Source organism: Leuciscus leuciscus (genome assembly GCF_965113295.1).
Source record: "Leuciscus leuciscus genome assembly, chromosome: 19".
In the NCBI taxonomy this organism is placed as follows: domain Eukaryota; kingdom Metazoa; phylum Chordata; class Actinopteri; order Cypriniformes; family Leuciscidae; genus Leuciscus; species Leuciscus leuciscus.
Genome location: NC_138743.1, coordinates 10,683,036 through 10,809,449, shown reverse-complemented (window position 1 = coordinate 10,809,449; position 126,414 = coordinate 10,683,036). Strand labels below are relative to the sequence as shown.

The window sequence follows — 126,414 nt, the reverse complement described above, 5'->3', positions numbered from 1 at the left end:
TGGTTATGTCTTACATGAATGTAAACTGGTGGGACTTGAATTATGCATAATGTTTTTGCTACTGAAAAGAGACTGCACTGCTTTTCCCCAGTATTTGTTAGCCTATTTAATTCCTGTTTGCACTGGAAGTGGATATGACTGAGTGCACAATTACTTCCTAGCTTAAGGGTTGGTTTTAATGAAAGCTGTGACAGTAAATGTAGTACTTCTGTCAGAAATAATCAGGTGAGCTGCCATTTTAGCTTTCTACAAGCTGCCCAAAAATCCACAAACCTCACCATTTTTGTATAGAGGAAAGGAAAAAGAATCCTGTCCGACTTTCCAAATGACAAATGGTCTTACCTTAAAAGTTGTTCTTTAATACAGTAAATAGAATGGTGTTTTTATCACTTCTATGATTTCAGTAAATGTCAATACTGTTTTCCTATAAGCAAAACAGTACACTGAAAGTGAGAGAATGGCTTCATAATTTTTTTTTTGAACAAAATGTGATTGACTTGACATCTATTTTCACACTGTGTGCATTGTAGTTGAGCTTCACCCGTCAGTGTCACGGGTGGAAGTAATAATGAAGCGAGGATTCAAGTTCAGGAATGAAGGGTCTTTAATAAAAATGAAACAAAATACAAACAAAAACTCCCCATGGGGGAAAAAAAAACCAGGACAGACATCAAAATATAACAGAACTATGGCAGGAAACAGGAACACAATGATACATCGATGACAAACCAGCACAGGACTGCAAACACAGGGAGAATAAATAGGGAAGCAAACAAAAGAGGGTAAGGAGGGAAGACAGGTGGGGCAAATTAATCAATAATTAGATAACAAGATGGGAGGGGCTAGACAATCTACAGGAGAGCACATGGCACAAGGAAACACATGACAAGCCATGTGCTCACAACAAACAGGACTATAACACAAGCACATGACAAACCGGGACTGTCAGAGCTCTGTCACCAAACCAAGATATAAACTAGACAGAAGTGACAGAACCCTGACAGTCAGGACACATCATGGTCAACCCTGCAAACATTCCTTCTTAATGAATTTTTTTTTTCTCATATTTCCCAATTAAAAATAAAACTCCTTGAAAAGGTATATTTACTTTAACACTTATTATTTGCTTGAATTACATGAGATATTAAGAGAAAGAAAGAATGCACATTGAATATAAACATATTTTGTTATTTTAAGTATAAAAGTGAAAATATCTTAAATAAAGTACCTGTCAAAAGTTTTGAAAGATTATTATTTAATTTTTTTAAGAATTCTCTTATGCTCAAGAGACTTCTTTAAAAAAAAAAAAAAAAAACATTTGAATGTTTCCAAACTTTTGACAGATAGGCTACTGTATATAACTGGAAAGATTTTTTTTTTTTTTTTTTTACATGAAAAAGCCTCTTTTTTGCAGTGTAATTATTAGTATTATTTACAAAATACCTAATAGTTACAAAATGTTGCCTTTGTGCCAATTTTTGCTGCAGTTTTTCTCCCTCTTATAGTGTTTCTGGGTCTTGGGTTATCTCAGACTGTTTCCAAAGCATAATCATTTGCCTCCTTTTCCAAATAAGGCTGTTCCTCAAGCAGTTGGGCATGTATTCTATCATTGCAGGCCTTTTCCCTGCATTCCTCTAGTCTCGCTGGTTTTTCTCGTCTCTCATGATAAAACCAACCAAAGGCACCGTGAATAGTTTCAGTAAACAATTTAATGTTATGTGTACAGCCATGCTTGTAAAACCAAACATTTTCATGATCTACATGCCAAACAAACTGTTCTGTACTATGAAGACTCTTATGGACCATACTGGGCTGGTTTACAGCTGAGGAGAGATGGGTAAATAAAGAGATTCTGAGGTTAAAACTGATGTACACCAAGAACAACGCTGCACAACTTGCCCCTATTTACACAGACATCTTTAATCACTCCCTGTCCACATCCTCCGTTCCGAGAAAACCACTGTGGTCCCACTGTGCCCTCCAAAAAAGGCTTCAAGCCGAAATGAGCAACCAGTTGCACTAAGACAAGGCTCATTTTAGATGTCCACTGCCTCGCGAAGTAGACAAGAGTGGGTAGTTACAGTCAGGGGGAGGAATTTCTACCCAAACAAATGGTCAATTTGTTAACTCTTCTAATTGGCAGAAATTCAAGACAATAATATAAATGAAAGTCAATAATAGCATTAACTACTTTCCACTCCTAAGGCCTGGCAGAAGAAGCGCAAAATTACAGTCGGCTTTTCAAACAAACAAACAAAAAATAGACTGTGCTCTATCTCAACCCAGGCGGCCGACAGCGAGTTCGTCGGTCGGCAACTCACTCCAGCCCACCGCCTTGAGCGTGGAGGCAAACTCTGCTCAGCCCTGCTCAATGGCACTGCGGAATCCCACAGCGGCAAGGGCTCCATGACAGCCGCGTTCCTCCTTCCTCCCGGGTTTCGGCACCAATGTAACGAGGTGAGTTTTCATGGGAAGACGGAGGCGGGAACCAGCGGATGTTCAAACAACTTTAATATATCAAAATATACAAAACACAAAATGGAGGTAAAAGCGGCAGCCTCTCATGGACGACTGCTTTACACACATAAACAAAACATAACGTAGCCTAAAGTCCAGGCCTGGTCCTCTCTCATCCTTCACTGTCGTTGCTCCTCCTTTTATGCTTCCGTAACTCCTCCATGAGAGATACGAGGCCGGTTAATCACGCCACCGCTGTCACGGCTCTCGGCCCAGACCTGCTTGCCACAGATATGAATCGAGCCGTTTAGTCCAAATTTTCCGAAGAAACACAATAGCTTTATATAATGAACAGATTGAATTTAGGCGTTTATTCACATATAAACATTGATCAGCGAACATATGCTCAACTGTACTTAAACTTCATTGGCATTTGCTGAATTACTTCGGTTCTGACACATCAAGTTACCATGCTTGAGCTTCTGTTTACCACAACTGATGTTTGATTGATTGTATATATGTGATTATTACACGGCTCTGTGAAATACTTGATTCTGATTGGTCAATCGCGCCATCCAGCGGTATGTTATTCCCAGATAACAACCTCTGAAAACAGATAACGCAGGCTCATCCGGGTTACTTTAGTCAGCAGCGCTAAACGCTTGCTAGGAACTGTTTTTCTTCGTGGAAGTTTTGCATTTGGTGAGCTAATAAAATATTAAAACTCAGTCAAATCAATATTTTGTGTACAGTTATTTAATTATGCCATCCAGTATCATGGACTCGCTCTCTCTTATTTCATACAAACGCAGCTGCTGCCATTTTGTGACTATTGTTTTTATACACTGTTGGACTATAAGATACAAACAGGTATGATTTTAAAACAGTTTAATCTGAAATCAATATCTCTAATCTACATAATTATTTATGTGGCAAAATGCTGTGTAATAAGTGGTAGGCCTATGACTGTAAACCGCATGTCCGTCTAGTTTGAACTTTCCACGCTAGCAACTGCTCTCTCCACGGAAGCTTTGCATTTAAAGAACTAATAAATATTTCAACTGGATACAACCGGCTGGATGTACATTGTCCCTTACATAAAAGCCTAAATACACGCTGTTCATCATATAAAGCAATCAAGTCTTCAGAAAATTTGGACTAAACCGCTCAATATGGATTAGTTTTACAATCTCTTCGTAGCTGTCAATGGAGGGACAGAAAGCTCTCAGATTTCATTTTAAAAATCTTCGTCTGTGTTCCGAAGATGAACGAAAGTCTTACATGTGTGGAACGACATGAGGGTGAGTAATTAATGACAGAATTTTCATTTTTGGGTGAACTAACCCTTTAATTTGATTATGATTATGAGGGCAAATGAATAAAAAAAATGTGTACAGGTAAATTATTTAAAATAAATACTGCAATATTAGGAGGAAAAACAAGTGTCAATTTTGATTTCATGGCGACATGGTGTGCAATTCCTGTGCCACTTGTTGCCACTATTTGTCTGAAAGCTGATTTTGTTAATGTACTGTTTGATGATTTATATTCATATTTGTACAAAATGTAATAAATGTTGCATATGTTTAATAAACAATTTTTTTTGCCTTTTAATTACTGTATACACATACAGTATCTTCCTAATATTGTTGAAGGAAAAGATGTTTGTTATTATTTGAAGACCCAGCAGATGGCGCTCTCACTCATTCTCCAGCTGATAACTACAAAAGAACAAAAATGAAAGGAAACTCAAAACAGCTGTCATAATATTTTATGTATAATAATAGGCTTAGCCTATATAATAAGTATAATAGTGATCAGTCCTTTCAGTGTCTTTGTATCCACAGGATACACCCACAACTGCCACACAAATATACCAAAACTTTCAATCACTCATGACCACTGAGTACCACAAGAGTCAGCCAAACAAAAATGTCAGTGCCAACATTTATAAACGGTTATTTATGTTTTTCATATTTTCGCATCTTTTTCGATATTCACCCATGATATTAAGCTTCAGAAATAAAACAGATGATGTCATGGTCTGGATATATCTGTTGACAGAAACTTAAACCTCTCTCATTCCCAAACTGTCTTGGCTGGCGAGGAATGCAGGAGATGAAATTCCCATTGTATATCTATGTATCATGACATCACAAACATAAACAAATGGTAACATAGCTTCTCTTCAGAACATTCCACTGAGGTCCACAGGGAACTAAACTAAACATTATATGTATTGGATAGTTTTCCACAAAGACTAGTTAGCCTACTTAAAATAAAATAAAATTGTAGGTATAATAAAACAACCAAATGTAATGTTATTAAAGTAAGCTATACAAAAGCGCATGCTTTTGAGTCAATATAGGCCTACTACAATATCTATAATAAATGAGAATAGCCATAGCCTATAGCCTACTTATTGTATTACGGCCCGCTGGAATATTCGCCTCTGATGGGTTAATCGTCGTTTTCAGCTGTTAATGTTCTGAAACGCTGGATAACTGACCGCCGATCTAGTATCAGGATTAAAACTAAACGTAAAAAAATGTGAAATTCTGCCCCTAAAAGACAGCAGCCAATCTGAAATATGTAATATCCCGCTTAAAAACACTATAACTTATCTTGGTATTAAAATATCGAGAAATCCTAGAGAAACTCTAGACCTAAATATGCTCCCGGTGACTCAGACCATCAAAACCAAATTTAATTGTTCGTCTGCCAGAGATCTATCCATATATGGCAGAGTTCTGTTAAGTAAGGCAGAAGGGATGTCAAGAGCAGCTTATGTTTTCTCATCTCTAGATGTTCCAAAATCCACTTGTTCCCAATTTGATAAAATTCTCTTCAAATTTATATGGAAGAATAAGCATGACAAGGCTAAAAGGACTGTTCTCTCAAACCCTCTGGCTGAAGGTGGTCTGAATGTGACATTTACTTCATTTAACCAAATTATAAAAATCAACTGGATTAAAAGATACCTCAAGTGTCCAAATAGTATGTGGAATATTATTCCAAACAGCTTATTTGAAACTATTGGTGGTCTTAACTTTCTATTGATATGTCCTTTTTCGGTAGGAAAACTCCCTGTGAAATTAAGCAATTTTCATAAACAAACCTTGTTATGTTGGAATCTTTAAACACAATTTCTCCCCTCACAACTGTATTCTTTGGAACAATACATATATACTACACAAAAACAAAACACTCTTTCAAGTAATCTGAATGCAGTAAACAATCTGCTAAATACAAAAAATGAATTTTATTCTTATGAGCACTTCATGGAAAAATATGGTATTGATACATCTCAAGAAGAATTCGAAATGGTGATTGAGTCTATTCCTGTTAGTCTTGTTTCTTTGGCGCAGAGCATACAGACAGATACTTCTCTATCTGTAACAGTCGGTTCTCCTGCTATTTCTGGCATTCCACTTACAGATAAGAGATGTAACAATACTTTTATTAGAAACATACTTGATCCTGCCAGTACTCCTATATGTAAACACCGATGGGCTTTACTGGACAAGAAATTATGGAACATGATCTTCCTGCTACCTCATCAGTATATTATTGTAAATAAAATCAAAGAAGTTTTATTCAAAATTGTTCACAGGTATTACCCTTCAAAAGCAAACATCTGTACTTTTTTTCCACTGTGTGTAACATTTGTACATTCTGTGGCTGTGAAGGAGAAACCAGAGCCATGGAGAGTGAGAGTTGCGACACTCCCATAGACCTCCGTTGTAAATAATGGCGGCGCTTTTAACCGCCTACTTCCGGGATATGAAGATCGGAATAGTTCCAAACACTGTCATGTGGGCGTTGGACACCATTCACATTACATTGCTGCGCGTCGAGTTGTTCCAGAGTTAAGTTGCCGAAATATCGACCTCTTTTGAATTGTCAACTGTCTATATTGTATCAGAGGCCCTTTGCGATGCTTATACTGGTCTTCATTTGTACATGCACAGCGTAATTATTTATATTTTATGTTGGTTGTTTCAACCAATTTTCAAGCACTGCCTGCTAGCTAACGTTAGTTAGCTACCGCGACTTCGTCAGCTAAGAGTTCGGTAATGAATCGCTACCACCTTTATAGCAACTTTTATTTAATTTAATTTTTTGGGATATACTAACTTTTCATTATGTTATTATTGTCTTGAGTGAAGCGGCTTGTGAGAACAATGCTGGACCTTTAGGATTGTTATGGCCATCACCAGTCCTGTCTGTTTCATGGATCACCTGCCCCTGGTTTTTGTTTTTCTTGTTCACACACACAAGCACACATTTTTGTTGTCTGTCATTGTTTAATAAAAAATATTTTATTTGAAAACCTTCATTTGTATCAGCCATGCTTAAATTCGTTTTTAATCTGTTATAGTTTTGATAATGTGTATGGCCTTAATCTTAAAATAATATTCTTAGTCTTAACATGATCATGTTTCACGTTGTGGTCCTGGGGGTGGCCACTTTCATCAGAAGAAGTGAGCTAGCTTCTAAGCGAATTCTGAACGGACCGCCACGGCAGACCTCTTGCGTGATCATGAAGGTAGGCTAGTGGCTGAATCAAAATTTATAAGCAAAATCACGGGAATCAATAGCCTAATAAAGCAAAATCACGGGAATCAATAGCCTAATAAAGCAAAATCACGGGAATCAATAGCCTAATACAGCCCAGTTGTGCTAAAATAAATATCATGAGACGTCCATCATCAGATGAATGATATGGAAAAGTTAAGTTAGAGCCGCTAAAGCCAGTGCTACTACCCATGCGAACATGAACACTAAGCTTTTCCCTCCAAAAATATAGCCTAAAACTTATCTCCAAATGCAAAACTGACATTAACAAAATGCAATAACAGCTGAAAAAGTACTTGGGTGTGTGTTTTATTTTATATTTACCGTTCAATAATGCAATCGCTGCTGTCTGTCCCATAGAAGAACATGACAGCCAGCGTACGTTTTGGAACTATTGGGGCTTACATGAACCACGTGACAGCCATAACGGCGACATCAAAGAGTGTCGCAACTCTCTCTCTCTATGGCTCTGGGAGAAACCATTGAGCATGTTTTTGTTGATTGTCCCCTTGTAGCTTCCTTTTGGTCCCATTTACAAAGATTTATTTCCCAAAAGATAAAAAATAATATTTCTCTAAGCAAATTTGAAATACTTCTTATAGTCACTGAGCCATATTTATCAGCCAATGAAAAATATGTAATTAACTTAATTATTATTTTAGCTAAATATTATCTGCACAAAATGATTTGGCAAAGAAGCAAACCCTCCTTTTACAATTTCAAAATTACAGACCTTAAAAAATATTGGAACAGCATAAAAAATAAATTAAAAAAAGAACAACAAATTAAACAAAACAATCAAATTATTTCATTATTTTAACTTTAATGCATAAGCAGACCCCTAAGTGTTTTTCATTTATGTAGGCCTATGTGTTTTGTTATTTTATTTCTATTTTATTTCGGATCTTTTCATGTCTCTTATTTTGTTCACCTTGTTAAGATCAGATTTATGAAGCTGTATATTGATTCAATTTCGTATACATGTTAAAATTGTACTGTGACAAAATGTTAATACAATTTGCACAAAATAAAATAAAAATAAAAACTGACCGCCGATCTCACGGATCTCACCGGTAACTACGTTCGTCATTCTCATATCACTTCGCGCTGTCTATTTGGCGCCATCTATCGGCTCAAACGGTAACTGATTGATTGGATTTAAAATGGCTTCGTGATCCTTTTGATTGATTGCTAAACTCAGGTCTCCAAGACAAAGAAAACATCGGAAGAACAAGGTACAGGTAAGACACGCACAGTGCCGGATGAGAGAGTAGTTAACGCAGGATGACATGTAACTTAGATTGCTGATTATTAAAGGGACAATGTGTAGCTTTTTAGGTATTTTATTATCTAAAATCTATATTTTTATTCATAAATATGCCCTCAATGGTGTACAAATACCTATGCCAATGTTCAGACTAATCCTCGTAAACGAAGAATTTATTATCTTTATATACATGGGACGGGTAAGTCCACGGAGGCTTCCATGTAGTTCCGCCATCTTGAAAAACTATAATAGCAGAGAGGGACAAAAAGTACTAGGCAAACGCGTTTCCACAACGCGTTTCGTTCAGAGCCAGCGTCACGTGACTGAAGCCAGCAGAAGCGGAGGAGCAGTGAGAGGCGCTTGTCACTGCCGCGGCAAGTTTAAAAGGCTGCACTGCACGGTTATTTATACACCGTTCATTCATACATACATATGAGTCACAGGATAAGGAGTCCTCGTCGTCGAAAAAGTCCAAAATAGATCGTAAAAGGAAACGTGACCGGAGATTACAAAAACAAGGGTTACTGTCAGGATAGCTAATGCAGGAGAAAGCTTTCAAAAGAGACCCTGAAGTTGCCTGCTTTCTTCTCGACAGGTAAGTCAATGTTACAGTCTTAATTACAAGCTTTTTTTTCATTGCTTGGTTGTGTACTTTATTATATAGACAGTCGAACATTTATAGTTAAAAGTTAAACAGGCTCTTTGATGAATAGCAGCTATTGAGTAAAGTAATGTTAGAGAAGGCTCTGATGATGATGATGATATCTAACAATGCACATACTTCAAAAAATATAACGAGTAAAGAAGGCATTACTACTAATTACCATAGTTAATGTTTTTGACAGTCAGTAGTTCATACTGTAACATTCTTTTTTTCGTTGTTTCAAGTTTCAGTTTGTTTTAAATAACAAACATGTTCACCCGAAGAAAAACTCGAAGTGCTATTTTAAGACATCCTGTCATAGCTTTTAGGTACATAACAGCTACCGTAGATGCAACGCGCATTTGAAAAAGCGAGGCGCTGGAGAGCATTATTCGTTTGAATGCAAAATACAATTTCACCACTAGATGGGAGAAATTCCTACACAATGTCCCTTTAATAATACATTAAAGGGGTATTATTACAAAGTCTTGATTTAGTCAATAAAAAATATCTCCCTTTGGAGTGGACTCTGAGCTAACCTTGCAGATCTTTTTTATGCTCAAACAGCAACATTATTACACACTAACAAAAGTTGAAAAGGTGAAAAAGTATTATAGGACCCCTTGAATATTGTGATATTGTTTGCTGCTGCAACGTCTTATCGCCAGGCAGATTGTTTTCTAAGGGGCTTTTTTTTTCTTAGCTGCCATTCCAATCAGATGTAGTAGACAATATTTCATTATTTAAATATTAGAATAATATATCAATATTTATTTATTATCAGACTATCTGTCTGTACGTACCCAATGCTAATAATGTCTGCATGTGTGTGTTATTGTGCCATTCTATTGATTAGTCCAAGGTGTAGAATTAATCTATAGGATATTGATCCCATATCTATCTATAAATTACAGAAAAGTCTGTCTGTCTGTCTGTGTGTCTGTCTGTCTGTCTGTTATTCGCATAGTAAGTGCAGTGCCAAGTTTGACATTGTTTGGATGAGAAATGCAAAATATATCGTCAAAAATACCAGTAAAAGAAGCTCTTAGAAGGTTGTGGTTTAAAAATAAACATTCTGACATTAGAGGGTTGTATCGGCCTGCATTGAAATGCGTCATAGAACGCGACGTCACAATCGTGACGTCACAATCGCTTACAGGTCAACAGAAGAACATTTTCGCACATTCTGTTCATTACTTTGCTGACAGTTTTCTATTGGCATTTCTTGCAGCGTCGTTATTGAGCAATTGAAAATGGGTTCAAAAATGTCTTGTGTTAAATGTATAGATGTAAATTTACACAAAAAAGAGAAAGTCAAGAGGAAGGCAAAAACCAATAAGACCAGCTCAAGTCAAGGTATGAAAGAAGACCAGACATGTCAATGTTATTGGTATATGTAGAATATGTAGAATATGTAACGTTTTGTTTTTAAAGTCTAATAAATAATAATAATGTTCAACCATGAATTGAAAAACTACTAGAGAATTCAGTAACATAATATACTTTAAACAGACAGTAAAATGTATTACCTCAGATTTTTATTGAAGTTTTATAACTTATAAAGAATAATATTTATGCCGTGTGAGGCGTGACGTTTGCCCAGTGGGCCTAACTCAAGTCTGAAAATGAAAATGTTGTGCTAATCAGATGGCATATTAATGAATTCTACATATGAGCATCTATGGTTACTAAAGGTTTGCCAAATAACATCTAGATTGCCCCATTGATATTCACACACTCAAATGAATCAAACTTAATGTAAAACTAACTTAATGAATGTAAACTTATTTTGGGTATGTTTTGAAAACTATTTTTTATTTGACACTTAAACAGAGAACATTCCTGCATGTGCTCACTGACCGACAACTGAGAAAGCGGAATGCACGAATTAGACCTGTCTAAAAGCCCCAAAAACTTGCTTCATAATTTACAGCAAGCTTAGCGGCAGCAATATTAGTGTCTAGTAATACAGTTATCAATCTTTTATTAATAGTATTTCATTAAAAACATATTTGGGTTATATCATTTCCCTCTTTAGATCAGACTTCTCAGCATGTCACCAGTACCAGTGAGGCCGAAGTTCTCAGCGTTGCAGAGGAACCTGGTCATGCTGAAGTCGATGACGAGTGGAGTCATGACGCCTTCCAGGACTTAGTCGGAGATTCGTCAGAATGGGGTGCCGACGTCCTCAACTCTTGGAGCTGTATCTTCTCGGACTTTGATGTCAATACCCTCCAAACTCCAGTCTGTGCTACATCCGACTATAGAGTTCCAGTCCGAGATGTGGCCTACTATAGAGCAAATATCCCTCAAGTTCCAGTCCGTGATGTTGCAGACTGCAGTGTGGACGTTCCCCAAGTCCCAGTCAGTACCACATCAGCTGCAGACTTGGATGTGGCTGACTGTTGTGTTGATGTCCCTCAAGTTCCAGTCTGTGCAATATCAGACTGTAGAGATGATGTCCCTAAAGTTACAGTCTGCGCAATATCAGACTGTAGAGATGATGTCCCTCAATTTACAGTCTGTGCAATATCAGACTGTAGAGATGATGTCCCTAAAGTTACAGTCTGCGCAATATCAGACTGTAGAGATGATGTCCCTAAAGTTACAGTCTGCGCAATATCAGACTGTAGAGATGATGTCCCTCAATTTACAGTCTGCGCAATATCAGACTGTAGAGATGATGTCACTAAAGTTACAGTCTGTGCAATATCAGACTGTAGAGATGATGTCCCTCAATTTACAGTCTGTGCAATATCAGACTGTAGAGATGATGTCCCGAAAGTCCTGCGAGGTTTTTGCCTGAGCCTTGGTGCACAAGCCCACCTGGAGGAGGGTCTGTCTGGCCTTCCTCCAGGTGTGTTGACACGTCTGGACAAAGGCGTGGGCAGTGGGAACCGCAACTTCGGATTCCAGACTCGAAAAATATGTGGCTGGTAACCTTAACTACATTCAAACGAACACAGGCCCGTGGACGATACTGGTAACGAGTTATATGCGTACTCAACCCATGATGTGAGATGCTGACTCCAAGAGGATGGATTCGAAGACAACAAACATCGCAACACTCGTTCCAAATCTTGGTTGGCCCTCTCCGTTTGACCGTTGCTCTGAGGATGGAACCGAGAGGAAAGACTAACCTTCACCCCCAATAAATGTCACACAAAAAAGTCTAGTCTAGTAGTTTTCAATTACATCTATATATATGAATTACCACAGTACTGCAATGTATCATGATACTACTTGGTATCTTGATACTTCAGCTGGTATGGTGTCATAAGATATGTTTTTGCTATTGCTGTAACCCTAGATGTTAGCAGCGAGAAATTTGACTGGAAGGGTTCATTAACATGACTTACTTTCGTCAGCTACAACTCGTTAAATCTAGCGCTCCGTACGCTCTAAATCAGACACAGAGATAAAATTGTGCGGTAAGATTACATTTATTTGAGTGAATTATAGCATTCATTTGAATGAATTACAGAGAGATGTACGCTTGTGCGCATCCGTGCAGCGTACTAACTAATGATGAAGCGGTAAATGTAATAATTCAAAAACAGCGATGTTACCACCTCGCTACTGAGAAATATAATGTATATAAAAGGTAATGTGTCGATTCAATTAAAAATCAACATATCACATATTTCAATCAAAATATTACATAATTCATTGAAGCCTGTTTGTCATGTATAATACACCGACCAATCATCATTTGGCACAACAAGTTCAAATTTCATTGGACAATGTGAAGTGAAAATTACATGGACAGTCGAATTTACATTTATGAAGGATCTGAATCTGCGTTGTTGAAACAATGGATGTTAATTGACTACAAAGCACTGCACAAAACCAGCACCAAAAGAAGCATTAATGGTAAGTAGTTTTCAAGTCACTTGTATTTTGTCTATGAATATTGATATACACAGGTTACTATGCTGTAAACATAATTATGCTAGCATATAATTATGCAGCAATAGTATAATAGTACAGTACTACTGGTCAAAAATTTGGATACTATTATTTTAATGTTTTTTTCTTTTTCTTTTAAAGAAGTCTCTTATGCGCATCAAGCCTGCATTTATTTGATCAAAAAATACAGAAAAAATTATTACAATTTAAAATAATAGTTTTCTATTTTAATATACTTTAAAAAAAATCATTTATTTCTGTGATGCAAAGCGGGATTTTCAACAGCCATAACTCCAGTCAATGTTGTCAATGTTATTATCAATGTTGGAAACTGTTTTTTTATTGAACCTGTGATGCTTTTTTCAGGATTCATTGATGAATAAAAAGTTCAATAGAACAACATTAAATTAAAATAGAAAATATTTTATAAGTCTTTTCTGTCACTTAAAAAAAAAAATCAATTTAGCACATCCTTGATGAATAAAAGTATTAATTTCTTTCTTTTTTTTGAAAGAAAGAAAGAAAGAAAATTACTGACCCCAAACTTTTGAACGGTAGTGTATATTGGTACAAAATATTTCTATTTTAAATAGATGCTGTTTTATTTTCTATTTTAACTAAGAATCCTGAAAACAGTATCAAAGGTTGTGAGTATATTATAATAGAAAGTGTAGTAATATTTCACAATATTACAGTTTTTTCTGTATTTTAGATTTTAAAAAAATATATACTGTGCATATATGGGCTGGGAAAATACACCTATCTCCCGACTCGATACTATCACGATAGTTGGGTGCTGATACGATATGTATTGCGATTTTATTTTTTTTAAGAATTGCGATTCTACAAGTATTGCGATTCGATATTGCAATATAGCCTATTGCAATTTTTTTAACAGTAGACTATCGGGAAAAGTTAAATCATACACTTATACAGACTGTACATGATGTATAAGATGAGTCATATTTACAAAAACAAATCATCACATCTTTCTGACTTTTATTTCAGAAGCATCATACAATACTACATTCTCTTGAATAAATGATTCAATAACAAATACATTTTTTAACAGTCACTTGTCGCCACCTATTGGCGAAACAATTTCGCCAAGTTTCTATCCAAAGCTGATTTTGATCGCTATCGTGGACATCAGTGTTCATATTTGAACTTTCAACTTTTATCGAAGTAGTACTTCTATGATAATTGTAAATATTGCATCACAGAAATAATGATTCTATGAGGTTGAAAAGACTGTTTGTGAAGCTGTTTCATGACAACTCACTCCGGGTCAGCGGCAGCGCCAACACAGCTTTGAATGTTGCGATATGATTTTGTCAAAGTTTAATAGACAGACGAATTGAAACATCGCGTGGGTGTTTGAATCGAGATCACAGTCTTTTAAAGATGAATCGTGCAGATCTATTGTCTTATCTCTCTCTCAGCATATGAGTAGTGCGAGGGCTTTTCAGTGCTTTCAGTCTCACGTCTCTTCCACGCGTCCACTTGGGATATTAGGTCACTCAACACTCATAGATAACGACACATTTCATCCTGTTTTGGAACAAAAGTGGCTAACTTCTGTCAACCTCATCCACAAGCAAGGACAAAATTAAAGCAATTGAATTTGAATTAATATCGATTCTGGAATAAAAATATAGATTTTTGAATCGTAAAAAAAAAATCACGATAGTTAGGTGAATCGATTTTTTTCTCCCATATATATATATGCACCCCATTTTTACATTTGAGCCCCTGCCCCTGAGAGACTCTCTGCACATCCCTGGTAGGCCTAGTTAGTAATTACACCATCACAGTATTTGAAAAGGATAGAGATTTTATTATAATATTAGGTCAGTGTACATGAGTGAGTCGCTCGCTGTGTGAAGAAAGTGAGTCGCCAGCTGAGAAGAGTGAGTCGCTCGCTGTGTGAAGAAAGTGAGTCGCCAGCTGAGAAGAGTGAGTCGCTCGCTGTGTGAAGAAAGTGAGTCGCTCGCTGCGTCAGGAGAGTGAGTATATAGATCCACCGCCGGCCTATCCGTGGGGAATCTCAGTAGCTAGTGGTTATAATAAAGTGACTTCCCACGACAAGTCATTAGTCTTATTTTTGGACCTTCTGGCCCGCCATAAGATATGGCTATAATTTTGCGCTATGGTAGGAAAATCTGACAAGGCTGTAGCCCAAGACTGGTTGCCCACTGAAGTTAAGTAGGGTTGAGCCTGGCTGGGAGACATCCTGGGAAAACTAGATTGCTGCTGTTAGAGAGGCCAGCAGGAGGGTGATCATCCTGTGGTCTGTGTGGTTCCTAAAGCCCCAGTATAGTTATGGGGACTCTATACTGTCAAAAAGCACCGTCCTTCGGATGAGACCTTAAACCGAAGTCCTGACTCTCTGTGATCATAAAAATCCTAGGATGTCATTCAAAAAAGAGTAGGGCCCACTGGCCAAATTTGCCCACTTGCCTCTGTCCATCATGGCCTCTTAATCATCCCCATAAATATATATATATATATATATATATATACTAATTGTCTTCATCACTCTGTCTCCTCTCCGCCAATAAGCCGGTGTGAGGTGGGAGTTCTGGCACAATATGGCTGTCAGGTGTTGCTGCACATTCGTGATTCTTGAGGAGATTCCCTGCTTCCATGTAAAGTTATTTGAGTGCCGAGAACAAATTATTATTATTTGCCACATGTTCTGTGTATCAATCATGATTCAATGCGACAGGTGAATGCACATTTGATCTATAGATAAAATGCTGTATTTCAATACATCATTTAAAGGCCTAATCAACAAGACAGCATTCACTTCTTCCATGCAGAGAATAGTCGACACTCTCTCTGTATTATGATTTGCCAAACTTCTCTTCTAATCCTTTTCTCTCCTGAGTTCTGCCTATTCCTCTGAGCTGTTGCTCTGAAGTTTCACTTGTATGACTGAATTTATTTTTTAGCACTGTGCTTTCTGATGTCAGTGCTTTGTGGGAAGAGTACCGCCGAGGGTCAAGAGCTTCATACATATTTGAATGTTATGGCTGTATGGTCCTTTTATTAGTATAGTTGTGTGTGTGAGGCTGGTGGGCGCTTCAATAGTATCCAGCATGGCCTCACTCCAAGCTCACTGCTCCCCAGGCTAATATTTCTGAGGCTCACTGCCAGCGGTGTGACTCAGTCCAAGTATGACTAAATAAGGTAGTCCAGTTTATTCAAGAGAAGAAAATGCTAAATAAGCTGCTTAACCTCCACTATTTATGCCATTAGATAAAAATAGTTTTATTTGTGCACTATAGCCTACAAATGATCAGGTCAGGGTAGATGGATGCCAAAAATATGTAACCACTGCACAGCAACCACAGATTTTTTGACTGAGTGCATAGATGCAGTGAGTGTCGCCAGTGTATGCATCATTTTGAATAGGCTTTAGACCAAGTGCATTAAACAAGCAAGACACTAGGTGGCAACTATTCACTTTGAGAGAAAAGAACTTGTTTTAGTTATTTCCAGCATAACAGTTTGTTTAAAAGGGATCCTGTTATTATTATTATTTTACATTTGAAACTTTCTTTAGTTTGCAATGTTGCAGTTTGAGCATGAAAAAGGTCTGCAAAGTTAAAGTCCAGTCCACTCCAAAGGGTGTTATTCTCTGTATGTGTATGTATATATATATATATATATATATATATAAATATATTTTATTCTCTATATCTGAACTCCTTGAAAACACCTTGAATGTAGTCTTGAGTTTTCTTCCAGGAATGTACACGTCCCAGCATTCCATATTTAAAAAGTTCCTGCCCAAGGCATAGGCCTAGGCAAAAAAAGGGACAAAGCCTGTTTGAGTTGCGTTAGTAGTGTGTTGAAACACACGGTTAAAGGCAGGGTAGGAGATTTGTTCCAGAAACCTTTTTTGTTATGCTGATTGAAAGTCTCTTCACATCCTGATAGCAATCAAAGGTGTTTTTTGAACATTCAAACATGAAAACCTTTTCTAGTAGACTCCAAAAACAAAATCAAGACTTTGAAAAAGGGCAAAAATAGGTCCCCTTTTGTAGTATGAAAAAACTATGGAAGTCAATGGGGCCCATCAACTGTTTGGTTACTAACATTCTTCAAAATATCTTATTTTGTGTTCAGCAGAAGAAAGAAACTCATACAGGTTTGGAACAACATGAGGGTGAGTAAATGATGAAAGAATTTTCATTTTTGGGTGAACTATCCCTTTAAGATTGTCAAAAGATTACGTTTAACTATGTTATTCAATTATTTATCTAACTGTTTTTAAAATCTCTATCACCAGATAAAGAAAAGCCAAACCGTGTTTTATTTTTTAAAATGATAATTTTCTCCTGTAAAATTGTACAACCGAGCATAATTAGGCTATTTAATTGCTGCACTGACATGGCAAACATAAAGCAAGGTAGAGATGCAAGATCTTAAGTTTCCTAAAACATAGATAGAACACAGCACAGATATTTAGGTCACAGGAGAATTTTGATGTTGTGTACTGTAAATGTTCCTTGTGTTAAACAGGCTGCAGCAAGCCCGTGACCAACATAAATGCAACAGGGTCAGATGTCACTGGTTTCAGAGATTTATTTTCTTGAAGAGACAGAGCACACTCTGAAGACATTTGCACATTTTGTTTTACACAGCAATGAGCTTAGCTTATATTACAGTGAACCACTACGTCACCAAGATATGGGAAGCCAAACAAACAAGAAAAAAAAAGAAAAAAATGCAGCTACATTTAGTGTTCTTGTGCAAAATGTAACAAAACATAAAATATAAATATGAGTATGCGTATGACACCACTAGAAATTCCCACAATTTTTGACCTCACAAATATGGCATAAAATGTAAAACTTGAAGGGCAAGAAGAAAGACTTGGTCAGTTTTGTTTGTTCTCTGTAATACAGCACCATCAACAGCAGGGGAAGCCCTACTTCCATGTTTTAGCTTGTGTAGGGAGAAAGCACATCTGGCTTTAAGATTTAGTACAGAAAAAAAAAATGCATTTTGGAGTGAATAGACCTGATTAAAGCTGCTGTAAGTGTTTTTTTATGCCATCAAATCAAATGCAAAAATAATTTTTGGTTTCCAAACAAGTCGCCTTTTTCTTTCATTTTTCAGGTTATTTTCAGTTTAGTGCCATAACTGCACCATTATGATGGTTTTGAAGAATGAAAAATGTTTCCTGACTGTGTTTTAAAAGCCAAAATTTCCTAGCATTGCTTTATTATATTATTATTTATGTTTTAGGGTGTATATATATATATATATATATGTGCTATCTAACAGCAATTTCTCTTTTTTTCGAACACCTATTTCAGTGGTATCTGACTGTCAGGTAATGAAGATTTATCTATTAAATCTATTAAGGTCTATTAAAAAAAATCACTTACGGCAGCTTTGATTTGACCTATTTCATTTTTCCTTTCTATTTTAAGCGTGTTTAGGGAACTGTGGCTTTAGGACAGGGATTTGAGACCTTTTGTCCACTCTGTTCCTTTTTGCATTCGTAAAAGGTCATTTATTTAACAACAGCAAAATCTATATCAAAATATATGACGGGTAAAAAAAAAAAACAGTGTGGTGACATTTGGTTCGAGGCCTCTCAATAACCCATCTGCCTTTACTGTGTGACTGGAGTGCGTGGCGTTGACGTCCCGACCTGTAGGTCTGCCCTAGGTTTTCCTCGCCCCGGGCTAAATCAACAACGAATAATCACTGATTGCGTTTATGCTGGTGTCAGCACATGGTTTCCATACTGACCAACAAATTAGTTTTTATCTCCAACGATATTTTGCTTTGAGCATTATCTCATTGTTTGGCGGTATGCAGGGATGGTTCATTTGCATGGCAAATAGTCATGCAAAACAACAATCACCTCTCTCAAACATGATGCGCTCAGACGAGTGGTGAATCAGCATTCAGAGGCACTGCATCGAGCGGCGCCCTCAGGCACTTTTCAAAGGAAGAACAACATTTCTTAAGGCTCTCGTGACAATCTGTAATGTTTGAACTTGCATGGAATGCTTGACATTTTTGCTCAACAGATGTGTAGATTAAGATCACAGTCTGTATTAATTAAAAAAATACATTGTAGCTCTTACAAAAGCTCTTATTTGAACCTTAGTATAGTGACTCCTTGCTGTTTGCAGCCCTTACTGATTTTTAAATACAAAAAGCAGTGCAGACTGTGACAGGGAACTTGAAAACATACCACAAACCGGTGTTGACAGATTAATAATCTCCTAGAACTGGAGCCACTTCCTGAGAAAAACTTTGACACTCAATTAATTATTTTGGGCACTTGTGGATAGGGCTGGGTAAAAATATAGATTTTCCAATTAATCATGATCTTCATTTGAATAATTCTGATGTGGATTCTTAATATCCCGTTTGTTAAGTGGCGGCGTGATAAAGTATTTGTACCGCGCTTCCCATCCTACAGATGGCACTGTGTTCAGCTAAAATGACTCACTCCAAATCAACTCAATCTTCAGTGACACAGCAACAAAACAAAAATCATATTTTTAATATCATAGTTAGCAATATTTTAAAATTCGCAATCTGTTTTGAATGTGATGCAATACAAATGACGGCAAAAAAAAAAAAAAAAAAAGTCTGGGGTTGCATGCAAAAATGTGTCCAGTGGGTGAATCACAAAGAAAATATTCTTATGAGTCGGGTCTTTCAACATAGTGCGACCAGTATACAGCGATTTAGATGTCTGAATTCCCATGGGACCTGACTTGTGCGACTCCAGGAAAATCTATATATATAAAAAATACAAGTTACCCAAATTTAGTTTATGTTTGAAGGTACAGAATGTTATTTGTCTACTGTGCAAAATGCTGCCAAATGCAACAAGGTGAGGTCTGAGGCGTTATATGTGTGTGTGGGAATTGGGGGGAAAAATAGCCTATGACACCGGAGAGGGACATCTTACTGGAATGGGACTAATCTGTACCTGGGGGACAAAACGTAAGATTTGTGAGCAGGAGCAGAAAAAAATATGTATTTTTTTAGCGGGAGCGTAGCCTCATTCCCAAAATGAATGACTCAAGTCAAAAACTTTAACTGAAATGCATCCCCAAATACATCGGAATCATATTAAATTGGATTGAAGTCCGGACTGAATTGAGAGCTTGTTAATTGTAATCAAGAATCGTAACCGAATTGGAAAATCTGTATCGATACCCAGCCCTACTTGGGCACAAAAACAGAGACTGAATTTAAGGAATGTCAATATGAAGAATTGAAGTATAAAAGCACAGCGTAAGACCATCCACCAAATTGGATAAATTAATTTGTTCTACTATAGGCACTCAGTATAAATGACATATTTAACAGTACATTAACATTATCTTAACAGGGTAAAAAAAACTATAAAACAAATGAATATTGTTAGAATCCTAAAAATATAAATATATCTCAATAAACATCTTGTTGTTCATCTGATTGTTAGGCTTTACCATTATATATATAACATTTAGTTTTTTGTTTCAAATAAGAAATGGTGCCTATAGGTGAGAATATTTTTTTTTAAATCATAACATTTTCCTGCAGCATCTAAAAACAAAATATTAAGACGATCATGAGTAAAACAGCTGCAAGTGCTTCACACTTTTCCGTAACACAAGCATGTTGAAAAGAACGCACATAAAGGGAGTGTGGCTTTAAGATTCACCCGTTTGTTAAAGCGCTAGCTGCAAAGATCCTATTCACACATGTACTGAACTAAAACACTGGCATTTACACTATATGTACAGCATCTACAAGTTTACAAACATACACACTTGTTTAAAGGCCATTGCGGCTGGTATTCTGTTTTACAGTTTTCTTTTTTGGTGAGACGGGGGCGATCGGTTAGGATAGCTTTAGGGGGAACCCAGCGAGGTCTTGAACTGTAGTGCGGGCGAGAAGATCGAATCCTCTTACTCTAGTGGGGTTTAGGGTCTAGCATATGGGAAATAATGTCTATGAGGTGGTCTAGGCCGTAGAGGTAGCCGTCTTCTCTGTTACCCTCCACCCAGGTGGCCCTGTGGCACAGCTCCTGCCCCTCCGGCAATGGTGTGGTCTTCCCAAAGTCTATCATCCACACTTTTGCCTGGTCCCGTTTGTCATGGACGAATAATAGAGAACTGCCAATCACCTGAGCACGAGAGAGGGGAAGAGTTACACGTGCACAACACGGAAATGCGTTAAATGTCAAGAGTCTGTTCCTTGGGTGTCGCATCTTTAAATGTTTCATCACAAATTCACTCGTAAAACAGACACAAAGATCCTGTTTCCATCATATTTGTGCAGCAAACATACGCTCACTTATTAAACAGATAGTTGTGCATAACTGTGCCCAGTTTTCCACCATACAGTTTGTTTTTGTTATCTATTAATGTGAATAAGCACGGCTCTGTGTTTGCATAGCCTGTTCTACCTCCTTGTATTAGAATAAAGTTCTGACACTGGCAATGCATGAAGTTTATCTAGTGTATTTGTCTTTAAAGTTGATTAAAAGAGGTTGTGTAATGCTTTGCATACAACCAAGCAGCTCTTCTGGCTCCAAGCATCCAGTGTAAACAGATAATTACTTCAGAGCTGGTCGTTGCATAGATGCTATTGTGTATTATACATTTTCCCCATTTTCACATGCTCTCATCACATGGGTGCGTAAAAGGTTGCATTTATTAATTCCACCATGGTCGTTAGTGTAACTAATGTGTCTTAAGATGATAAACAAAAGAGTGACTGTTTACCTCGTGCGTTTTGAAAAACGATGAAATTTCCAAAGTGTCCCTGATCTCTTTCAGACGGTTCAGATAGGAATGCTTTGGGAAAAGAGATAAAGTGTAAGTAACAATAAAACTATAAAAATACCCACAAATGTAGTGTCACAAATACTTTTTCACAATAATATTGGATGCATGTGATAAAAAAGCAATAATGTAATGAGAATAAGCCTTTTTCTTTAAATCTGCATATAAATTTCATAATTGTATATTTATATATACCCAGGTATAGTTTATTTTGTAAAAAAAAAACTTATATGAATTGAAGACAATATCAAGATTTGTTTGAACCTTTTTTGAAGAGTTATTTAAATGTGGCACCTCTACAATAATGTTCTATTATGTTAGCTTTAGTTAATTGCTATAGTGAAGTATAAAAAAAAATACATTTCTTGCATTTATTAATATTGTTCATTTCTACACATCCTAATACACTTTTAATATTTAAAATTGTTAAAATTAACATTATTTAATATATGTAACAGACATTAATTTTCAAAGTGCAATATTTTATTTATAAATTGACATGAACATAGATTAATAAATTGCAATAAAATGTTGTTCATTTAGTTTATGATACCTTATGCATTAACTAATGTTAATTCATAAATTAACTTTATTCTGAAGTTCTGATTCTATATATATATATATATATATATATATATATATATATATATATATATATATATATATATATATATATATGCACAATAAATAGAAAAACAAAAAATTGTTAAGGTTGAATTTAGTTACATCCCCGATTTCAAGTATATATTTGGATGCTAAACAGAGATTTAAACCATATTAGTCAAGACTTATCAGGAATTATTAGTGTCCGATAATCAGATCATACAGTACTACCACCACACTCGGTTCTAATTCATGCCAAAATAATTGCATTAATTCAGAATTTAAATCAGAGGTTATTAATTGTGAAAATAAAAGCAAGTTTATCTGGCAAATCTAAAGCACATTTATCAGATGAATCACAGAGCATGTAAGTGAATAGGGATGCACGTCAAGCTTCAGGACACACTGTGGACAAACATTGGGTTAAATAAATAGGACAAGTTCTTTGGAACTGTTTGTCTATAAGGCTTAACTTTAAGGAAACACCCCTGTTACAACATGGAAATCCTCCCATGTAATGTAATATATTTGTGCAAGTTGCAAACATCCTATTAATATTTAAAACAGTAAGATTGCATTTACAGTTCTTAAATGTCACAAGAATGCACAGTCGTGTGTCAACATCTGCATAATGCAAAGCGCTGTGTATTTGCATGTGTGTATTTCTCTGTATTATAATCAAGTTTGTATGCATCTTAAAGAGTGGTTTTCCCTGACAGCCGGTGAGCTTTCGCTGGTTTCAATCTATAACTCTGAAGGGACTGCACCACACAAAGGAAACCCTTAGGTTCACAAACCACCCTGGGGGGTAAATGAGAGAGTTTGGCTCCACCTGTCACTCACTTCCCCTCCTTGTGCCTCGGGAGACTTTGAAATCGTCAGAAGGCCCTAGAGCACATAAACACATGAGCGCAGACTTACCAGGATGTTCTCGTTTCCTTTGACGAAGTCTTGGAAGGCCTCAGTCACTTGTTCTCGCGTTTTGGTCTTTTTAAAGTCCCTGTTTACTGTTCCGTCCTCATTCTGTAGAAGGGAAAGGGAAGATGAATTCATTGTGCCGATCAAAAAAAGTAAAAAAAAAGAAAAGTATATACTGTATATATATATATGTATACACTGCCGTTCTAAAGTTTGGGATCGGTAAGATCTTTTATGTTTTTAAAAGAAGTCTCTTATGCTATGTATGATTAAAAATACAAACAGTCTGTTTTCTATTTGAATATATTTTAAAATATAATGTATTATATATAAACTCTGCTGTTTCTACATCAGGGTGTGGACAAATGAATGTGCTTCTAAGTTAAGACAGTAATCACAACAACAGGAAGCTCAACAGTCTGCATTAAGGTCTGGGACATATACCCGCAGACACGGTTAACTGTAAGAAATTTGTCAACCGGTAGAGATTTTGGACTATTGTCTCTATCACGGTTATGCTCATGTGACGTTGCTGTTCTGCATGGTAACAAAAGATTATCGTTTAAATGCGTTTAAACATTGCACTTAAAAAAAAAAGGGATTTTAAACCATTGAAGCGCAATAAGCAGCGTAAGAGAACTGATTTCGCTATATGCGCACCCTCTCTGAGAGACTGTTTGGTCAGTCTGAGTGACGCGCACACATGAAGCCGCTGTTCATTCAGCGTGTGAGGACTGAAATGAGTGCTTTTGCCATATAATTAGGCTTGAACGGTTAAATACACATACTTACATCTTTGCAAGTTACTGAGAAAGAAAACGCATGTGTAACTGTATTGGATCTGTGCTTTCGGTCTTAAAGTGACAGCAGCCTAATACATCGGTTCCCAACAGGGGGGTTGCGGCCCACAAGGGGGCCTCAGCGAGCTCTGTGGGGGGTCGCGTCATATTTTGAAAAGTTTTGAGCAATTTGCGTTAAATAAAAGTCCTTAACTTTTTTTCTGTTCAAAATTTATATAATGAGCGAGTTCATCATGAATCCATTTTCCAAACCGTGTTTTTGTCTTATCCTGAATCACTATGGTACACCTATAATAAGTGATTACATTGGGACTATTTTACCCTGGTTCGGATCGCTGCCGCTGCGGAGTAGCCCAGTACCTGCATGACTCGTCATAGACGTACACAGAGAGAGAAGTAGTTCCGGCTACAATGTTCTTCCGAAAGACGCATTATTCTGTTAATAAACGCAAGTTTATTATCACTCGCTATAGCGCCAAAAGCCTAAAAAATAAAGCCTCACAAATAACATGCAAGTATTGAGGCCCCAGACAGAAGTCATTTAGTAATAGCCTATATTCATTATTTTTTTACCTACACACAAGTGTGAATACTGATATTTTTGTTATTGCATTTAAAATAGGGCAAATTTATAGGCTACTCCTAGGCTTACATTTTTAAATTACAAAGGGCCTACTAATGTTTTTGTTATTGTATTTTCAATATTATAGGCTATTATTTGTGCATAAACATACCTGTTTATAGTAAACATACCGTTTGTTTGAAAACAACATATTGTGTCATCCTTGCTGCAAGCTTACAAGAGCAATAATATCATTAAATGTGAAGGGGGGCCCTAAAATATTTTCTTGGGAAAAAGGGGGTCTCAGACAAAAAAAGGTTGGGAACCCCTGGCCTAATATACCTGCTCCTCTGTGTCATTAGAAGAGAAGAAAAAAAGAGAAAATCTATTACTGCTCTTGACTGATAAGAATTTATGCATTTAAGAAGAATAAATGTATATTTAATTTACACAGTGAAGAATATGCAGGGTTTTTTATACATTTGATTATTTTATACAATTTATGTAGTATTTATTACAGTATTTCTAGAGCTTGAAGTTTTTCAGTTAGGTCTATTTAATTTGTGTCTTTGTTCTATTGTAGTTTGTTGTCCTATTGCTTGTAATTAGTTTATTTGTTCTTTTTTTATCACTGACTGTTGTCTTCTGTAAGCTTGAGGGTTTTTTTTTTTTTGGGATAGTGATATGAAATTTCAATAGTATAATTTTTTTTTAAATAATAAAATCCTTATTTAAAGCAATAAAAATAACTATATCGAGATATAGATATATATATCATTGAAATAACATTACTTAAATCGTGATTCGTGATATAGGATTTTGGTCATATCGCACATCCCAAGTCTGCCTGTTATTCAGAAAATACTTAATATAGAGCAGCCCAGGGCATCCCCCATCCACAAAAATAGCAAAAGAGGGGGAGAACCTGCCCTTTGTGCTAACGGAAAGTGTCAAATGAGAACCTATACTTCCCTATTCATGCAGGACATCTGCAGAGCTCTCATTAACGAAGATTTAATTTGGAAAATCATGACAGAGACCGAACATAAGCTTTCTAATCTCCTCATGCTTGTCTTAATGGAATCACGGCCGCCTGGTTTGGCTTAATTAGCTGAATTTTTTTCAACTTGTATTAAGTCTTTTTGACATTTTCCATGAGGGTGTATTTACATTATTAGGGCGGTGTATCTAGGCCGGAATTACAGAACTGAAATCATGTTGTGAGAGCGGCAGCCTGTCACTGACTGATGTTGAGCTCAAAGAACGTGCCACAAACAGGCTGTGTGTGTGACAGAAACATTCAGTCACAATCAACCTCTTGAAAAAGGCCAATCCTGCCCCCTCACCTGAGTGTGAGGTTCGGGATCTAATTAAAACGGTATCGTGATTTCTCAGATAAAACAGCACTGTGCTTCCAAGATCCCTTTTGTTAACTCATGATTAAAGTTAAGCTCAATGAACAGCATTGTTGTGGCATAATGTTCATTCTCCCAAAATAATTTCTTGTCCCGTCCCTATTTTTCTTTTAAAAAGCAAAAATCAAGGTTAGAGTGAGGCACTTACTATGCAAATAAATGGGGCCAATTTATGAAGGATTTAAAAGCAGAAATAGAAAGCTTATCATTTTATAAAAGAACTTGTATTACAGTCATTCTTGTGTGAAAGCTTGTGTATTTTACAGTAATTTTAGGGATTATAATGTATTGTTGTCATGGCAATGAAGTAAAACTGAATATAACATTAGATAGAAAAGGTTAGTAAGCAATATAAATTCATGTGTGGAAGCTTGTGTATTATTTGAGCTGTAAAGTTGTTTAAATCATAAGTTTTGCAGTCATTTTTGGGATTATGATTTTTGATTATGGCAACTAAGTAAAATTAATATCATGTTAACATATTAAGCATATTATGTCTCGTGGCTATACTTTTAAAACAGTGAGTATTTTAATGTTTATTAATTGGATTTATTTACTTCCATTGCAATTGCCTCACTATAACCTAGATCTTTGCTTTTTTTAAGATATTAAATATCAGTATTTTGCCACATCAATTGTAATCAACTTGTTTTGAACCTGGAATATTCCTTTTAACTCAAGTACTTAAAATGAATAAGGCAGAATAAGGCAGTATTTGGCACACATGGTAAACACTAGATACGTTTACATGGACACCTTTTGTATTTACATGAACGCTAAATAAAGTGACGTGCGCATTTATATATCACAAGCTTCAAATTAGAATATATTTTTTGACATGCGCACATTGCACGAATATACAGAGTTTCCCACTCTTTGCGCATACTTGTGTCTAGTACACACTGAGAAAGCAACTTTATTTCAACCTTTTAGTTGAGACGAGTGTAATGATGAAAACATGTCAAAGTTCCGTTAAAGCTTTTGTGAGCGAACGTCTCACCTTGATGCCCTCGATACGGAAGCCTAGCGTGGCGGTGGAGCTGATGGTTTCCCTCCACTGCATGTAGCGAGGCTTAGTGACCGCTTTCTGTTCTTGCTCCTTTTCCGTGGGGGCATCGGGATCCACCTCGATCATCTTCTGGTACATGTCAGATCTCAAGCTAGGCTTCTTCCTGGCTTTCGTCAACTCCTCTTCCAAATACGTCCTGCAAGAGGGGAGAAAAATGACCCACTGGCTCAGTTTCTGTCATTTAACTTGTTGCTTGTGTTGCATCATCAATCATATTCTGTTGAAATTTGTAGTGCCTACTAAAGTGTTGTTAGTCTTATTAGCTAATGGCATGATAACTAAATAAATATTTATTCTCCAACTTGACTTTTCTTGGAAAACACTCCCTTAGAAACTGAGAAGCGCACTGAATGTGTGTGAATCTGAAAGCATCACATTGTTTTGTTTGGCCAGGTCAGTAAGGATTCTGTTAATATCCTGACCATCTGGTTATCTCTATATTTGTCCATGGCTGCTGTCGTGATTCGGTCAGGCCTGCAACAGCAAACAGAACAGTCCCGGGAACAACAGAGATGAGAAAGTTGAAATGTGAGAGTAGGGAAAAAAGTGATGAGCGATGGACGATGTGTTTCATGGTCTCCTTGCACCAGCCACAAACAAGCACCGCTATCTTTCACCAGATTAGATGACACAGAGCTGCTCTGCTGCAAAATCTCTAGGGAGTGAGGTCCTTGTTCAAGTTCTTTGGTGCTTGGAATGTATAACATCTGTACAAATAATGGGTCAATGGAACTATTAATTTTAAAATAACATACAAGATTTTCAGCAGCGGACATGCTGTTGCATAAGTGGAAGATAAGAAAAGATGAAGATTCCGTTTTTGCAGGGAGGGGAATTTTTGCCGTACTTTATTTTGATTAGTGATTTATAGATGAATTTCTTTCTCTCTTTCTTGCGCTCTCTCTCTCTCTCTCTCTCTCTCTATTTCTTATATTATACTCAAGAGACAAGAAACTATTTTCGATTTGAATTTTGAACTCTTTCAAACAGGATAGAAGAACTTGTAAAACATTCTAGATTAGCAACTAAGCACAGTTAAGTATTATTCATATACTATTATAGTATTCATATTTTGAATTTGCTTTTTTTTGTTCAGTTTACTTTTTTTAGTAACAATTAGTTTTATACATTTTTAGTTTGTTTTAATAATTTTGTGCTTTTGTCATGTTTATTAGTTGTTTATATTTCTATTTAGCTTTAATACATTTTTATTACTTAATTTATTTCAGTTAGTTGCCAACGCAACATTTCTCATTTTCATTTAAGTTTTTAAAGTTAAGTTTAGGTAAGGTCTTTTTTTATATATCTACTGTAATTCATAATATTTTATTTTATTTGAGCTTTATTTAAATTAATGAAAACGATTTATAATAGTTTCAGTTTTAATACAATATACTGTATCTAAACTAAAAAAAGTAAGTTAAGTTTCAAGGTTATATACAGTCAAAGAGCATTACTGAATGGTTGCTAAGGTGTTGCTGGACAGTTGTCAAGGTGTTCTTGGTTGTTGCTATGAGGTTAATAAGGTATTCTGTGTGGTGCTAAAAGGTGTTGTGAGTTTTTTCTTGGTAAATGTTTGCATTGGTGTACTGGGTTTGTGGGGTATTATAGAATGTAGAGTGCTATATTGTTGCTAGGTTATACTGGGTCAGATTTAGGTGGTCTCTAGGTGGCTAATAGGGTGTTATTGGTCTTTTCGAGGGTTGTAGATAGATTTTCGTGAAGTAAAAGGTTAGGTGAGGCAGTGTAGCAGCAAAGTGGTCAAATCTCAGTAACTGACCTGACGCCCATCTTGCAGTCCATGACACAGGGTAGGTCAAAGTCTGCCAGCAAGTCCTCCATCTGATTGTACCTCTCTCCATCCTTCTCTACATCTCCATGGTAGGCGGGAACGTAGGGCTTTAGCACGTCTCTCATTAGCCTATCGAGACATTGCTGCTCACACTCACAGTGTTTCTTCAGGATGCGGCCGTTAGCTCCAGCTTTGAAATTGCCTAAGGAGAGCAGAGAGAGACAAATGGCAATGCATTGCATTCTCAGCATTACCTCAAGGGATATGTAGCGAGGATTCTTTCAAATATAAAGCAATTTACTATGCACTGTTTTGAATGTATCAACTGGCTTAGATTCATGAAAACTTATGCAACATCTATGGCTCCTTTTTTAGGCCTACCTGCATGGCCAGCAAGCTGGATCCAAGGGTACTTCTTCTTGAAGGACATAACAAATGGTGACCAGTGCACCATGTTCTTGATCTTCTTCCATGATTTATGCTGTTCAATGACAAAAAGAGAGCAAGATGAGTCCCCATTTAAAGTCATGAAATCAAAATTGGCTCGGATATACCTCACAATAGGGAAGAAAAGACTATTTCAACTTCCAACTTTGAGATAAAACTAAAACAGTGATAACAGGGTATTTTAAACAACATTTTCAAGCTCTTTGATAATTATAATGCACACAGTTTTTATGACATTGTGTTATTTGAGAGTGTAAATTGAATATTTATACTTTTAAAAATTATTTTTTCACTACAAGAGGAATTGTATCATGGTTTTTGTTCAAAAATATTAAGCAGCACAACTGTTTCAAAATTGATAGCATCAACAATCATAGCATATTAGAATGATATAAAAAAAATCAAGAATAATTCAGAGTTGCCATCACAGGAATAAATTACATTTTAAAATATATTAAAATAGTAATAATTTGTTAACTTGTAATAATATATAAAATATTACTTATTAATATTATATATATATATATATATATATACAGTATATACAGTATATATATATATATATATATATATATCTTGCCCATGTTATTTTGAAAAAGTAATTACTTATATAATGACATTTGGCAGGTGGGGTTCATTTTCCTACAACAAAACCCAGACTTACACAACATGCGGGGAAATAAACAAACAGGTCTTTTGCATGTATTTACATACGTTTGCTGGCACTCCTACAGTGGTCAGTGCTGATATCATTGTTTACACAGCATAGTAAATTTATATACAAACATACAATCAGATATCGCACATAAACAAATGCCGAATATGTGTAGTTGTATTTATTTTTCCAGGCTTGTTTTCATGCCAAGGTGAACCATTTCACCTGGAACCATCTCAAAATGTTCTTGCACTATTTGGACATACTCGCTCCCTGCAGAAAACTCTGTTTTCTAGTTCGAGGAAAAGCTGCTCTGTTGAGCCATTACACTGTTATTCCACTTCACTAAATGTCCTTGAGTGAGAACTCTTTAACTCTCCATGTTGGCATGGTAAACACATTCTTCATTCTGCTCTCAGTGATAGATTAGGGGTTTCCTCGGGTGACCAGGGAAACCTCTCTCCCCCCAAGCACATTTTGAGCCAGCTCTCCCAGGAAGAGCACTTCAATGCTAGACATGCTATGACCACAAATCAGCCCCCTTTCCAATCTAGAGAACCTGTCTGGCCAACAAACACAAGCCACAGAGTGAATTCACAATATGTTGAGAGGTGCTTTGTCATGCATTAAAAAAAGGGCAAGCTGTCAACAGATTCGACCATGAAAAAACACTTACTATCAATCGAGGTTTTTAAAATGCATTAAAATCAGAATTAAATTACAGTGATTTATCAGTTGACAGCTGTGACAGCTTTTTCTTCCTGAGTTGCTATGACATCATTAAAGGAATACAATTATGTTATTATATATTTATTCAGCTACATGTGGTTTCAATCCTTTGTGACACAGAATGTGAAATTCTCATAATGAAAGTGAATGTAGAGCTCTAAAATGACACACACAAAAAACACTTATCTTTGAAAACAAAGTTATCTTTAAAAAACTCCATATGACTTCTGCATTATATTTGAGGTCTTCTGAAGCCATGTGATAGCTTTGTGACCAAAATGTAAGCCTTTTTTTTTTTTTATTGAAAATCCTCCGCTAGAAAACCTACAGTATAACTGCTGTGACCTTGAGAACTGAATCAGTCAGATTTTTTAATAAAATCATTTAGATCAGTTTTATGAAACGAATCAAATGATTCATTGAAAATATTTAACTAAATGAATGTTAAATGATTTATTCACAGACTGGATGTCAATTCTTCTGTCATGCAAAGGAGAACTAGAGTGGATGTCAAGATTTTTAGTGAATACATTTTAGTCTGTTCCACATGCAAAACTATCACATGGCTTCATGAGAACACTTTTATAGTTTTAGGGTGCTTTTTGGAGCTTGACACATGTACATACAGTAGATAACATATGAGAATGCCAGTTTGATACAACATGAGGGTGAGTAAATGAAGAATTTCTCCTTGTAGCGTCTAAGCCGAAAAGGTCTGATTTAATTTAGTCTAGAAAGAGGCCCATAAAAGGTATGAACCATCATCTGAGAGCAGCAAGAGTTTTATCTGTCACATGAAGGTTGTCCTGTTCTGCTCCAGTGGAGGAAAACCGTTCCTCCCGCCCTTAAGATGCTGTTAGAGAGGGGTCGGGAGCTGTAAGGGCTGGTTTGCTTTGTGTGTGTCCCCTCCATGTCCCCTATCCTCACCCCTAGAGACAATTGTGGAAACTCAGTGATCCAGGGGTCGCCATCGTTGCTTGAGAAAGTAGAGGGCTGATGTTAATAAGATTGTAGCTATAAGTGTGTGAAGGTTGCCTATAAGCCATTTCATAAATGTCCAAAAAGCGAAAACAAGAATTCACATGCCGTATTTGAATACAGTGCTTAGTTATAAACATTTTAAACTTTCTATTATTACTATAATTATTGTTAATATTATTATTTTGAAAAAAATTAGTGAGCAGTCTTAATTTTAAAAGACTTTTTTATAAATTGCTTATATGTGTCTGCTGACTAGAAGCAACATTGTGCAACAGAATAGATATGGATCTAGGATATGCATGCCATAGATGTAGCAACTATAAAGAATATTGCAGATGTCATGTTCATTTTTTTCCTTTTTTATCCATATGGATATGGATGTAGAGAATATGCATGTGATTAATGCAGCCGAAATAAAGAATATTGCAGGTGAGGTTTTGTGTTACTTTTTATTTGTATTTTTATAATAAAACCATTTTTTATACAATATTAAATGTTTTAGTATTTGCTACTTTTAGGTTTAAGTAAACATTTAATTTAAAAAAAAATGAGCAAAGAGACAATTCTGTCATTTAGCAGTTTGTTTTCAATATTCTGACATCAGCAAAATCATTGGTTCATTTAATTCCGTCGCACAGTTTTGCATTCAGATAACATACTTAAAAAGGACACCTTAAATATTTTTCAAAATTATTTTGTGTATGGGATTCATTTAATAATCATAATTATAATGGTTATTATTATTTATTTTTTTATTATTTAAAAAAACTTTGTAAAGTGATTTACGAAAATTACTTAACAGTTTTTTTTTTTTCAGTAGATTAGCTAAGATTACTGAATGTGACTGAGGAGAGAGGTCTGATCTGTTAAATAAAACAAAATAGCTACAGTATGCAGAGGTTCTGGTTAATATTGAAGCATTTGACATGAAACAGATGCTGATGGTGTGCTGTGGTTTGGGCCACTGCAGAAAGCACTTAAAAACCCAAGGATTGAAGGACAGGTAGTGTTTGCCAGACATTAAGATCTGAAGACCACGGGGTCCTAGTGTACCTCCTGATGACAACACAAATTAAAGTTCAGTGGAAAGACAAAGTGGATCTGAGAGAAATTTCTATAGTGAGGTAAATATTCAGGATGTGGGAAAAAACAAACAAATGGAAAACTCTCAGGAAGAGATGGGAGTTTAGTTAATTAGAGAGCAACAGTCATGTCAAAATGCCCACTGTGTAAAACAAGCTCTAGATCATAAAGACTTCTAAATGTGTCTGACACAGTTGTTTACTTTCACAGCTTATTTGCTTCCATGAATAATTATGAGATTCACAGTTGTAAAAACACCTAAATCTCATGTGGCTTTAAGCCAATAGCAGAGTTTTAAAAGCATTTTCTGCTGTGATTTTTGGGGGAAATATGCAAAAAAAAAAAATTAAACTGAGCTATACTGCACTCTTAATCATAGATGAAAGCATAGTCAAATTAGTCAAAAATATTTAATAACTGAACACTCAAAGGGCCAGAATGTAATTTTACAGTCCAACTACAGAGAAATTGAAGCAAACCAGAATCTATTACCTGTAACGCTTTGAGCACCAAGATGATTGACGTAGCACAAAAAACCAGCACGGGGGCGATAAAATTCCAGATGTGCGTGATGAAAGATGACATGGTAAAAATCGGTAAAATCATACACTAGTGTGCTGCGTGCAATCACAACGTAAGCTGGAATTTGAGTGAAGGAAAGTGCAGGGTAATGTGGATTTCTCATTTGTTTCCATACAAAGCATTCAAAAGCACAATTGGCCCATGCAAATATGCTGGCAGGCCAAGCTCAATGTGAAGAGACCACATTAAAACTCTATGGCATGCCTGCGAAGGCCACGAGCAATGCAAATGTTCAGTGTTCTTTAAACTCACCTGGAATTCTAAGAGTTTGGGATAACATGAGAAACAGCTTATACTGTATAACACCTGCCCATGATTTTGGTTCAGAGATTATATCTAAAACCCTCGAAAACAAAATGCATTGCTCTGTCGCATCTGCACTGTAACACTTTTTTAAAAGTTTTAACTCTTAAAAAAAGGTGGCAGTTTAATTATTTTTAGTCTATGTTTTGAGTAAAATGAACTTGATACTACTTTTGCTCTTTTAATGTGACTAAATGGGTTTCATGCGTAGGTGTCGATAATAGGTCTGTGGTGTGTTAGTCAAGAGGGTCAGCCATCTGAATGTTTATAATATCTTTAAATAACTAAAGGACAGTGTCACCAGTGTTTTCAGACTGAGATGAGGTCAGCACCTTGTTTTGACATCACCAATGTGATTTGTGAGAAACTGACTTCCTTTTCCCGAAACGGGATGATGAATGAAATATTTTTGTGAGTATTGCAGGGCGATGATGAGAAAGATTTTCAAAGATTTTGATTACAGATTTTTACAGGAAATTACAGAAATCTAATTATAATTTTAAAGGAATAGTTCCCCCAAACACTGTTATCACTCACCTCTGTGTCATTTTAAAATTGTATAACTTTCAATCTATGGTGGAACAACCCGGGTGAGTGAATGATGACAATTTTCATTTTTAGGTAAACTGTTCCTTTAAGATTTCAAATAATATGCTTTAAACAGTTTTGAAAGCAATTCATAACTTGGAGGCTTAAGATTTCATCATACATACGAGATTACATCAATCACAATGTATTTTAGGAGCAAAATTTTACCGCTAGAAGGTAAATTTGTATTGAAATCCAGAATCGTGCTAAGGTTTGATGCAAAATACGAATTTACGAATCTGGTAAACAAGCCTCTCTAGACAGGGTAGCTTGCATTCAGATTAGACAGGGTCTGATATTTGCATGCAGAAACGCATTTGCATGGCTTAGTTTGTGGTTGGAGAAATACTTAAAGGGTTAGTTCACCCAAAGAAAAAAAAGAAAAAATCTGTCATTTACTGATCCCTTTGGCAACCCTTTTCCATGCAATTACAATGAATGATAACAGAAATCTTTGAACATCAAAAAGGATGCAAAAGCATGGCAAGCATCATGAAAGTATCATAAATGTGGTCCATATGTGTTATATTCAAATACTTTGATAGTAGTGAATAACATTTACATTTAGTCATTTAGCAGACGCTTTTGTCCAAAGCGACTTACAATTTAGGTCAAAAAGTGCTCAAAATATAAAGTTCAGGCATTGTTCAGAGTAACATAAGGGAGGATTATAGGAAAGGTTTTTTTTTAGTTTTTTTTTAGGTTAAGTGCTCACGGAAGAGATGAGTTTTCAGTTGTCTTTTGAATGTTGTTCTGCATTCCGGATGAGGGTGGGAAGATCATTCCACCAGCATGGAACCGTGAATGAGAATGTTCTGGAAAGTAATTTTGTGGCTTTCTGTGATGAAACCACGAGCCGTGGCTCATTGACCGATCGTAGACTTCTGGTAGGGATGTAGACTCGTCAGAGCGAGTGAAAGTTGGGAGCTGACCCTGTGATAGAATAAGTTATTAATCTTTCCCTTGGATCATTTAGTTAAACTGAAGAACTGAATCAGTCTGATATCTGAAAGAACCATTCAGACCAGTTTTGTGAACCATATGTCCTGATTCACTGAAATAATTAAATTCAAATTCTCAAATTGGACATTGCTGCTTCTTACATGGATTCTCAGGACTGCTGGTTTCACACAAAGCTATCATACAGTACTATCATACAGCTTCAGAAGAATTGGAATATACTTTTATAATATTTTGATGGTGCTTTTTATGGTTCTTCAAAATCTTCTTCTTTTTTTTATTCCAGGGAAGAAAAAACGTCATGAGGATGAGTACATGATGGCAGAATTATCCTTTTTGGGTGAACTGTTCTTTTTTTGTTTTAGTAAGAATTTTTAAATCAACTCCAGATGTAATGAACAGATGAGAAAAAAAATGAGGTTAAAAATTCAGGTGTGCTTATACTCACACATATTCACGCATTACTCATTACAAGATTTCTTTCCAATGGAATGTATTTGCTGCATGAATTGGGTGGCAGTAAATTGAACAGTTCAATTTTACATTCTGAATGTATTGCAGTTCATTCCCTGGATTGCTTTGCTCATTTTATCATAAGTGTGTAAAAAAGAAAACTGAATACTGAAAATTAGTTCAAGAGAAAACTATTTTAAGTTTGTGTGGTGAAAACTTGACATCTTTAATAGTATTTGATTGCACGCACAACAGGGTCAAAAGGAGAACTAAAGGTAAGCGACCTCCCCTCTGATGATAAGTGCAACATCATCTCAAAACCACAAAAGTTTCCGACGGCAATGCACCCTGGGAAACACCAAGCACCAATGAGTTCAAGTAGATGTTTGCATGCACTGCAGCACTAGAAGTCTATCAAGTCATGCTTATTTTACCGAAGACCACAGATGGTTGCTCTGTAAACATCAACCCGCAATAACAATCAAAGCAAAGCCTCTGAACAAAGGAGAAATAATACTGCGTAATCTCAAAGTGAGCCTAATAACAAGACTTAAGAGTTTTGCAGTCTTGCCTTTCTGGAATACCAGAAAAATAAACTGTCCCATAGAGGACGTAAAAGCCCTCCCTCCCATCTCAAACTCTTCTCCCTTCGCTATTGTATAGAGCCACTATCAATGGCTCAGGGTTTTGTTAATTTGAGCAGAGGAAGCAGGAGCGCCGTATCGCGAGGGGAGCACTCCGTGGCGCTGGGTCGTGCCATTGTTCTGATAAGGCCAGGGTTAGCTATATCGAGCACAAGGAAAGGGATGCCGCTCTTAACAGCGTCTCCTTGACCTCACGGGTGTTGTTAAAGTTTCCACTGAGCACTGAGGGAGGAAGTGGCTTTTAACCCCTCGAGAGGAACCTCTCTGCGAGACAGGAAAGTGCAGAGGGCTCTGAGACAGTATTTTCCACATCTGCAAGCAATACTCAGCAACATAGCCAAAGACTGGGTGTTATTTTCTGGAGGCCTGACAGCCACCATTCCCCTTAAGCACCTAAATGCATCCGTGGTCAATGTAGCCAGCCTTACCACATGCTTACCACATGTTTTCTGTGTGTATATATATATATATGAATATATACACAGAAAACATGTCATAGTTTGTAGCAAGGCTGGCTACATTTACCAAGGATACGTTCAAGCATACATGTTTATTCTAATGTTTCTCAGAAAGACATAATACTTTTACATATATATTTTTTTCTTAGTATATATCTATTATTCTTTTTGTGCTTTTGTGAACTTAAATCTCGACTCGCTCCGGTTATCCAAACATCAGCATATGTGGTTGGTCACCAAAAAATTATTCAATGTAAAATGGAAGTATAGTCTACTTTATAGTGGAAGAATAGTCTACATTAGCTCATGTACATGTTTAAATAGAATGAACTTAAGTTGTGACAAGATGTTAAAGAGTTGTATCATTATCAAGTATCATTAGCTCATTCCCACTGCGCAATGTGACGTCGTAGTGACGTCATTTTCATGTAATTTTTGGACGTCCAAATTTGGTCCATTGAAGGGGTTGTTTTGTAACGCCAGGCGACGTCTTTTTTCGACGTCTTCCGCACGTCTAATGTTGACGTCCGTCCACAAAAGTTTGTTTACAATAAATCGCGCTCAGTGCTCTCAAACAAAACAGTCAGTGGAGACAGACACACACACACACACACACACAAACACACACACACACACACACACCTTGCTTTACCTGGGAATCGAACTCATGATCTTCTGTTCCAAGCGCCAACGCACTACTGTTTGAGCTACAGCATCAGTCTTGTATGACTTGTATTCTTATGGGAAAAGGTAAGACATTTAAGATATGCATCCATATCTTGAATATCCTGAGCTACAAGTTTCCATTGGCAAGTCAGGTACAGGTCTAAATTCCAGCAGACCATGTCTGTTTAGAAAAACATGCATGAAAAAAAGGGTCAAGAAATTAGGTACAGCTAGACTCGTTAATTATCTTAGAGGATATTAGGATATACAGCTCAACACTTGTCAGATAGTATTATTTATCATGAATTCCTCTTTGACAGTTGAGAACGAAACCGTCATGTTCCTTGGCACTCCCGCCCTTTCAAAGTATGTCATAGCTGTTCCTGCTTGTCCTGAAACCGGTCTTTTCTCATCAATGACAGGAGAGTTCTTTCACAGAAGCGAGACCTCCCATTAAACTGCCGTTTTACTGCACCCTATGTACACAAAGGTGTAAAGCTGCTATAAGACGCTAAGTAGAAATTTGTATTATTTGCTCCTTGTGGGATTCATTGAAATAAAATACACCCTCTTCTTTACATATTTCCTTGTTTGAAGATGACGTATAATGGAGTAGGGGTGGGTCTGCTATGCAAGAGAAAATGTACACGACATATTTAATAGCTCTGCCCAGAAACATAGTGAGCTGTCTACTGCTTACATAGGGAGCTTATTAAATAGGAAGCATCTTAATTGTCATAGTAAAGAGATCAACAGAATCATTTTGGGCAGGGTTTAATGTAAAGTGTCTAAAGTGAATGTAAACAGACCAAAAATCGGGAATGGTCAAAAAGATAAGATCTGTGCATTAAGACTTGCGGTGTAAAAACAGTTTAAGTAAGCGGTCAGTTATTCAGTTTAGTGACGCAAAATACCATGACTGACCAATTGGAAGCAAGCATTCCACCGAGCCGTGCAATAAGGAAAGGCACGCAGGTTTTAACAAGGGGAAGGGAGTTGCAGGCCTGGGTTACGCCTGTGCATCAAAGTCACCACTTCAAGAGAGTCTAGAGAAGTGCAGGGGGCATCAAAGAAGTAGCTCACTGCTCATTTCCAGGAGTAAACCATTACACACATCTGTTTCTCAGAAAGGCAGTCACAATAACATTCCTTATCTCAGCCAGCTGTGCTAAGAATGCCTCATCTCATTCTGTGTCTCTTTTTCTTTTTGCAAAATTAGTAGAAGTAAATGTTAAGCTTGCATTTAAAAAACATTTTTTTTTAAACATTTAACTCCATTAAAAAAAACTAGCGCTTTTTCCTTCCATATTAAGTGTAAACAACCACACATTAGTAGTAGAAGGGTGGTTTCCCCATATAGAGTTCTACGGTGCGTACAAGTAAAGCCTACTATTTAAAAAAAGTGGCCAGCAAAAAAAACAAAAAAAAGGCCGGTGCACTTCCTGTCTGTTGCATTTGAAACGGCTCCCTCCAGCAGCACTGCTGCAGCAAAGAACCCCAGCTGTTTGAACCAGGCATGCCTTGACGTCAGCTGGTCGCCAGGCAACCGTCAACCACAGGGGTGTTACATTTTCCATTGCTCGTAGCCTTCAGATCCTCCAGTGTATCATGCTACAGCACTTGTATGCTCACAGTTGGGGCGATAGAATCAACCTCACACAAAAACTGTTTGTGTTGGGTTGGCTCGCACTGCGCTGCAGGAGTGTACGAGTTCAGAGCAAAGCCACGCTAAGACTGAACAAACACTCAGAGCTTGTTTTGTCAGTCTATATCTGGTTGGTGCTGAACATTTAAACTTTATTCAGACAACACATTTAGTATTTTTTGCACTTAAAACACTTTGTCTTTGTTTTGTTGTTCTAACATGTCAGCTTCTGGCTCAACCAGTGGTGTGAGTTTGGGGGCGGGACTACCTGTTAGTTTGACAAATGGAGGATTGGGGCAGGGTAAAAAAAAGAATTTGGGAAACCTGTTAGAAACTATTATTTTTGAAGTTCCGTTTGGTCCCACTAGTTGGTACCAACATGTAGAAGAAATTACACAAAACAGCATTTAAAAAAAGTCAATCTATTTACTTTTTTAGTGCACATTGTCACTCCTATTGATATATGATATATTGGTGCATGTGCCAGTATTCATTAATGTGGTATAAATTGGGTTAATGATCAGTATTGTTAGTGTGTGCACTTCAAAATATTGTGAATAATTGTAGGTGGCGGTGCCTTATTATCCAAATTGTTTACATTTTTTAATGCACATTAGCTTCTTTTCCATGAACTAGGTTTTTAAATTTATTACACGTATGCTGCGTAAACATTTGGTCTGATTTTCACATTGGTCCGAACAAAAATCGCAGATGGGCTGAAAGAAAATACAAATTCACTCTCTGACAGTAGGTGGCGCATATGGAAAAGTAGAAATACAGCGTATGTACATGAAAAACATTTAGGGCTGCAACAAGTAATTGATCAAATAAATATGAATAATAATGAAAATAATAGTGAATGTGTTATACTAAGCACTTAAAAAAAAAAAAACATATCGTTTGCCATAGCTTGCCCTGTCATGTGCTTTGACATGCTGTTTGTCAAATATACTAGGTTAGGGTTAGTTACAGTACTTGTATTTATGCATAATCTACTGTTATTAGTATAGTACGTACATGTAGTAACGTATAAATGAACCTTAAAATAAAGTTTTACCATATATATTCTTGTTATACTTTAAATGTGTAAAATTCTTGTAAAACAAGTAACTGTATTTTTATTAGGGCAGTAAAAGGACTATTGTAATGGAGTATAAATGTTATGTTCAGTTGAGTGCATGTGTGTTTTTCCCACCTCGTACAAGTTAACATTTACTCTATTCTTTTATTTTTCTTTATTATCATTTAGTAAATTAACTTCTGCTTTCCAATGTAAGGAATTGGTTTAAATTTGAACCCCTTTTTTGCACAAAGTGTTTAATTGTACATAGCCTACATAGATACAATCACTTAGCACATTGTTTGAAGGACAACATTGAGCAGGATGTGGAATTTTGTAAATAATGGATCCATATTAAATTAATTAAATTAATGTACTATACTTTAGTTCAATAATGTTTTTTTATTTAATATTTTGTATTTTTAGGGGATTTTATGGTACTAAATTGTATCTATGTAATAGCTATGATCCATTTATTACCTGTTAACCACTTTTTGAGCATTGACCGGAAAATGAAATTTCCAACTTAAACTGTCGAGGATCTTGAATGCTTTGGAGCACAGACTTGAGTTTAGTATCTTTTTAAAGAACACACTTTAGATTATTGCTAAAGTGAGAAAAAAAAAGTGAAGCTAAAAAATGTTATAGAAGTTTAAGTTTATTATGAAAAAAAAATACTATTCCCCCCCCCCAATTTTTTTTTATCTAAACCTGTGAGAAAAGCAAAGCCATAAATCTAAGTAAGTTGAACTCCAAATTTGAGGTTGATATCCCAATTTGCTTTCAGTATAATTTTGTTTGGGCGCAGTACCAGTAATTTCTACTATGAAATTCGCTTCCCATTCATTTCCAATGCGGTCATTATCGTGTGTGTGTGTGTGTGTGTGTGTGTGTGTGTGTGTGTGTGTGTGTGTGTGTGTGTGTGTGTGTGTGTGTGTGTGTGTGTGTGTGTGTGTGTGTGTGTGTGTGTGTGTGTGTGTGTGTGTGTGTGTGTGTTCACAAAGAAAGTGCTAAACTAAGAAATAATTGCCAGATTAATTGGTTGAATTAAAATAATCATTCGTTGCAGCTCTAAAACCAATAACTAAATACCTATTGAGTAATAGTTTTAGCAAACTCACATTCATCCACTTTCAGTTCATAATGCTCACTTTTCGCTATCCAATCAATTCATGATCTCTCAAATGGTGACTTATAAGGAATAATTAAATTATTTAATGCCAACTAATATGAGAACAACAACAACATTTCGCAACAAAGCGGCACTCATGTGAGTGTGTGTGTTCATTCAGTTAGCACAGCATGTATGACACGAACATGTGTGCCACACACACTATTTCTAGAAAGCTGTCCGCCCACTTTCTGTTGCCTATACCACCTACAGCAATCCACAGGCCTAGACATGTTTCATCATCGTGTTCAAATTTTCACAGAAACTTTAAAAGCCTTTTGGGTTTACATAAGGTTAAAACAGCCAGAGCTTATTAAACTGCCAATCATTTTAGTGTAACGTAACATCATTCCAATATATTGACCTAATACAGTCATCATCAAGGACATAAGCAGAACAATTAGAGCACTGTTTTTAAGCTTCACATTCCAGAAATGTGTAGTGCAAATAGATAAAGTAATACTCTAAAAAGCAATGGTTTTCAAAAAGTTTTAGTTTAAGACCCAGATTTTACACTGGAGTGGACATAGTTGTTGTTGTTTTTTTGTATAATTTTATATATTATATATTATTATGTGTGTGGGGATAGATTGTTGTATTTTCTTTTCCTTTTAGAAGTTGATTAACCCTATTTATTTTGCTATCCTAACTATACATGATTATATAGTTAGTTGCATTGTATTATTTGCATTTAACATAGTTTTTTTCATCTTCTGACCCTATAAGTCACACCAAATGAGAACCACTGAAGTAAACTAACCTGAATCATGCAATATAACGCAGCTCCACGCTTTGGTAAGTAAACAAAAAGTGGCAAAGTCTTGCAATGTAAATGCTCACAGCTTTGCTCACAGCAGGCTACACTTGCTGTTGGGTTTGCTAGAGCAAGTAACCACAAGCCTCTGTGCAGAGACAGACAGACAAACACACACATGCACAAGGGTTCTTCCCTCATCTGATTGACACAGGAAAAGGAGACACCATATCAGGGGAGATACTGAGCATGCAGAAAAGTGAACCGCATCTCTGACTTGCACTGGAACAGTGTTATCTTGTGCATTTCATCTTTCTTAATTAATAGAACTTGCCACATAAACAACAACAGTGCAAACCGCTTAGTTAAAACAGAAAGTAGAACATTTTTCAAACATTTTCAAACAATAATTATTCTTAATAGTGGGGTAAAGCATAGCAAATGGTGCATTTTTTTACACACTTAAACAACCAGTCTAGGTGCATTGCTCAAAGCACACCTTTAACCTGGTTGCAAGTAGGAAGTGCACATAAAATGTAATCTTGAGAAACTCATCTGTGGTGTAGTTTCACTTTCTGTGCTATTCGAAAACATTCACTGATCCAAAAAATGTATGAGTTTGCAGTCTCGCTAGAGTGAAATGTGCAACAGCTGTCAAAGGAACCAAAGGAACCGTGCTTGAGGGATCCCCTCTGCTGAGCACATGGGACGTAATTAGCAGCAATAAACCACAACACAGCTATTAGCGCTTAAAAGGCAAGCCCACTGGAAACTTTTCTGGGTCGCTTGTTTGACTAAAAGCACTGATAACAAGTTTGTGGTTTTTATCACTCTTCATTTTTTCCGAAGGCCCAGTGCAGCCCACAAAACAAACCACGCTGCAAGTGTTTGTAGAGTAAAATGAATACAGATATGTTTATTGCTCATGAATTTCACCCCTTACCGTGTTACTGTGTGTGGTGAGAGGCTAAGTAGAACCATGAAATGTGAGATAAACCTGTTTTGGAAAAAAGAATGAGATCATTGAAAGCATCTGTCTTGCCATTTTTAGAGTGATAACCCTTTGGAAAATTTCCTTGTGATAACACTTGTGATCCCTCAGAGCCTGGAAACAACCGAAAAAATAAAAACTTAAACAACCACAGAATATTTCAACAGTCTAAGAACACAGTGTGAGCCAAAGGGCTTTCCTACAAGGCTGTCTAAAGAAAAGAAATGAGACCCTAAGAACACACTGGTCTGAGCCAAGCCAATTTCTGAAATATATACACAAAAACATGAACTGAAGTCATCTAAAAGCGTCAATACATGCTAACTGAAACATAGACTAAGCTAGGGATGTGCTAAGAAACTACATATTTATTTTGTTTAATGACTTTATTTCACAGGACAATGAAGAAGGGATAGGAGAGTACAGGTAGAGAGCGGAGAAGAACAGGACAGGGACATGACCGTGGACTGAGGTGATCCCGGATCCCTGTGTCAAGGCACCATTGACAAATCTGTTGTAAAGAAACCCCCTGTATTATTATCCTGGTTTCAAGTTCACCCGTCCCAAATCAGACACGGTTCACATATGACACGTCCTTGCGCTCTAAAGCGGGTAGACAGAGCAAAACATAAAGGAATAGAGTGCAAGGATCTCAAGATTTTTTTTCTTTTTTTAACCTGACAGACCATCTTGAAAATGCAATGTTGTCGGTGCCATAAGTTTGTGGGCAGCACTCTGACGTGCAGCTGTACCTCAGGCAACCCGAGTTCTGAGTCCTGACTTGTGGTCCTTTCCTGGTCCTGATCCTTTCTCTCCTCTCCAATTGTTTCCTGTCTATCTCTATAGTGTCCCATACAAATAATACAAAAAATATCAAAAAATAAGTCAACATCACTAATTGATTAGACTAGAACACTTTTTAGCAGCAAAGCTTTAATTAGCGTTCTGACGGAATGCTAATCGACTAGTCAATTAGTCAACAACTATGACCCATCACTAATGTAAGCAAAATATAAAACACAAATCCTTGTCATGAACTTGTGCTAGTCTAGAGTGCACCAGTAAATCTGACCAGTAAAGTGAGCAATAAAAAGCTCATTTTTATTGACGGTTCCCTGAATCCCAACCACATGCGGCTCTTCTAGTACGTCTGCCCTCCGAAACCAAAGCCATTCCATTGTAAATGCACATGTACGGGAACAGCAAAGATTCCATCGCAGAAGTTCAAGGTTATCAAGTAATCTCGCCCTTGTGATCACTGTGAATAGTTAAACAATCTTTTATGAGTGCTATCATTCCTCAGGATGCTACAATAGGATGTTTGCTCTCCTCCACTGTGTGTTTACAAGAAATAGACGTCACATAAAAGGGACCTACGGCATAGATCCTGTGTGGCGAGCAGAGACACATTATTCTACAACTTAGTGTGAGGCTGGAGGACTGTGTGACATCCATGTCTAAACAATGAGCTCCTCTGTAACAGCATGCTAGCTGCAGGGTCTCTTGATGCGACTGCAAACGCAACATGCCTAAAAAGGCGGGCCCACACATTCTCATGAGGGCAGACATGTCGCAGAGACAAGCGTAACCCCATAGTAAATGCGTCACACATGTCACTTCTAAAGGACATGACTGTATAGCCTAAGCTATTGAGTTTTTTTTTTTATAGCTGCTAATGCAGCTGATTATCAGGTCTCCATGTTTCAATTACTTATAATGAATGTTTTGCTTGAAAAGCTAATAAGAATTTTTAACATACTGGTAAAGTATTTATTCCCATGTAACCACTTCATTTAATGACAAATCATGAATAAAACTATAAAATTAAGATACCATGGAATAGTTGCTGTCACTAACTTTACATGTACAGCACTATTTTGTTCCTCACTCTGTTTTGTATTTTGTTTAAAGGGCGGCCAACTAAAGTCAGAGAAAAAAGTCCATCTGACAGCAGGACACAGAAGTACCATTGTATGTGAGAATGTCAACAGTTACTCTGGGTGAATACAGACGAGCACTGAGCAGGAAAGCGCAAGGACAGTGTAAATGCACTGGAGGAAGTTGAGAATACACAAGATGAATTGTGGGACTGACCAGTATGTGTATCTCCTCAAGGTAAAATCTATGCCCCTGAAATCATTTCTGCAAATCACATAAATTGCAGACATTTTAAAAGCTATTGTGTTTGAATCTGACCATAGCAATCATTTCATACACATGAGCTTATGAAGCATAAGCACATTTCATAAGCATTCTTGTATACAAGTTGAAATTCTAAAGCTATAGCTCAAACAGAAATGCATGGCACTGGCAACACCAAAGTCATGGGTCCGATTCCCAGGGAATGCTTGAACTGATCAAATGTATACCTTGACTGCAATGTAAGTCACATTGGATTACAGTGTCTGTTAAATGCATAAATGTAAGCTATATTTGCTACCCCAAATTAAAAACCCATCAAACCGCTGTCTTACAGGATGAGAGTGCTTCTATTAAAAGTGTGTTGCTTGTATTATTACTGTGTTATTAGTGTGTTGCTCAATACATATAAAAGGCTGTTGTGTTCATGCGGAACCAGGTTCAGGTCCCGGTCCTCTCTGACTTCTTTTCTGATTTCCTGTACACTCCCAGATTTTTTTTTGCAAAAACTACCTTCAGCCTGTCACCAGGGAAGTACCCTTAAAGGGAGAACTTTGGATCATAGTAATACTTTAAGGGTACATACTTACTACTCTAAGGTACTAATATGGACCTTTTAGGGGTAGAAAGATACAAAGTCTTCTTTTTAAGGGTACTGGGTTTGTTGAACCCTTAAAGGTTTAATTTACACATTTTTTGACAGTGTACTTTCCTGTCAATTATCCACTATCCTGTCTACTAAAGCCAACAAATTAAATAAAAAAGGACATCATAGGTTGACTTACCGCTTTCTGTTGTGTCTGCAGGAAAGCAGGGGACCGCTCTGTGTCACTGGAGATGTCGTCCTCTGATTCCTCCCAGGACGAGGAGAATCCCGTTGAGGAGGCAGAAGAAGAGGAAAGCTTTCTCACGGCTCTGTTAGTTTGAGGACTAACCTGAGGCTCCGTGCCCTCCCCACTGACCTCCATACCGTGGTCCGTAATAATGACAGCAGGGATTGAGCCCAGCTCTGGACTGACCCAGTCAGACTCTGCCTGAGTTTCTGCTGGCTCAGCTCCCGGCTTTGTCAAACATGTCTTGGTCCAGGATGCTGAGCACTCGTTGGCCTCTGGTGAAGTCCTGGAGTGATTGTCGGTAAGGCTGTCAGCTTCGCTCTTAATTCCTGCTGATGTGCTCTCAAGTGGGCCGCCCTCTTCTGTATTTGGGTCAGCCCTGTCCTTCTCCTCACTGCTGACCTGCAGCCCCTCCTCCATGCAGGAGAAGCGCTTTCCATTTTGCAGTTCTTTGGGGATCCCTGTTAAATGATCCTTGTTCTGTGTTGCAAGTGTTTCCTCTGCAAGTTGGACAGGGACAAAGTTCGGGGGAGTTTTCCTAGAAATTCGTGGGCTTCGTTGAGCCTCTCTGCTGTGAGTCTGAGCAGATATTTGGGCCTCAAACAGATCCACCTTCTTGGTCACCTCCACATTCTGCAGTTCCTTGCCACGCTCAAGTTGCTGAGCGGCACGTCGCTCTTCGTTCTCCTGTTCTTCCTCTAGGCCGGACCCACTGAGTCTGCGCACGCGACTTCCCACATGCACGCCCAGTGATTCTGGCCGTCGGCATGGTGAAAGTGCCCTTTGACAACTGGAACTGGTACCTGTTGGGAAGACAAAGGATTTGCCTGCAGACCCAGGGCTCAGGCTTCCTGGGCTATAGCTGCCTCCCAGTACCGGGCTAAATGTAGAACGACTGGGCACTGGGAGCACAGGCCTTCCTGTTCGAGGGCTGCTCTTATTGGTCAGGTTGTTGGGGTTCATCATTATCAGGCTGTTCAGAGCATAAGCTGCCATAGTGGCAGGCTGACTCTGTCCGTTTTTTCTCCCATTTAGGTCTATTCATCCAAGGTCCACTGGCCTTTGGAGCCAACCATTGTTAGGAGGGACCGAAGGAAAGCTGACACGTAGAATAAAATACAATACCTGACTCCTTTCCTCATTCATATATTATGTCCACTTCTGGTTCATCCTTAGCAGAGGGCTGAAAAGAAGCACAAAATATTTTTAAATAGAAAATATCAAGTGTTAATGGTGCGTGTACCATTGTGCAAAAATACTGAATGTAATGGCTGATTTAACAAGCAAGAATACCTGAATTAAATAAATATGCGAGCATTTCAGAAATGCAAAAGTGCCTTGGGCTGATTATTGTGGTCACTCTCTTCATATTCATTTGCATGAAACACTTCTGCTGAAATACAGATAAAAAAAATGTCTCATGTGAATGCTTTGTTAGATTTTTAAAATTGTGTTGGTTTTGATTGCTATCAAGATGTTTCCGTTGGCCTCTGTGGTGGTGAGACCTTGGCATACTGAAAACTTTTTTAGCAAGTTTTGCTTGTCTTTCTGTCTAATACTCTTTTATTTATTTGTCTGAGTAATCTTTACTAATTCACACTGCTTATTCAGTTAGGGAATCATTATGAATATGAACCCACAGTTCTAAGTGTGTTGGCCAAAATACTTCTTTCCATTTGTAGAAATATAAACAAAGCAGATCAAATACTGGAAACACTTACTACTAAAAGAGACGGTCAACATAACCTTTTATGTCTTCACTGGAAAAAAGAATGACTGAGGCTGTAATACAATACAACTTCATGTAAAAAATAATATTTCACATACCATAACACTCATATCATATTTAGTTTGTCTTGCCAGTCTATAAACGAAGAGATAATAGTGCACTGCACATTAATTCTTAAATACCAAAAAAGTACCCGTGTCTAGTACCTTGTGAGGCCTCAACCCCGCTGATGTTAAACATCTGAGGATCTTAATAAAAAAAACAGTCTGTGAGGTATCAATTAGCTGCTTCCATTTATAGCAAAAGCTATGACATGGGAAAAAAGATTTGTTTAACTTGTGCACTGAAATTGAATTACCTCATTGGCTGAGGCAAATTATTTCATAATGAACCAGAACAATTTCCTGCAAGTTTTCCAAGTGGGACTAATTATTTTTGCAGTTGAGGCAAATGAGTTGAGGATCAACACACCGAAGAATGAAGCAAAATATATTTGTATAGAAACGGTTTGGTTGCAAATATATAATTTTCCTAAACACTATGTCAAGATCCTCACCTTCCAACAACTATATGCGAATTAAAACATCCACCTATGAATTCGGTTGTTCGATTGAATAGCGATGTCTTTCGAATAGTCAAGATACTGACGTGGTATCGAAAAGGATCGATCCTCACATAAAAATATCGATCCAAATGTGTGTGCTTTTTTTTACCAGTAATTTTTATTAATTTAGCACGCAATTCAGTGCGTAAAATAAGCTTCTAAGTGGAAAAATAAGCGAATGTTAGCGAATAATTGTGTAGGCTAGAACTTTTTCTCCTAGTCATCTGGATACAAGACGAAACCAATCAATCACAGAGCGTTCGATGCTGGTGCTTCGCTGAGCTCACAGGACCAGTGCGTTTGGGAAACAAAGCCTTGCTTAGATGACAGAGAAACAATCGGGTATTTTTTTTTAATAAACAAAGCAAAAGTGTATATAACGGTTCAAAATGTTGACGTCAGTAAGATTTTTTTAATGAAATTAATATTTTTATTCAACAAGGATCAATGCATTCAATTGATCAAAAGTGACAGTCAAGGGTTTTTCACTGTTAAAAAAAAACTACTTCATAAATGCTGTTCTTTCAACTTTGTTCATCAAATAATTCTGCATCATGGTTTCCACAAAAAATATGAAACTGTTTTCAACATTGATAATAATAAGAAATGTTTCCTGAGCTGTAAATCAGCATATTAAAATGAATTATCATCATGACTGGAGTAATGATGCCGAAAATTCTGCTTTGATCACTTGAATAAATTACAGTTTAGTATGACATAGAAAACAGATAGCCTATGTTAAATTGTAATATTACAGTTTTTACTGTATTTTTGATCAAATAAATGCAGAAGAGAATAAAAAATCTTACAGACCCCAAACTTTTAAACAGTAGGCTAGTGTACAATAGTACTTTTACTATAATTAGGGTAGTTTTGTGAAAGTCACTGACTAATAATTACAGGCGAGTTGAGAGCACAAATCATAAAAATATTTAGTAGTCATGAAAACGTATTCAGATTTAGCATATTAATGATGCATTCACCTCATAAATCATGACACACTGCTCTAGCACAGGAAAGTGCATAAGTTCAAGTGCATGCTTTTAAAATGAAAAGGTTTTGGTATCGGTATCGATATCGGCGATACTGGCCCTGTATTTACTTGGTATCGGATCGATACCGAAATTTGGAGTATCGCCCACCTCTACTAAGAAGTTAGGTAGGATGGACAGATTGTGCTCTGCATTTTAACTCAAGGGGAGAGGTCAAGTCTGGAATGCACCTCCTCTCTCTGAACCCAACCACCACCCTTTTAAGTGATTTTAACGGTCCATTATGCTCTGACATTTCAAATGCATCTTGAGGCATCCCACGTCACTGGTGAAACACTACCATAGTGTGTTTCAAAGCAAGTGTGTTGTTTAAAATTATCACAGGGGATCATAAAGCTGCAGAGTGCTAATATGAACTAAAATGACTCAAAGAAAATTACTCTCGTGAGGCTCAACAAAAGCCCTTCACTGAACTGCCTACTCTTTGACATTCACTGAATTTGAATGAGCTGGAAAACACGTGGTGAGTCTTATAAACTCAGTAGAAGAAGCATTTGCCACATTCTTATTCCAAGAATATTTTTATTCCATTGGGATTATTAACTAATTTATAAAACGCGCATTAAAAATAGGAACATTAATGGGTAGTGAACTCTTTCTGGGATACAAATAAAACTTAATCACATGTATTGCAAAGGTGGAAAACATTACTATGCATTCACGCCCTACATTGATTGAGTGTATTTTGGACAGTTCGGACCTATATTTATATAATACAGAGTATTTTAAATGTTTTCAGAACAGCGGTGCCGATAACATAAACTTTCTATTTTCAAGTCATCACTACTGGAGCTTTCTCAGCAACCCCTTAACGAACTCCGAATTGAAAATCCTTAAACCTGCATTATTAAGGTGCCATAAACTGAACTAAACATAACTCTGCTCCTCTAGTCAGCTAGTCAAATAGTTGAGTCTGGCTGTTTAATCTCCTTCTTCGTGTAGACGTTTCTAAAACAAAAAGTGAACTTTTACAGAATGCCACACCAAAGTCGGATGCTTACCTACAAGTCTCCTTGTTGCAGACGCTGTTGTTTAAATTGTCCGAGAAGCGCGTATTCGCGAATTCGAGACACGTAGCAGAATAATAACTTGAGCTGCTCCACTGCTGCTAAATTCCAGGAGTTCTTTCGCCAATTTAAATCAATGTAGCCTATATGTGTTACTGTGTATCGCACGAGCTGTTCGACACCTCGCGTCAGAGCCGTATGTTTGTTTAATGTACAAAAGGCAGGAAGGAAGTTAAAATGACAGTGAGTCTGAATTCAACGGAACAGGCAGAGCCTCCGCGAGCTCTTTCACACATTCAGCGCAAGGGGAAGAAGAACAAGATTTGATGTCTCTAAGACTTCAGCTCAGAGGAGAAGAGGTCTAGTTGATTTATTGCTTTATTTATTAGGCTGCTGAACATATTGATGTTTGTGTGTTTGGATGGTTTCTTGCTTTGTTTACACTTATTTGACAAATATGCCAGTCAATAGTTTGGAACCACTTGACTGAATGTCACTTGACTTGAGGCTTAAGCTTCATTAGTTAAATAAACATCATTATAGTAGCCTATATATTGTAGTTAAATAAACATAATATAGTAGCATATATATAGTAGCATTTATATATATATATATATATATATATATATATATATATATATATATATATATATATATATATATACATACATACATACATACACACACACACACACACACACACACACACACACACACACACACACACACACACACACACAGACACACACACACACATATATATATATATATATATGAAGAGTTCAGATGGAAAAGCCTTTAAGTGCCATCTGAAATTTTCTTCTAGAATGATCATTTTTATCCAGCTTGTATATTTAAGTTCAATAATTTCACTTAAATGGCAATGCAAATTACCTATTAATTGTCATTTAAGTGAAATTGCTTAACTTAAATATTCAAGCTTTATAAAAATTATCATTCTAGAAGAAAATTTCAGATGGCACTTAGAGGCTTTTGTGTCTGAACTCTTCATATATATATGCTACTATATTATTAGACTACTACATTCAGTCATACGTGATTGTGTATACACATGCTCAATTACATTTTTAAATGAATAAATCACATTTATAACTTTCTGCTAAAACTAAAAATCCCACAACAACCAAATATTCAGAATTGCAGTTGACAGTTAGCAAATTTTTTTCTTAATTTATTACATTTTATTTTTATACATTTTATCACATCTTACATTTAGACATATTTGCATCCTTCCTGTTAAGCATAATATTGTAGTTATATGTGCTGATAGTATTAAAGAATATTGTTATTAAGTGTTACTCATTCATTCTTTTGACAACCAGTTGTAGTTTGAATGACTTACCAACAAGTAGAAAAAGGGTCTTAGTAGCTCAGTGGAAATTTCTTCTCGGATGTATGGTTATGAAAAGCATAAAAACATGCAGGCCTAGACTCTGTCAAAGGTCAAAAAGGAAGATGTGAAGTTCATCAACCGGGCTGACTTGCTATTATATAGTTCACCCACCACAACAATTCATGTTACAGCTCCCAATATACAGTATGACAACATTGTTCTGATTTTCTTTCTTTCTCTCTTATGCACTGATGACCAGCCCCATCAAACAAAGGAAAGTGTGTCATATGCACAAGTAAAATGGATGGAAAATATAATGCTTCAGTGGCCACTCTGATTTGAATGAGACGGGTTTGCTGATAGGTGGTATGAAAATTAATTTTCCATCCTCTATGTTGGAGATGGGGTGCATGACCATGTTCAGCAATAACATTCCTTTTTTCAAAGTATAGAGCTGTCTCTGAGATCTTTCGAAGTTTCAGGATATGTGGGCCCTCCAGCCAACCTAATTCATTTCCACCAACATTTCCCTATCAACTGCAGCGACTATAAAGTCATGTCCGTGCAATCGTAGAGCTCATGTGCATTTCAAATGAGTTAGGAAGAAATCAGCCACATTAAACTAAATAACCTTTAAGACAAAGTTGAGAAGTTGTTGAGAATGATGTTCTTGCATTAAAACATGTTTGTTAAAATTGCTTGAGAATCTATGAGTATTGCATTGGTTGATGATTCAACCTTGCAGAAGCAGAAGTTAAGAAATAAACCTTCACAAATTTATTATGAATGTGTTGCACCAATGCAAACGCTTATTCTATTTCTCTGTTTATGTGTTTTTTCATCATTTCTTGTATTCTTACTAAATGTGTCAAGTTACAGCTTACTGTATGTCAACATCATGTACAGCATGCTTGATTACGTTTATGTTTGATAAGTATAGCCATAGAGTCCAGCTTTATCCAATAAAGCAAGTCCTCTTAAACACGCAGGCCAAACAGCCACAATATAAGCAACATGGAACAGTAGACTAAACAAGGGATAAAACTCAGATGAGTTTTAACATGTTATTGTTTATAGATCAAATTGTCTTCGTTCAATTAAATAAGGAAACAAACAAATAAAAGTTCATGATTAACATCTACAGTAATAATGAGGTCACTACTCTCAAATCACAGAATCACAATATATAAGACATGTATTCCACCTAGTGGTACAACACAGGAAATGCACCAATATTTTCAATGAAAACATAATATGAAATAATATAATATAATATAATATAATATAATATAATATAATATAATATAATATAATATAATTAATATAATATAATATAATATAATATAATATAATATAATTAATATAATATAATATAATATAATATAATATAATATAATATAATATAATTAATATAATATAATATAATATAATATAATATAATATAATATAATATAATATAATAAATATAATATAATATAATTAATATAATATAATATAATATAATATAATATAATATAATATAATTAATAGTGTGTGTTTAATTATTTATATTACATAATATATATATATATATATATATATATATATGTGTGTGTGTGTGTGTGTGTGTGTGTGTGTGTGTGTGTGTGTGTGTGTGTGTGTGTGTGTGTGTGTGTGTGTGTGTGTGTGTGTTATTATAAATATATGTGTTTAATTATAGTTTATATTTAATTATTACAAAAATTATATTTTTGTTCTATGCAAAAGCATGCTATTTAGTTACTGTGAATAGTTTTGGGGGCAATCGCATTTTTTGGGCCAATAGACCTTATTCACTCCATATTTTATTTTTTATTTTATTTTTATTAACAAAAAATAATATGTTACAAATATACAACAACCATATTTGATTTTTAACGGGAATGAAAGCGAGGCAGTGACGGATAGACATCTCTTCAGTGGGTTGTAGGCTGTTATTTAAAGGGATAGTTCACCCAAAAATGATAATTCTGTCACCCTTCTTACTTTGGCTCTCAACGAAGGCGGTCGCATTTTCTTACCCTCCTCTCCCTTATCTTCCCTGCTTTGCTCCTCTCGTCTCGTTACTGTCTTGTATTTTGAGAGACTCTCTCCGCACTGCTCTCCAAACTTGGAGAGAGCACTGCAAAGAGACGCTCTTGCGTTCCCCACGCCTTCGACGCTTTTTACCACCAGTCTGACAGGCGGGTCTGTGACCAGCGCCGAAATGGCTGCAGGACCGGATGGCTGCTTGCCTGTGCTGGGTTACCTCCAACCCCCCTGTCCCCTCCCCTGTTGCAAGTCTTGTGTGTTCATGTTGTGTATGTGCAAATGTGCTGAGGTGTTTTACTGTCCCCAAACTGTACTCCCTATTGGAACATAGTCTGGGGGTTGCCTTTTTTTTTTCTCCTCAACTCTCCTCATGTTATGCTGTATCTCTTAACTTCAGGTCGGTCCTAAATTGCATTTCGTTGCCTTGTACCTGTACTTGTGTAATGACAATAAAGTTGAATCAAATCAAATTTACTCACCCTCAAGTTGTTTCAAACCTGTATGAATTTCTTTTTTCTGCTGAACACAAAAGAAGATATTTTTAAAAATGTCGGTAACCAAACAGTTGATGGACCCCATTGACTTCCATAGTATTTTTTTTTTTCCTACTATGGAAGTCAATGGGGTCCATCAACTGTTTGGTTACCGACATTTTTAAAAATACCTTCTTTTGTGTTCAGCAGAAAAAAGAAATTCATACAGGTTTGAAACAACTTGAGGGTGAGTAAATGATGACAGCATTTTCATTTTTGGGTGAACTATCCCTTTAATTATGGATTGTTCTGTTGACGAAACACTGCAAAAATACATTTTGTAAGTTTCAGTAGATAAAAAAGTCCAGACAGAGCTGTGGAAAATTATAAGTAACCAAGGAGCTTTATACAGGTTTTATTTTATTTTATTATTATTATTATTTACAGCGGATGCACTGCCACGTCATCACGCTGCTGTGGCTGGGGCTTTTGAACCACTAGAGGGCAGTAAATTATCAAGCATGTGCATGATGTTGTTTTGAAATTGAATTATGCGTAATTTCCATACTACGATTTGTTAAAAACTGCAATAGGAACCGGTTTAATGTGATGCAACTGCTCATGGATAAATAATAAGACAGACTAATTCATTATATTCCTAAAATATTGCTATTGAAGCACATCACGCACTAATTTAGTATCGCATAGTATTGCGGTTATATTTTCAAGACGTTCTTCGTAATGAGAGTTTCATATAAAATATTTGTCCTTTGTCAGCATATAAAGGGTCAACCTTCGATGACTGAAGAAGAAAAGAACCAATAAAATCGCAGATAAAGTTTCCAAGCACTGCTCTCTCACTGCGTCGCGTCTACAGAGTAACCAATAGCAGGCGACTGGGGGAGGGGCCAAACAGCTCTGACAAACACACTCGAGAAGGGTAAACAGATATCACCTCATGGACGCAGATCCAGCGTACACAGAGAGCTGGACACTGAAAACAAACACGTATTTGTCACAAGTAAGTACCAATGCATTCATTTCTTTGGCTGAATAAACTTATATTAATGCATTTAAGTCGTTGAATGAAAATCAGCACTGTAACGAGCGCAAATTGTTTTTTAAGTAACGTGTACTTTAGATCGCTGGCTAACAGACGTGCAAAGCACACGTGTCGTGGGACCATACTTTGATCTGGATTCGAATTGTGTTTAATACTTGTATACTGTTATATTTCTGTGCGTATGGATTGGTAAGGTTGCACGTACATTGCACATGTGTTTTGATCATGTCCACATGGCCCTGGGAACATTATATAATGTTATTTTAATAACCCTTTAACCAAAGAACTCTACGTAATATTCTATAGTCTATTCATTACGATGTTGATTGTAGTGCAAAACTGTGTCGAAGCACAAGGCCTGTTCGTTTACACTACACTTGAACTCCTCTAGGATTGCTGGTGTTATTATGTGCCAGAAATCTTGCAAAACATTAAGGGTTGGCAGGCACACGCAGGTAGAGAAGATGTGGTGTGCATGATCTGGTTTGTTTGGAAAATACACTACCAAAACAAAAAATGAGTTCATGCCTTCTTTTGCAGTGAGGTCATCTTTAAAATAAGATACATTTAATCTAAAAGCAATAGCATATATCTTTATTATAATTAAGTTTATTTTATTACTCTATTTGTAAACTGTTGTAGCATATTTGGACAGTAAAAACACTTTTGTCAGTGAGGTACAATATAAACTATATGCAGTGAACTAATACATACTTAAACTTGAATGACCTGACTGAAGGGCACAATATGGCTCGATTTGATTTTGCATTATCGCTTCACTGCAAATGCAACTGATGTATCAGTCAGATGCCAGGTAAGTCATAAAATGCATCTTATGATTTTTATCTTGCACAAATCTTCTTACACAAATTTGCTTCTCTTACACAAAATCATCACAATTTGTGCATTTATGCACCATTCTATGCCGTCTTTTAGTATACATCGTGTGAATAGTGTGTTCAAACTAAAAATTCCAAAAAGAAAAAGTGCACTTTAAATACAGGGATGATGCACTTAATTAACTGAAAAAATGAAGTCTGGAATGTTGGACACTTCATGCACTCAGCTTTCGCAGCTTAAATTACGTAGCGGAGGGACATTGTCTATAAGACTCTATTTAATGACAAAATAACCTTGTAAAATTCATAAATTCGTTTGGAACGCAACTTGTAACTTAGATGACCTGACTTAAAGGTGCTCTAAGTAACTTTTTTAACTTAACTGAACAGCTTCGGAGTCATTGGAATGGTTATATTACTTATTTCGGGTTGAATGGTGGTCGTTTCGCACCCCCCTGGTGCCCGTGAGCGGAAAATCCGCACTTGCAACTTTGAGCCGGCGGGCCGCTGGCCGCCGCGTCAGATATCGCGTGATATCAGGTGGTCTCGCGATGTAAACAATTGCTTTACGGCCAAAAGAAATCTGCTAAAATGCTGTCATTATTGCGCTCCCTCACGCTGTTCGAACCCGAATGAAGAAGACGTTTTAAAGAATGTCCCGTCTGCTTTGATGTCGTTGATCTACTAGCCTCTGGTGTCTGAGAATCGCCAACGAGTTTTTCGACAGTGTTGTCAAATATATATTCCGAAGCTGTGGGGGGAGCTCTAGAGAGAAACCTGCGAGCAAAAAGCGAGAATACAGCGAAGAAATCCCGAAACTACTGAGCCCTGCTTTAAGTGCGCAATTAATATGGCTCGTTTTGATTTTGCATTATTGGTTCACTGCAACTGATGCATCAGTCAGTTGCCAGTTAAATCACAAACTAACATTTTTGAGAAATTCAACTGCATTATTTATGTTCATTTATATATTTTAATGTATATAATGCAGTATTTTACATTGTTTATTGGTGCATTTTAGTAGATATCAATGCATTATTATATTTTTGTTATGTTTTGTATTGATGTAATGATATATTCATACGTCGTTTATGTATAGTTATCAGCCATAATTGTCAACAATCCTTTTAGCATATTAGTAACCAATAACCACGTGCCACAGCTTTTGATTCAGTAACTCACAATCTGGCCTCCTGCAAACAGAAAGAAAAGGGTGTTTCACCTAACTAACTCTCTGATTGGCTCAGGGTTTTTTATTTATTTATATTGGGTTTGGGTTTACTCTTGGTTATTTCCCCTCAAAGCGTATTTCACAGACTGTCATCAAGTTCCCTTTCTATGTGACACATCAGCTGTCGATCGTCTAGCATTGCACAGTGCTTAAGAAAGGGTGTCCAAAAATGGCAGACATTTGTGATTTGTTTCATGGTTATGACACCACAGTGTGATTTAAGAGTGTATTAAGAGGTTTGTCCTGTTTCAGGGAGGAGTAGCCATTGTTTTAGCTGTAAAGGAAATAAAAGGGTGTTGAAAGATATATGAAATGGCCTATTATTTTCTGACACTTTGTTTGAAGAACTTTATGCAAATTCATCTATGTTTGTACCAGTCTTATTTTTTTTTTTATTCCTACATTTTATGTCTACTAAACTATATCAGTGTGATATAATTCAACCATTGTTATTGTCTTAAAACATAGTAATATAATTTTCGGAGACTCGTTTGTGTGTACATACATACAATAGTCAACATTTGAAGTGGATCAAAACTTTTCATCATGAATTTTGAACAATACCCGTTCTTGTCTTAAATCAAGACAAAATGTTGTCTTCTGTTGACTTCAGATGTTGACTACTGTATGTATATATATAATATGTTTGCAGCAGATCAGCATATTAGAATGATTTCTGAAGGATCATGTGACACTGAAGCCTGGAGTAATAATGCAGAAAATCCAGTTTTGGAATAAATTCCACTTTAAAATATATCAAAATAGAATATTATTTTCAATTTTAATAATATTTTGCCATATTTATACTGTATTTTCAATCAAATACATGCACTGTTGGTTAGCATAAGCAACATGTTCCTCCGTTAACCAACTGAGCGTTTATTGTTTGCAGCAAGCATTGTCAGTTTGACATGTTAAATGTCTCAGTTGCAAATATGCAGATATGTCCAGGCATGTGCAACCTTACTCATGTGTAACAGTACAGACTCCAGTTAGAATCCTGCTGTATTGCCAGACCACACCTAGTTCACTAGATTAGGGTACAAAAAGTAGATTACCACATATGTTTCAAGTGTTAGTTTACACCCAGGGCCAAAACCAGTAAGCTTGATTGTAACTAAATGAAAAGTCACTTGTGTATTGTTTATCAAGACTTGCTGTATATTGCTATTGTTAATCATAAACGGCATAGAAAGAGTAAAGCAAACATCATGATGCTGCAAGCCGCCTCTCTATTGAGCTATGTGTTAGTAGGGTTAAATCTGAAATGATGTGCATTGAGCATTTCCAGACTGTCTTTGAAATAAAAGCAGAATAATCCCTTCCTTGTTTCCTAGTGCTGCATCTTCCTGTTGGCTATTGAGGAATGATCACATTGTAGAATTAAGTCTAAATTTTGACCTATTTTCACACGAGGTGTGTTTATATCCAGACGGGTTGCTCAAGGTCTGTTTGAGAGAATTTTTCCTTGTTGGAGAACCTTTACCTCAGGAAAGAGGCCAAGTTTAAAGCCCTTTTATTTACAGGATGGTCAGGCTCTCATCCAACCCCTCCCCCCCAGTTAAGCTTATTTGTGTCTGCGCTCTGAAGAGTTTACTGGTGCAAAACCGCTTGTTTTCCAAGTTGCTGTGTAAGTAAAGAGCATTTTATAGTGGCGAGCTGGCAGAATATAAAAAAAACATTCATCATGAAGTTTTACAGTAGTGCCTGGGCTGAATCACAGGTTCATAGCTCCTCATATGCTTCTTGTGATTGACTTTGTGTCTGCAGCCACTTTGTAAGACAGTTAGTCATTGGCTAAAGGCTTTGAGACTTGTGTCATCATGAAAACGTTTAACCTTTGATAGAGCTGCCAAGAATGGTGATAACAGCTGTTTTCTTGATGCCCCATGACACTCCGGTGTTGATTTAAAGACATTCTGTTTACATATTACAGTCCCCATACAATATATATCTCATGTCAACTGTCTATGTTGGTTTGGTGTACACTAACAACAAATATATACACGCTTCCATTCAAAAGTTTGTTTTAGTTTTTGAAAATTCTCTTACCATGGCTGTATTTATTTGATGATCAAATATTGTGAAATAAGTTAAAATAGCTGTTTTCAATACTAATATATTTTAAGATGTAATTTATTCCTGTGATGTAATTACTCCAGTCTTCAGTGTCACATGAATCTTCATAAATCATTCTAATATGCTGATTTGGTTCTCAAGAAATATTTCTTTTTATCAATGTTTATATTAATCAATGTAATTTATGTGTTGGCCTATATTAATTAATTCAGTAACATGGCCGATGCTATTATATTTGTTTTATTTTCATTCTTTTGTTTTTATTTTCAACTACTTAAACCAAATTGTGACAGATTTCCACAATGATTGTTTGCTTAAAAACGGTTGAGGTTGAGGCGATTGAATCACTTCCTTCTCTCTGGTACAGAAGGTGTAAAGAGGAACCATCATGGCAGGCGACATGTTGTTGCTGATGAGGGGTTTAGCCAAGCTCAGCCAGGCCGTGATCGAGACCCAGGCCAGCTCTTTGCGCACTGGAGGGGTCCAAGCTGTGAGCCACAGCATGCAAATGACGGCTGAAGAGGGCATGAGCGTGGCCATGCAGAAGATCCAGGTGGGTTTCCACTATAAAAGATATTAGTTTTCATTATAAGATGGAAAGTTATGGGTATGAATTTGATTGGATGAGCCATGTTTGATGTCGTTGTAAAATAGGCAGTGTACTTGCACCTGTGACCATGCATCAGTTACATTCTATATTATTTATTATGCAATTGAGGCAAGCTGCTACAGACCATGCAAATGTAAACAGTCTATTGCTTCTTAAGTTTTCAGATATTAATCATTTATATTACTTTGATTATTATTTACACTACCGTTCAATGTTAGGGGTCAAGATTTTATTAAAAGCATTTAATAATGCATTTAATTGATCAAAGGTGGCAGGCATTTAAAGTGTTACAAAAAATCTGGGTGGGTCTCAGTCAACTCTCTAGTTCAGTAGTCAGGGCTCTGATTAGGGAGTCGGACATTTTAAGGGCTGTCAAAATTGTGAAAACATTCCAGTGCACTGAAACATTCGCTCCCTAAAAAATTCTACAATTGGCCATGAAAACCAGGGGCATCGGTGCTCACTAACGGAAGTTCTGAAGCGCGAAACATAAATCACGTGAGCCAACTCACTACACATAATGACATGCGATAGATACAAAATACAAAATAATATTTAATTATATTTCAGCATAAACAAACATGCATTGCTAGTAGGGATGTGCACGAATATTCGATCTGTATTATTCGAAAAATAAAATACTAATTCGAATTTTACTACGTTGCTTTGCTGGCCGTTAATGCAGCGAGTCCATGATAAATCCCAAGCACTTACTCGCAGTTATAATTAAATGCACTGGGTGGCGCTGTGGAGCGCGTTGATTGTATTTGATCAGTCGTCGTCTGCCTCTCGAAGTTTGGAATTACTTAGATGAAAATGATATTACAAAATGGAAGTACTTTTAATCAAATTAATTAATGAAACTGAGTTATCATAACATCACCACCACAATGAGAAATCACATGAAATCCAAACACCAGTCGACTGAGGAAAGACAGCTGTCCATCACTGCATTAACGACTGCAGCTTTAGCGCGAGTGATCAGATATTATATCTTCTGATAGCAAAATTATTTTGAGATATATACTTCCTTCAAGATTCGTTGAGGGAGACGGGTTTAAGAACAGAAAACGCAAAGTGCTGTTAGAAACTTCGCTTAGCAAACCGTTATCTTTGTGTCTCTGCAACGTCTGTCAGCGGCAACGCAGCGCGTGTGGATATTGTTTTTCTCAACATGAACGTGAAACAGTAGCCTGACTACGTCAGACTTCGTACTGGTAGACATTCTCTGTCAGTACTCAGTCTGAGATAGCGACCTATCTCTCAGTTTTCCTCCGGCCTGAAAACAGCCGGCCAATCAACGGACAGAGGGCGGGGCTGAGAGCCGTGACGTAGACGCTGATTGTACCGTGGATGCGTAGATTTACTTCACATAATCTGCAAAAGTCGTTCACAGCCACATCACTCCGGTATTTCGCTCGATGGTTTTGTTTTCGCATCATACATGTGTTTACAGTGGAGTTAGATGCGGCTAAGCCAGCGCATAACACACGTCATAACCAAATGTTATGTGAGTGGCTTACGGGTAACCAATGATTTTAAACTTCAGACAAACTTCCCCCCCCCCCCGCGAGAAAGAAAACACTTTTCAATTATGCCATGCCAGACTTAACCTGGTAATCCAGAGTTCTCGCGAGAGCACAAGTTGAATTTGCTCAGCGAGTTACTCTGGTGTCGAGTAATGATGCTCATTAGATATGCCCCTCTATCTGAGCTGCACCAATCACATCGGCTTATCTGATATAGGCGGGCCAGAGGCGAGATGACGACAGCGCTGCGACATCAGTCATTAGTAAACATTGCAAGATGGCTATGGATGAACACCATTTGTTTGAAACGGCTTTGGCCGCTACAATGGAAGATTTAGACTTTTTCTCTAAAAGAGGAGCAGAAGACGGCGCTCGAATCGTTCATTTGCAAGAAGGGCGTTTTTGCTGTTTTGCCGACCGGATACAGTAAGAGTCTAATCTACCTCCGCTGGTAGCTAAGCGATAACTTGTTGTGATTGGTCGTAGTGTTATCCAATTGCGTGCAGTGAGATTTTCAAATGCATGCTTGGTGCCGCCCCTCGAGCTGGCCGAGTTTCATTAGTCGATGCCAGACCATTAATCTTTTAGATTTAGGTCTGGATTTCCAGGCTATGCCAGACTCTGTCTACGAAGCAAAGCGAAGTAGCAGAGTTTGGTATTACCAGGCTAGTGAAACAGTAACGTTACATTATAAACACGATAACCATATGCTGCCTCGAGTATATATATGTACGTTCAGTACGATAACTGCGCAGTCTGCTTTATTAGTGTTTTTTGTGTTCGCGCTGCTTGAGCATTTTAAATGCTTTTGTTCTTTATATTTTTTTGTTTACACATATTGTTTAATGTTTTCAACTAAATTAAATTAAATCGAAAACCTTAAGATATATAGTAAGCTCGATGTGTATATTGCCTAATCGTAAGCTTGTTAAGAAATGGTGACAAATACTGAAACTTAAAAAATAAAGTTTTTTTCGTTCAACGTCATTTAAATGAACGAATATTCGATTTTTATGGGCCCAAATATTCGAATACAAAATGTTTGAAAAATGCCCATCCCTAATTGCTAGACAGGCTATGAACATAATCTAGCTAACATTTATACATTGATTTACGGCTGAAATGTTGCACGTACCGGTATATGTAACAAGCAAAAGTATTTAGGGCCCGAGCACCGATGGTGTGAGGACCCTCTTGGAATTGCTCTGTTTATTATTATTATTCTTCTCCGCATTTAATTGCATTTTTGAGGGCCTAAACATGCTCGAAAACTCACAAAACTTTGCACACGCGTCAGAACTGGCGAAAATTTACATCTGATATAGGTTTCAGAATTGGACGGGGCAAAATGGCTCGATAGCGCCACCTATAAAAGTTCAACGGAGTGCGCCTCCCGCAACGTTCCACGTACGTGCACGAAATTCGGTACATACATGTAATCACCTAATACCTACAAAAAAGTCTCTTGGAGCATAGCCCTAAACACAACAGGAAGTCAGCCATTTTGAACTTCCTCTCAGATTTTTGTGCAGTTTTTGCCATTTTCATGCCTCGTACTTTAACGAACTCCTCCTACAGTTTTAATCTGATCATCTTCAAATTTGGTGAGTGTAATCTTAAGGCCTTTGCGACGTTAAATTGCGAAGATCTTGAGTTTTCGTCGAAGGGCGGGTCCTCGGCGGCCTGACAAATTTCGATGTTTCGCCATGAAACAGGAAGTTGCTGTAACTCAGGCATGGAATGTCCAATCTGCCCCGAACTTCACACGTTTGATAAGCGTTCTGTCCTGAACACATGACCATGCTCATATTCAGTTATAGTCATAGCGCCACCTGCTGGCAACAGGAAGTGACATGTTTAACACTGTTATGGACTCCTAATAACATATAAAAAAGTGCCAGCAAGTGCTAAACATGCTAACAACATACTAGAAGCATGCTAAAACATGCTAGCAAACTCTTAGCTAAGTGCTAAAGCATGCTATTTTTGCAATTAAATAGGAATTTGCTGTAACTCAGGCATGGAATGTCCAATCTGCCCCAAACTTCACACTTTTGATAATCGTTCTGTCCTGAACACATCTACATGAGAATATTCAGTTATAGTAATAGCGCCACCTACTGGTAACAGGAAGTGTCATGTTTAACACGTTGATGCCATTCTAGCAACATGTTAAAAATGCCATTGACTTCTAAACATGCTAGAAACATGTTAAAACATGCTAGCAATACTTAGCTAAGTGCTAAAGCATGCTAATTCAATGAAACAGGATGTTGTTGTTACTCAAGAAGGCAATGTCCAATCTGCGCCAAACTTCACACTTTTGATAAGCGTTCTGTCCTGGACACATGACCATGCTCATATTCAGTTACAGTCATAGCGCCACCTGCTGGCAACAGGAAGTGACATGTTAAACACTGTTGTGGACTCCTAATAACATATAAAAAAGTTCCAGCATGTGCTAAACATGCTAACAACATACTAGAAACATGTTAAAACATGCTAGCAAACACTTAGCTTAGTGCTTAAGCATGCTAATACTGCAATTAAATAGGAATTTGCTGAAACACAGGCACGGAATGTCCAGTCTGCCCCAAACGTCACACGTTTGATAAGAGTCATGGCCTGAACACATCTACATGAGAATATTCAGTTATAGTAATAGCGCCACCTACTGGTAACAGGAAGTGTCATGTTTAACACGTTGATGCCGTTCTAGCAACATGTTAAAAATGCCATTGACTTCTAAACATGCTAGAAACATGTTAAAACATGCTAGCAAAACTTAGCTAAGTGCTAAAGCATGTTAATTCAATGAAACAGGATGTTGTTGTTACTCAAGAAGGCAATGTCCAATCTGCGCCAAACTTCACTCTTTTGATAAGCGTTCTGTCCTGAACACATGACCATGCTCATATTCAGTTACAGTCATAGCGCCACCTGCTGGCAACAGGAAGTGACATGTTAAACACTGTTGTGGACTCCTAATAACATATAAAAAAGTTCCAGCATGTGCTAAACATGCTAACAACATACTAGAAACATGTTAAAAAATGCTAGCAAACACTTAGCTTAGTGCTAAAGCATGCTAATACTGCAATTAAATAGGAATTTGCTGTAACACAGGCACGGAATGTCCAGTCTGCCCCAAACTTCACACGTTTGATAAGAGTCATGGCCTGAACACATCTACATGAGAATATTCAGTTATAGTAATAGTGCCACCTACTGGTAACAGGAAGTGTCATGTTTAACACGTTGATGCCGTTCTAGCAACATGTTAAAAATACCATTGACTTCTAAACATGCTAGAAACATGTTAAAACATGCTAGCAATACTAAGCTAAGTGCTAAAGCATGCTAATATAATGAAACAGGATGTTGTTGTTACTCAAGAAGGCAATGTCCAATCTGCGCCAAACTTCACACTTTTGATAAGCGTTCTGTCTTGAACACATGACAATGCTCATATTCAGTTACAGTCAATGCGCCACCTGCTGGCAACAGGAAGTGACATGTTAAACACTGTTGTGGACTCCTAATAACATATAAAAAAAAATGCCAGTAGGTGCTTAACATCCTACCAACATACTAGAAACATGCTAAAACATACTAGTAAACACTATAAGTACTAAACCATACTATTACTACAATTAAATATGAATTTGCTGTAACTCAAACATACAATATCCAATCTGCCCCAAACTTCACATACTTGATAAAAGTCCTGCACTGAACACATCTACAAAGCAATATTCAGATATATAACCCCACCTACTGCCAACAGAAACTGAACTGGTTAACACAGTAATGCAGTACTAACCACATACCTATTGTGTACTAAGCATGCTAAAAACATACTAAACATGCTAGCAACTACTATATACTGTATACCTCCTTAAATGCACATTGCCCAACCATGCTCTGTCTTCCTAAAGCCAACGAGTGACGATGGCACGGGTGCGAGGGCCCTTTCATCGCTGCTTGCAGCTTTAATTATCATAATGGTCTTTAAATAACATGAACAAATAATGTCAAAGATATCAGTTCTGCTGTTCATAAATACCAGTGGTGATGTTGTACATTGAGGACGTTGTCATGTCGCCAGAAATAGAGCCATCAGTGTCCCAATGTGTAGTGAGCCACAGTCCTGACTGTCCTTACCAGAGCTTGACCTCATGTACACAATATACTGATTCACAACAAAGGGAGCTGATTGAGACGCACCCTCTATTTCAAATAAATCCTCCTCTTTTGAGCTTTTCTATTTATCTGAGAAGCATGTATCATAGTTTCCACAAACTGTTTTCATCATTAATAATAAGAAATGTTTCTTGAGCAATATATCAGCATTAGAATGATTTCTGAAGGATCATGTGACACTAAAGACCATGAAAATGGAATAACATTTCACAATAGTGATTATTTATTTATTTGACTGTATTTTGCTGTAAATGCAGACCCCAATTTTGAATGGTAGCATATTATATCATTTATTATAACAACAATTAAATGTTTTGCTATAATAACAACAATATATATTATTATCATCATTATCATTGTTATTATAATTTTTTGAACATTGGTAGCCTTTACTATATTGTTTTTAGAAGGAAAAAAAACACACAAAAAACAAGGCTTTACCATGACTCATGGTAATATAGTTATATGTATCTGTTATTTCTTCATTGATAGCTGTATGGCTTTGTGTAATTCGAAGCGCTCTATAATGGTGTTTGGTTGCACCTCTGTTGTTCTCAGGTTTCTATTCTCCACAACAGGCAACACTAGGGTATAATAACTCCAACAATACGATTATGCAAATGAAATTTAGGCCTACCTGGAGATTGGATTACTGCCTGGGTTTCCAGAGCATAGGAGAGAAGGGTGTGCTGCCAAGATATTTGTGCCATCAAAGCCTCTGGAACTGATTGTGCATTTCATAGTGCTTTGAAAGTTCCATATCAGAAAAGCATACCTTATCTCTTATTATAAAATGTATTACATTGTGTCCTTTTAGTCATGACTATATTCACAATATAGCATTCATTTAATTTAATTTATGTTATTTCAGCTGTGGGAAAGCACATGGAATAACCAAATGATGTTCATCTACTTTATTTTTTAGGAGTTCACAGGCGGCCAGCAGAGCGTTTCTGATTTCAGCACAGACGTGGACTCCAAGTATGACTTCACAGCTTCAGAGGAGAACTTTGAGAGTGCAGCACATGGAGGTTTGGACAGTGATTCAGTTTTCAGGGAAGCTAACGCAGGTGCTGCTAGCACATACAGCCAGACCACAGGGAAGTCAAACCTGTTCAAAGGCTACAAGGACCCTACCAGCCAGTTCACCGGACAGACGCGGTCGTATCACCAGGATCACTCTTCAGTGGGAGGCATTACGGCTGAGGACATCGAGAAAGCCAGGCAGGCAAAAAGAGACGGCTCCAAACCACATAAACAAATGGTACAGGCGACCTTTTCCAATCCCTCATCACCCATGAGTAACTAGCCATTTGTCCCACCTATATATGTCATGCCTTACAGAGGATAATAATAGTTGCAATGCAATTTGTTTGTTCCCCTAAAGTTAGAAGTTGGTTGCAGATATAGACACCTAGGCCAAACAAATAAATAACTTCATTGGATTTTGTTGAAGGCCCCATGAAATGTTTTGATTAGTGCAGTTTGCTGCAAAAAGAACAAAACAATTTGGCTGGACAATTCAGTGGGATCATCCCTTTTTTCATTCCTACATTAAATCTTACTATCAATTGCTTGATTGGGAAAGAAAGCTAACAAAAGCATAGACAAAACACCATTTTTTTTATATTATGAGTTAAGAACATTAAAAATCAGGGCTCGACAATATGGGCCGGGGCCAGCGTGAACGACGCTCGGGACAGTTGACAGAACAGGCACTTACCCGATCTGCCCATTGCTGCATTGTCACAAAGGCTTGTCATTTGAACGTGCTTTAAAGCCCTGCCAATCTAAATATTCAATCACAAGAAGACGCGAAAGAGAACTCTGTACTCAAAGTGTGTGCCGAGAAAGCCGCATCTCATAGCCTGGCAAGCCAGACCTACATCAAGATGTTAGGTCTGGCAACTCACCATAGACACGGCTCAATCCGAGGGGCGGGATAAACGGCTGTCTTTCAAATTCCCTCTGCACGCAATAGGACAGCGCTTCAACCAACCAGAGCATTTTCCCAACAGCGGAGCCCCGATAGTTGATAGATTCAACTTTCGGCCAAAGCTGATTCGAAAGACTGTTCTCCAGCAGCTCTTCTTTGTTTTCAAGTAGCAGGGAACCGTCGCAACTCTGTCGTCATTATGTTAAGCCCGCCCCGCCTACTCTATACACGACGTGATTGGCCTGACCCAATTTAGGTTTTTCCAGCACGAAAGTCAACGGGAGAGTTGCTAGACTACCCTGGCTGCAAAATAATTTTTGCTGCCGCTAGGGTGCGTCTAGATTTCTAGGCTTCGCATCTCAGACAGCGTGCAAATAATTTCTTTCACGTCGTCTTGTTCTTGAATGGACATATTCTCAAAGAATTGCGTCAAAATGCCCGTATTGGCGAGTATCCTCGTAAACAGTCAGTTACGTAAATCGTTAAATAAAACGCATTGTGTAACACTATATTGGATCCGGGCATTTGCTCTTAAAGTGACAGCAGTCTTATAGAACTAGTGAACATTTTGGCAGGGCCAATAGAAAAAATCCTTAGCATTGAGCCCTGAAAATCCAAAATGTTGTGTGTCCAGTTGTTTTAAAAAGGATATTTGTAATTGGAAGCACATAACATAATGACGCACTCTAAATGCCTGCTCTTTCCCACTGTAGCTTAGTGAAAGAGCGAGAGAGCGGAAGGTACCGGTCACACGGCTGGGGAGACTAGCGAATTTTGGAGGTAAGGTTATTGAAAATATTTTTTATGTATGTACACTTACCTTTCAAAACTGTTCAACACTCTTGAAAAATCTGTTTAAAATGATGTACATTCTCTTGGGATTAAGTGGCCTGTTATCAGTAGCCTATAAAATGGCGTTTTATTATACGTGATTGCCTCATGTGGGCAGACAAATTATTGCCAGTTGAATATTTTACACTTGGTAATTCTCCTGTTACTGGACTCTTTCTATTGAGAAATAAATGAAGCATGGATGAAAGTAATTAGGGCATTTCTACAATGCCCATGGTAACTGAAAACCTTTTCTTTTGCATGGTGCATCCAATCCAGCGAGTGGATGCCTCTTCAAATGTGCTCTTTTGCACTGTGCTGCCACCAAATCTATTGAATTTATTACTCTACATGTTGTCTAATGCATCATTACTTTAGTTATGGATTCTTAATGCCATTTTTTTTGGATTGGTACATTTGGCTTTCCTGGTTTCTGTCCTTTCTGGCATTGTTATTCGTGCTCTGATCTAATGCCTGTTTAAATTAGCTGCTTCTATATCCTCATACAACATGTCAGAGCCAGATTGAGGGCTCAAGGTTAATCTACGTGTTGAACAGTAATATCGTAGACTGCGGCTGCCGCTGATTTGGATTATGGGACAGAGCTTAACCGGTCTGGGAATGTGCATCACCTGTTTCCCCTAAGATAGAGCTTCCCATTCTGCTCTGGCAGTGTGTAACTTTACACGCTTTTGTTGTTTAAATGACAGTGTACTGGTTATTTCTCAGAGGACTAGTGCTGAATACAGTTACAGGGAGTGAATGGCTAGATATAGACGAGGGTTTGAGCGAGAAGTGCTGTCACATGGGAAAATTAAAGGCTAGCAGTCATAGTAGCTCTCTGTCTCTGGTTCGCTGCAAGCTAGTTTTCCACTGACGTACACTAATTGAGACGTTAAAACATGCATCTACTATCATCTGCTGTTGGTGTGTGTGCATGCTGGGTGAGCGTCTGTTATCAGATTGAACTCTTATCTACCACCGTTGCAAGAAAACATCTTCAGGCATCTGTTTACTACAATCTCATTGGTGTATATACTTGCAGTGACCTAGGGTGCTTGGATTCAACATTCTCTGAACCACCAAAGCATCATGGGACTGTGTGAATTTATAAGGGGGATGTGTTGACAAGTCTTTATGTGCTCTATAGGGATCAAAGCTAACGAGTCTGTTCAAGATGACTTAAGTTTTATGTGGCATCCAGTTTGCAAGACTGCATGTAACATGCTGTTAATATTATATTGTGTATAAGCAAATTCAACAGCCATAAACATTACTACATTCTGAATTATTGTTCAATATTAAAGCAAATGTTTTTCATTATTAAACATTTACATTTTAGTATAATTTTATTATTATTATTATTATTAGAATTAACAGTAATGTAGCAATAATAATGATGTATCTGTTGTTATTTTATTTATCTATAATGTATTATTTTATTAACAACAGCAATGATAATAATTATATTAGTAAGAAATGATATCAGATTTAAAGTATCAATGTTATTTGATAATTATTAAGCATTTGTTTTAATAATTAACAATAATTTAGGCCTTAATGTTTATGGCTGTTGAATATATAATATTATATATATATATATATATATATATATATATATATATATATATATATATATATATATATATATATATATATATATATATTAGAATAATGAATATAGAAATTAATTAATTCTTGTGGATGTTTGTCTTATTGTGAATGAAATATTGGTCCGCATTGTTCTAAAAAAATAAAATTAAATAAAAATAAATGACGTGGTGTAAATGGACCACTTCACATTCTAATCAATTTCTGACGGATAAAATCAAGTTTGGCCCCTAAGTTTTATTTATTTTTATAATATATATTTTGTTTAGTCTAAAAGTGTCATATTACAGAATTTAAGTTATTTTGTTACTCTTACTGACAGTTGATCAGTAAGTTAAGGAAACATTGTTTGTGTTGTGATTTATGTTGTTGTCACAGTTGAAGTAGTTTTGTGATGTGCGTCTGACCTCTGTCCTCACCTTGACCTCACTCCTGGACATGAGCTATCCAGTTCAACTGTTTTCTGGCTCTCTTCCTCTTGCTCTCGTTGGATAGTTGAAGATAGTGATTAATTGCATCCAAGAATAGTATCCGTCACTTTTGGCAGTCTTTCGTGTGGTTGCGTTCTTCATCTCAATTTTGGTGACTTTAGATGTCCCTTAAATCAGTGCCCTAACAACTGTTTTTAAGCAGCATGTTCATTTTGGTGTTTATGTTCAGAAGCATACCTCTCTGTTTTTGTAACATGAGACTTGGGCCCGTATTGTCCTTGGTCATGCTATCAGGCAAACTTGTCCCCAACCTTTTTAATAGTTTACCCTGTACTTGTTTTTGATTGCTAAATTTTTTTCTGAATTGCGTGGTCACATGGATTAGTCTGTATATGCACAATGGAATGCAAATGTTAAGTGTTTAAAAAGAGCAAATGCGGTACAATGCATCTGATGTTGCAGTGTTTGAGTACCCTGGCATGGCCTCTTGTGTTTTCCTCGAGTCCTTAAACTCCTGCAGGCATAAAGAGACATAAAAACAGGAACCTGCTTAATCATCAACCTAGAACTTCCCCAGCAGGCTTGATGAAAAACTTAACCAGGATAAGAATCGGCATCAAACTGCGTTTCTGAAATGTGTATAGTGTATCTGAAATGTGTACAGTATATATACTGCCTCTGAGACTAATTTAGGAGCACTTTAGAACAGACAACTCTATAGATTTACTCTTGATTTTCTCAATCTAGATACACTCTAGATTTTCAATATATGAAAAAACATTTGAATATATATATATATATATATATATATATATATATATATATATTATTATTTTTATTTTTTTAAATCTTTTTTTTTCTCAGTACAAGCAGTACTGAAAATCTAGTATGCGCAATAGTAGTAGTAAATAACTTTTATTGTCCCCTTGGGGCAATTGGGTTTGCGGCGCAGTCGCAAGGCACTTCATGACAAAATATCAGACCTATCACACAAACAAATACAATGCAATGCAATACACTATATACACCCTTGGGTCTGACCAAGCCAGCTGGACATCTAGCTTATTTTGACTGATTTAAGGCTTTTATGGCTTGTGGTACAAAAGAAAATTTGGATCTGTTCTTGGTCATAAGAGGGGGACAGAAACGACGCATAGATGGCAATAATTTCAAATGAGATGCCAACGGGTGTGTGTAATCACATACAATGTTATTGGCCTTTTTCACCATTCTGTCTTTGTAAATGTGTTCAATGCTCGGTAACGTTATCCCAAGTAACTTGCTGGCAGTAGTAACTGTTTTTCTGATTATCTTTTTCTGTGATTCAGTGGCATTTCCGAACCGACAGATAATACAGCAAGTTAAAACACTTTCAATAAAAGCAGTATAAAACATTTGAAGCATTTTGTTATTGACATTAAAAACAAGCAGTTTCTTTAAAAAATACATTCTTTGCTGTGTCTTAGTGTGCAAAAGATCAGTATAATATATGCATAATAACATTTATAGAGTTATCTGTTCTAAAGTGCTCCTAAATTAGTCTCAGAGGCAGTTAGTGTGTGTGTGTGTGTCGGTATGCCTGAATGAAAGCATTTCTTGCCAGCTTAAACTGAGGCGTTTAGTTTCAGTGCTTGATTTACAACCGACTTGATACCCGTCCTAAATTTCTCAAAAGCAGGAGGGTTGCATAATCAGAAAATTACATAACTATTGAAGAAGAGTGCACCAAAACACGTTATTGATTCTCAGCTCTACCACAGAAAAAGTGCTGATCACAGTGGTTTGGAAATGCTATTTCTGATGTTTCCTTTTTGTCAGGTTCACATTATACAGCATCAGTGTTGTTGTGGGTATTTTTCTCAAAGCAATTCAAAAGACAGATGTAAATACAGCTCTTTTTGTTCAGGGTGGAAGTGCTGTTTAAAGGTGTAAGATAATGACTGTTTCAGTATATTTAACTTCTGTAAATTTATGGACCATTTCCTTATTTCTTTTTTATCTTGAATGTACTAATTGCTTAATGTCAGCTTGAAACGGAAGTTGTGAGTCTCTTCCCTGTTGTGACTTATATCCAAGTGAAACGGCTTCTTGATACAAGAAATGTAGACTTGATTTTTTTTCCCATCATTAATTGATTGGATGGTTTTGTTTTGCTGTGGCTGTGATGTCATCTGAGTGACAGGTTGTCCCCCCTCGCGCCAGTAAACGCATCATCAGAAATAAGAAGAGCTGTTGCTGCAAGAGGGAGGGGAATTTATTTTGATTAAAGATTACAAGGGCTCATACGTTTTTTTTTGTTTTTTTTTTAAGTGCACGGATAAATAATTTATAATACTGCAATATTCCATAAAAAAAACAATTCATGGTGACTTTAATAATCTCTTGCAGGTCTTGCTGTGGGTTTGGGAATTGGAGCTTTGGCCGAAGTAGCAAAGAAAAGCCTAAGATCAGAGGAGAAGAATGGTAAGACAATTATATTAAATTCTACTAGATCTTTACAGATACAGTTTGGATCAGGACAATGTATTCATAATTATCAGTCATTAGTCTGTTTTATTGAAAGTTTCTTACTAATCAGGCATAGCATGATTACAAGTGATAAATCGCATGCAGTCAGAGTTTTTTGTTTGTTTGTTTTTGGACTTTAAACCATTTCATTAACCGAGAGATCATGAGTGAGGAGATAGGAAAGAATAGGAAGGAGATTGTGGGTATTTAAACTCCAGTTACACACATAAACACGTGTGCACTGCTCACCACAACCCACAATAGCCTAGAACCAATGTGCATCATTAGTAGAAATTTCCTTCCTTTCAGGACAAGCAGTACTAAAAATCTAGTGTGCGTATGGATATTATTTACTCTTAGACAGGTGAGCGCTATTGCTCTTTTGACTGTCTGTGTTTGCTTTAACTAGAGTGCATGTATAATAATATACGCATAATAACATTTATAGAGTTGTCTGTTCTAAAGTGCTCCTAAATTAGTCTGAGAGGCAGTTTTAATGTAGAGACCAGATATTTTTGCAGCACAGACCATACAGTATTTATACGCGTCTGTGTAATTGGTATGAAAAATTGGCAGTATATTATTGAGATGTATACTGTTCTTAAAAGTTTGTCCCTCATTATTGAAATGTTTAACTTCGTTCTCCACTTGTGATTGTCAATATGTGCACTCTTCCCATCATCAAGGATCTCTCAGCTCAACTTCAAATCTTCTTACGCCACAGAAAGAGCTTTAGTCGGACATACACGCTGCCATTGTTGTTTTGTCATGTTTAAAGGCAACTTGAAATGTGAATTTGCAGCATGTCATCATTGTGAATTCGTAGAGCGTTTTTATGTTTAATGAAAGATTATGAATGCAAACTTTTATTTTATTTTATTATACATTTTTGAATCTGGTAAACACTTTTATCCAGAGCGACTTGCATTGAATTCAAGGTACATATTTTATTGTTTTAATGCATTCCTTTGGTCGTACCCTAATCTTGAATATTGAACATTGCAAAAAAATTTTAACAGCTTATTTAGTTTGGTGTTTGGATCTACACCCTCATCTTTTTTGACTCCATAGGCAATAGCAGCTCAAAATGTCATTGAAATGGCATTATGTCAGTCTGGCTGCATATTATAATTAGAATCCGAATCAGAATGCACTTTATTCGCCAAGTGTGCACAAGCACACGAGGAATTTGGTTTGGTTTCCTGGAGCTCTAAGTACTTGCAAACATACAGTATATAACACAATAAAATGGAGATAAATAATTAAATATGTGGTATTAAAGGTATAGCGGAGGATCTTTCCAAATTTTAGATAAGACCCGCCCTCTCCACTTTTTGAAAAGTTTGATTGATTCACCAGAATGATTGACAATTAGGAGGACCAATAGTTTAGACTACCCACCAGGAAGTAAAACATCCTCCGCTATACCTTTAAAGAAAAAACATAATATACATCTATAAAAATTAAATGTGTAGGAAAAAATGAAGGGGGAAAAAGGAATGTACTTATAGATGGTAAGTAGAAGGACTATGTACATATTAATAAGTACTGTATATACCACTGTATAAATATAAATGTGTATTTACACGAGTTATTATTGCCTAATGTCTTGGTGGCATCAACACAATATGGGAACTGAGAAAATGTGCAAATGTGTTCTAAGGACAGCGGCCTGTAACTTTATCTTATCTATGTAGATGCTGGATAATTATTACCTTTGACCTCATCATCACATCCAGGAATAGCTTTAATGTCCTCACAGAGATCATGAAGTCATCTAATAGTTTGTTGGTTTTTGTTTACATGAACAAATGGTTCTCAGCAGCACAGCTTATCTTTGTTTCAAATGGCACATACAGTGGTTGTCTGAGACTTTTGGACCTCTTTGTATAAAAAAGTGTTTATTTGTCCCATTAGGCATTACTGTGCTCAGTTTTCTTGTTTTTAAGTTGTATTTTCTGTCGAAAATGTTAACAGACTTGTAATTTCACATAGGTGATAAGAAGGCAGTTCTGGACCAAAGCCCCTTCCTTTCGGAGGCCAACGCGGAGCGTATCGTCAGGACACTGTGTAAAGTTCGTGGGGCGGCCCTCAAGCTCGGTCAGATGCTCAGTATCCAGGGTAAGAGAATGCTGTTTGTATAACAAGCTGCCACATTAAGGTCACTCCTCAAAGATTTGTTAGGACCAATAAGGCGTCCTCCATGACTCACAATAGCTCATAACCTGCGGCTGATTCCTGTTTTAAGTCATGGCCGCTCTCAGGTTAGGCTGGTATGTGATCTTGGCCTGTCTCGGTTTTAAAGCCTGGTGATGTGAGTGACTGGGAACCGCTTACAGAAAAGGTGCAGAGAAATTGGAGATGCAGATTATTTCCTCTCTGATATGCAAACGTCTAAAGATAAAATGACCTCAAATAAGCTTCCTGCGTTATTTTCCACACAGCGGTGGAAAATGGATGCTCACTTTTCTGCATGCTGACAGTTTGGGGTCCTCGTACACTACCAGTTTAGACATACTTGAATGAGTTTACAGTTGTAATGATCTTAAAGATCTTTTCGTCTAAAGGTTTACACTATCTTCTTACCAGCTGAGACATAACAAGATAACAGCGACAAGCAATTTGTCTATCCACACTCAAACGTGAAAATTACTTATTTTCTCAACTGCCAATGTTTGAGTTATGGTTAAATGTGTGAATGTGCCAAAGCATTAATTTCTTAATATGCAAATCAGCATATTAGAATGATTTCAGAAGGATCATTTGACTGAAGTAATGATGCTGAAAATTCAGCTTTGCCATCACAGGAATAAATTACATTTTAAAATATAATGTAATTTTTCACAATAATAATATTTATTACTGTCTTTACTGTATTCTTGATCAAATAAATGCAGCGTTGATGAGCATAGGTGACTTATTTCAAAAATATTATAAAAAAAAAATAATATTACTGATCCCAAACTTTTGAACAGTTGTGTTGGTAGGAACTGACAGTTTGCTTTCCTGTTCATGACTCATGAAAAGTTGCCTGTCATTTCCACACGCCCTTGAATCCACTTCTGTCTGTATTGACAAGCTGCTCAAACATTGTCTAACTTCTTCTCACACAGAAATGCGCCTCTTCTCTGTGCAAATATGTTGATTATTTCTGGTTGGCATGTGAGGTCATTCTCCCCCGCTCTGTGTGCATTAACGTGTATTGGACAGCCAGAACGAAAGCATCTGTGTCACCCACTCAAGAATGCAGCGCATAGATCAATGCAGCACAGCCTCCCTGCATGACATTTCCAAACCTCGGCCACTTCTCATGCACTGGCCTCATGCACCGTGTCATTTTCATCAAGATAGGCAGGATTTTGTAAGCTTCAGATCGCACGACCGGCAGTGAAGGACAGCGACAGCACTGGCATCGGCGAAGCTCAAAATAAGCCCGCTGCTATGCCAGAAACGTGACCTTTACGCTACACTTCAGGAAGTTCTGAAAGGACTGGCACACACAATCGACCGTCAAGACATGGCTAAACTGTTGTGTACAGGGTCTGTTTTTACAGCTGGAATGGAGAGAGTCCTTTAATGTTTTTAGGACTTATTAAAAATGTCCATATTATAAAATTTGGAAAAAAGAAATACCTTACCTTTAAAAAGTTTGGAGACAGAAAGCTGCTTCTTTGGAAAGAAATTAATACTTTTATTCAGAAAGAACACATTAAATTCATTAAAAGTGACCGTAAAGAAGTTTTATAATGTTACAGAAGATTTCTATTTCTATTGAACTTTCTATTCATCAAAGAATCCTTAAAAAAATTTATTATATATTATCATATATTAAGGGGAAACTGTTTTCAACATTGATAATAAGAAATGTTTCTTGAGCAGCAAATCTGAATATTAGAATGATTTCTGAAGGATCATGTGACACTGAAGACTGAAGTAATGATGCTGAAAATTCTGCTTTGCCAGCACAAGAATTGCATCATGAAATATAATCTAAAATAGAAAACGGTTATTTTAAACTGTAATAATATGTCACAATATTGTGTACAGGATCTGTTTCTACAGCTGGAGTGGAGAGAAACATAGTAATAAAAACGTTTAATGGATGTTACTGCAAAATAAACCCAGACGGGGTGGCCATCAAACTGAAAGTGTTTATTTGTGCAATAATGACCACTGGATTGTACATTTATACTGCTTATTATATGGTTGCTTACCAAATAACTTAACAAATGTGCATGACATATTGTTTTGAGGTGACATTAGTTTATTATGTTGACAATGCAGTATTACGATAGGCACACACAACTATGCGAGGATTTGCTTGGTTGAGACAAAGATAAATGATGTATGTATTTTGAGGAATACAAAAATATGAATGCTGCAGTATTGTTCTAATGTTTGTTATTGAACAGATAGGAATTACTGACACTATGTAGCCCACATTCCTCAGTCACAGTATCAGCTCAGAAAATGTGAGGTCATCAGACTAATCTGGGTCAAACAAGTGAACCAGGATAAAAACCATGGCAACTGTAAAGCTTTCCTTTTTTTAAAGTTATGATGTACACAGAGGCAGTTTTGGAGAGGCAGTAACTTTCCTGCATTCTGAAGGAGAGAAGGAGAGGAGCTCTCACTGGGTTCGGATCAAGGGGCTTATTTATCTCTCTCTCTCTGTGTCTCTCTCTAAGACTTGTTTACTGTACATCTGTGATGTACATCTGTCACACAGTGACACGAGAAGGAACATACTCGGCTCCTTCTCGTGAAACCATCTCTAATATCCTGTTGACATGTATGGATTGACGAGCACTGCAACTGAGTAAACCTGTAACATGACAACAGATTTAGTAAAGATTAAGAAACACAGGAAAACACAGGTACCGTTTATACCTGGTATTGACATCTGTCTCAAGTGATCCAATCATTCAAACCATATTCAAATGTGACCACATGATTAAAGATTAACGTGTCCTGAACAACAGCAAATTGACCCATCAGTCAAGTGTTGTGTGGAAATAAAATAATTTATACATGTTACTATTACTCTGTGAGATCATTTTTTTTTTGGTAACACTTTAAGTTGACATAGTCACATGTACTTACTATAGTAATTACAGTAAATTATGCATAATTACAAGAAACCCTAAACCAAACCCTAATCATAACTCTATATTAAGTACATGTAGTTAATCAATATTACTCAGTTCTTATTTAAGTACAATGTAACTGTCACCTTAAAGTTAGACTATTTTAAGGAGTCTGTGTTACAGTGTAATTATACATTTAAGTACTGAGTAATATGAATGAATTACATGTACTTACTATAGATTAAGGGTTAGGATGTGGGTTTAGTTTAGGGTTATACATAATTTATAGTTATTACTATAGTAACTACATGTAGCACATGTAACAAGGACACTGTAAAATAAATTGTTACCAAATAAAGTGAGAACTTTTTTCAGGAAAGACACAAATAAATTAATCAAAAGTAGCAGTAAAGTGTTTTACATTGTTGCAAAAAACTTCTAGTTCAAACAAATGCTGTTCTTTTGAACTTTCAATTCATCTGAGAATCCTGAAAAACAATGATCTTTCTACAAAAATGTTAGCACTATGTGTACCAAATCAGCATATTAGAATGATTTCTGAAGAATTATGTGACACTGAAGGCTGATGTAATGATGCTAAAAATTGAGCTTTGCCATCAATGTATTAAATTAGAAAAAAAAATTAAGTAGTAATAATATTTCACAGTATTACTGTTTTTACATCATAAATAAATAAATGAAGCCTCGGTGAGCATAAACCGACATCTTACCAACCCTAAACTTTTGAACGATAGTGTATCTATACACTGTTTACAATTGATAAGCAATGTCGAATTTTTCTGCATTAATAGTAATTAGCTTGTAGTCACAGGAAACACATTTGATGTTAGTAATACCTGTAAGTGGGCACTCTGTCTTTGCTGAGCACTTGTGATCCGATCACCCAGGAAGGATGTTAATACCAGCTATAAACAGGGCCATTGTTTTCATTTGGCAATAGCATTAGTACTATACCAACATTGTATGTGTGTTTAATAATGTTTCAGATGATGCATTCATCAACCCACAGCTGGCCAAGATCTTCGAACGTGTGCGTCAGAGTGCTGACTTCATGCCCATCAAACAGATGACGGTACCATCTACTTAAACTACAAAATATTTTAATGTTTCACGTCAGAAAATCAGAAAAATTCAGTATTTTGAAAAAATAACTGCATGTATGTTGCTGGTTGATTTGTGCAGAAAGCTCTGAGCATTGACCTGGGCCCGAACTGGAGGGATAAACTGGATTTGTTTGAGGACAGACCGTTTGCTGCTGCTTCCATTGGTCAGGTCCATCTGGCCAAGATGAAAGACGGTCGAGAGGTCGCCATGAAAATCCAGGTTAGTTGTGGGCAGAAAGTCAAAGTACTATTTTAAACTTGCTGCCAATCAATAATGGCTTATGGTCATTAAAGGTTGTTTATGAGTTTAGTTCATTTTCAATGGGACCACACAAGATAAAAAGATTTAAGCTGAAGCAGCAGTAGGATATTGTTGCATTCCACACAAAAATCACAAACAAAGCTTCCTGCCTATCGCATACCGTATAAAATGCCCTTTAAAGGTGCAATAAAAGTCTCCTAACAGGTTAATTTGGAGCACCAACTGCTTGAAGTCCAAGGAGCAATTCTCACTATCAGCTTTTGCAAACAGTTGCAACCATGTTTATGATTAGATAACCTAAATCTATCTGAATGTGTCACCTCTCAACTTTTTTTAGTAAAACAAACAGTTTTGAACTTTTACAAAATGAAGTAGCCCCCCCAAAGTATGTGCAACAAGGTCAGGGCTGTTTTGCTGGAGGCCACTTGTGTTGCGTTTGCAGCAACCCAGGTGTTCTTTCCTCTTACGGTTCGAACATGTTTTGGTTTACGAAATGAACTGCCTCTGCATAATGTTTTCTAAACCCTGTGTAACACACTCTTGGTTCCTGCAGTACCCCGGAGTCGCACAGAGCATCAACAGCGACGTGAATAACCTGATGACGGTCCTGAGCATGAGCAACGCCCTTCCTGAAGGTGATGACCCCATCACTCATGGTTTAGATCTTGAATACATATGATTTATAGAATTTTAGGTAAATAAATTGCTGGAGATTGTCCTGGACCTGGAGGGTAGTGCATATGCATTGACACGAGTAGCTTGGGTCGTTTCCCAATCCCAAATCTGAGAGTATACACTTCCTGTCTGCTATGTCCTATAACTAAAAACATAAAAGTTTGGGGTTGCTAAGAGTTATTTTTTTATTTATTTTTTATGAAAGATGTTTCTTGCACTCAGCAAGGCTGCATTAATTTGATCAGAAATCCAGTCTAAAAAATCTGCAATCTTGTGAAATAATATTAGATTTTCAAATTCTCTTTTCTCTTTCAATATATTTTATAAAATAAATGTAATACATTTAGTCACTTGATCCTTCAGAAATCATTCTAATGCTGATTTGGTGCTCAAGAAACATTTATTATTCTCAGTGTTGAAAATGGTCGTGCTGCTTAATATTTTTGCGGAAACCGTGATGCTTTTTTCTTAATTTCTTAATAACAAATACAAAATTAAAAGAAATAGAACTCTGTTGTAAAATTATAAATTAATTTTCTGCCACTTATGATCAAATGAATGCATCCTTGCTGATTAAAAGAATGAATTTGTGTGTGTGTGAGTGTGAATTTTGACTAGGAATATTTTAAGTTGAAATAATAAACTGACGAAATTGTACTTATTTTGAAACTCTTTAATTGACCCCTTTTTTTCTAAGACCTTGGTGTCAGTGCACTCAGATCTATGTTTAGTGTGTTTCAAACTGAGAGCTCAAGGCCTGTTGGGTCTAAGTGGGCTGATAGATCTCAGACTGCATGACTGACCAATCAGAGCCCGGTAGCGGCAGGCATGAGCTGCATCATCGTTACAACAGCGTCCACTGCTGCATGATCAATGCCGGTTAAATATTCAGCTGTCAGAGAAGCATAATCCTCCAAATATAGTCTGAACTTTAATTTGAGCTCGTAAATACCACCACAGCATTGCCGATCCTTCTTTTTGCCAGAAGAGAGATATGACATACAGCAGAGACCCAAAATATCTTTCATGTCAAGGCAACCCTTGTGAAAACCCTTCACTTTAGCATACTTTTAAGAAAAGTGCATATTATGGAAATAATATACTTAAAGGTGCTGTATGTACTTTTTATTTTACTGTACTGAAGCATTAAAATACCTTAATATGTTTGAAGAAACAGGAAAAGCAATGCTATAGCCAGTTATTCATACTTTGAAATGTATGTTCTGTGTCGGAATGTCTACTTTTGTTCAGTGTGATCCCGCCCACTGCCCATTTACCCAATAGTATTTCGACACCCCGGGTTGCCAGTTGGCGGAAAACACAGCACATTGCAGCCATGGAAGCCAGCAAACAAACTGGGTCAGAGATTGCAGATTCTACCCTACCTAAAAAGCCTTGATGTCTATAAAAAAAACTCTGTGACCAGAGCCATATTAAAACACAGATAAATCAACTCATCAACTTAGAGTGTAAAGCTCGTCACCTTCCATTGTCAATTGCGCTTGACCGTTCGCTCCTGTTGCGTGTCCTCAATCTGGTAACCCGTGTGAGCGTCGAGTCTGAGGTGGAGGGGACGAGGAAAACGACTCTCTCCAATATTTTGAATTTGGACTGCGGTACAGCTAGCTGTAAATATTGCGTACTGCAACCTTTAAGTGCGAACTGAATGTAATTGTTTCAGACACTTGATTGCATGTTAATAGCAATTAAATGAAAATGTATTAGTTTAAATTTATATTAAATGTAATTAGTTGAATGTAAGAGTGCTTTTGGACCCACTTAAGTATATCTTTATTTATTATTTCATAATTACTAGTGTTGTCTTTGAAACATGGTTAAAGTGTACTGCCAAATATACTGATATAACCTGATATAATCTTTAAGTACACTTAAGTGGCCTTTTATTTCATTACTATTATATTATCTGCAAGTACAGTTTTTTTTAAATATACTTTTTAGATTTGAAGTACACTAAAATACAAAGTGCACACTCAATACAATACAATACAACACACAAACTCAAAGAATTGTGAGTTCAACCTTGGTGAATCACATAATTTTTTCTAAATACAAACTAACCTGCTGACTCTTCTCTGACTGTGTCTCTGAACATGCAGGTCTGTTTCCGGAGCATTTGATAGAAGTGATGTCACGTGAGCTGGCGCTGGAGTGCGATTACATAAGGGAAGCCCAGTGTGCTCGTAAATTCAAGTGAGTACATAAAAACAAGCAGGATATGTTTTTCTCACTGCAAATTCAGAGCATCCCGTCATTGTATTCTTCAATCTACCCCTCTATAAAATCACGGGCGGTCCGATGGCTCACAGACGGCCTGCTGGCTCTAACGGGACATTTCAGGCTTCTATGTAACTGATATTTGAGCTAAATCTATCCTGTGCCATAACACCCTTTGAAAGAAAGGATTACGCATAGAAATAACACTTCAACAACTGCTCAGAATGATTTTGCACTTCTGTATCCTCATATAACAGCTTCGCTGGAGCGTTGTGGCCTCAACGCCTGGCTAAAAATAACCGCTTGTCATTTTCATCCTAGCTTATAGGCTAGGGTTTAATTTTGATTTAAATTTAAGGAACAGTTTGCACACTGACCTATTTTAAACATAGCACAAATGTGAATAATAACTATTGACAACAAGCCCGTACCCTGCGTCCTGTCCTCTACTGGGGACCCTGACTTCGCAGGAGATATAGTTACGTATGCTTTCAGGATGGCATGTGTGTCTTTTTCCTTTGAGCAAATCAATGAGAGTATCGGTGTTAAGTAGATTAGCTCGGTTTAAAATAAGTTAACATGTTTGCTTCCTTGAAAGCCACAATATGTAACTTTTTTGCTTTAAAAATAGCAAAAATCACTATATCTATGTTATATATTTTTTTTAGTTGTGTACTTACATTATCCCGACTGTTTCCAACAACTTTCAAACCAGGAGAAATTTGTAATTTAATTCGAGAAACGTCCCGTTTCATATATCGATATTTCATATAGCGGCGTCATATCCGCATTGTCCCTGGTTTCCGCTCGTACTGCCATGGCAACCAGAGCTATGAACCAGAGCCCTCTGATAGTAACCAAAGCGACTGACTGTAGTTCGCAATGTCTATTTGCACGCTGTTGTTGTTTCGTTCAAACATTATGGACCATGGCAAGCAGACTTTGGATACAAAAGGAGAACTAAAACGAGAATCAATATCAGCGCGGTGTTTTCGAGATGCCTAGAGCTCCCATAGACAGTATATAAACGAGAGCTCCACGTCCGAGACTTCGACCGCTTCTACATGTACTTTATTAAACAGGTGAGCACATTTACATAAAACTAATCAATGTTAGAATATGATCTGTATGTTATTCTAATGTTGATCTAGCTTACTGCTAGTCTCATACAGACAAACTAACACATACATTTCAACACATTCAAATGCAGTTTAGTGTGATAGTGTAATGTTAGACCAAGTGAAACAACGCTGCGTTACCTCACAAGTTTAATTTGTCTAATAAACTGACCTGTGACTGTAAGTAGTAATTCTGCACTCGCGTGTAACGTTAGTTCAGTAGAATGAAATGTCCATATCGCGTCGCGTGTGGAGCTGATAGCTGTCTCTTAGCAATCCCGAACTGCTTCATATCACAGTCATGATAAAAGCATCGATGTATTCAGTCATCCATAAACATTATTAGATCCATAGATTAGATCGGTCGGCTTGACGTTGACGACAAGATCCATAATTGTTAGCAAATGTTGCGTCATCAAACTACGCCTTTGTTATTGTAAATAGGTTAGCGACCCCTAGTGGCGAAAAATTCCATACTGTACGTTGAAGTATTGACGTAGTGTAAACAAACATTGCACACACAGCCTTACATCCAGAAGAGCTGAGGAAATAACACGTTCTTCTAGAATATCTTCTCTTTGTCAGGTAGTCTGATTGATTTTATTGAATTGGTTCATTTGGACAATTGACCTTTTCACCTCTGTTGTCACTGTTGCTAATTTTACAGAATATATATTTCTCTTATATTTGAATAATTTCTGTTAAATTGCGTTTAAATCTACCCAACTCAACCATCCTCCTTAGTTTTGCATTAGAAAAGAGCTAAAGCTTGTGGTCAGTATGTTTTTAGGTAAGTAAAACTTACTTAAAACAGTGTTTACAATGTAGCTTTACAGAAAACATGAATGTATTAGAATAATATATACTGTAAAAATAACTGGAGTTAGTTGAACCAGTTCGATACACTGATTCAGTTGAGTCATCACTCAGTAGTGTTTACACAGCAAATTTCACTTTCTTATTTAATATTTTTGTCTTGTTTCTAGTGCAAATATCAAGATACGTTTACTAGACATGCAGAATGGCATATTAAGTTTTGTTATTTGATAAATTTGTTTTGTGGTTTATGCTTAAAACAAGAAAAAAAATTGCCAATAGAGTAAGAAAAATAAAATTTTCTCCCCTTTGAATTAAGTTAAATTTTCTTAGTCCATTGGCAGAAATATTTTCTTGATTTAAATATACTAAAAAGTAAATATACTATCTATTTAAGAAATATCCTGGAAAACAATTAGGAATAAAATTACTTTTTGAAGTGAATAAGTGTCAATGTGGCAGCATTTATTATGCATGTATTCATTTATTGCCTTTTGATTCAGCTGCATGTTTTCAAAGAATCTGTTGTCAAATTTTACACAAGTTAATTTGCAAGCTACATATGGCTCAGATTTTTTTATATTTTAAAGTATCATCTGATACTTGTATATTGCCTTGTTAAATAGCCTCAGTATCTACCTTATTTTTCAACACTGAAGTAAGGTGTTTTCTGTGAATGTGTGAGACTTCAGATTTATTAGCCACTATTACGGAAATAACGAGAAGAATATAGCAAAGTGCAGTAAAATTTTAAAACTGTTTGTCAAACTGTTTTAAAAATCAAACCAGCGAGTTATGATTAAGACAATACATTAAATAATATGTTAAATAAAAAATACCATTTTGCAATATCAAGCAGCATAACAAGCTGTTTTGTACAGCTAAAAATAACTGGAAGCGAATGACACCGGAAGCCAAACACATTAAAATTACAAATGTCTGCGCCAACTCTTACCTGAAAAATAAGGTGGATAAGCTACTTCTAACATCACCTTTTAGTGTAGCTAGATACGTTTTCAAATTGCTAGCTTGACTATAATCTAGTGCTGTTATAAACTCTAATTCAAAGCTGACGTACCCCTTATTGCTTAGCAAGCTGTAATTTCAAGCTGTCATACCAAATTTTAGGCTCCATCCGGGAATTCCTCACACCCAGAGAATAGCTTAATGACTTTCCCCACATCCCTCAGCCCAGACGTGTGCGTGTGTTCATCAGCACGTCCTGTCTGTGGTGCACGTGCGGGATGGCATGTTTTACGGGATTGCTTGCTTGTGCTCAGTGACTCAGAAGCTTTGTGGTTTCTGGCAGGGAACTACTGAAAGATCACCCCTTCTTCTACGTGCCAGAGGTAATCGACGAATTCAGCGGCCAGCACGTTCTCACCACCGAACTGGTTCCTGGGTTCCCCTTGGATCAGGCTGACGCACTGTCACAAGAGCTGAAAAATGAGGTATTCACTGGTGCTGTTAAACCAGTAACTCTGTAAAGACTGAAGTATGAACTAATAGCCAGAAAATCACATTTTTTAAAAAGGAAGTTTATTGAACCATGAGACTAAATATTTTATTTTTTAAATATATTTAAAAGAAATGGTTTGCATATGTTTTTTTTTGTTTTGTTGAGTATCATATTTGATACATCAGGCTTTTATGGCTCATATAGTATGATATAGGAGAATATGGAGCTCAAACTCGAGGAGGAAATCAGAGTTTTAATCAGAGGCTCTGATGGCTTGTAATGTAAATCAATGAGATCTTTATAACAGTATACCAGACTACATGCATATAAATATCAGTTGTCACTATAGCTCCCGATAATGCGTCTTAGTAAGACGATATTTAAATGGTTAATTTTATGATCAAAGCTCTGTAGTTTTTATTGTGAGGGCAAAACAAATAATTCAATTCAACAACGATGATTGATAGATGTACACATAAACTTTCCTTGAAAGCCTGATGTATCATATTTGATACATTTTAAAATGATTTTTCCTAGAAAGTTTGTATGAATAATCAAGTAAACCTAAGTTGCTTCAGTCCAGTAAGCGTTATTTTATTATATAAAAAATATTATAAATATTACTAACAGTATTGGATTATGAATTGGCTGCTACCCTATTGGGCTGGAAAAACATATTTTTCAGTTTACTTTCTAGTACTTTCATTTCAGTAACTTTTCACATTGCAGCCATGCTTAACATTTCATCAGACTGTTTAGCAAGTTATATAAGTGAAGGCACATTCAAATTTGTTGTGTTATCAGGCCACATTATATGCTTTGAAGTGTGAGTCACATGATCTCAAATGTGCCCAGGATGCCAGTGGGCTTCCTGAAGCATGATCACCACCTGCTGGTGGAAGGATTTATTTTGCATTAGTAGGGCAAAGTTGAAATAAGGCCATGTCCATACCAAAAAGGTTAAGTAATGAAGTTTAAAATAAATAAAATGTGTTGACCAAATGCTGTACACTGACTGACATAAATGAAGACAATAAATCTGATTGAATTTTTTAAACAGACAATTTAAGTATGATTTAAGCCTGCATCAGTCATGTAGTTTGTAAACAGTGGGTTCAAAAACCGTGTTTTGTTTTGAGTTAGAACTGATCTATTACTTTATATTAAGTGCTACATATGCTTTAATGCATAAATACTGTGAATTTATAGCAGTCCAGTGCATGTGTCGTAACCATACTTTTTATTGATGCTCAGATCTGCGAGAATATCCTGACCCTGTGTCTGAGGGAGCTCTTTGAGTTCAGATACATGCAGACGGATCCCAACTGGTCCAATTTCTTTTATGATCCACAAACTCACAGGGTAAGTAAGAGTGTCATGATCATTCATTGATCTTTCCTAGTTACTTACACCACCAGAAAGTGTAGATGCACTTTAGATACTGGAAACTGAAATAGAAAATAGTTCCCGTTTGCTAAACATTTGTTTTATTCTCTGTTATCCCTATAATTTCACACTTTTAATAGGTTTTTATGACTGTACTATATATAAAATATATATAGATATAATATTTATAACTCCAGTATTCAGTGTCACATGATCCTTCAGAAATCATTCTAATATGCTGATTTGGTTCTTAAGAAACATGAATTATTATCAGTGGTGAAAAGAGTTTCTTATTATTTTTGTGGAAACTCTGATGTATAGAAAGTTCAAAAGGACATAATTTATTTTAAATAAATAAAAAATTAAATGATGAACTTTACTTTACTGTCACTTTTAATGCATTCTTATTAATATATATTAATAATTCGATTATTAGTGTATGATTTATTATTATATTTTTAAATGTATTTCAATTGAACTTTCTGTACAGAAAATCCAAAGTATAAGTTGTTTTGACTTTTCTTCAATCCACAGGTTGCTTTGCTGGACTTTGGTGCAACGAGGGGGTTTGATGAGAGTTTCACTGATCTTTATATCGAGGTAAACATACAGTTTAAAGGGTCAAGTAAACGAATGTATAATGAATATTTCCTTTCTTAAACTTGCTGTATCTTGCTCTTTAAAACAGATCATCAAGGCTGCGTCAGAGGGTGATAGAGAAGGAGTGCTGAAGCAGTCCATAGAAATGAAGTTCTTGACTGGTTATGAGACTAAGGTAGGAAAATACCACCCTGATATTTTGTGTTCGGGGCTGCTACACACGACAGTCATGTGTTTACACAACCTCTTCTCCTCATCCAGGCCATGGTGAACGCCCACGTGGATGCGGTGATGATCCTGGGCGAGGCTTTTGCCTCTGTGGTGCCCTTTGACTTCGGTGCGCAGAGCACCACGGAGCGCATCCACAACCTCATCCCTGTCATGCTGAAACAGCGGCTCATCCCTCCACCAGAAGAAACCTACTCCCTGCATCGCAAAATGGGTGGCTCCTTCCTCATCTGCTCCCGCCTGAATGCTAAGCTCAGCTGCAAGGACATGTTCAACAAGGCCTACAACAATTACTGGAGCAAGCAGAAGAAAGGACCAAGCCAGTGACAGGGCTTTTCAAACAAAAGACACTTGAAAAAGCACAAAATGTTCTGGCCAATCACTCGAATGTAAATGAATGGCACTTTTGTCTTGACTGACCCAACCATACCATCATACATGTTTGTTTTAAGCTTTTGTTTTTCCCTCTGAGTGTGTTAATGGGAAATAATATCCATGATTATCCATGGTCGTGTGGTGCAAAGACGGATGTATCTATGTGCCTACGGAAATTCCAATAACCTGGAAAGCTGGTTACTCATCAAGTATGGCGATTGGCTGTAGAACATTTCATAATCATGCCAACAGTTTTTTTTCCGGGTTGCTGGACTACTTTTGTGAGGACCGTCTCCCTAAATCAGTATATTAACTCAGATGCATATATTGTTTGAGAAAGCATTACAATGGTTATTTTTCTTTTTTTCGGTTTGTGATTTGTGAATGATGCGCACAATATAGGCCAAAGTATGATAAAGAGAAGTTCGCAGAGGAAAAGATCCGAAATCAGTGCAGGTTTTGTTGCACCTGCTACAGTCACGTATGTGTTGTCTATGTAGGGTTGGATACAAGCTTGCTTGTTTTAGCCTGTAAAAACACGCAACTTCTCATAATGCATTTTAAAAAGCCAGGTTATTAATCATGATGGCATGAGGTATCACTTATCTGATGTGTGAGATGTACATGAATTTAAATGTGCCTACAAGAAGGTGAGAACTAGAAGAAAGCATTTTGGCATGATATCACAGCATTGGTGAAAAGGCTTTTTTCTAATCTTCCTGCTATTGGCGTTCTTACTAAAATTGTGTTGAAATTGTCTGAATATATAAAAAAAAATTGGAATCAACAAATCAGTTCTAAATGTTTATTAGCAGACTTGTTGTTTTTGTCCATTCATATGACCACATAACAGACATGCATTGAATAATCTTTTTAAGAGTTTTTCGAGGCGGGACCATTTACATGTACTGGTATAAGACAGACTGAAGTTTGGTCAATGCAAGTTCATTTGCTGAACATTTCAGAAGACCGTGTTGTGAGTCATGGAAGAGCATGTTAACACGTTCCACAATGTTCACTTGAGAAGATGTTATATTACAGCTGGGACAAATATAGTTAGGGTTGAAGGTATGGTACATCATCACCAGGACTGCTGGTTTATCAGCTGTGAAGGTAAACAAAATGAGAATGACTTAACATTAGAATTACTTAACATAATATTATTTAAATTGAGCAAGAATGTCTATGAAGGACTGAACCTATGATATTAGCGTTTACAGACTAGTTCCCTAACCATCGATTAAAACAGTGCTTTCTAGGACGACTGTATTGTACATTATACATGTTTCTGGATATATTGTCATTAACCTTGTCGTAAATTGGTTACATTCCTCTCAAAGACGTTATGAATAATTACCTGGAATTTTCCTCAATGCATCTTCAATGTCAGTTCCAGCTCGTGATGCTACGGGACAGAAGACCAGTATCAACTGACAGTCCCATAATTCACTCGCAGTCACTCCCTTGAGCAGTGCAACAATTTCCCTGTCAACTCCCAAGGTTTGGCCACAGAGAAGTGGATGCACTTTGACTTGGGGCTCTGCAAAATAGAAAGAAATATAATAGGGTGGGAATGAAAAGTAGGACCCAGAAGTTCATTTTAACCTAGATTTTATTTGAGTATTTTGATATATGTAAAACTAAATGTATACGTCATGATTAACTGAAATATAAAAGGTTCTGAAATGTAACTGTTACTCACGATAAGGAGTCTTTGTGGTTGGAGAGTTTAAATCTGTTTGGGATGAGCTTGGAAATTTTCTCCTGCTTGTAGTTCCTTCTGTATCCCAGTGCTCTTTTCTAGCTGATGCCTCAGTGAGACTGTTCAAGACCTCAATGTATGGTTTCAGAGATGCCTGTGTTGCTTTGAGCTGCTCCTCCATTTCTCTAAAAGCTCGAAGAGACTCCTTCAAAACATCCTGAACAGCAGCATCATCTGGGACAAAGTTGGAAGACCACTATGAAAGGTCTCTTTTACAAAAAAAAGTCCCTTGGTTCTCTGCTACAACTTAAAAAATTGTGGGGTTTATAAGTTACTCACTGCTGTTGTTTTTGTCCATTAAATGCTTCAGTGCTCCGGCAAATGTTTCTGGGCCAGATCGAAGTGAATCCTTTTAGGAATAAAAAAAAAAATCACATATACTTGCTGGTAACCAGACAGTTGACAGTATAGCCACTGACTTCCATAGTAGAGAGAAAAAATACTATGGAAGTCAATGGCCACCGTCAACTATCTGGTTACCAACATTCTTCAAAATATCTTCTTTGTGTTCAACAGAAGAAAGAAACTCATACAGGTTTGGGACAACATGATAGTAAGTAAATGATAACAGTTTTCATTTTGGGGTGGACTATCCCTTTAAGTATATTAATTTGGATACCTTCTGGTTGTCAAACATTGGTGGAACATGTTCCTATTTAACGTAATGAACTGCACCTGTGTGAACTTCAGTTTAGAGCAAGTGGCCTCAAACATTCATCCAAAATAGGCTTTGGTACTGGTTGGTTAAAAGTCATTTAAAAAAAAGTTTGTTCTGAGGAAAGGTCTAGCATCATTTGTTTGCATATGTCTTAAAGCTTGAATTAGTGTTATCTAATACCATAACATTCCTACACTTTTAGGAGTGTGTGAATATTTTTGGTGGCCACTGAAGTTCAATTCCACCAGCTTCTTGACCGCAGACATTACCTTCACTGTGTCTGTGATGAGCACCATAATGGTCCTTCGGAGCTGAAAGTTCCTGATACCTGGAAAAAGCTCATTCAGATCCTCTCTTGTCAAAGTAAGAACTTGAGCATCATCAATGTCTGCATCTAAACAGGTGGAAATAATGTAGCATGTCACACTGCATGAGCTTTGGTTTAATACATACATTTTTACATTTGTCATGGGGGTGTGATCAAATAAATGTCATTAGAAACATTATTATCAGGTGAGACACATACCATCTAGGACAGTAGACCCAGATATTTTCTTGATTTGTTCTCGGAGAGCTCTGCCCTTCTTAAACAAATGACAATAAAGATTATAGTTATTAACCCTGACACAAGCACCCTTTTATATACACTTCCTTGCTAGCACCTTTGGAGCAACAATAGCGTATTTTGGATTATTAGTTGACAGATTGTCAACAGATTTTACAGATCCGTGACAGATTTTAAATGTTTGTTTATTGTAGCCTACCTTTTCTTTGGTGAACCCAAATGAGTGTGGGATCCACGTTAACCAAGAAGACCCTGAGCTGCTCATTTCTGCTGTACTGAAACCGAAAGTTGATGTTGATAAAACTAAATAGCATAAATTCAGTATGCAGACTGACTCCGGTTCAGTGAAGGCGTAGTAACCGTAGCAAAGTGTAACTACACAGGCGTGTCAAAATCTGATCTGGGACCTGTAGTCTCAGAGATAGGTTGTTCTGAAGGGAGATCCGCCCCTTTTGGTGTATGGGTGGGAAGGCGCGTTCTCATTGGCTGGTGAGAAAAGGAGGCGTGTCGTGCATGAAGTGATCTCGCCGAGAGGACGTTGTCGGTATGCTATAGCTACTCTTGGTTGTTTTGTGAACATTGAGTGTTGGATATGCCCCTTCAAATTGAAAGTTTATTGTATTTCGATGTCATATGAATTGTTTGACGGTCGGGTGCATCCGTGTAGGGCTTATTTTACGTAGAGCCGTCATGCGTCCTTTTTTGGCTGAAAATATTGGTGGGCAGTGAATGTGATGGTGGCAGTGATCTTGAAGACTACAGTTATGCTCTGCAATAAAGGTGCATAGGGAGCTTTCAGCTTCTTTGTGCAAATACAGGGTTAACGTTAGTCCATGCATGAAAATGTATTTTATTCTCAGATACTTAGTACAACCAGTATCTGCTTGCCTGTTTGGGGGACATTGAATTAATGAATTTATGAAATTCCACATAGGAGCTTACCTATATGTGACTGTTACTTATTTGTTTTTGAGGATGATAGTAAAAATGTAATATAGAGAGTTAGTAGTAGATCCCCATCCATGCCTCTCTGTATCTATCCATGGTTTGTGTGTAATAGGATGGATCAGACCCAGGGTAACATGTCTGCCATATGTGTACCCAGCAAGAGGAAAATGCCAAGATCAAAACTAAACCCCCCAAAACCAGGTAATTCTTCATTGCTGAGATTTATTAAACACTAAACTTTGTAAACCCTTATTCTGAAGTGATGGCATTCCCAGATCATAATTACGTGATTGTGAAGTCTATTCTGATTAGATAAATATACATATATTTGCATTTGGCAGGCACTTTTATTCAAAGTACATTGCATTTAAAGTACAAATTTTAATCAGTTCTTGCATTCCATGGGAATCGAACCCATGACCTTGGCGTTGCTAGCAGCACCACCATGCTCTGAGGTCTGAGCTACAGGAACTAAATACATTTACATTATAGGGCTGGTGATCTATAAATGTTTTATCTGTAAAGACAATCAATTACAGTTACATCATTTAGAAAGTTTATTTGTTCTTAATTTATTATAAATCGATTCAGTGTTGGGTGTAATTCATCAATAAGTAATTCTTCATTTTGAAAAAGCAAAGTAAGGGATTACTATACATTTCTCTGTAATTTAATGACAGTTACTTCTGATGTAATTGCGTTAAATACTATATAGACTATAGAACAATTCTCTATCAAACAATAGTGGATCTAGCATAAAAATTTAACTTCTAATGTTAAAATGTATGTTTGTAATGTAACCTTCAGTTCAAAAATAATTGTAACAATTTTATATTATTTATTTGAAGGAATTAAAAGTGTAGGCTATTGTTCAACTGGTCGAGGTAGATATGGGATTTAGAAAGTAAAGAGTACTTTTGCAATGCTTTTTAGAGAGAGTAAAAAGTACAGTAATCTAATTTCACTGTTAAAGATGTAATTTGTAGCTACTAATTAATTACGTTTTTAGAGTAGCTTACGCGACACTGAATTGATTCAACACAGTTGATTGTGCCTTCAACAGATGCCATAAAGGATCTGGGAAAAGAGGCTGAAGGTAGTGGAATGAAACCATCCAAAGTAAGACCAAGCATCCTCACCTTGAGTTGTGCATCAATATGCCAGTGTATAGATTTAATGTTATGACCCAGTTGTTAGGTTACCCTATTGGAATTGCTCCATTTATTATTGCGTTTGAGTTCTGGCTGGTTTTTTTTCTTTCTCTTTGCTCATTTTTTCACCCTTAATGTTGCATCTTTGAGCCAGGTGTGACACACGCATATTTATTAATTTATTACATCAGAAAATGAATAAGACAGCATAATCAAAATATCAGTAATCTGTAATGTTAGTGAGTTGTGTTTGCAAATAAATGTATGGATAACTGTAGAAAGTTTTCAGGACAAATGCATGAATGTGAAACGGAAACAACAGCCCCAAAAACTCTCACCAATCAGATCTACAAAAAAGAGGGGAAAAAGAACAATCATAATCACAAACATTCATAGCATGTTTATAACAGTCATGACATTAGGTAATTATTCAAATGAAACATGAGACCATCAGAACTAATTGTATTATTGCATTTCAGAATGAGGGGACAAGCTCTCAGAAAATAAAGAGAACTTACTCCAGAAAAAAGTGAGTTTCATGTGTTCATGCATGACATTTAGTAGTAAATTTCCTGCTTTGCAGTTGTAAATTTCATGCATAATCTACATAATGGTTTAATAATGATGTCAAAACTTCATGTCCTAAGGTATCATGATCTCCAGCCTGTGATTATGAGACCTACAGAGGATTCAAGCCATGGGTCATCGTCCAGTTCAGTTATCGCATCCAGTATGATCAATGGTTTGGAAAGCCAACATATTATGCACACTGACCACACCAGAAGAATGATGGGGGAAATTGATGGATCCAGTTCAGATACTTTAATAGAAACAGGTTAGTACAGACTTTCAGATATTTAAAGGGTTAGTTCACCCAAAAATTATCATCATTAACTCACCTTCAATGTCGTTCCAAACCTGTAAGACTTTCATTCATCTTCGGAACACAGATATTTTTAATGAAATCTGAGCCAGTTCTGTACTGTGAATAAAAGCCTAAATTAAATCTTTTCATCATATAAAGTGATCGAGTCTCTTCAGAAAATGTGGACTTAACCGCTCAATTAATATGGATTAGTTTTATGATCTCTAACTTTTTGAAGTGTCAAAGTGGGAGTTGTGTAGCTGTCAATAGAGGGACAGAAAGCTCTCAGATTTCTCCAAAAAGATCTTCATTTGTGTTCCGAAGATGAACTAAAGTCTTACGGGTTTGGAACGACGTGAGGGTGAGAAGTTAATGACAGATTTTTAATTTTGGGGGGAACTAAACCTTTAAGTAGAATAAATGGATATATGATGGTCTAAATAATGTCCAAGAGTATAAGTAGTATTTATACCACAGATTTTAAATCGAAGAAGCAGAAGATGGAAGAAGCTCACCAGCCCTCCTTAATAAAGCACATTGAGGAAGTAAAGCAAACAGGTATGAAGTTCATGTTTTTCCTCAATAATCCACATGATAAAATGTGAAAAGTGAAGACTGTATCTTTTTTCTTTTACAGTACCTGTTATAGTTCCTGTTGCTCAGTTCACTCACAAGAATCAGATAACTGACAGCACGCAGGAGCAGAAATCATCTCAGTGTACCAAGAAAGAGTCACCTGTTTATCCACCAGGTAAATGAGGTGGTTGTTCAGGCTAAATGAAAATGACACAAACACAAATATTGAATATTGGTGCCTTTCTTTACAGGAAGTCAGGAGGAGAAATGGCAGCTGCAGATTTTGGCAAAGGGTCGAGTGACCTGCCCAAAATGCAAAAGCGTTGGAAGAAAAACAGTGGATGGGTTAAAGAAGCACCTGGAAACCTGCAAACTGGTACGTGCATATATTGTTACAATGTTTATAAAAATATCATTGTTATCATTATTTTTGTAGCACCTGTTTGAGCTCTGAACCTGATTTTGTAGAATCCTTTTACATGTCCACACTGTGAGAAACAACTGAAAACTTCAACTGGAATGAAGTACCACCTCATGGCGGACCACAACAACTTGGTTAGTTTTTATATATTTAGTAACATTGACAATGAAAAGGGTGATTGTGTTGTTTAAAAAAAAAAATTTTGTTGGTTTTTCAGCCCATTCCAGATACTGGGAATGACCTAGTTGACCAAGCAGTGAAGGAGAAACTACGGAAAGTACTAAAGAGGATGGGCAAATTAAAATGTTCAAAAGAGGTGTGGACATATTTTACAATTAAAATGTCTTTTCAAAAAAATTATTAATTATTTAGTTCCAGTAATAAAATAATTTGATAATGATACAGTGCTGCATGTAACATTTGTGGAGATTTAATTATGCGATAGATTTTTATAGTATGCAAAATACTATACCTGTACAGCGAACTTGAGCTTGGGAAAGACGTTTTATAAATTAAACATTATTATTATTATTATTATTATTATTATTATTATTACCATTTAAAGTCCATCACAGGTCAGCATATTAAAAGTGGAAAGGTATTAGTAATAAACAAGAAAATGAAAATAAAGTACACTACAGTTTAAAAGTGGAGTCAGTAACATTTTTTAAAATAAAATATAAAATAATTGTATTTAACAAGGACACATTCAATTAATCAAAAGTGACTGTAAAGACATTTATGATGTTACAAAACATTTCTATTTAAAAAAAAATCTGTTCTTTTAAACTTTCTCTTCATCAAATAATTAATCATGGTAAATAAATTGACATTTTAAAAAAATCATTTAAAAAATCATAATCATAAAAACAAATCATGGTTTCTACAAAAACTTTGAGCAGCAAAACTTTTCATTGATAATAATAAGAAATGTTTCTTGAGCACCAAATCAGCATATTAGAATGATTTCTGAAGCATCATGTGACACTGAAGACTGGAGTAATGATGCTGAAAATCCAGCTTTGCAATCACAGGAAAAAAAATACATTTCAAAATATATTAAATACAAAAGAGTTCTTTTAATTTGTAATAATAGTCACAATATTACTCTTTTTACTGTATTTTGGATTATAACAAGAAAATTCTTACAAAACTCGACTCCAAACTTTTGAACAGTAGAGAAAAAGTAGAAAATATGAGATAATATGAGAAATAAATAATAATAATAACATTTTAAATAATGACTAAATAGCATTGTGGATGTTTAGAATTACTGCTGTTGTACTGTTCTTAACTGAATGTTTTTTTTAGGGTTGCACAGGAAGTTTTACTAGTATAATGGGTTATGTGTATCATATGAAGAAATGTGGCAAAGAGGCATCAGAACTGGAGAAACTCTTAATGAACTGTAAGCACTGTGGAAAAGCGTATCGTTCTAGAGCGGGTCTGGAGTACCACCTCAAGAACGAGCACGGTCCGGTGAGTCTTCCTACCCATTATTCAGTTGTATAAATAAACATTTATCTGTGCTGACATAATTGATTCTCATTCAGGCTGTTGAAGTTTCTGCAAATAAGACCCCAATATCTGTTGCAGACGGTCCAAGAAATTGAAGTAGAGGAGGTAAAGACACAGAAAGAGCCCGTCCCAGAGCGTACACCGAGCGGACGGGCCAAACGCTTGTCGGCGCAGGTGGCCGTGTTCCACCTGAGGGAGATCGCCAGTGAGGAGCTGCTGAAGGAATGGCCCAAAAGGAAAGTCCAGCGTGACCTGGTACCAGACGACAGGAAGGTGCTGCTAAACACATATGTCCTGACATGACTGTGAATGATGAATTGGCATTTCATAAATTTTTATAGGCATTTTTGGTGTTTTTGTGTTCATGTAGCTGAAGTATTCTCGTCCAGGGTTGCCGGCCTTCAGCCAGGAGACTCTTCGGAAGTGGAAGAATGAAGTCAAACTGCATAAAAAAGTGCAGTGTCCCAACAAGGTGTGAACATCATGCATAAGCTGTTATAGTTCCATAAGTTTTCACCATTATGTTAAACTTAAAGGTGCATTCATTAAAGTTTTGCATTGGTGGCATGAATGTAGCATTATGCAAAAGGAAAGATTGTTAGTGAGTGATTGATTTTGCTGTACCAAATGTGATCTGTGTTGTCATTTTAGGGATGTGGCTGCTTCTATACCAGCGTATCTGGTCTAAAGGCTCATCTTGGGTTATGTACCTTGGTAAGGAATGACTTCCCTTTTGTTTTAAGACATGTACATAATGCTTACATTACAGGATATTTGGTATATTAAATGGAATAAATTCTTATATACTGCCGCAATACTATACATTGCCGTTTAAAAATGTGGTGTCGGTAAGTGTTTTTTTTTTTTTTAAGGCTCACCAAGCCTGTATACAAAAAACGGTAAAAAAAATGATATTCTGAAATATTACAATTTAAAATAACTATTTGTATTTATTATTTTAATATATTTTAAAATGCGCTTTATTCCTGTGTTATAAAAGCTGAATTTTCAGCATCATTATTCAAGTCTACAGTGTCACATGATCCTTCAGAAATCATACAAATATGCTGTTTTGCTGTTCAATAAACATTTCTTATTATTATTATTATTATATTATTAAGTATCAAACAAGAATAATTGTAAGTATTATTACATAATTATCGTTACATGGATACTTATATAAGTATCCATGATACTTTTTTTCTGGATTGAATATACATTTCAAAAGAACAGCATTTATTTGAAACAGAAATCTTTCGTAACATTCTTAATGTATTTACTGTCACTTTTGATCAGTTTAATGAATCCTTTCTGAATAAAATGAAATCTTACCAAACCCAAACTTTTGAATGAAAAGAAATCTATCTGCAGTTTAATTGAAACTAAATAACTGTTGCCTTTTTATTTATTACCTGAATCAATGTTTTTCTTATAATTATTTTTCTTGTTTGAATATTTTTCTTGTTCATAATTGGATTTTTTTTCTCTTCTTCTCTACAGGGTGAATTTGAGACTGGGAAGTATAAATGCTTGATATGTAAGAAAGAATTCAACTCTGAAAGCGGAGTCAAGTACCACATCAATTCCATTCATTCTCAGGTAAATTGTTAATCAATTTGAAAATAAAAGGCAATTTAAAAAAAGTATATGAAAAATACAAAAATAACACTGGGTAACACATAACCTTTAATTTTTGATACACATAAACCTTAATACATTTTATAACAAATATTTCACTGTTATTATTTTACACAGGACTGGTTTGTTGTTCGGTCCAAGTCTAAGAGTTCAAAGTTAGATAAAGTGCATAAGACTCAGCCAAAGGAAGACTCCATGAAGCCTCCAGACCTTCCCTCATCAGATCCAGCCCTCAGTTTTCCCCAGGTATCCAGCACCTGGCAGGACAGGCAGACGTCAGCGATGCCCATGTCAAGTGGAACAGCAACCCCTGGAAGAGTGGAAATAAAGAGGAAGGAGAGGCGAAACAGGCGGAAGGAGAAAGAAAGCGGACAGGAGAAAGACTGCTATGAGTTCAACGGCAGTGACAGTCCGAGCAGCAGCAGCAGCAGCGAGAGCTCCAGCAGCGAGTCTGAGGCAGGGGACCAGTGGGCCCTCAGAAGGCCCCTCACAAAGCCGACGTCCAGCCAGAGACCTGGAAGTCATTCATAAATCATTCCTGCTCCTCTTACAAAATGGAATTTCTCCTGTGTTTACCTCCAAAGAATAAAGAGATGCACTATCGTTCAGAGGTTTGGGGTCGGTAAGATTTTTTTAATGTTTTTGAAATGAATCGTCTCTTATGAATTGCTCACCAAGCCTGTATTTATTTGATCAAAAATGCAGTAAAAAAATAACAATAATAATATTGTGAAATATTATTACAATTTAAAATAACTGTTTTCTATTTAATATATTTTAAATTGTAATTTATTCCTGGTATGGCAAAGCTGAATTTTCAGCATCATTACTCCAGTCTTCAGTGTCACATGATCCTTCAGAAATCATTATAATATGCTGATTTGCTGATCAAGAAACATTTCTTATTATTATGTGGAAATTTGTGGAAAAACGTTGTTTTTTCAGGATTCTTTGTTGAATAGAAAGTTCAAAAGATCAGCACATTATAAATGTCTTTACTGTCACTTTTGATCAAATCAATGCCTCCTTGCTGAATAAAAGTATTCTTTTCTTAAAAAAAAAAAAATCTTCTCAACTCCAACCAATGCAAACGGTAGTGTTTGTACTTGTAGGATGTAAACTTGTGTTTTCCTTTTTATAGACAGGAAGAGCTGCATATATTGAAAGGCCACAGCAAACATTTTAAAACTTCTCTTAAAGAAAGTAATATCACAATTTGACTTTATTATTTATTTCATTTTTGGAATAAAATATTTTAAATAAGTATATCTATGTAGGAATGTAGTAGCTCTGTCTCATGCGCCACACCTAGACCAGTGACCAACTTATTGAAACAGATGCATGTTACAATGTTCATGAATGCTGCTGTTTTTTGTGATATTATTAAGTGTGATTCTGACGGTGATTAGCCTTTCAGTATGAAGTTACATTGTGCTTTAGAAGTGTTCCTGGATGCCGGAGGGAAAAAATTAGTTTGTTGGAACATTCAAAAGCTGTTGTGTTGATTAAAATGACCCAAAATGAGTTTGTCTACTGAGATACATCATCTTTTTTTTTTTCCGTAAGAACAAATCTCTTTCAAGTTTTAGAAAACCACATCTGTCTTTATGAAAACAGATTTTTACATATACATGCACACATAGGCACAAAGTAAAAATGGCTTACAAATGTAAAATAGGTTGGATCAATCCTCCTTAACAGTGTAAATGTACTTAACGTTTCACTAATCAAGTCAATAAATGTTTATATGTTTTAGCTTGTGACTTTTTTTTCTGTGTTCAGCAATGTTATTTTAATACTAAATATTTAATGTACTATTAATAATATTAAATTGTGTGTGTGTGCGCGCATTAACATTTTTCTGTGATGGATAGGTTTAGATGTAAGGGGGTAGAGTATACCATTTGTACAGTATAAAAACCATTATACCTATGGAGAGTCCCCATAAACAACATACAAGTGTGTGTGTGTGTGTGTGTGTGTGTGTGTGCACTGTAGGCCTATGTGTTTTTTTTTTTTTTTTTTTTTTGCTTGAATGGATTTCAAAACATGTAAACAAACAAAAAATCAGTAAAAAAACAAAACACTTACAACATATCCATTAAAACCATAACTACTAAAAAAATTAAAATGAATACAACTCAAAACAGACTTTTTGCACATGATTAATCATCTAAATACACCTCCAAAAGATTACACAGCTTTCTTGTTATGCATACATTTTAAGATTTGAAAAAGGTCACCAATTTCTTCTGCAAATGGCAGAGGATAAGAGGAAGGGGTGTATAATTGTTGTTGTAAAAGTGTGCACGTGTACATATGGCAGTTAAAGCACTCTACTGTGCTTGACCACATTGACACCACCTCGTGGTCAGGCGGGATCACGCTCATATTTAAAACCTCTCTGGTGTCAGTGTTGGATAGGGGGCGGTAATGAGCAAACGAGGTCATAGGCGACCCTTAAAACATGGCGGCGGCTAGCTGATATATCAAAAATGCTTTAGCTGAGGAGTTTCATAGAAAAGCAGCATATTTCTGTACAGCACATTTGAATACTAGTGTTTTAATTTAAATCGGGATCGGGCAGATTGTACCCAGCGGGCGTCTGACGGCAGTGAGTCTTTCATTGTGTCAGGTGAGTTGGATTCGAACCCGCGTGAATTGTAGACCGTGTGGTTGAAGGAAAGAGTGGACGATCAGCCTGAGCCACTGTTAAAAGCTGTCAGTGTAGAGAAAAAGCCCATGTCTTTCCTGTCCTTTATGGAAGCAAGCGTTTCTTATTATAAAGTTATTCTTTAGAATATAATGGACTTCTGAAGGAGAAGGAACATCCATCAACTCAAGGCAGTATATAACGTTGCTTATTTTAAAAGCAGTTTTGAACTTTTTAAAATGTAATGTCAAATTTATTTAATTATTTATTTCGCTTGTATGAGATTTAAATTACTTGAGTAATTATTGTTTTGCATAACCTGAGTAAGCTCAATGTTTGTGTAGGCAAGTCGCCTGTCATCGGGACTTTGCGCATGCGTGGTTTACTATTTCTGAACAATTTTAGTATCAAACTAACAAAAAAAAGTACCAGAAAAGTGTATGTCATGATGACAATACCATGATTTTGGAATTGAATTTTCTGTTTTTGTTTATATTGCCTATATATATATATATATATATATATATATATATATATATATATATTTTTTTTTTTTTTTTTTTTTTTTTGTACACATTTGATTAAATTTTCGTATCACACTAACAGAATGGTACCAGAAAAGTGTATGATGCCTTGACAATGCCATGGTTCTTGGATATGTATTTTCTGTAATATCATGGTATTTAATGAAATGTTGCTTGAACATGCTTTTATTGCCAATATTTTTTATTTTATATTCTATTTTTGTACACATTTGATTCAATTTTAATATCACACTAACAAAATAGTACCAGAAAAGTGCATGATGCCATGACAATGCCATGTTTTTTTTTTTATATGTATTTTTGTAAATTATGGTAATTGATGAAATGTTGCGTGAACATGCATATATTACCTATATATTTTTTGTTGGATATTCAATTTTTTTGTACACTTTTGATTTTAAACCATTGCATATAAAATCAACACATTTCTTTACTTCTAGACTGTGCTGGGAGCAGTTCTGTGAAAGAACAGGTATTAATGGCAGCAGCTGCCCTAAAGTTGGGCGAGCAGAAAGGCGAAAAAATGGGTTTGCCGTGTGAAAAGAACACAGATAACCAACCGGGACAGATTAACCAGGAGAGTAAAGGAGCTACTCAGGATTCAGAGCTGCAAAAGATGGAGTCAGAGATGCAAATGTCTGGTAAGCGTGTAATTTCAGTGTTCAATGTTTGTTTTATTTTTAAAATTACAAAGATGTTTTTTTTATGGTTTTAGTTAACTATAAACCCCCTGCTCTTATATGACTAGTTTTGTCATTAGAGGAGAATCAAGTTCTGCCAAAAGGCATGTTTGACCGTCATGATGTGATTTAAATAGCTTTTGTTCTTTATGCCTTATAAGTGAATAAATACTCAGAAATTGATCTAATTCCCACTGCGTTCATGAATCTTTTATTGTGACTTTCTTTTCTAGGACTGACCTCCCAGGTTCCCCCAGGTGTGGACCAGGAAAGCCCAGTTAACGCAGAGGGAACCCAAAAGAATCAAGGTTCTAAGGCAAAGACTACTGTCAAAAGGAGGAGAAAGGAGATCATTCCACAGACTCCACCACAACATGACAATTCAGCAATCTCTGATACTTCTGAACTCACTTCTAGTGGTCGGCCAAAGAGGAGAGCTGCTAAAGTGTATGCTCTCCAGTTTTATGCAGTTTCCCACATATTTATACAGCATGTATAGATTATATGAATGTATAGTATACTGTATATTGCTGGATTAAATATATCTTGCTCTAGAAAAATCAATGGTCAGATGAAGTGTTCTGATCAGGACTTGAACTTGGTTATTCCACAGTGCGTAACCAACATGCTTACCATTGAGCTATTCACAAAGTCTCTTAAAATTTGCAGTAGCAAAAGCATAGATGGAAATAAATTTCTTATTTCTGCTGAACACAAAGGAAGATATTTTGAAGAATGTCGGTAACCAGACAGTTGATATGGATCCCATTGACTTCCATAGTAGGAGAAAAAAAAAGTCAATGGGATCCATCAAATGTTTGGCAACCGACATTCTTCAAAATAGCTTATTTTATGTTCAGTTGAAGAAAGAAATTCATATAGGTTTGAAACAGCTTGAGGGTGAGTAAAAGATGACAGAATTTTCATTTTTGGGTAAACCATCCCTTTAATCTAATCCCTGTCTGTGAAAGCAGGTCTTGGTGTGTAAAAATATTGTGCCTTGAGTATTTAAATGATGTTGTCATTTTCCTTCCCATAAGGCACAAACCTTGATGTATTTTCTTTAGGATCTGATTTGTCCTGATCAGCTAGTAATTTTGTAAAAATGGTCTTGTTCATTCATATCTCATTCTTTTCATCTTGATCAGTGCTTTAGATTATCTTCACAAGCTGGCCAAGGATCTCGGTACTCAATCAACAAAAGATAGGCTCGATACTGGTGAAGCGAACAGCACCTCCAAGAAAAAGAATGCAGCAAGGGGAAGGGGGACGAAAAGGAAAACTCCAGAGTTTGACAGCGACTTGGATGATGATGAGGATTTTTCCCCAGGAAAGGTTGAAGAGGCAGAGAGTGAAGAGGAAGAAGATTCAGAGCCAGACTTCAGCTTGAACGTGGAGCGCAGAAGCAGACCATCCCGAGGAAATTATGTGAGTTTATAGCCCAATACTCTTTACTCTGTTAATGACATTGATTTCCATATCTGTGTGGTCTAATGTTTTAATTATGTTCTGCTCATCAGCAGTGTCTGCTTCCAAACGGCTTGGCTAACAATGTCATGGAGCCTGTCTGGAACTGTTTTAGTAGGACCAAATCATTGTAAGCTATACACTTTCTTTCTACAAGATTATGTAAGAATTGTATCTTGTATCTTTAAATTACTTTTCCTTCTATTACTAAATGCTAGCCGGGATGAAAACTTTTCCCCCTGGGTGTTTCCTGAGTGGATTCCTTCTGCCAAAGATTGGCATTTCCTGTCCAACAGGTATTAGTATAGCTAAATACCACATAATATCCATGGAAATGGTCATTTTAACAGGTGTTTGTTTTGATTAACAGTGAGGCTGAAAAATATTTACCCCAAGAGAAAGAATCTGCCTCTTTTACCTTTACTCGGGAAAAAATCAAGGGACAGATCAGACTGCAAACGATGAAAAGGTAAGATATCATTTGTAAGTTTCCACTAACACGCTTTGGTTCTTTAAAATTGCATTCACAGTAGCTATCCACCTATCATGTGCATTCTGGGATATCACATAAAAAACACTGTATGGAAATGCACAGGAAGTGACGATTTTGTTCTCTTTTCTCGTTTCTCTCCTTTGCACATAAGTTAAGTTCGCACCTTTGGATGGAAACAGCTACTGACAGTGATTAAATCAATCTGTTGTTTGCTAGTATGCAAATGAATGACACCGACAGTTGCTGTCATTGTCTCTTTCATACAAATATTTTTTTACATGGTGTGATTGTTGCCATTATTAATAAATGAGATATGTTACAATTAATTTCAGCTAGTACAGGCGGGATTCCCAAACTTTTTTTCTCCGTTAGTCCCCTTTGACCTAAAATATTTACTCAAAGTATTCCTGAGAGTCAACTTTTAAAAAATGTAACTATACATTCACATTTTCTCTGTTGTTAGTTATTGTTTGGTTAGTTGATCAAATATTTCATCTTTTTTTAGTAAGTGTTTTATTTTTATTCTTTTTATTTTTTAATTATTTATTTTAATTACATTTTTACACTACCGTTTAAGAGTTTGGGGTCGGCAAGGTTTTTAATGTTTTTAAAAGATTTCTCTTTTGCTCACCAAGGCTGCATTTACTTAAAAAATATATTTTTTTTTTTACACAAATAACTGTTTTCTATTTTAATATATTTTAAACTGTTATTTATTCCTGTGATGGCAAAGCTGAATTTTCAGCATCATTACTCAATTCTTCAGTGTCACATGATCCACCAGAAATCATTCTAATATGCTGATTTGATGCTCAAGAAACACTTATTATTATCATAAATGTTGAAAACAATTTTGCTGGTTAATATTTCAATATAAATGTGAAAACTGTGTTTTTTTTTGCAGTGTTCCTTGATGAATAGAACATTTAAAAGAACATCAATTCTGAATAATGCAGAATAAAAGTATTAATTTAAAAAAAAAAATTGTCTTACTGACCTCAAACGTTTAAATGGTAGTGTATATCTGCTCTCATGAAAAATGTCTGCAGGTTTGAATCATTGCCACATCATTCTGAGCGCTGGGACGCTCTGTTCTTTGTGGGAGGTCCTGTGCGGTCCATGGAGTGGTGCCCATGTCCTGACGGGGCAGCAAAAAGACAATATGCTGCCATCTACTGCCACAAAGGCATGGATGACCAACACAAAATCAACAACCTGTACTCAGGTCCTGTCTTACTGCAGCTGTGGGACATCGGAGACCTTCAGTGTAAAAGCAGGTGACCAAGATAAGGCACTTACAGATTGGCTTTATGTGGAAATATGTATGGCGTATTGGGGTTTAAATAAAATAGTAATTTCCGACACTTTTATCTGCCCACTTCAGGCCCTCAACTGCTCCTCATCTAGCATATGCTCTAGCGATCGATGACGGATGCATCTGGAATATAAAGTGGTGTCCTGCAGGAGTGTGGGAGCTGCCCTCCACCAGCAGAAAGGTAAGAAATGACATTAGACCAAATATTCTAAAGGGGTGGTATAATGCCCTTTTCACAAGATGTAAAATAAGTCTCTGATGTCCCCAGTGTGTATGTGAAGTTTTAGCTCAAAATACCCGACAAATATTTTTATATAGCATGTTAAAGTTGTCACTTTTTGAGGGTGAGCAAAAACGCACCGTTTTTGTGTCTGTTCCTTTAAAAACAAATGAGCTGCTGCTCCCAGCACAGAGGGCGGAGCTTCAACAGCTTGTGTCATTTTACCTCACAGCACAGACATGCACTGGAAATTTCAAAAACTTTTAGCCTTTTGTGTTAAAACCGAAGTCAGAAAGATGGAGAGACAAGTGACAACATGTAGACAACATTTCTGAATGGTTAGTTGGTGAATTTATGTAGTTTATGTGTAGTTATCTTCTAGTCATTGATTAGCATATTCTGTCTTGATAATCTATAAATCGCGTCCCCGGGGTGGGTTTATGTCAATTTTAGGGTTGGTGATGTCACTAACCCTGGAAGAATGTCATGTAGTCCCTACCAGCCGTTTGTTGTAGTCCTTAAGAAGTGATTTCTTTAAAAGAAAATATCTCCCTTTGCTTTGAACTTTGAGCGTTGTAACTTTGCAGATATTGTTTATGCTCAAACAGCAACATTACATACTAACTAAAGTTAGAAAAGTGAAATCATATTCAACCACCCCTTAAGAAAATGTAAAGGTATAGAATGTATCTTTTTTGGTTCAGAATTAACAAAATTTAAATCGATACATCAACCCTTCTTACAAAATGTGTTTTTGTCTTACCCTGATTCACTATGGTAAGCGTATTAGTATAACAGTTTAAATTTTAGATCTGTCGAGATGGTTTTCGCAGGAAATTGCATACATGCGTCACTCGCCCGTACGTGTCTCGTCATATCCATAAATAGAGAAAAGCTGCTCCGGCTACTTTGACGCGTGGATGGTGTGGGAGTGGCAGAGGTTTGTTGTCACAATGAGCGAGAAAGGTTGACATGGAGCCGCTAAATCTCAAATCTCCGAGGAGGAGAGGAGAGGAGAGTCTGCTGGCAAATGAGAATGCGACAGACCTCGTAATAAAGTGAGAATCAACATTGGCTTGGCTTTTCTAAAAGGTCACACAACCAAAACATGAACTTCTGCAAAATGCATTCAGTTTAGTTTTTTTAACCACTAGAGGGCTCAATGTTTTATAGTGTACCTTTAAAATATTTTTATTTTATTTTGTATTGAACAAAAATGTATTCAAATAATGCTTTCAAATTAATTGTTTGTGAGAACATTCTTCTTAATACTTTTCTGTGATCTTTTTTTATTGTGATTGTAGTGTACATTGATATAAATGTGTTTTCATTTTTGTCAGGCTCCACAAATGCCTAGATTAGGTCTTCTAGCAGCAGCTTTCTCTAATGGAACCATCGGTGTCTACAGTCTTCCACACCCAGAAGCCCTTGCAGCACACCATCAGAGTAAAGGTGAGAGAATGGTCAAATGCATTTCTTTAATGGGGTCATATATCAGGTCCACTTAAAATGCCAAGGACAGTCAATGTTTAGTTTGTCATGACTATTTTAACACTCTCTGTGGGACACTTGGCTGTTTTTTTTAGAACAGGAGTGTCCAATCCTGCTCCGGGAGGGCCAACTTCCCCTAGCGTTTAGCTTCAACACACCTGACTAGAAGTTTCTAGTGATCCTAAAGACCTCGATTAGCTTGTTCAGATGTTTAATTCGGGTTTAGGCTAGACTCTGATTGAAGGTGGCCATTCCTTATTGGACACTCATGATTTAGAAACACCCAGTGACTTCATGTGCAATGTGTTGATCCTTCCAGAAGAGGACAGCACAGGACAGAAGAGTCCCAAGCCAAGTGCTTTAATGCATTTTTTTTATTAGCACTAAACAAACTATCTAAACTAACCATCAAATCTTTATCGCATGATGTCTTTAATTAAATTTGACAAACATTGGAAAATAGTTTAAGAACAGAATAAACAAAATTTACTGAAATTGTTTGGAAGATGAATTTAATTTATTTATGGATTGATTGTTGTTGTTGTTGTCGTCTATTAATTCATTTTAATTAATAATACTATAATTACAATTTTAGTCAAGGTGTGGTATTTTACTACAGGCTTTCAAACAAATATTTTCTGAAGCTATTCAGGCTCTTAAATGTGGATCGTGGGATGCTATTTCATTTCATTGCCCATCTTAAGGCCACATGCACTGATAAAATGGCCAGCGTAGGCTGATTGTCCCGTGGGAGCTCGTAATGTCCTCTCCTCAGGGAGTGCTGGGAACAGACTGATGACCTGTCATTCACTGCATCATTCCCTGTTTTCCTCTTTTCTTTATTCTCTTAAACACATTATCTGTACTGTTTGTGTGTGTTTGCAAAAGATTACCCTCCCAGGGCTTCTCATTCATCACGGTCACAGTGAGAGAGGAAAAAGGAGGGAGGGTCTAGTGCCTATATGAGTTTCACTGCCTTCAGCCGTTTGATTAGAGGGCCCCCCTTTTCACAGCAGCGAAATGTCGCTTGACTACAGTTTAACCGATCGCTCCTCCTAGCCGAGTCTGTTTTATGAGCTATTCTGAAAGCAAAAATCATATTTTTCCAATCACTATTCAAACATGTTAGTCTTTCTGACTAAATGAAATTCTTATAATTTGCTGTTTTTGATGGTACACTGAATGGGATTGCTAATGGATGGCTTTCTACAGGTATTATATACAGCCTTGGTTGAATTATAAAGATCCTTTTGACTCATGAATGATGCCAGCAAATAACTAGAAACAGAGAGAGAGAACAAGAAAGAATGTGTGTGTGTGTGTGTGTGTGTGTGTGTGTGTGTGTACAAGTACAAGTTTAGCTATGTTGCCAAATATCCTCACTGATATAGTTATATATTATGACCACCGACTTGTGAGGATATTTTACTGGTCCTCACTAGTTAAAACTGGGGATAGAAAATAGTATTAACCTGATATAAAATCAATGGTAGTCTACGCCCTCACTAATTGTGTGTGTGTGTGGTCCTGGTATTCCCTACGTTATAGAGACCGAATGACCCCACAAGGATAGTAATACCAGTCATTTTTCATTTTGTGGAGACTTTTTTTTTTGTCCCCAAGAGGAAAAAAGATTATAAATCATACGAAATTATGGTTTTTGAGAATGTGAAAATGCAGAAAGTTTTGGATAGGTTTAGGGGTATTATATAGTTTGTACAGTATAATAATAAAACAATAAATAATAAAAGGTGTATGTATACTGTATATAGTGTATGTGTGTGTGTGTGTGTGTATATATATATTATACTGTGTGTGTGTGTGTGTGTGTGTGTGTGTGTGTGTGTGTGTGTGTGTGTGTGTGTGTGTGTGTGTGTGTGTGTGTGTGTGTGTGTGTGTGTGTGTGTGTGTGTGTGTGTTTGTGTGTGTGTGTGTGTGAAAGAGATTTCCCTCTAGCACTGATCTGCTGATACTGTGTTCTGTATCCAGATGCCAGTCATTGGTTAACATGATGAATGCATATCATATTTTAATTGATTGAGCATACAGCCAACAATCCATCACATCTCAAGAGCTGATAATATGTTCATAATGAGTTATGTAGTGTACTTGTTTCCACATTAACTGTTTCCATACCACTGCGATTTAATTAGTAACTTAACATGTAACATGGCAGAAAACATCATGGAAATATTTCTGATATGGTGTGCCAGTGCCTGAAATACAGCTCTTTACCAGCAGTAAAACCATTCTCTCAGAACTTATTATTCTGACTTGAACAATTTTACGATACAGTAATGCAAAATTGTGTTTACTATGATATTTATTGGTTTGTTAATAATGTTATTAATTAGAATATATTAATAGTAATTAATAGTCATTTAAATATGTACAATTAGAAATTTTGAATAAAATAAAAAGTACATTTGAATAGCATTGAATAATAATTGAATGAAATGTAATTTAATGAAAGATAATCTTATTTAATATACACTAGCATTCAAAAGGTAATGTCAGTAAAACATTTTTTAAAGTAATTCATTCTTTTCAGCTTTTTTCAACCCTGATAATAACAACAAATGTTTTTTGAGCAGCAACTCAGCATATTAGAATGATGTCTGAAGGATCATGTGACACTGAAGACTGGAGTAATGATACTGAAAATTCAGCTTTGACATCACAGGAATAAATGACATTTTAAAGTATGTATTAAATTAAATACAAAACACTTGTTTTAAATTGTAAACAAACAAAACAAAAAAAACATGAAAAAATGTACCCCAACATTTTTAACAGTAGTGTATATAATTTATTTTTTTTCTTAAAAATTTGATATTTTTAATAAAATTGAATTTTATCAAGAAACAATATTCATATAGGGCTTCTCATGTCTATTGAAATCCTGGAAATATAATGGAATTTCAATGGAATTAATGGACTTTTCCACTTACTTTAATACACTTAGTAAACAGGGGCAATTTCATGACCGTCCTCACTATTTATCATTCAGACATTCTGCTTTTGTACTAGGTTTCTCTAGTTATTGAGCAGTGATATGGTGGGTCCCTCAGGGGCCCTCGGTGTGGTAGACTCGGGCCCTGCTCCAGTGGAGATAAGAAGCCAGCCCACGTTCATTAATGAACCGCCTCTGTTTCTTCAGTGCTGCCAGTGTCTTATTCTCCCTGTTTGCAAGCTTCTAATTCATCGATCCTACTCTAAGCTTTAATGCTTTCTTAATTACGCTTTCCTGAGGCCAGAAGAACTGTTCGGATGTAACAAATGCTTTCTTTAAAGACCTCTTTCTCTCAAAGGACTGAAGCTGTTAGTGAGCGTCAATTCTTCTTCAAGTTGAGTCTTGAATTTAAAAGGGAATTTGAGAAAAAGAAATCCTGGTTGAATATGTATGTTTTTGATCTTCACTCTGATCTGGACTGAAATAGGCATGTACTGCACCGCTCGCATTTTATTTCTCCGTGTTGTAAATTCTGAAGGAATGCCTGGATGTTGTTCAACTAAAAAACGTGCTCTATGACCTTTACAATGCTGTTCCTTCTCTCGCTCTTGTATTTTCCGGATATTACTTACAGAAATTGCTTCTCACACTCCACCCGTTTAACATCTCCACACTGGTTTTGGAAACTGTTTTCTGTTGACACTGTTCATGGCTCTGTTTGTGGTTTTTACTGGACTCGAGTCCTCCTGGAGTCTTTGGTCAGTGACCCGGCAATGAGCTCTGGCCAAGAACTTTTTAATCCCTCAGGGAATTAACCTTCATTACTGAACGCACAATCCTCCTGTCAGACCTCAGACCTGCTCTTTGGCTTGTGTGTACGTGCGTGCGTGCGTGTGTGTTGGAGTGCGTGTGTGTTGGAGTGAGTATGTTGGGGAAACATTGTGCATATAAATGAAAATCAAAATGTTTTTTTTATAATTTTTGTTTTGTTTTTATATTTTATAGGTTTTTATTTATGTTTTGTTTATATATATATATATATATATATATATATAATATTATTATTATTATTATTATTTTTGTCTTTATATTTTTTTAAGGTAATTTATTCATATTTAGTTAATATTTGTTATATTTACTGTTTATTTATTTATTAAGGAAAATTACATTTTATTTTATTTTTTATTTTTTATTGGTTTGGTTATTGTGTATTGTTTTTTTCCAGTTTTAATGTTAATTTTGTTTTTGTTTTTTATTGTCATTTAATTTATTTTTATTTTGTTTTTATTGGTTTTTGTTTATATTGTCATTTTATTTATTTTTATTCTGTTTTTGTCATTTTATTAGTTTAATTTATATTGTTTTTATTGACATTTTATTAGTTTTTTTAGGTGTTTGTTTATTTATTAATATTTTGTTTATTTATTGTGTATTAAATACAAATTTATTATAAATTATTTTATTTTTTTTCAATACAAAAAAAACTTTTTTTTATAGCTATTTGTTTAAATTTAGTTTTTTTTATTGCTTCGTTTGTTTTTGTACATCTCCTTGTTTTTCTTAGTTTTTATTTTACTTTAGGTTTTTGTTTATTAAACATTTTTTTCTAATTTGAACCTTTTCGTACTGTAGATTGATTATTGGATTGTCCATTGATTTGAAAAGGACTCACAGTAGCAATTATAGGACACGTTTCAAAAAGCTAGTGATAAAACAGTTAACCACATTCCCACTTTCTATTTATGGTCTCGGGTTTGGAAGGTTTATGCTAGATAATTATAAATAGGTTTTCTCTGGAGTGAAAGGGTGTCCCGCAAAAGGTGACGAGAGAGACGCTGACTCCTCCCTTCTCAATGGAAATAATTTACTGGCTTGTTTTCATCAGACAAGGATCTATAATTGAAATGACAAAAAAGATGCATCGCTACACAGTTGTTAGTGTTTGAGGCCATGAATTTCAGCCGAATACCTGACACCCGTTTCCTCCTGGCCTGTCAATCAAAAAGACCTTAGTCAGCCTGGAGAAAGGGCCCGTGATCAGGGCTGTCTGCCACGCTGCCAGAATGAGTGGATCAGAGGTGCGATGCTTTATCGACCTGATCGACCCGTCACCCCTCTCTGTACGGCTCCAACCTGAAGCCATGGGGCAATATATCACCCCTGCACTCCCATACACACACTCTGTCCATGCGCACACTGTCTGACCAGAGACACACACAGTTTCATACATGTGACTCCATTCACCACCTCTAGAACTTCTCTTTTGTTTAATATTCTCTGCTTGGTGAGAATATGAATCACTGTTTAAAGAACTTGGAAATTCATTCTCATTCTTTGTTCAAGAAACACTGATTGGAGTTTTTAGTAGATTTGTTTTTTTAAGTAGGGGGAGACCGGGGACAGTTGCAACACTTTTTGCATTTCTCTCAATTACTCAGAGACTATTTTGACTAGACCAACCAAATTTGTATATATTAAACTTGTATCTGTCTGCTAATTACCCATACCATTTAAAGATGATTATATATGACATATCGTTCACAGTATTTATTTGAATGGAAGAAGTCAGATGTTGCAACTGTTGCAACCCAGGGGACAGTTGCAACACAACACAGGGACGGTTGTAACATGTTAAAAATACCTTAAATTTCATAAATTAACTTAAGCTTTTTGTCTCAATGAGCATAGAATTCTGAAAATATTAACTGTTTTAGGCCTACTATAATATTATAGTATTATTTATTTTAATAATATTATTGTAGCCTATTATTTATTTATTTAGTCATATTTATCAAATAACAGTTATTGAGTTTTGTTTGTTCATGTGTAGAACAAAGGCCTACATAGATTCAGTGTGCAGGTGTTACAGATGCTATTCAATCTCTCCATATTTCAGTGTCAGACAGGAAGAATTTAACAATTTGCAATGCAACAAACTTTTATTAAACATGCAATTTATAACATGTTGCAACCGTCCCCGACCCTATCAGCCATGACAGAAGTTCAGAACATCATATGCCTGCTAGACACACTGACTTTGACACATGCTAACCATGTCACTTAGAAGTCAACAAAACAATAATTCAAACGAAGTAAGTTTTGATTAATTCATACAAAATTTCAGGACGGTATGACAAAAATATATCTCTTGAAAATTTTTACTTTCATACCTCGAAAACAAGTTTTGTTCAATAAATGCAGCAGCAGATGTTGAATATGTCTACTGTCTGCTTGGTGGGTGGAGGGTCTAACTGTGAATGTGCAGTATGAGTGTCATCACTCTAACTTGTTTCTGATTGGAGAAAAATGACATGTTGCAACCATCCCCTGTTGCAACTGTCCCCGGTCTCCCCTATTATTTATTTCTAAATAAAAGCACAACCTCTACAGCTATACAGATTTTACGCAGGAGTCTTAAAGGGATGGTAGCAAAAACAGCCCATTTGATTCTAATAGTACAGGAGAGCAAGTGGAAAATGATGAAAACAAAATGATGACTTTTTAACGGGGGGGAAAACTCTATAAGATCAAATGCACTGTATTTGACCCCTTTAAATGATGACATTGTTAAATTGCTGCTTGTTTATACTTTAAATAATTTCAGTTAAGCACGTCATTTGATCCTTGTTCCTTTGATTGTTTTTCTTGATAAATGCAGTCATGTGTTGAATAGTAATGTTCCTATCTATAAATGCACATTGAACACATTTATGTGTTTTCCAATAGGAGAAACCAGCCGAGCACCGCTGATATGCCGGGTAGGTCAATATCCACTCTCTTATTTTCACAGATAAGACTTCAGTCTTTGTTTCACACACATTAAAAAACACACTGTATTACACAGTCATTGCATCAAACCTAAAGCAACTGATGTAAAGGTAGAATGGCAAGAGATCATTGGAATGCTTGCTTGAATCTGCCGTGTCATTTTCACTGTAGCTTAATTTCACAGTTGAAGTGGTTTTTCACTAAAACTGTTCTGGTTATGGCTCCTCTGGGCCATTTTATGGGCAGTCTACGTAACATTTTCAAGCATCCAAGAGATGATCTTCTGGAAATTAGCTGTCATGGTAGAAGGACCTCCTCAAACTAAGTGTTAAGTGTAAAGTGAAGGATTAATCTAAACTTTTTTTGGATAAGGGCAGAAGGAAATAGCTTTATAGAACTATAGAGCAAATATTAAACTGTTATTTAGCTTGAAATATAAGGGAATTTAAAAATGTGATTTAATAAAATATATTTTGTGTAAATATGAAATGGTAATAATAATAATAATAATAATATATTCATGAACATAGTTCTATAATTTCTATATCAGGTTGTTTCTATACATTTTTGTTTATTTTATATAAATGGGAATTTATATAGTGCTTATACATTTTTAAGCTGTGCTTTGATCTAAAATATATATTTTTTTAAACAGCTAGAAATTAATTTTTTTAAATACATTTTCTTTAAAAAAATACATAATTTCTAGCCGTTTTGCATCATTTAGACTAGAGCATCTTAAATATTTTACCACTGCTTAAAAATGTATGCACTATTTTTGCATTAATATTTTGCATTGTCATAAAAAACATTATATATATAATTATGTATACCATTAATTTTGTAATTAGTACAGCTAGATGAAGTGTTCTAGATCAGTGTTATATGACCTGTTTTATGATGTTTATGATGTTTTTGCAGGTGAAGAAGGTGCTTTCTTTGAAGATGGGCTCCAACCAGGCAGATCATAAAGGTCAAAGTGGCCTGTGCTTTGCTATGGATTGGCTCCATGTCAAGCCACATAACCTCTTGGCAGCTGGCTTCTATGATGGTGATTTAATATGTTTTGTCTATAGGTCTATTTGTTCTTCTAAAGAGAATTGTAAAAATGTAAATGTCTTTGTTTATTTATGTCACAATATGTTTCACTTCACTTTCTCTTTTCCAGGTCTGGTTGGTTTGTGGGATCTTGCTAGCAAGTCTACACTACTGAAAGTCAAGTCTCCAGATGGAGTTGTGTCTCTCTTCCCTTACCACTGCTTTCATGCCCACGACGAGAACATCCGAACCCTGAGCTGGTGCAAAGCCTCGAGGTGAGAATCATCTGTAGTGTACTCAGACGTTTGCTGTGGACTTGAGGTTGGTTTTTATTTGATTGGTATAGATTTCTTCTGAACATGGTACTATCCAGTATTTTTCATTGGTATTTGTGTTGTATTTTGTGATGAGCCCACCCATGGAGTTTTCTCATTTAGCAACAGAGAAGCAGTCTAGATCAAATATATTTCATCATATAGCATCACACATTGTTTCAGCATCAGTAGTTTCAACAGCCTGTTCGTAGCATTTCGATTTAAAGAGCCGTGACCTTATAAAAGGCTGCTGTAAGTGGCATTAGAAAAGTTCATTTGGAAAATGACACCATATCCCACTGCCCCACAGGGGGGTAGTGAAATCAAGTGGAGATTTTTTCTTTTCTTTTTTCTTTAGGCTCTTTAAATGTGACTGCTCATGTAGAATTCAGATACACCTAAAGAAATGCTTTTAGAGGGTGCAATTTGTATGCATGCACTAGGGCTGTGCGATTAATCGGAAATGATTTCGATTTTGGCTTCCAACGATTACGAAAACAAGATAATCGAGGTAAAACGATTATTGTTCCGCTGCCGCATTCTGTCCAGCGCACCTTCCTTTCCTTCACTCCCTAAAAGCCCAAACTTAACATCCAAATCAGCCAAATAAGTGAGTGTTGTAAAATGCAGTCTTTTTCTTACACTAGTTAGCATTAGTTTTTGCTAAAGTAAAACGTATAATTGTGTGAAATTTCACTGATATTTCTAATGACTCATTTCGTGAAATAAGACTTTGATCATATCACCCACCAATAATTGTGTTCAATAATCATAATTTCAATATTGACCAAAAATAGTCATGTTTATGATTTTTGCCATAAACGAGCAGCCGTACCATGCACACAATTTCAAGCATTCAAGCTGGAGGGTTTGAGGGGGGATCAGCTGTCTCTTCTGCCCTTTTACTGTCCAGATGCTCAGAGGAGAGCATGTGGGTTCAGAAGGATTTTATTTTTAAAGAAGTTAAAACTTTTATTCAGCAAGGATGTGTTAAATTGATCAAAGTGACTGACAGTTAAGAATTTTATAATTTTACAAAAGATTTCTATTCCAAATGAATGCTGTTCTTTTGAACTTTCTATTCATCAAAGAATCCTGAAACAAATGTATCACAGTTTCCACAAAAATATGAAGCAGCACAACTGTTTTCAACATTGATAATAATAATAAATCTTTCTTTAGCACTAAATCTGCATATTAAATTGATTTCTAAAGGATCATGTGATGTGTAAATTCAGCTTTGACATCACAGGAATACTTTATATTTCAACATGCTGTATAATAAAATAGAAAGTGGTTATTTTAATTTGTAACAATATTTCACAATATTTACTTTAACATTTGAATGGTAGTGTACCTGGAGAGCAAGATTACTGGGAATATTGTTAAAATGATTGGTCTGTTTGTAATTGTTTTGAGGTATGAAAAACATGAATTACATAATGTTTTTATCTATTGTGGTTGGGAAGTAACTTGTTGGTGACAGTCGGAGATGATCGCATGGCTAAAATATGGGATGTGAGGAAAACCTACGTGCCTCTTTTGGCAGTAAAGCGCTGCCTGTCCCCTGAAGTGTACTGGCCCCTCTTTTGGAGCGGCATCCTGATGGCTCAAGAGTGTTGCTTTGCCACGTGAGTCCACACATTTTTGCTATTTTGAATATATGAAATAAAGTTTTAAGTCAGGCATTGTATTTATATTCTTATCAAATCATTTTTTTCTTTTGCTTTGTGTAGGTTTGGCCAACATGGAGTCCATTATTTTGATTCAGGTTACCTTGGAATTAAGCCTTACTTTGTGTGTCCTAGAAAAGCCACTATTTGGGTACGTGGACATTTCACAAGATTATCTCTACATGGTTAAATATAATCACAATTGTCTAATAATGACAAAACGACTCTCTCTTTCAGAGCCTGTCTATGTCTGATTGGATGAATACTTTTGCTGTTTCGGACAATGGAGGAGATTGTTTGTTTAGTTTGCTTCCTGAAATGGATATGGACCCCAACAATATCAGACGACGGAGATATGTACGTTTTTTAATCATTAATTGAATTCCCACATATTAAAGCCTTAAATTAACATTGACCATTTTGCTTAATCCCCACAGTTAGTGTACAGGACTGACATGGTCCAGTTTGAACCCGGTGAGAGGCCTGGAGATGAGGAACAGGAGGAGGACATGGAAAACGCTACAAATAACCCTGGGAAGGAGCCATTGACCTACAAAGGAGCAGTCAGAAAGTACTATCTCCACTTTCATGACTTGGACCTGGTGAGAAATTCAAAAACACGATTCATTGTTTAACTTCATCATCGTCGAGAGGTTGAGCAGTTTTCTTCATGACGTATCTCTGTGCTTGGGAAATGATGTAGGAAATCAGATTTTGAGAGTATTGATCCTTTGTTGCCACTTAAGCTATTTTCTTTCACTTTCACCAGAGCTCTGCACCAAACTAAATAATTTTTTGGAAAAGTAAAGGGGCGCACTGTAAACCTTATTGTCCTGGCTCATGAATATTAATTAGGTGATGTTTTATTAATATTCATAACTGATTTGCTGAAAAGCAGGTGGGCGCTAGCCATATTAGGGTTGGTTGAAGCTGTTATTTTATTTGACCGACTACATTTTTGTCTTTGCACTTCGACCAAACCAAAAAAAAGCTCTTAATTTTTAAAAAGTGGGGTAAATTCCTGGAAGTTGGAGGGATGTGTCCATCCCAGTTTTAATAATAGATACGCCCCCGCTTTTCTGAATGTTTTTCTGTGTACGAAGTATGTGTTTGCAAGACCATGTAAAAATCCATTAGTGGCCTCCCTAATATGTGTGTATATGATAGTGGCTGTGTGTGTATGATCTGTGTGTGATAGCTACTGTGTACTGCAGCCTATTCCACAGATCATTACACACGGACAGTGCAGGAGCCGTGGCCGGGCTGGATTTATTGGCTTAGTTATATTCCCAGCACACCTGAGCGAGTGCAGGAGACACAGTTGAGAACCCAGGAGTGCTGTCTGTGTGTTAGCCTCTTGGCACCCCTCTCTCTCGTATCCCTCTGAGACTCATCCCGCATCTCATGGGTTATATGTTGATTAAGTTCTGCACCCTTCATTAATTTAAAGTCATACCCGCCTGGAGGCCTACCCCCATCACAGAGCTGCTCCATCTGTTCTGCCCTCTCACGCTCCAGCGCTCCACCCCCCTCCGTCCGTCCATCCATGGCGCGCTGCACATGTCCACTTCATGGCCACGGTCTGGAGCAGGCAAGAGCTGTTTGAATTGGGTTAATTGAACTCTCCTCAGTCAACCTTGCGCATACACACACATTCAGGCAGCAAAGGAACAATGGTCTGAATGGTAGCACTGCTCTGAGGTTGGGAAGGAAAGTCCTTTTTAAAGCATTAATGGTAAAGCAGAATGCTAGCAACACCAAGGTCATGGGTTTGATTCCCAGGGAATGCATTAATTGATAAAAAAGTATACCTTAAATGCAAAAACTCTCTCTTTAAGTTCTAATCTAATAAAGTTCTAGTAATTGAATAACACTATTAAAAACATCCATTATTTATACTGTTCATTAATATATTTATTTAGGTTGTGTTTTGTTAGAAATTTTAGACATATTAATAATTATAGACATAATAGATATTATAATGCCATCCATTTATTGTTTATCGGCCATATCATAAAAAAAATGTATTAGCGACATCAGCCAGAATTTTTATATCAACACGTTTAATTCCTAGTCTTCTGAAGCATTGCAATAACTTTGTGCGAGGATTGGATATAGATTGAAATGCAAGTCATTAAATTTTATTATTATAGTCACTTTATTTTATTACTAAGTGTATAAACAGTCATATTTAGCATTCCAAACCAGAGTAACAACCTTTTTTTCTGCTGCTGTGTGAAAATTGCCAGTGATGCACTGTACCGTACAAAAGTAATTCAAACTGTGAGAGATTGAAACTAGACGCACTGGGTTTCAGGCGCAATCTTATTATGAGATTGTAAAGTTTTGAACGTGACATGGATTGTAATGTGAAGTAGTTGATGATATCCGCTATAATAAGTGTAAGTAACTGTACTTTATATCTAGTGCTCTCTTAACTCCGGAGTTAACAGCTTGGTTTTTTCTCTCTCTCTCAGGGGAACTTTGCTAAGTGTGAAAATCGGCCCATGATGAAGCACCTGCACCAAAACGAGGTCAAAGGTGTCGCTAAAGTGGACCAGATGCCACTGAGCGCACTCTACAAGGTGAGATCACATTTATCTATATAACAGTAAACAAGACCAGCTGAGGCCCTCGCTGACACCTATTAGTGTAGAGCTGTGAAATACCCTGAGAAACTGATGCCAGCTGCACCTGATGCTTGTTTTATGCCAGGATAATCATGTGAAATCCCAACAGAATTTGTTGTAGTAGCTGACCACCTATTAGACCACAGGATGGGCTGCTGTAGACCAATCAAAATTAAATATTAAATTGTGAAAGATTCTAATATCAGAATACTCACCATGTGATATAAGATTTTGACCTTAAATATGTTCCCCTTAAGGTGATCCATCAGCAGTCACCTTGTGGAGACTAAACCTGTATTAGCTATTGTTACTCACTCTGGAAAAGCTATAGTTGTATGTAGCAGTGGCAGTGCACTGCTGTCCTGGAGTGTTTGCACTGGCCAGTGAGAGAGAGAAAGAGCTGGTGGTTTGCGGAGAGTTAAGCAAGAAGATGGACAGAAGCTAATGGCCTGTAAAATTAGGAAAATGTCACTCTGGATCTAGAGTGGATGATGGGAGGAGAGCAAGAAAGCAGGCTGTGTAGATTGAGATGGTGGGTCTTTCTGAATAAAGCACTGCACAATGAAACATTTCATCATTTATGGTTATAAGGATATTGTAAGATATGCCTAGTTGCATTTTATTGATGTAATGATTTATTTTTATAGCTCTATATAAAGTACATTTCTGATAATATAATTTGCTAAATAATTGATTATATATATAATTTTATATTTATAATAAACTTTACATAAAGTTTATATTATATATTAATTATATATATTTTAGTGCTGTCTAATTGCGATAAATCGCATCTAACATAAAAGTTTCTTTACATAATATGCTTGTATATATTATTATATTTATATATATTAGATATATTTCTCTCTCTTTCTCTGTGTGTGTGTGTGTGTGTGTGTGTGTATATATATATATATATATATATATATATATATATATATATATATATATATATATATATATATATATATCGGGATTAATCGATTTGACCGCACTGATATATTTTGAGTATGATTAAAATTTTGGTAACACTTTACAATAAGGTCCCATAAGTTAAAGTGAAGATCGTGTGTGTGTGTGTGTGTGTGTGTGTGTGTGTGTGTGTGTGTGTGTGTGTGTGTGTGTGCGTGCGTGAATGTGTGTTTGTTTGTTTGTTTTGAACTGTAGTGTAAAATAAATGCGGAAAAAGTTTGATTATACTCCCTTTAATCCCGTTTTGTCAATAAAAACTGTGGCCAAGGAGGAAGTCACAGGCAGAACTGGATGTCTTCCAGCAAGAGAAGCGTTTATTGTTCATCAGAGCCACATACACAGTGATTATAGCTGTGCTAAAATGCTTTATTGCTGGCGGCATAGTGCAGTGACCCACAGAAGACATGCAGGAACAGAAGGTTAAACACCTTTTGGAATTACTAATTAATCTGATTTAGACCAAAAATATATCTACACAGGGGCCAAAATCAACGCTAACCAAGAGCAAAATGCAAGCTACTCACCACTTGACAAATCAGTGACATGCAAACTATCTACTTAAGAAATTCAGTGTTTTTACTCTCTTTCTCTCTCAGGTCCGTTTTAACCCAAACATGGATTCATACAACTGGGTGTTGTCGGGCGGTCAGTCGGGTTTGGTGCGTGTGAACTGCGCACGTGGACTGAGCTGCTCTGTCATGCTCAAGCAGTTACGTGAGGCTCAAGCCCAGTTCAGCGCCATGTTCCAGTCTCAGGAGCCCGATGACTCTGTGACAGCTGTTCGTCACAGCACAGCGGATACAGTACAAGTGCGCTAGCCTCCGCTCTACCTTAAAACGGATTGTCATGTCATAACAGGCTTATACTTTTGGACTATTATTTTTAATTGACTGATACACCCACTTTTTATCCTTAACTTATACTGAAAGAAGCAAAAACTATTTTGATACAAAGCCTCTGTATATTCCCGATTTTATATTTTTGTGCATTTCGTTTTTTTAGCGCTGTACAGAGAGGAAAACCTTTTGAACTTCTTTGCACTGGTGTGAAGCTCAGACAGGAAGGTTGTGATGTTTTTAGGTTAGTATCGTTATCTCAATGTTTTGTCCTTGTGGACAATGAAATCGTCAGCACTTAAAAGTACTCGTTTCATTTATGAGCTATATTCTCCGTTTCCTCCTGTTCCGGGTTCAGTGTTATATTGTGATCAAACGTATCAGTCTTGACATGTAGTGTGAAAACATTGGACTGGATCTTTGCTATTTGCTAGCCTGTTCTTTTATCGATCATATCATGATCTGTTGTTTTTACTTTTAGCATTTCTTACCCTGAATCTCATTTTTAAAGGGAATAGTTAACCCAGAAATGTAACGTCATCGTCATGTCCTTCCAAACCTGTATGACTTTATTTCTTCTGTGGAACAAGAAAACAGAAATGTTGAAGAATGCATTTGCAAATTTTTCCATTTAATGGAAATGTAAGGGCACCCAAGCTCCAAAAGCACCGAAGCATGCTCTATATTCTAAGTCTAAATTCATAATTCTTCAGAAGCCACACATTCATTTTATGTAATCTTACCATTTACTGTCCACATCTACATATATTCAAATATGGAGTCTTTAGATACAGTATGTTAGTTCTGACATCACTGCAAGGTGAGCAATCATTGACGATTACTTGTCCAATCACAGTGCAGCATTGTAAATGAGACGAGAGCTACAGTGTAGGAGAAGATTATATGTGAATAACTGAAATTTGGGTCTGTTTCCAGCGTCTGTTTTTGAGTTGAGTGAACTAATGAAGTATTTGAGTTGCATGGACATTTTCTTTCTATTTAGTTTTATTTTCTGTAACTTTTTTTTGTTTGACAGCCCAGATCCCCATTCACTTTCATTATATGGAAAAGAGTGGCCATTACATTCGCGAACATTTCTCCTTTTGTGTTCCACAGAAGGAATAAAGTCATCCGGTTTTGAAACGGCACGTGGGTCAGTAGATTGTCAAAATGTTCATTTTTGGCAGAACTATTGCTTTAATTCTGCATCTTGAGTTTTGTTGTCCTTTTGTTTTTGTCGTTATTATTATTTCCCCCTCCCCCATTTAAAGTCTTAATTACCTCTTTTCCAGCTTGTGCGTTCTTCTTACTCAGGGTTGTAAGGGGCATCATTCTGTTTATAGTCTGTACGTGAGTTAAAGTTGTCCCTGAACCAATAGCACTCATTCGTTAGTCATTAAGATCAGATGCACCTTGATATCCACCTCATAATTCATGACCTCAATTACGTGTGTGTGAATATAATTGACTCCAGATATGAGAATCTGGAGAGGTGGCGGTCAGATTAATGCTGCTCTGGTCACTCAGATGAGATTAAATAAGGAAGCTTATTATAAAGCTGCTGTTTATGTCTGTAGTGGATTTCAATTTAGTGTGTTGATTTAAATATCTCAATCTCACTGTGAGGCTCTGGATATGATAAGTAGATTTGGGAGGTTTTATCACTGAATATTCATACTTTGTAAATTATATTTCTTTTGTACTTCTGTGTCTTTTTGTCATCATTTTAGATCAAATTGCTTTGCATATTGCACTAATAATCAACTCATGATGTAATTATTAATGTAGAAGATTGTTTGATTTACATGATTTTATTACAGCTTACAAAAATCATACACGTTATGTGACACATATAAAATTAAAAGCATGTAAAAATTAAATATCCATCATTAATTTCGGTTTATATAGAGGTTTTATGGGGTCACACACAGGATAACTGTAAAACATTTACACAGTACTTCAATAGACAGATAAGTTTATACAAGAAGCAAGTTTGTATACACATCCACAAATCTGAGGCACAGCGAAAATAATCATGTAGATTATTTACAGTTTCCACAGAACAACATTAATGTCTTTCAGTTCATGACACAAAATGCCGAACATGTCAAAAACATGACCAATGATGTACCACGTCACGCTCTGCTATCAATTTCGAAGCTTTCTTTAGTTTAGGTTGAGTGCACCTGCATCTGAAATTGATTTTGGATTTATCATGTCCATCTAATCTTTTGAGTTGTGATGCTACGTGTGCAATATTCAAACTGGGCTCATGGACATTTTTCCCAATTCTAGCAAATACCAGGAGGGTGTTTTCCACTCCTTTGTTGTGTAACTATAAAAATCCTACAAGATGCATTTTATTTTAAGAATATCTGATCAATAATTGTTTCTCGGAGATGCATTTTTTGGCATCTAAGGTTGATGCAAATTCACACCTAGGAAGACATGTTCCTAGATCAACATCTTTTGTTGGTATTGGAATTTGAAACAGCCTTCCTGTTAAATTTTAAAGGGATAAGTTCACCCAAAAATGAAAATGAAAAATTCACCCATATGTCGTTCCAAACCCATAAGACTTTCGTTCATCTTCAGAACACAAATTACGTAAACCGAAGCTCAAACATGTTCGCTTGATGTGCGAGAACCAGTGAGGTTCATTCTCGTGTTACGCAGCACGTTTGAGCTTCTGCAAGAACCAATGAGGTTCATTCTCGTGTTACGCAGCACGTTTGAGCTTCTGCAAGAACCAATGAGGTTCATTCTCGTGTTACGCAGCACGTTTGAGCTTCAGCAAGAGCCAATGAGGTTCATTCTCGTGTTACGCAGCACGTTTGAGCTTCAACAAGAGCCAATGAGGTTCATTCTCGTGTTACGCAGCACGTTTGAGCTTCTGCAAGAACCAATGAGGTTCATTCTCGTGTTACGCAGCACGTTTGAGCTTCTGCAAGAACCAATGAGGTTCATTCTCGTGTTACGCAGCACGTTTGAGCTTCAGCAAGAGCCAATGAGGTTCATTCTCGTGTTACGCAGCACGTTTGAGCTTCAACAAGAGCCAATGAGGTTCATTCTCGTGTTACGCAGCACGTTTGAGCTTCTGCAAGAACCAATGAGGTTCATTCTCGTGTTACGCAGCACGTTTGAGCTTCTGCAAGAACCAATGAGGTTCATTCTCGTGTTACGCAGCACGTTTGAGCTTCAGCAAGAGCCAATGAGGTTCATTCTCGTGTTACGCAGCACGTTTGAGCTTCAACAAGAGCCAATGAGGTTCATTCTCGTGTTACGCAGCACGTTTGAGCTTCTGCAAGAACCAATGAGGTTCATTCTCGTGTTACGCAGCACGTTTGAGCTTCTGCAAGAACCAATGAGGTTCATTCTCGTGTTACGCAGCACGTTTGAGCTTCAGCAAGAGCCAATGAGGTTCATTCTCGTGTTACGCAGCACGTTTGAGCTTCAACAAGAGCCAATGAGGTTCATTCTCGTGTTACGCAGCACGTTTGAGCTTCTGCAAGAACCAATGAGGTTCATTCTCGTGTTACGCAGCACGGTTTGAGCTTCTGCAAGAACCAATGAGGTTCATTCTCGTGTTACGCAGCACATTTGAGCTTCCGCAAGAACCAATGAGGTTCATTCTCGTGTTACGCAGCACGTTTGAGCTTCCGCAAGAACCAATGAGGTTCATTCTCGTGTTACGCAGCACATTTGAGCTTCCGCAAGAGGTTTGTTCTCACTCATCAAGCAGGTTCGGTTGAGCTGATCAATGTATATATGGAATAAAAGCCTAAATTAAATTTGTTCATCATATTAAGCGATCTTCAGAAAATTTGGACTAAACCTGTCAATTGATATGGATTAGTTTTACAATCTCTTTACGAACTTTTTGAAGTATCAAAGTGGGAGTTGCGTAGCTGTCAATGGAGGGACAGAAAGCTCTCAGATTTCATCAAAAGATCTTCATTTGTGTTCCGAAGATGAACAAAAGTTTGGAACATGAGGGTGAGCATGACGGAATTTTCATCTTTGGTTGAAAGTATCCTTAATGTTTTGAGTTGTGTAATGTTTTGTGGTTGTCTCACTCTAAAATGTTACATGCTGTTTGATCACATACATACATACATACATATACATAGATATATACTGTATTGTTGGAAATGTTATCAGATTTGGATATGTTATCAAACACCATGTAACATATACAGTTTAAGTGTTCGGTAAACCCTTTAATAGAAATAGTTCAGCATAACAGGAATGACCCACGTTCTAATCACAGTGAATTGTCTTTTACTTTACTCTGCGCCACTGTGATTGCTCTACATTTTTTTTAAGCAGAACTTCGGCACACCAACCCACCAACATTATCAAAAAATATACTGCTTATGCGTTGGTCCTTTCATATTATAATTTGTTCACACTCTCTTATAAATGACTGTGATTTTCAAATTTAAAATATATATTCATTTTATCAAAACAAATAGACAAAATATAGAATTTAATGAAGGTCTTTCAGTGAGATCGCGAGGTCACTGGGTTGATTAGTTATGATTACTGGCCATTTAAAATCGCAGACACATGAAAGACAAAAAGCAACCATGCAAGCAAACCCTTAAAACTCTTTCACAACGCCACAACAGATCACAATGGCTACATTTTATCAGTACACGCAAGCTTTAAAACACAATTATCTGCCAAGTGTGTCTTTTATTAATCTTAAATTATATGCTGTGTTTTATTTATATAAAATCTTCACATATAATGTAAATGAACATTAGTGCACATTTAGGGGCTC

The 126,414-nt window shown here is 36.5% G+C and overlaps 5 protein-coding genes across 10 annotated transcripts; 3 read left to right on the top strand and 2 right to left on the bottom strand.

Annotated features, from left to right (window-relative positions):
- Positions 1-17,429: 17,429 nt before the first annotated feature.
- Positions 17,430-50,577, bottom strand: itpkb (inositol-trisphosphate 3-kinase B). Of its 2 annotated transcripts, none has more exons than XM_082148226.1 (8): positions 50,361-50,577; positions 45,927-47,157; positions 29,214-29,313; positions 28,821-29,034; positions 26,972-27,176; positions 23,198-23,299; positions 21,614-21,685; positions 17,430-21,012 (listed from the first exon to the last, which is right to left on the bottom strand). In XM_082148226.1, the coding sequence occupies exons 2-8, from the start codon at positions 46,968-46,970 to the stop codon at positions 20,800-20,802; spliced, it is 1,950 nt and encodes a 649-aa protein (XP_082004352.1). In that variant the 5' UTR covers positions 46,971-47,157; positions 50,361-50,577; the 3' UTR covers positions 17,430-20,799. The 2 variants fall into 2 exon arrangements, with proteins under 2 accessions (XP_082004352.1, XP_082004353.1); XM_082148227.1 differs by lacking the exon at positions 50,361-50,577 and adding an exon at positions 47,268-47,359.
- Positions 50,578-55,117: 4,540 nt separating this feature from the next.
- On the top strand, positions 55,118-89,269 carry coq8aa (coenzyme Q8A-a). Its single transcript, XM_082148234.1, has 15 exons — positions 55,118-55,263; positions 59,822-60,007; positions 66,722-67,060; positions 68,446-68,512; positions 72,994-73,068; positions 75,109-75,234; positions 79,208-79,293; positions 79,404-79,544; positions 80,140-80,221; positions 82,379-82,472; positions 85,740-85,881; positions 87,144-87,251; positions 87,810-87,875; positions 87,964-88,050; positions 88,137-89,269. The coding sequence occupies exons 2-15, from the start codon at positions 59,843-59,845 to the stop codon at positions 88,428-88,430; spliced, it is 1,872 nt and encodes a 623-aa protein (XP_082004360.1). The 5' UTR covers positions 55,118-55,263; positions 59,822-59,842; the 3' UTR covers positions 88,431-89,269.
- On the bottom strand, positions 89,270-91,792 carry LOC309482748 (uncharacterized protein). Of its 2 annotated transcripts, none has more exons than XM_082148290.1 (7): positions 91,663-91,792; positions 91,425-91,479; positions 91,168-91,292; positions 90,520-90,589; positions 90,181-90,414; positions 89,836-90,018; positions 89,270-89,583 (listed from the first exon to the last, which is right to left on the bottom strand). In XM_082148290.1, exons 1-7 carry the CDS (start codon positions 91,726-91,728, stop codon positions 89,378-89,380), a joined length of 939 nt encoding a protein of 312 aa, XP_082004416.1. In that variant the 5' UTR covers positions 91,729-91,792; the 3' UTR covers positions 89,270-89,377. The 2 variants fall into 2 exon arrangements, with proteins under 2 accessions (XP_082004416.1, XP_082004415.1); XM_082148289.1 differs by having other exon boundaries at positions 91,425-91,482; positions 91,663-91,776.
- Positions 91,793-91,970: 178 nt separating this feature from the next.
- znf512 (zinc finger protein 512) lies at positions 91,971-100,335 on the top strand. Of its 3 annotated transcripts, none has more exons than XM_082148229.1 (16): positions 91,971-92,007; positions 92,524-92,612; positions 93,475-93,530; positions 94,042-94,091; positions 94,210-94,397; positions 94,905-94,985; positions 95,065-95,178; positions 95,255-95,379; positions 95,472-95,558; positions 95,642-95,740; positions 96,736-96,903; positions 97,021-97,215; positions 97,313-97,414; positions 97,594-97,656; positions 98,443-98,541; positions 98,698-100,335. In XM_082148229.1, the coding sequence occupies exons 2-16, from the start codon at positions 92,525-92,527 to the stop codon at positions 99,109-99,111; spliced, it is 1,929 nt and encodes a 642-aa protein (XP_082004355.1). In that variant the 5' UTR covers positions 91,971-92,007; position 92,524; the 3' UTR covers positions 99,112-100,335. The 3 variants fall into 3 exon arrangements, with proteins under 3 accessions (XP_082004355.1, XP_082004356.1, XP_082004357.1); XM_082148230.1 differs by lacking the exon at positions 91,971-92,007 and adding an exon at positions 92,025-92,243; XM_082148231.1 differs by lacking the exon at positions 91,971-92,007 and adding an exon at positions 92,025-92,282.
- A 669-nt stretch (positions 100,336-101,004) lies between these two features.
- On the top strand, positions 101,005-123,332 carry gtf3c2 (general transcription factor IIIC, polypeptide 2, beta). 2 transcript variants are annotated; one of them, XM_082147617.1, is made up of 19 exons: positions 101,005-101,215; positions 102,219-102,419; positions 102,692-102,905; positions 103,607-103,886; positions 103,982-104,055; positions 104,144-104,221; positions 104,296-104,394; positions 105,468-105,695; positions 105,803-105,914; positions 107,294-107,405; positions 114,124-114,155; positions 115,087-115,216; positions 115,334-115,478; positions 116,987-117,148; positions 117,254-117,341; positions 117,428-117,547; positions 117,628-117,792; positions 119,668-119,775; positions 121,389-123,332. In XM_082147617.1, exons 2-19 carry the CDS (start codon positions 102,257-102,259, stop codon positions 121,608-121,610), a joined length of 2,532 nt encoding a protein of 843 aa, XP_082003743.1. In that variant the 5' UTR covers positions 101,005-101,215; positions 102,219-102,256; the 3' UTR covers positions 121,611-123,332. The 2 variants fall into 2 exon arrangements, with proteins under 2 accessions (XP_082003743.1, XP_082003742.1); XM_082147616.1 differs by having other exon boundaries at positions 101,006-101,215; positions 103,979-104,055.
- Positions 123,333-126,414: the final 3,082 nt, after the last annotated feature.

What these genes read in the sequence shown, in the direction of transcription:
- itpkb (XM_082148226.1), bottom strand. Translation starts at nt 46,970, where the DNA reads ATGGCAGCTTATGCTCTGAACAGCCTGATAATGATGAACCCCAACAAC. An exon ending in TGCAGACACAACAGAAAGCG is followed by an intron (nt 29,314 to 45,926) that starts GTAAGTCAACCT and finishes GTCATTGAACAG; the next exon opens with CATAAATCATGGAAGAAGAT. An exon ending in CCAGCTTGCTGGCCATGCAG is followed by an intron (nt 29,035 to 29,213) that starts GTAGGCCTAAAA and finishes TGCTCTCCTTAG; the next exon opens with GCAATTTCAAAGCTGGAGCT.
- coq8aa (XM_082148234.1), top strand. Translation starts at nt 59,843, where the DNA reads ATGGCAGGCGACATGTTGTTGCTGATGAGGGGTTTAGCCAAGCTCAGC. An exon ending in AAGATCAGAGGAGAAGAATG is followed by an intron (nt 73,069 to 75,108) that starts GTAAGACAATTA and finishes AATTTCACATAG; the next exon opens with GTGATAAGAAGGCAGTTCTG. An exon ending in TCACTGATCTTTATATCGAG is followed by an intron (nt 87,876 to 87,963) that starts GTAAACATACAG and finishes TCTTTAAAACAG; the next exon opens with ATCATCAAGGCTGCGTCAGA.
- LOC309482748 (XM_082148289.1), bottom strand. Translation starts at nt 91,728, where the DNA reads ATGAGCAGCTCAGGGTCTTCTTGGTTAACGTGGATCCCACACTCATTT. An exon ending in TTGGGTTCACCAAAGAAAAG is followed by an intron (nt 91,483 to 91,662) that starts GTAGGCTACAAT and finishes CATTTGTTTAAG; the next exon opens with AAGGGCAGAGCTCTCCGAGA. An exon ending in AATGGACAAAAACAACAGCA is followed by an intron (nt 90,415 to 90,519) that starts GTGAGTAACTTA and finishes ACTTTGTCCCAG; the next exon opens with ATGATGCTGCTGTTCAGGAT.
- znf512 (XM_082148229.1), top strand. Translation starts at nt 92,525, where the DNA reads ATGGATCAGACCCAGGGTAACATGTCTGCCATATGTGTACCCAGCAAG. An exon ending in TGAGGAAGTAAAGCAAACAG is followed by an intron (nt 94,986 to 95,064) that starts GTATGAAGTTCA and finishes TTTCTTTTACAG; the next exon opens with TACCTGTTATAGTTCCTGTT. An exon ending in AATTAAAATGTTCAAAAGAG is followed by an intron (nt 95,741 to 96,735) that starts GTGTGGACATAT and finishes TGTTTTTTTTAG; the next exon opens with GGTTGCACAGGAAGTTTTAC.
- gtf3c2 (XM_082147616.1), top strand. Translation starts at nt 102,257, where the DNA reads ATGGCAGCAGCTGCCCTAAAGTTGGGCGAGCAGAAAGGCGAAAAAATG. An exon ending in AGCTGGTGCAAAGCCTCGAG is followed by an intron (nt 115,479 to 116,986) that starts GTGAGAATCATC and finishes GTGGTTGGGAAG; the next exon opens with TAACTTGTTGGTGACAGTCG. An exon ending in CAAGAGTGTTGCTTTGCCAC is followed by an intron (nt 117,149 to 117,253) that starts GTGAGTCCACAC and finishes TGCTTTGTGTAG; the next exon opens with GTTTGGCCAACATGGAGTCC.